Genomic DNA, 144,179 nt, shown 5'->3' with positions numbered 1-144,179 from the left:
AGATTTTAAGAACATTAGGAACTTACAAGCACAAGTCTTATCACTAAAATGTGCGTCATACTACTTGGTTTCAAGCTGTCCCTGATACCAATAACATTGTATACTATAGTTTCAAACTGAGCACAAGATTCCTTATGGGAAAAACGATTTAAAACATCTTAACCTATTGAGTGCTGAATAATATATATTTTGATTATGTATTTATTGCTATCCTACTAAATATGGATAATATATAGGCATACAATAATATCGCAAGCCCATCTTTGATAATTTAAAGTATCATTTTGATAACCTGATCTTGTAATTAAAAAAATCTATTCTCAGCATTGGCTATATCTGCTTCAATTTTCTCATTCTTCTAAACAGAATAATGTAACATATGAGTACTCAGTTTAAAATAGCAATTATTAACAGATGATGGATCATCCAGTGTATCACTCCTTGGGCAAGAGAAGGTATTTTTCCTCCAAACCATCTTTGCCACCAAGACGTATTTTCTTCACTCTAGTCCTATTTGATCGTACAGTAGTTAATTTCCCATCTACAATCTCTAACTGCATAAATTAAGTATGAGATGATTTGGATAATTCTGTGATTATCTGTTGAAATTTTGTATGATTTCTCAGTTCATTATAAAATTCTTCTCCATATCCCAATATCACTGTATATACATACCTCTGGTAATATGTCAATGTGAAATTTACAGTAATAGGCATAATTGGTTTTACTGAATACATAACACCATTGTGATTATACATATTAACTTCTTTTACCGTTAATTCTACTTGAAGCTGATATCCTTCTCCTGATATTACTATACATTCCTGAGTGAAATTCCATACCTTAAGGGTTGTCTAATCTTTTTGTATATCCAAATCTATCATAATAGTATTGTCAGATAATACTTCCATACATTTTACTGTATTAACAAATATCATCCTTTTTATTTTCCATTTTAACCAATCATTCTGATCAGTATGATTTACTATGGCATTTTCTATTTCTGGTGACCATCTTGATTTATCATTTTCATTCAATACCCTATATTTTTGGGATGCGTATATACAATTGGAACCCTTCCAGATGAATGCCATGGGTAACTATTAATTGTTGCTGAACACTTCCTTCCTTCAATATAATATGTTATATAATTTGTATCTGGCATTCCTTTTCTGATAAAGACAAAAAGAAAAAAGGGGAGCACAGGGTGAACAGTAATAAATCTAACTCCTGTTAGGATTTTAACACAAAGTGTGCCAGGTGAAAGAAAATATTCAATCAACGATGGTGAGGTGCTATTTACTTGGTGCACACGGGGTTAAATACCCCAGTCAAAGCACCAGCGCCAGTACTCAAATGCCAACAATCAATAGAGAGGTGAATGGATTTAAATAAATATATAAGGATATAACTCACACGGCCCTGTGCGAGCACGGATATAGCAGAGGTTTCTTTTCCCTTCTGTGTGATGTGAACCTGATAAAGCCTAGTCAGTCGAAAAGCATAGCTCTTGTTTTTGACCAGAAGCGGCCACCGTAGGAAGACGAGAAGCTGACTTCACAGTCCTGAATCCGGATGCGCAAGCATGGTCCAAACCTGTAGCAGACGCCGACACGGATTCCACTGGTGCCGCCACGGTCTTTTTTAGATATAAGTGCGGATTTATTTCTATGTAATAACGTATTAACTATTTACTAAATCTGGTTGTATCTGCACACATCTACACCGAGGGGAAGATTGCCTTACCTCCTACCACACACCGGGATGCGGAGGGGGGATACTGAGGGGGAACCCTGGCATATTCCATCACACAGAAGGAAAAAAGAAACCTCTGCTACTGCACCGACACACTTTATTCAAGCAAATACCCGGTATGTACCTGGCAGATACCTGGAATGCGCCGCTCCTCACCTCTGACAAGCCCCGTTGCATTTGCCTTCCCAGCCTGGGTTCATGCCTGGCTGATGGGCGGCTGATCTGTTAAATGATAATGATTAGGATTTAATAGGCTGCAATGCTTCGCGTGTCTACCAGATGGCATAAATTCATGAATTGTAATGCAGTATATATATATATATATACTGTGCAGTATTGCAGCCAGCGGGAATAAAATGCTTCAATCCCTGCCTGGAAAATAACTCAATGCACTCGGGCAGAAAACAGTCACAAACCTCAATACACCCGTGTATACCCGAATTCGTGGGACTAGCCGAGCTCGAATAAAGTGTGTCGCCAGTGTATATCTTTGCTCGCACAGGGCCGTGTGAGTGATTTCCATATATATATATATATATATTTATATATATCCATTCACCTCTCTATTGATTGTTGGCATTTGGGTACTGGCGCTGGTGCTTTGACTGGGGTATTTAACCCCTTAAGCAAAAAGTAAATAGCACCTCACCATCGTTGATTGAATATTTTCTTTCACCTGGCACACTTTGTGTTAAAATCCTAAGAGGAGTTAGATTTATTAATGTTCAGCCTGTGCTCCCCTATTTTCTTTCTGTCTTTGTTAAGGATCCTGGATAGATCCTGATAGGGTTGAGCCTCAGGTGGAAACTCCAATCTTAAGGGTGCTTGTTAAACCCCCTTAAGTTGGTAGTAACTCTTTGTTTTTTTTTGTTTTTTAACTTTATTTCAAACCATTGGAAAGTGAGTGCCAAGGTATTCTTTTGTTTCTAATTCCTTTTCTGATGTTGCCAGTAAATCACTAGTTAATGGATTGATACACATTGCTACCAAACCATTTACTTGAGAATCATAGTCTGCACAAATTGTAGTATTTGTTTTTGTCATGTTTAACCTGATTAATACTAACGTAGTTCTATTAAATCTCCAACATTCCATATTATTAACTCTTACTAATCCCTGTATTATTTGATAAATTCCTTCTATCCTTCTTCAAAACCATGTACCATGGCTATTATCACTTAAAACTCCTGTTAAAACACACTCAGAAGGATTTGCATACATTCAACAAGATTAGTTTGTTATTCAAAATGTATTGCTATCCCCAAAGAAACCAATGCACAGAAAATAATAATAAATGTCATTGTGCTGTGTACTGAAAACCACCAGGTAAAAATCTTTCGTCGTTGTGCTTCTTTCCTAGTTAAAAGTTTCTATGGAAAGAGTTCATCCGAACATTGTTCTCAATCAAGTATTGACCCATACCCTTCCTGTTATCATGGATGCTTCATATCCAAATGGTCGTATAGTCCATCCTCCAATGTTAAAAGCATCTGTAATACAGTATCATTGTTCTTGAACCTTTAGAACTAGCTTGCACTGATCAAAGTATACTAACATTGAAGCACTTGGGTTTGGCATTAACACGTTGTATTTGCAGAACAGTTTGGCCCCTTCTCTTGAGAATAATATAAGGTCCTTCCCAACCCGCATGCCATGGGCCAGGTTTCCTGAAAGTTTTTACCATAACTTTCATTCCTGGAAGGAATTAATAAGCTGGATTTACCTTTGCATCCCCTTTTTCTGTGGGGGCCATGTTTTCTGATGAAAATTTTAAAGTTTAGCTACTTGATTTTGCAATACAGATAACCATTGAGTATGCTTGGTCGCCATTTTTAATGGTCCCGAAACTTGAGGTTCTGATGGAAAAACTAGAGGCACCCACCTTCCAGTCATTAACTCATGAGGGGTTAACAGCATTTTCGCATTATAACTAATATGAATTCTTTAGCAATATGCAATATGCAATATGCATTAATCTGTTTAAAAAAATCATTGAAAACAATTTTTTTAGAATTCTAGCAAATTTCTTCGTGAGTTAATGTTCTGTAACTCTCAGTGAAGCTTTCAGTGAAAAAAAAAGGATGGGGGCTACAGTGTTTACATCATTCTTTAAAGGAACTATTTGTACAGTATGTGTACAATTGTTTCAAAATGATTTCCCAGCCATTTTCTAATGTTTCAATTAAATTAAAAGCGGTCAAATGTTAAACATTTAACACAGAGCCAATCACATGATCAGCTGTGTCAGAATTAATGCCCGTAATGCATTCTCACTGTGCTCAATGAAGCTGAAAAGAGTATAAAAAGCTATGTGGATAAGCAGAACGTCTCATCATCAGGAGTAGGAAGAAACCCAAAGTTGCTGAAGGGACGGTAGCAACATTTTAATCATCTTCAGACGTACACTTCACGTGGTCACAAGGTGAGTAGTTTCCATTTTGCTCAAACTTACTTTTTATTTTATTGTTTTAGGAAAGTTTTTTTCTTTATCCCCATATAGTGTATTTCATATTTGGGCTGCAGGTCACTTATTCCCCCCCCCCCCCCCCTGTATTTTGAGGTTATATTAGTTGCGTACATATTTGATATTTTTTCCATTTAAATAGGCAGTTTATGTTGAAAATGTTCAATGTTGCACTCCTTTGATAAAAGAATATGCTATTTAGCATTGCATGGAATTGGCTACTTTTTGTTTAAAATCAATATCATTTAAAGATACCCTTTATTAAAGCGCTGAGACGCAAACCACTGTCCTGTCTGCCATATACTGTATTTGTGTTCTGTAAACCGTCACAACCTTCTAAATCACATATTTATTTAATACAGAGTTTACCCACCAATAATAACTTGGCTTTAATCACTCAGCCTTTTAGGATTGATGCTACTGTATATAAGCAATTGTCACTACTATAGCATATCAACTGCAGTAAGGAGTAATTAACAAAGTCTGCAAAACTGACTCAAAAAGTGCTATAAGAACCTAATTTGCCAAAGAAAAAGTCCAACTGAGAACATCTGAAGTCCAGTGTTGTTTTTTAGCACTAGTATTGCCTCCGTCTTTCCTCTTTGCTCATGAATAGCTTAAATAATTATAAAAAGTTATGAGTTGTGTGTTACCATGCAAGATCTATGAGAATGTTTCCATGAGCATTAATCATACTGTTGTTTGTGTGTGTCATTTCTGCTTGTAGTACTAAGCGGATCTTTCCTAACATTAGAAACATGAGGTGTTATTGTCAATTTCTAGGATTATTTTACATTCTATGAAGAACTACATTTTTTACTCAACTTTATAATGCAGGGGTGGGTAATTCCAGTCCTCAATGGCCACCAACAGGTCAGGTTTTCAGGATATACCTGCTTCAGCACAGGTCAAAGACTGAGCCACCTGTGCTGAAGTAGGGATATCCTGAAAACCTGAGCTGTTGCTGGCCCTTAAGAATTGGAGTTGCCCACCCCGGGTATTATGCAGCACTCTATTGAAAAGTAACGGGATATATTAATTATTAATAATATAACCCAGCTGGTGCTTTACACCTACAGAAAACTGAAGGGAAGCTTGTATATGTTCCTTCATCTCTATGTTTTCCATGTGGCTCATTGACAAATAATCCCTTTCAGATATCATGAAAATGATTTACAGCACGTTGTGGTCATGATAAAAATATATATTTTGCTAGAAATAACATGTTTAGCTCCTCATCTATTATAGAATAAACATGAAGAGCATTTATTTTATGGTCGGAATTCTTTTTATGCTACTACAAGGCAGCTGGCAAAATCCTCTTCAAGAAACAGGAGACAAGTCCAGGTATGTTTAATGCACATAAATACAATAAAATAATAGGAAGTTGAAAAGATGAAGATTAGCACTGAAGATGTGAAAATAACATGAGATTGCTTAGTGAAACAGAGAATCATACTGTATTTAACTCTATGGGACTCATTCTATATGTGCAAAAGTGAACAATTGAACCGTTTTAATCTAAATCATCCGCCTCCGCACATATAGAATTAGTCCCGATGGCGATTATTGACTAAAGTCTCCTGGCTGCAAAACTAGTGCAAAATAAATGAACCAAATTTATCAAAGGAAAACCTCTTGCTTTTAATGGAGTTCTTTTTCTAATAGATATGGTGCTGTTACTTGCACTGTTTCTCCCCCCCCCCCACAGGTTTGCAGTTGGGAAACAGTTGTAGATAAATCCCAAAGCCTATGCTTCCTTTTCAGCTCCAGTCTCTTTACAATTCAGTTTCTTTATTAACATCAAACCAGTTGTGATGTTGTTTGCAGCATTCAATACAGTCTGATTTCATGGTCTCCAGTAAATCAAAATACAGGGAGATAATTTAACGAGTAGCAAACAGTACAGTACGTCAAATGTCCTTTTCCCATCGCATATGGCGAACACCCATCCCATGCATTAGGCATGGCCCATAACAAGTGGAGCTTGTGGCCCACAGCTTTGCATCAAGCTTGTTGGTCCCTTGTTTACTCTCCTTGTTTGCTATTTGGGGAGTGAATATGTGGAGCTATTGAAGGAGCTACATGCTTTCATATTATAATGATCCGTTTCAACTTTTCCATGTGGGCCCATCACTTTTTTCAGAAGACAAACGTTAGTATAATCAGATCTGCGCCAAACGTAAGAAACTTGATTAGCAACAATTTTAACATTTGACATGGCTGCATAAAAAAAGAAATTAAAAAACAATGCATTGTGCATCTAGTTGCACTTGCCAGGAGCTTGAAGCATAGGCCAAAGAAGTGAGTAGCAGCATTTGTATTGATATAAGGAAGTGGTACTTAAGGCTTTTCTAACATTGCCAGGTCCTTTAACAGCAAAGGGATTCTAAGTAACACTCGAGTTTTAACAGCTGCATTTGTTTTGAGTTTCAAGGCAGATGCTAACTATGAGACACATGTGGAAGGTTCATACACCTGTGAACGATCCACTAACTTGGAAGCTCAAGTAGCCAAAGTGCTGGGCTCTGTTGAGCTCCACTTAATATTTCAAATGACAATCAGCCCTTTTAGAGCATATTAAATTACCCCTTTAGTGAGAACAAATTCAGTTTAGCAGCTAATCTACACCAGGGGAAGCCAACACATGTCCTCAAGAGCTACTAACTGGTCATGGTTTCAGGATATTCCTGCTTCAGCACAGGTGGCTCTATCAGCGGCAGTCAAAGGCTGAGCCACTGATTGAGCCACCTGTGCTGAAGCAGGGATATCCTGAAAAACTGACCTGTTGGTGTCTCTTGATGACTTGAGTTGATTACAACTCTTCTACACGGTACATACTTCTCATTGTTGTTGATCCTATTTCAATAATATATCTACAATTATATGTGCAGGTAAAATTATAAAGAGGGTGTTACATGGTTGAATGTTTTAAACTACAATGCAACTCATTTATTCACTGCTAAAATGGACTGTGCTAATACAATTTATTTTATTTGGAAGCTTTTAGCTTTGACAAACAAAAGCAACTTCCTGTTTTCATGATTACCTGTCTTTCTAACTATAGACCTGTCTCCCTCCTGCCTTTTGCCTCTAAACTCCTTGAACGTCTTGTATTCTCTCGCTTGCTCCATTTTTCTCAACACCTATTCTCTCCTAGACCCTCTACAATCTGGCTTCAGCACTGCTCACTCCACGGAAACAGCCCTCACTAAAATAACTGACGACCTTCATGCTGCCAAAGACAGAGGTCATTACACTCTGCTCATATTACTTGACCTCTCTGCAGCATTTGACACCGTCGACCACCCTCTTCTCCTTCACATTCTCCATACGCTTGGTATTCGGAACAAAGCTCTATCCTGGATCTCATCCTACCTCTCCCATCGTACTTTCAGTGTCTCTTCTGCTAACACCTCCTCCTCTATTGATCTCTCTGTGTGGGTACCCCAGGGCTCTGTCCTGGGACCTCTTCTCTTTTCTCTGTACACACACTCTCTAGGTGACCTAATAACATATTTGGGTTTAATTATCACCTCTATGCTGACGACAAACAAATATGTCTCTCTGCTATATCATCCTGGATGGCCCTACGCTGCCTTAAACTCAACATGGCTAAATCAGAGCTCCTCATACTTCCTCCCAAACCTGGCTCTACTATCTCCTTCCACATTACTGTTGGAACTACGATCATTCAACCAGTAGCCCAAGCACGTTGCCTAGGGGTCACACTTGACTCCTTTCTCACATTCGCCCCTCACATTCAAAACATTTCTAAAACCTATCGCTTTATCCTCCGCAATATAACAAAGATACGCCCTTTCCTCTGTTGCTCGACTGCTAGAACTCTGACTCAGGCCCTCATTCTCTCCCGTCTTGATTACTGTAACCTCCTGCTGTCCGGCCTTCCTGCCTCTCACCTGTCTCCCCTACAATCTATCCTAAACGCTGCTGCCAGAGTCACGCTACTCTTTCCTAGATCTGTCTCAGCATCTCCCCTCATGAAATCCCTCTCCTGGCTTCCGATCAAATCCCGCATCTCACACTCCATTCTTCTCCTCACTTTTAAAGCTTTACACTCTTCTGCCCCTCCTTACATCTCTGCCCTAATTTCTCGTTATGCACCATCCAGACTCTTGCGTTCTTCTCAAGGATGTCTTCTTTTTACCCCCTTTGTATCTAAAGCCCTCTCCCGCCTTAAACCTTTTTCACTGACTGCCCCACACCTCTGGAATGCCCTTCACCTCAGTACCCGACTAGCACCCTCTCTATCCACCTTTAAGACCCAACTTAAGTCACACTTGCTTAAAGAAGCATATGAATAGCACTGTGGATATTCTGAACACATGATACATAAAGCTTGGCCCCCTGCAGACGCACTTACCAGAACTCCCTCCTACTGTCTCTGTACGTTCTCCCTACCTACCAATTAGACTGTAAGCTCCTCGGGACAGGGACTCCTCTTCCTTAATTTTACTTTTATGTTTAAAGCACTTATTCCCATGATCTGTTATTTATATTATCTGTTATTTATTTGATTACCACGTGTTTTACTACTGTGAAGCGCTATGTACATTAATGGCGCTATATAAATAAAGATATACAATACAATACAATACAATCACACAAATTGTAAATCTACCAACAATAGCATTTTAAAAAATTGGCTGAATCTAATATTGCAATGACCTTTTAAAAGAATTCTGGATTATTCAAACAACTGAACACAAACTACAACACCAAAGTTCGTTTAACCTGAGACAATTTGTGGGATTTTCTTTTGAACTGCGTATAAAAACATGTTCCGCATAGATGGGAACGTTTGAATATAGTCTTTATATAGGTCTTTATATTTTTATTTGTTGATGTCTGATGCTCCGGTGCTGAAAGAGGTATGGGGTGATCCATTCACTCATAATAATTAATGCAATAGAGAGAAAGATAATCCAGTGCACTCACTCTTCAGTTAAGTAGACATTTGATTTAATTATATTTATTTATAATATTATTTATTATTGAAATATTATTTAAAGTTTGGATATAACAGCAGTTCCCAAACTTTAATCAATGACCACCCCCTGCTAGAAAATATTTGTTCTCGAACCCCTAATTAATAAATCTTATTGCCTACTCATCAGACTATTGCTAATAAAACTGTGTGACTGATCCCAGGCAGCGTCCTGAGCTCGTTGGAGGAGGATACCCCTAAAAAGACCCCAAACTGCACCTCTGTGTGTGCAGACAGCATGGGTGTCAATGCTTGCCAGAGATTCCCTAGTCATGCCCTACAATAACTGTAGCAACAAAGCATTGTGGGAAGCTTCTTCAGAAGTTCCTGCTGTAATTGACAGCTATACCCTCAATGTTAAGGTGCAGTTTGGAGCCTTACTACACTATGTGCTTAGTCCCCCTCACAGGCTCAGGAACCCACTATACTGCCTGATATCCATCTTTACAGATTTTTTTTTTGCTGAACCCCCTGTTCACTGGGATATTGAAAAAGATGGGAAAATAGTTATCTAATTTAAACGGTTTGGTAATTTATATGCTCTTTCTCTGAACAAGATGTCTTTCTTTGTTTCAAGGCACAATGCTGTTCTTGAGAGACACGGAGAAGGCTCTTATATCAATGACTGGTTCGAGTACATGGAAGCCCAGACAGTCAAAACATTTGTTGATTGGTTAATGATAGGAAGGCCAACTGCGAAGTAAGGATTTTCTTTTATTATTTATCTTGTCTTTATGTTTGATGCCATTTTTATTGGTCTAACAAAAATTAATCTACAGTGTTCAGTCTTTCATGTTGTATCCAAGTGGTGAAAGTGTGGTTGAGACATATTGGCCCATATTTAAAAAGCAGCCATCTACCATAATATACCTTCTGCCAGTAGTAGTACTTTCTGAGAGTAGAAGAATCATGGTGGTCACTGATAGAGATGGACACATTTTATTTTGCGGATTCAGATCGGCTGGTTCTATTATTCCGTGGATTTCTGCAGATCCGTGTCTTTTCTTTTTAACACCAACAATCCGTTTGCGGATTCCAAAATCCCTTGACGGATTTTAAGAATCCAAACCACGGATTGCTGAATCCGCAGATTGGATTATTAAAATCCGTCAGCGGGTGCCGGAATCCGCAGGTGGATTGTTAAAGTCCAACAGGGGATTGTATACAGTGGTAGTTTTTTATTCATCCACACGGATTGAAAATGTAACAATCCATTGGTGGATTTGACACTGTGGAACAGATTTTGAATGACAAACTCTGGAAAATCCGGGAAACATTCGGACATATTTGCCCATCTTTAGACATGTTATACTTAATCTCTTTTAGGTTTCAACTAGAGTATTGCCATACATTTTTTTCTTATAAGCAGCTATTGAAACACAGTAGAGTTTTGTGAGATTTTGTAAGCACCGCCAACATTGATCCAGACCCTGAAATAGGACTTTTGCTTTGGTTTAGGGGCTGGATCTCTCAGTGTTTTGCAGAATCCTATAGGATCTAAGGCTGATATCACAATTTGTTTTGGTCCTGTAAAGAATACAGAAATATCCAGAAAAAAATCACAAGCAACTAATCTTTAAACCACACTAAATTCACATTTCAAGGATCACAGCAGAATAAGTTTTGTGATTAAATATCATTCAAATCACACATGTAATGTGCATCAATTACAACTATTGCCAGTTATTTTATCACTTCCAGCTCCCTAAGCAACTTGAAAATTCACAAAAATTATATATTTTTATCAAAACCTACAGTATGTATGTTTGTGGTGAACACACTAAAGGATCCACTGAATCACAATATTGGCCTCTGGCCCATTATTTCAACCTACAATATTGTTCCAAAAAAATCTTCATCCAATTACAAAATGCATTGTTTTTTATAAACATGTGTAACTATCTAGAATTAAACGACCATAGTCCAGTGAGGCTAATAAAATCATCATTAATATTATTTAACTGGGTCATCTTCGGTCAGCAATTAGAATTGCATATCATGTTTTTGCATATGTCTTGCAATTCTGCTAATGCGGTGGGTGTTGTAAAAGCAGCCACCTCCTTCTCTCATTATCTCTGCAGAATTGTCTGTCAACAGATATTTTACAGTCAAGTGCCCTTATTTGACATTATTTTGCATTTTTAAATAATGATTGACAAGAATTATATTTTAAGTTTTATTTTATGCCCAGTCTGTACCCAGTCATGATATTAGTGAGAGAATGTACTTATATTTTAAAGTTTTTATAAAGTGATTGCTTTTCTTCGGATGATGATAATGAATATGGAGGGCACCTTGGTACTCTCTGAAATATTTGTTGGCATTTTGGACACTCGTCTGACGCTGTTGCAACATGTTTCCTTTAAAAGAATGATCGAAGACGGCACAGCATTGGCAACTGCCACCCGTCTGTGGGATTCAAAGAGGGCTAAAACGTTAATTGAGTTGCTATCTGACGACAGATTATATAAGGTAAAGTGTAGTAATAGAAATGCTTTGAATTTATATCATTTAAGAACATTTTCTTAAAACCAATAATTCAAGATGAATTCAATTTTGATTGGAAATGGGGAATCTTGCAGTTGTACTAACATGATACCCTAATCCTAATGAACGTATCTTCAATAAATTAAACTCATTGTGACCTGATTTTGACTACATGAGAACCTAATTGTTGTGAATATTGACAATCTAAAACAGATGCCCATACCTGATATAGAAAGTTAGAAATGACTCCAATATTCTTGAATGTTGTAGTTTTCTTCTTGTTTCAAAACGACTGTGCCATCTAAATGCTGTTAATGAGAATCTTAAAAAAAATAGGAATTTGTCAAACTGGCTTCTGGAAATACTTTGTAGCATTGTGATGTACTGTACAGCTGCATTCTGCCGCACAGCACAAGCAATGTTTAAGTCATTTGAGTATAACTCCAATGGATTTTTACTGAACTATGCAATCCACTGTTATAAATAAAACCCGGCATTAAATGAACGCATGTCCTAAATTCTGATCCTAAAAGAATGCAAAGTACAATGATGTTAACTGAAAATTAACAGATTCATGCTAAACTTTAAAAAAAAATTTGGAAAAAGAAAATGAAAAATAGGATGGACTTGTGCTTAACTGTAATTCTTGCATTTTATAATGCGTGTGCTACAAACTTATTCAGCTGCTTTAAGTAACATTTGATTTGTATTTGATTGGCAATGCAGTTAAATAAACAACCCCCTGACCCCCAAAATATATGCTTATATATGAAGATTTGAACAATTACAATGAATTTTGCATTGAGACAAATTAATAAAAAAAGAATATGAAAACATAACTGCTGCCTATCTTAGACTAGCCATATTATTATTATGTATCTGAGTTTGATCTCTTTCTTTATTATAGGCCATTAGTGATGGACTATCAAACTAGTACAGAATATGTCTTCAGCAAGGAATCCCCCGGCTCTGACTTGGAAATGTTGAATTTTGTTCTGTACATTCCAGCAGGTGGATCATAAAGCCAATACAGAATAGCTTTGCATGCACAGTCAATGACATTTACAATAGAGTTTACTTGCCAGGGGATTACACAAACAATTGACTATTTTCAAATGCACATCTAACATGACTGGTTTAGAAAAAAAATCATGGTCGGATCACCCTTTTTGAAACATTTGCAAACAAATGCTAAGCTTTCAGAGTATTAACTAGTAGCCTTAAATAAAGTTTTTCAAGCATCATTATCATTGTTGCCTGTTGACTAATTTTAAATCCATCTGCACTGATGTTTGATGCTAACTGTACCCTAAACGCCTCTTGAGTCTGAAATACATTGTGTCTGCTAAGTGAACTGGGGACATATTTAAACTGCAGACAACTTCTGAGATTCTTAGAAGAATGGATTTTTTTGGGGAGACCAAGCGACTAGCATTAACTTCAAGGTATCACCTCATTTCTTACATGCGACCAATAAAATCTTAGATAGCCAGCTATGGGTAATTGACAAGGTTTGGATAGTGTCGTGATTCATAAAATGAAAGTGGATCAATAATATCCAATTTATTTTTTACTCAATTTAAATATTTAGCCCGGCATCGTGCCACTGTATAAACACCAACACTATTGAAAACAAAATGGTTCATATGTCTTATTTACTGTAATAGCACTGCTTAGTAAATACGGACCTTAATCTTTTCACCAAATGTATCCACTCACCGAAAGGAAATAATTGTTAGTTTTCCTGACTTTATTTACAGAATCATTTATTTATACAGCAAAAGAGAACAGGGAATTTACTTAAGATTTTTTAAATACAATAGTTTGACAGCAATGGAGGAAAAGTCACATAGCCTTTACAGGCAACCAACATTAACTTATTTTAAATAGCAAAAAGCAGGATTTTCAGCGCTCGTGCTGCAGATGTTTTGATAGGATAAATCCCTGTGCTGCACGTGCATGGAGCGTCTCCCCAGGAGCTCCCACTTCAGAGGTGATCCCCCCTCGAAGGGGGGGAGGACACCCTGAGAAACAGAGAAGAAAATAATGCACAACAGCGCACAAGGGAAGGAATTAGTATTAATTTATTAAAACAAACACATAAACAGCTGAGGGGATCCAACCCCTCCTCAGCTCAATGGATTAGTTGCCCAGAAATATAAACCATATATATGGTCTCTAAACATAGAAAAATCTAACACAGTAAACCATACACAACATAGGAAAAAAAAAAAACACACAATCAATGTAAAAATAAACAGAGAGAGTATTAACAGCCCAAGGGAGTTAAGGTTAAAACCGCCATAGAGAGCTATAATACTGCTGACAGGGGGAAACGAACACTCACACTGAGGCAGAGAAGGGGGACCTCTGATGACCGTACAGGATCCGGATCACGGCATCAAGGAAGATGGAAACAACCGCCTCTGGAGCCTCAGGCAAGCTCCGTTTCAGCCTCTCAGCAAACACGCGCAGGATGACCTGTCGTGACCTCTACGCGTTTCGCACCACGTGCTTCGTCAGGAGGTCACGTACAGCGTCATCTGCGCGTATTTGTAGGAAGAAGGGAATCAGTTAGGACGGCCCCCTTCCGACGCCAGACCCAATGCCCTTAGAATGCCAGTAGTATGCTTAAAGTGATGCTACCTCTTTCCCTTGCAACGTCATGTGTTACAGCGGTCACGTGTTGCGGGTTTAACAGACACACATACGAATCTGAACCTGCAATGCTTACATAGACATGAACATAACATAACTTGAGATCATCAACTTATATACATACACTGAATTAGAGCAAAAACAAATATATATTTTACATATTAATTGCACATGATGAGACTATAATTCATCTTTAAAATACCCAATTAATTAGAATAGATGCATATAGTGCTTTAATTAAAACATACAATGTTAATACATATACCATAAAAATGAGAGACAAATATATTATTGAATAATTAATGAAAATAAAGATAAAATTAAACAAACATTGAGCCAAATATTTTATCTCAAAAATGGAGTGAGCTCAATAAGTTCATTAAAACCAATCGGATGTCTAGTTTGCATTTCATAGATCCAATACTGTTCACGTTTTAATAAATGATTATCTCTATTGCCTTGTCTGCTGTTTATTTGGATATGTTCAAGCCCTTTAAATGTGATGCAACTGGGGTCATTGTTGTGGATCTCTTTAAAGTGTTTTAAAAGTGGTGTAAGCGGCATACCTTTAGCTGTAATTTTCGGTATGTTTTTTACGTTTCTCAAATGTTCTAACATACGCATTTTTAGTGGCCGTTTTGTCTTACCGATGTACTGTAGATTACAGTTACACTGTAAGACATAAACCACATGCGTAGTCTGACAGTTAATGAAACTTTTGGTATTGTAACTCCGCTTAGTGGCACAAGACGTGACTGTAGTTCCTTTACAGATATGTTTACATGCCTTGCACTTCCCACATTTATATGTGCCTTTAATACCCAAGCGATCTTTAATGTCACCAGATGCGATGGCTTTTCTGGTGATTTGGCTTGGGGCCAACATGTTTTTTATATTTGGCGCACGTTTAAACACTATCCCAGGTTGTGAATTTAACTGAGGGCCCAATACAGGGTCCATTTTCAGTATTCCCCAGTGTTTTTTTAAGATTTTCCTGACCCCATTATGCATATCACTGTACTGAGTTATAAAAGCAGGGATTTTTGTATTTTTACTTTTATCCCTCTTATTTTTATTATATTTCATCAGTGATTTCCTTTCTATTTTTTCCAGTTTCTTTATTGAGGAATCTATCAGTTCCTCATTATACTTCTTATCGAGAAATCTTGTCTTGAGGAACTTAGATTGTATATCAAATTCCTCAACCTTGGAATTATTTCTCTTTAGTCTTAGAAACTGGTTAAAGGGAATATTCTGAACCCATCTTTTGTCATAACAGCTAAGAGGGTCAAGATAAAAATTAACGTTAGTAGCTTTAAAGTGTGTTTTGGTCTGAACTGTATTGGATTCAATATATATTTCCAAATCGAGGAAATTAATGCTAACTGAACTGTTAACACCACTAAATTTTAGATTAAATTGATTTGCATTTAGTTGATCAACAAATCCAAGATAGGATTCCTCAGTTCCCTCCCACACAATGATGATGTCATCGATATATCTCCTCCACAGCCTCAGCTGTGGAGGAGAACATCGAAATACCTCAAGCGACTCCCACAGTCCCATATATAGGTTAGCGAACGATGGGGCAAACGTAGTCCCCATCGCCGTCCCCAAGATTTGTAAAAAGTAAAGGGAATCAAACATAAAATAATTGTGACCCAAAATGAATTCAATTGATGTAAGAATAAAATCAATTTGGGTTATAGGTAATAATTGTGGGTTCATAAGAAAGTATCTTGTTGCCTCTATACCTTTTTGGTGGGGGATGCTCGTGTATAGTGCTTGCACATCTAAAGTAGCTAATCTACAACTATCATTCCAAACAAAATTATCCAAAACCTGTAAAACCATAGTGGTGTCTTTAAGGTGAGATGGAAGTGACGTGACTAGTGATTGTAAATAAAAATCAATATATGTGGACAAATTAGAAGTAATAGAATCGATTCCTGAAATAATAGGGCGTCCAGGTGGGGAAGTGAGGGATTTGTGAATCTTGGGGATGTAGTAAAAGATAGGGACTGTGGGTGTCTCAATGAGTATATATTCATATTCTGACTTAGACAAAATCCCAATTGCAAGAGCCTCAGTCAAATGTTTTTTAATGAGTCCCAAGTATTCTCGAGTTGGATCTCTCTCCAAAGAAACATAAGTGGTTTTATCTTCCAAAATGCGATAAGCCTCTTTAAAATAGTCCTCTTTATCCAAGAGGACTATTCCACCCCCTTTGTCAGCTGACCTTAAGACAATATCTGGGTTGGCTTTCAAGGTGTTTATACTTTTACGTTCCTCTCAGGTCAGGTTGGAATGATGTTTGGAGGTTCTTTTTTTACACATTTCTTTAAAATCTCTCTCCACCATTTTACCAAATAGGTCAATATTATGTCCTCTAGAGGCATATGGGTAGAAGACTGAATTGGGCTTAAATCCTGTATGAAGATAACTACTGAAATTGACCAAATCTGGGTCACTTTCTCTATTTTTACATTGATTGTGTGTTTTTTTTTTTTTCCTATGTTGTGTATGGTTTACTGTGTTAGATTTTTCTATGTTTAGAGACCATATATATGGTTTATATTTCTGGGCAACTAATCCATTGAGCTGAGGAGGGGTTGGATCCCCTCAGCTGTTTATGTGTTTGTTTTAATAAATTAATACTAATTCCTTCCCTTGTGCGCTTTTGTGCATTTTTTTCTTATTTTAAATAGCTATAATATGTCATCTATGGAGCAGGAGATTGTTGGGCCATCCAGCACAAAGGGGGTAATCCAAAGTGTCAATACAGTTCAGTTCTGTTTACATATCTCGCCTTAATTATTCATTGCTTTTAATCTTTATATTTATCTTAATTATCATTTGAATTTCAGTTTAAATACCCGAGGAAGAACATGACAGTGGCAGATTAAGACCAGATTTATATGGTTTGAGAATCGTTTGAGTGATCTTCAATCAAAGTTCACATTTTAAAAACAATCATTTAAAATCTCTGACAAGACAGTCAAATAATTTCAACAAATTGTAGCCCTGCTTCCTATCGCTAGCAAGACGCTACTCTGTGCTGTGTTACCTGTAGGCTTGCAGGGCCTAAGTCTCTGCCACGGAGAGCCTGGGGTGCGCGCATTATCTATAACGGGTGCAGCGCCTCCACCTGCGACAGCTCCCGCCAACGGGGGAGTGGGTCTTCGCAGGACGTATATGCAAGACTTACACTCACACAGAGAAGTACTATAACCAACCTTCTTTACTTGCAGACAAAGCCCACATTTAGGTACATACCATAACATCCCAGTAGATACACTTTATAACACGCCACGGCGAACGCCAACACTATCTTGCGCCACGGCCGACACCAACACAATCATGCGCCACGGCGGGCACCAACACTCCCCTCAAACCCTCCACTGGGTGATCCCACCCCGTGTCCGATCCTTAACAGATTAGTCCTCCCGCTCACTGTAGGCAACTAGATGTGTGTATGGGTGACTGCGCAGCCACTGTGTCTCGAATGAATAATTGGTACCGTTGGTGCACTTGTTGAAATACCTGCCGAACACTCCAGTGCCCGGAACTGCCACGGTCTTCACAAAGGGTCTCTGTACGTCGACACCATTCTCTCCGTCTCTCTCTCTCTCTCTCTCTCTCTCTCTCTCTCGGGTTCCGGGGCACTCCCACCCGGACTCCGGCAACAACAAGCGGGGTCTGAGCCCAGACCTCCCACTCGATAGTATAGTCCCGATTAAGGTCTAAAGATCCTACGGGAACAGGAACCTCACTAGGGCGATCCCTAGCTCAGCTTGTCTCTACCGTGACTCAGGGCTAACTGGCCTGGGGCACATGGCCTGCGCCGGGGCGGATCAACCTCCCCTTCCCAGACACTCTGTCTCCTCTCCTCTCCAACCAGCTCTACTCCACGTGCCTGCAACCACCTCCCTATATCTACTGCACCTCCACAGCCCATTGGCTCAACTCTCTCACCTGACCCTCCCCGCAGGGCTGCTGGGACAAGGGTCTGTTCCCTCCCACCAATGCACTCTTCTCCTTCGCGGGCTTCTAGCAACTCACTCTGTGCAGGCGCAACCTCCCGCTCTTTCAGGGTGAATCAGGGGTCACGGCTACAAAATTATAAAACTAATTTCAAAGGAGAGCACAGGATACTATAAGATTGACGCCATACAAACAACATTACAGTGTTCATAAGCAAACTGCAACTTTATCAAATGTACAGTATATCTTTATTTATTTATGTAATCCTTCCTAATTGTAACAGGTTTATATACACACTACAAGTTACAGTGCCCATTCACCATTCATTTCATAAAGATGTACTTTTAAAAAGATGTACAAACCTGTTTTATTAAATATTTTAAAGGAAGTTCTCCAAGAATGTTACATAGCATAAGATTTGGGGAAGTGCAGATAATTTAGTCCAAATACCCCCCTCCCCACCAAAATCTGTTGGTTACTAAAAAAAAAACTGAGCGGATTCATTCAGATCCGTCATTTTCTACAATCTGTACAGATTTCTAAGACTTTGAACTCTCTTAAAATCTGCGCTTGGATTAATCCGAGGAGAGAGAGACTTTGAATTTAGTAGGGTCTCCAGTAGTATATATTTCCCCTCAAACGTCCCTTCTTTTTCATGCCTGTGCTGGAATAGGAGCACACCTGAGGTTCCTGGCTGGGAGATATGCTATAGGCTAGGCATAGTATATTTAAATGAGTCCCATCCCACAATTCCTGAAAGGATTTCCGTCCCAAAATAATTAATAATACTAAGGAAACAATCAAATAAGAGGAATAGTGTCAGATCCAACGGATTAGACCCAAAAACCACTGATTTTTTAGGCCATAGTTCTAGCCATGTGAGCTAAACCAGCTGTTGGGTAGTATCACTATCACAATCACATACTACTTTTGATCTGATTATTGATCACTGATCACTCATGTAGCTAATCTAGCTATTAGCGTATTGTCACGGGAGACCAGGTATTTACACCTTTTAACCAGGATCATACAATGAGCAAACATGTAAAGTGAAATAAATTGAAATTTACTCGCATGAAAAGGCATACACACAGTGATACACAAACTACATAAGAAAAGACACACTTACTGTGGGTCTGGGGTACAAAACTGGACTTTTTTAGGTGCATAGGCTCCTAAATAAGAAGCTTACCCTGACTGGGACATTGCCAAAAATGTCCTGGAACTGAAATTGGCATGCAGTTCCAGACGCCACACTCCCTTCTCTCCAGAGGACTTGATTCCCCTTGACTGGGACTTAGCTCCATATGTCCTGGAACTAAAAGCGGCTTGCAATCCCAGCCGTGACCGCCACGTTCAATTCTGAGAACTTGGCCACAAAAAGGGGGACTTTTCTTAGTTGGTTTTTCTGAAGCGATGCCGGTCTAGAAAGCCAGACTAGCGTGGAATCTGAATCTGCCAAGGGACTTGCTCACATTTGCCACCTCCGTCCCTTGCTATTCAGATTCCACCAACTAGGTCGGGCTCCTCCAAGTCTGATGGGGCAAATGGTAGTCCGGATGACTTCCATTCTGGTACTTGAGCCATGACCTGTCACCCAAATTGCTTTCTCATTTGGCATCCTCTGGTGGCTTCCATCTCCGATGTTTGGCAGACTCACTGGCACCAAGTTGGTAGCCTGTAAGAACATTGGTTCGGAAAGTTCTAGCTCATTTACCGTGCACAACGGTATATATGTATTTAAACACCTGTTAATAAAATATACACTTTAATACATCCTAAGTCTTTGGGTATGGGAAATAAAGCTGCACGTTATTTCTTACTAGCCATATTCCCCACACACTATAAAATAGACTTGGACTGGACTTTTAAATCCCCTCACATCCTTGTATATGGTTGGAGCACCTCAGAACCCCTATATAGGTTCTGGGTTACCTGGGCATTAACTGGTATCCCCCTTGACCTGCTGACACCATGATAGTTACAGGGACCCTTTACATCCTTATGCCCCATTTACCTTTATGGTGTGTGCTGAAGCAGGAAACACTAGCGGTGAGTCGCGTAAGCGTTTTCAAGGGGAGATTTTGGCGGCACAATGTGCCTACATGTATCCAGTAATCAAGCATAATGTATAATGACTCACTGACCAAAATGCTGTGAACAATTGCTTCACTATGCTGTGAATCATTTACCCTCCATTACCACACTATCAGTTGCACTTCTATACCTAGTGGATGGTAATACACTTCTAACTAACATCCCTAAGTGCTCTGTGGTTTATAAGTCCAAGCAGGACTGCAGTATTTTCACGATACAATCATTCACTGAGTTTGTTAGTTATATTTATATATATACATGTACCTGGTCTCATAGGTGCCCCGGAGGGGTTTATACCCTGACTATTAGCGTCTTGTGTCCTGCTATCTCAACTACAATTCGCTGTTTGAGACCATTCCAATGCACATTCACTGACACGGACACTTGGTCTTGTTAATTTAATTTATTTTTAATGCACAATACACGACGGTTTGGTAACATATGTTTTATGTAAATATATTAAAAGTTACATTTTAAATCAAGTAGGAGTGCAGTATAGTGAATTCTGTTAGGAGACACATCAATTTTGTGTTTTCCTTCCCTCCCTTTTTCTGATTCACTTTTCAGTTCACAGTATAAACCCACTTTTTTGATTACCATATATTCACCCATTATTTTGTTTCAATTGGTGTGGTTTTGTGATCACTCCCTAACCCTAGTGTTTTCTCTGCTGTACAGTATGTCTCATTTGAAAATTGTTGAAACGCATAGGCGTGTACAGTATTGTAACAGTGTCTCATTTCTGCATATACAGTACAGCCAGCGCTCTCCCCTCGCTCAGGATAATTAACTGCACTGCGGGGTATTTCAACTTCTTATCTTCTGTGCCATGCAGTACATCTCTCCCACACATTCCTTTGAACGTGTGTCTTGTTTCAATCACATTCCTGCTTGACAGCAGGAATTTACTGTGCATGTGCTGTAACTTCGCCCACCACTGTTTGCTTGCCTGAGTGCGTGACAAAAATGTTAAAAAAAAAATTATTGTAATTTTTTTTTCACAAGCCTGCAAAAACCATCTTACTGTATTGCGATATTCAATATGTGCTGCTGTAGCTATTGACTGCAACACTGTGCCTTTGACTGCACATGGTTGATTTGTGTGCTTTTTACATACTGTATTTGGGGGTGTATTATTATGATGAACTGGCTTTTGAAATTTAAGTATGTGTTTAGCTTTGAACTTCATGCAGCTGTATCTGTAGCCCCCCCCCCATGAACGCTTGCTCAAGGTTTTGAAATTCCACAGAGTCGTAAATTTTCAGAATCTTGCCTTTGTGTTCTTAATCCATCCATAGCCAAGCTTCAAAGCCTCACTGCGCCTGCATGTAATCCTTTTTCAGATGGGAGCTACTTAGCTGCTTACTGCGCATGAGTCACCCAACCCCCCTGTAACAGGGGAGTAATCCCTGTTCAAGTAATGTGCCTTTAATCTAGCAGTGTGGTGGTTAACTGCTGGTAGTCAATTAATAAACACCACCTGCCTGATTTAGATTGCTTACAAAAGCCTGACTGTTGAGACAGGAAGTGTCTCCTTAGCTCATACTTGAACTGAACTTTGGAGAGAGAGCAGAGATTGTCTTTGACTCTCACAACAGTCTTGAGCCCTGCCAGAAGAAACAGCAGAGCTGCTTACAAGACACAGGGAAAACTTCTAAATCTGAATGCTGACACACCCTGAGGGAAGGGAGCTGAACCAGGAACAGAGGAGATTTTCCCTCCAATGAACAGATAAGACTTTCATTCTTAAGAGACTTCTTATATCTGCTTATTTCATGCTATGTGTTTGGTGCGGGGAGAAATGCTTAACTAAGGGAGTTGTGAATTATTTGCATAGTATTTCACTAGAAATACTCCCAAGTGAATAGAAGCTTTGTTCCCCCCCCTGTGTTTGGATGGTTTCCTGATGAAAAGGAAAAGGCACAATAAAGCCTTGTTATAATTTCACCTTACAAAAGTCTCCAATTGTGTACCTCTGTGAACGTCCGTCTACATATGGTGTCCGAAGTGGGACGAGAGGTGTCTTTGAAGTTAAAAAGGACCGGAGATTTTTTATGTGAAATTTTTTTTATGCTTTTTGCCTACAAACAGTCTGAGCAACTTAAAAAAAAAAAAAAAATCTCATGCAGCAGAGATCAGAGTTAAAGGGATACACACCACTGAAACTTACACTGCACAGAAACGTACAAAACCACAGATGGACTTTTTTCCCCAATCCCAAGAGGAAAGAGACTGCTGAAGCAGCTAAACCTTATTTGCCGATCACAAAGTGTAATATGGTCATTGAATTAGGGGTTTTGCCTTCCAGCCATAGTCTGGGTTCAAGAAGTGAGTCAGCCCTTAAAAAGGGATACGTGTTTGTTGTTTTCAAAAGTTTCGCTGATGCAGTGAATACAGATGGTGACTCACGAGCAGTACTGATTTTGCAAATAAAGGTTGCCACACCGCATAGAGCTACCAGCTGTGAATGAAGTATATGCAGAAAAGTGTGAAAATTGATACAAGACTGTGCTGAAGCAGGGGAATTTTTAGCAAACAAATGCTGAGTGTAAAATTGCCCTATAGGGGAAAAAGGGTTTGCTGAACTGTGTAAAAGGTTTTTCAAAGCCAATTGCTGAGTGTTGAGTCACCCTGCCGGGAATGAAAGAAATATTCCACTGCAAAGAATGTTTTTTTTTCTGCAAGTAAAAAAGTCTGCCTATATATATCTTGGGAGCAAAACAGATACCCAAAGTGTGAAGTGTGAATGCCATAATACCCAAAGATGAGACTGAAAATTACTGAACTCAGGCAGAAAACCAAATTCTGTTGCTGAAGCGGAGGGAAGGCCCTAGCAAGTAAATGGTGTAAAGCAAACAGAAGTATTTTACCTAGCAACCACACCTTCAGCATACCTAATGAGAGATTAAACCTAGCAAGTAAATGGTGTAAAGCAAATAGATGTTTTTCCTAGCAACTGCACATCTTGTATACCTGATAAGAGAAAATGCATGCACAGTACTGCTGACATTGTCAAAACTTACCCAAGATAGAAAAAGTCTACAGAGATGCCTGTGAGAGCTACGAACTCTACAAGAAAAATATGCCCACCTGTAGGACTACCACAATTGGGGGTTCTAGCAAATACAGTGGCAACAGCTGCAATAGCGCCTCCATAGGTCAGGAAGAAAATTACACATGATAGCCTAAAAATGGAGGACAAGATGCAGCGTTCCTGTATATTCCCAATATTTTTGTCAGCTAAAGCAACTGCAAGAAAAGCCTGGCGTATATGATGAAGCTGCTAAAGTATCAAATAAAGAAGGAGACCCCAGTATTCCGGATGGGATGGAGTCATCCAAAACAAAAAAGCGGAAAAAGAAAAGCGGTTCTTCACTTACCGTGGAAGGAACAGACACGTCCGCAGATCCTGTGGAGAAAAAGGGGGGCCGAGTTGCTCTGCAGCCTAGAGAAAATTGAGAATTCGTCCCACGGTTAACCGAATATCGAGAGGGCCCAAGGCAGAAGTCGTGTACCCCAAAGAAGTGTCTGTCCGGTGCCAACAGTGAAGAACCCTCAACCAACCATTCCAGGGAAGTGGAGCCGGAACCAGTGAGTGACGATCCCTTGACCAGCCCTGAAGATGCCCTGAAAAATGCCAGGCATGACTGTGATATGCTCTGTGAACAATTGAAACAAAAGGAAGATGGTTACACAGAGCTACAGAAAAATAACGTGAGGCTACAAAAAGATGTGCTCACAATTTACTCTTTAGCCAGGACAGAATTGGACGATCTCAAGACTGAGCTAGATACTGCAAAGGCTACTATTTCCGCCATGGATGAAAAGCAGAGCCAATCTGATAAAATGGTGGCTACGCTAAAGCGGAAGTATGAGGAGGCACTGAAGTAGATGACAGTCTTCCAGCAAGAGGTTCACACTTTTCGCATAGAGCTGAATGCCTCACAACAGGAGGTCAACAGTGTCCGGATAGAGGTGGACATATCTCAGAAAGAGGTTCAGACACTCCGCAGAGCACTGGATGGAAGTCTCACGCCAGGAGATTGTTATTCTCAAAGCAGATGTGCGTAAATGTAAGGAGGACTGCAAAGAGGCCCTGAAGAATACAGAGACTGAAAAAGGAGAAAATTCAAGATTTAAAAGAGAAAACTTAAAACTGAAAGAAGAAAATTTTCAGTTGACAGAAGAAGTCAAGGAAAAGTTTGAAGCAGAGCACCGACTGCAGAACCAACTGCAAGGTCTGCATACACACCTCCAGTCTGCTGAGGAGAAGCAGCAAACGCTGCAGGAAGAAAAGCTGCAGGCTGCTAAAGAGGTACATGCACTACAGGAACGTCTGAATACCCAGTACGTCACCACAGAGCAGTATGAGGAGCTAAAGGCCACGCTGCATGTCACCAGAGCATCATTGGAGGCGGAGCTTCGATACCAGGTGACTCTGTATGAGAGGGAGCATGAGAAAGCTCAGAAACTGGAGCAAGAGCTGGCGAGACAGAGAGACTGTTCCATTCCCTTGAGTCAGTACATCAAGGAGAAAACAGACACAGCGGCAACCTTGACGACAAAAATTACAGAGCTCCAGAATATGAAGGAGACACTGATACAGACTCAGAGGAAGCAAAGTGCGCAGATAAATTCCCTGAGAAGAGACTTGCAAGACGCACTCAAAAAACAGGGATCTCTCGCGGATGAGATTACAGTCCTACAAGGACAAGTATTGACCCTGACTAAGCGTCACTATCCCACGGCCACAAAAACCCATGAAGACAAGGGTACAGTGAGAGCTGGGAATACCGCTCGTCTGAAAGACAAGGTTGCAAAATTTGAACCACCTAAACAAGCACTAGCAAAACCTTCAGCCACCCAACAGGCAACAAAAGGAGGTACACGTGATGAATCAAAACCAGAAGAATCCTTATCTGATGAAGCTGAGAAGATGGGACATTGTCTGCAAGTGGGTGTAGAATTGTAACTTAATCTCAAAGAGGCTGAACTAGCAACCCCATTGAGTGGGAAAAGGGCAGAGAGACAGCTTCAAGAGCATAAAACTCAAAGGGCTGTTTTTAAACGCTCTGCAACTGCTGCTATACAGTCTGCCTACAATAAGACAAGCACCCGACGCGAGGGAAATCTCATGACCGCACACGTAGAAAAAAAACTATACTTGGAAAAAGTCCTCCTCGAGCGACTGAGGGGTGCTGATCTCAAACACCTTCAGGAGGAGACACGAATAAACTGGAGAAAGGGCTCAAATCCCAGCAGGACTGAGGGTTCTCTTCCTCCATCCACTCTCATTCAAGTCCCAGAGATATCTAGAATGAGAGTGGAAGGATGGGCTGTGGCCGTGGCAAGCCCGAGCTTCCCACAAACAGGGGAGGTATGTAACAGGGGAGTAATCCCTGTTCAAGTAATGTGCCTTTAATCTAGCAGTGTGGTGGTTAACTGCTGGTAGTCAATTAATAAACACCACCTGCCTGATTTAGATTGCTTACAAAAGCCTGACTGTTGAGACAGGAAGTGTCTCCTTAGCTCATACTTGAACTGAACTTTGGAGAGAGAGCAGAGATTGTCTTTGACTCTCACAACAGTCTTGAGCCCTGCCAGAAGAAACAGCAGAGCTGCTTACAAGACACAGGGAAAACTTCTAAACCTGAATGCTGACACACCCTGAGGGAAGGAAGCTGAACCAGGAACAGAGGAGATTTTCCCTCCAATGAACAGATAAGACTTTCATTCTTAAGAGACTTCTTATATCTGCTTATTTCATGCTATATGTTTGGGGCTGGGAGAAATGTTTTACTAAGGGAGTTGTGAATTAATTGCATAGTATTTCACTAGAAATACTCCCAAGTGAATAGAAGCTTTGTTCCCCCCCCTGTATTTGGATGGTTTCCTGATGAAAAGGAAAAGGCACAATAAAGCCTTGTTATAATTTCACCTTACAAAAGTCTCCAATTGTATACCTCTGTGAACGTCCGTCTACACCCCCCCTCTCCACAGAGTCGTAAATTTTCTGAATATTGCCATTGTGTTCTTAATCCGTCCATAGCCGAGATTCAAAGCCTCACTGCACCTGCGTGTAATCCTTTTTCAGATGGGAGCTATTTAGCTGCTTACTGCGCATGAATCACCCACCCCCCCCCTCTCCACAGAGTCGTAAATTTTCTGAATCTTGCCATTGTGTTCTTAATCCGTCCATAGCCGAGCTTCAAAGCGTCACTGCGCTTACGTGTAATTCTCTTTGAGATGGGAATTTTGAGGCTTTGTTTACGGCTACGCTTTGGAAAATCCCTTCTCGAATTTGATTTGCACAGAGCATCAGCTCTCTATGCGCCTGTGTGTAATCCTCTTTTGGATAGGAGCTAGTTTATTCCTGCTCATGCGCCTGTAACTTTTAACTGTTATTTTATCCACAAGCCTGCAAAAACAATCTTGATATTACGATATTAAATCTGTGCGTTTGCCTGCACATGGTTGATTTGTATGCTTTCTATGTACTGTATTTGGGGGGTGTAGGGATCAAATTACAGTATTATGATGAACTGTAATTGTAATTTTGAATTTACTTTTGAAATTACTGTACTCTACAGTATTGTACAGTACTGTATGTTCTTTCTTTGAGCTGCTGCACGACTAATCCTTCATCCCTCCCCCACGCACACACAAACTCTTATCGACAGTCACCTCCACAGAGTCGTTAATTTTTTGAAGTTAGTTAGTCATTGTGTTTTTAATCCATCGCTAGCCAAGCGTCAATCGCCTCACTGCGCCTGTGTGTACTCTAATCCTTTTAGAGAAGAGAGCTTGCTGCTTACTGTGCATGAGTCACCCAACCCCCCCTCTCCACAGAGTCGTTAATTTTCTGAAGTTAGTTAGTCATTGTGTTTTTAATCCGTCCCTAGCCAAACGTCAATCGCCTCACTGCGCCTGCGTGTACTCTAATCCTTTTAGAGATGGGATCCAGCTGATTACTGCACATTACTCACCCCACCCCCACACCCCAACCCTTTGAAGCTTAGTTTACGGTAACGCTTTGGAAAATCCCTTCTCGATTTTGAAATGTAAATCGTTTTTAGTCAGAGACATTGATCAGGTAGTTCAGACACAATTAGCCAGATGTCTAACATGTATCAGGAATAACACACAGGGCACACGACCCGCAAAACATGAACATCTACCGCCACCTAGTGGTCCAATGGAGCAAATACAGATTGATTTCACACAGATGCCAACAGCTGCAGGAAAGCTGAAATACCAACTGGTAATGGTAGATCAATTTGGCAAATGGGTTGAGGCATTCCCATCAACGAACGAAAGCTCAAAGACCGTTGTCAAAATACTTTGTAAGGAAATCATTCCCTGGTGGGGATGTCCTCTTCAAATAAATAGTGATAGAGGAACACATTTCACATCCCAGGTGACTCAAGGAGTTGCTAAGACTCTCGCTATAGATTGGAAGTTTCACATACCTTACCACCCACAGTCTTCAGGTCAGGTAGAAAGGACCAATCGCACGATCAAGGATAAACTGCGTAAGGGAACAAATGGTACCTTTTCAAGATGGCCAGATGTCCTTCCCGCAGTCCTTGCAGAAATCAGGATGACCCCGAATAGTACAACCAAATTGTCACCATTTGAAATTTTAATGGGGAGGCCATTTCCAACTCCCTGGGCTCATGGTACGTATTGCCCGAAGTAAGTTGGAGACCTAGAACAAATTCAAGAGAATTATGTTTATCACTTGATACAGAAATTGAATGGCATCTATGGTGATGTTTCTTCTTCTCTTCTGCTCCCTTCAGATAAGCCGACACATCCTTTCCAGCCCGGAGACAAGGTAGTGGTCAAGCGCCTTCCCGCCAAAGGAGGGATGACGGAACCTCCCTACGGACTTCCAACCACGATCCTCGCAGTGACTTGTACAGCCGTGCTGACTGAAGACTCATCAACATGGATTCACGCATCACGTATCAAGTCAACGAAGGAGTAGAGACACGATTCCAAATCCATGAAGTACAAGAGACACGATTTCAGAAGAATCGTCGCAGATTTATACAATTTCTTATATTCTTGAGCATATTGACATTGTTGGTATGCATTATTTACTACATACGCGTAAAAGGAGTAGTTAACACTAGCACCTCTGTTAGCTGCCCTCACCACAGTCCACCAGAAAGCTCTTTTTTCTCTGGGGAAGGTGAAATCTCTTCTCTCCTGTCCAGAGAACAAGATGAAAGCGAAACCCATGTATCACAGGTCCAGTCTACCTCTCCCAATCTGCCAGACAAACATTAACACGCTCCAAACGTATGGCTTCATTTCTAACAGAAGTCAAAACTACCATCTGGAAACATTTGGCTGTTGAGGTACTGAATATGTCACATTTCTGTTTAGCCGACATGACCAGCACAACTGACATAATCACAAGCTGTTTAATAGCAGTACCCACACCAGTAGAGATTTTGTTAAAAGTGTTTAGCATAGGCAATAATGATAGTTTGGCAGAACATCATGATGTGCGACAGCATTTCTCTGTCTAGGAATACTGTCGTGACTGTCCCCAGTGTATTGGTGAAAAATGGGCTAATATGACACAAATTACGACCCAGAATATAACACAGGGTGACATATGTTATCAAATGACATGTAATCCTGAAAAGATAGGCAAATGTAAAAAAGTAAAATTGTCACCCTCTCAGCATCCACCAACATGACCCGAATATTGTGTAATCGATCTGATGACAAATGTGTTAACGTCAATAACACTATGAGTTGTAATCACACAATAAGCACACCAAGTCATATATATTCTGTTAAACTTCCCGTTGGATGGTTGTTTTCTTGTGGTAATACTACATACACATATATACCAGGAAACATCTCCGGGGGACCATGTGCTCTCACCAGGTTAGGGATAATGATGTTTTCTGTAGAACCTTTTTCTTTTGTAGAACCGATTTTTGGCGCGAACGCTATCATACACTGCTATTGGCTGAAACCAACTTCCAATCAGACTGCTGATTCGGAAGGTGCGTCTGAGAAGAGAGGAGGAACTAGGGTCTCCCGTTCGGTATGCGCAATTGATTCATTATATGGATGTGGACAGGACATAAACTATAATTTACTTCATGAATAAAGTATGATCTTAATACATTGGCTAGGGTCAAATCTTCTGTCATGTATATTGCATTATATAGAATTGTCCCTTATGTCATATGCGGTAAATAACAATCTAATCAATGAGTTTAAGGTAATAGTCTACATATATGTCAATTTGCATTATTCAGAGACAATATTTTTTTATTCATGAGGTAAATTATAGTTTATGTCCTGTCCACATCCATATAATGAATCAATTGCGCATACAATTAGAATGTATATGTTATATGTTTTTGTTTTGTATATTTTAATGCTGTGTTCTATCCCTTGTCTTTTCTTTCACTCTCGCAGCCGAACGGGAGACCCTAGTTCCTCCTCTCTTCTCAGACGCACCTTCCGAATCAGCAGTCTGATTGGAAGTTGGTTTCAGCCAATAGCAGTGTATGATAGCGTTCGCGCCAAACATCGCGCGGCATCACTGGGTAATGGAGGCGGGGAATCCCCTTCATAACTGCGGGAGTGTGAGACGCGATTGTACTCTTTGAAAAAGGGCTGCATAGCCTGAAACGCGTCAGAGTGTGTCTTGTCTCCCCTCCGTGTATACCATGCCTCAATAAATACTTATTTTTAACCCTCCAACTGCTGGTGCTGGCCCCATTCCTCAGCTGTGCTCCGCTGCAAATCTTTGGATTTCCAGCCTATTTGTAGTATTAGTTATTATTTTTTCATGCTGCAAATTAATGTGTTTATCTTTATGTAAAATGATTATGCCTTCTGTTAAGTCAGTTGATCATACATATGCTTCACTGAACGTTAATGCCCCTACTACTAGTTTCCCAAATATGATCTACAACCTAGACCTACAACCACCAGTGTCCCGATACCTTTAGTGGATTATGATAATATTCAAATCCAGTACGAGACCCCTGTACCCTAGAAATTGTCATTTTATGACAAAAGGAGGGATTGATAATGTGTATATCAAGGGGGGACTCCATTTTGATTGCTATATAACCATTTTGTACTAACATTTAAATCTCAGGAACTAACTAAATGCCATTATGCTATTGTGCTTCTGAATCAGATGTCAGGGAGTGACCTTTTACCCACTTACTGTTTGTGCAGACTATTTCACCATGTAGAAACAGAAAGTTTCGCCAGCCATGCTGAGCTTGAATTCAAGAATGTCTTAGACAATGAAATGTCCTAAAACAATAAATAGAATGACGCTTCCTTTACAGCCTTAAGAATCTGTACTCAGACCACTTCCCAAATCGTAAACTTTCTAGCTGTCACTTTTTGAGATAAACAGACAGGGAAGTAAAGGGAAGTGAGTTTCTCAATGTATGTGTTTTTCTATGCTCGGTTGCCTATATAACCTGACTGTAAAACCTTTAATAAACAGGACAGTTTTTGACTAAGCTTCACTGGTTGTCTGACTCAATTACTGCTCCTCCGAGCTCGTTGCTATCATCGTCGGCTTTTCCTGTACAGAGCTTTAAGAGTGGGTTTTAAAGCCTCCGGGGTGAATCGATCCAAGTGACAGAGACGGATTCCTACGCAGCAACGTAGAGAATTATATTAAAGATATTTTCACTGACCATACGTAATGTCCAGTCCTGTTGACCTGTTGATCTGTTGATCCTCCAGATGTATCTTGAAGGTTATCTCACAATATGTGGAGATAAATATAAGCAAACACAAACCGATCTTAGTGTATAACTATAAACTGTTCATAGAACAATACATACAATAACATAAAAAACAAACAATAGCAACCACTCAAGACAATCTAATACTAACACAAAACTAAACAACACCTATTATGAATTTTAAAACAAACTTGTTTAATAAAAATATAAACAACACACAGAACCCCAGCAAGCTCTTTTTGGTGTGTCAAAAAGGAGCGCTATTGAGCATGGCAAATGTATACAACAAGCGATATATATATATCTATGATACTTATACTTCTCTTGAATAATGGTAATTTAGTTTAACCCTTTGGCAAAGCATTGCAAGCCTGCGAGCCACGACAAGGCAGACCCAGTTCGCAGGTCCTATCACTACCAGATAAAATACTATTCGTTTTTGACATAAGTTTATTTATTGTATTACATTTATACTACAATTTGTCCTTGTTAAGTGTGTATGTGTGTGTATAAATGTCGGATCTAGAAAAAAACTACTTTCCTGAACCCCTTAACCAGTGTCTGGATGCCCCCGCTTCACAATATCTAAAGCAGCAATCCCGGCTGGGATCTTTCCTGATCTGCAGTTTCTCAATGTACAGGTACCCTCATGCCCGCAATGTTATATATTGAAGGGGAGGTGTTCCCTACCTGTCTTCTGGTTTAGGGGGGATTTTGATGTCTCCCGTGTAAAGCTGGAGAGCCAGATCTGGAAGAAAGCAGTATTGGTTATTTTGGTGTAGGTATAGAGCAGATAAGATATATAGGGTAAATAAGATACACAGATCCAGAGTGTGTGTGTGTGTGGGAGAGAGCGAGAGAGAGTGAGAGAGAGCGAGAGAGAGAGGGAGAGAGATAGGGCGACAGAGAAAGAAAGAAAGAGAGGGTGGCAGATAGTGTGACAGAGATAGAATGACAGAGAGAGAGCTAAGAGAGACAGGGTGACAGAGAGAGAGAGAAAGAGAGAGGGTGACAGAGAGAAAGAGAGAGAAAGAGAGAGGGTGACAGAGAGAGAGAGAGAGTGAGACAGATAGAGGGTGACAGAGAGAGAGTGACAGAGAGAGAGAGGGAGACATAGAGAGAGAGGGTGACACAGAGAGAGAGGGTGACACACAGAGAGAGAGAGGGTGACACAGAGAGAGAGAGTGACAGAGAGAGGTGACACAGAGAGAGAGAGAGGGTGACAGAGAGAGAGAGGGTGAAAGGGGGTGGGTGACTGAGGGGTTGGGTGACTATGGCTGACAGGTGGGTGGGTGACTATGACTGACACTTGGGTGGTGACTTTGACAGACACTTGGGTGAATGAGTGACTGACTGGGTGGATGGGTGACTGACTGGGTGAATGGCTGATGGGTGGGTGTCTGTATTCACTGTATTCACTCATACACATACTCTCTCTCACACACACTCTCTCCCACACACACTCCCTCTCACAGACACACACTCTCTCACACACACACACACACTCTCTCACACACTCTCTCACACACACACTCTCACACACACACACACACACACATTTCCACGCACTCTCTCTCACACACACACAACCATACACACACACACTCAAATACACACACTCACAAACACACACTCACACTCTCATACACACACACACACACACACACACACACACACACACACACACACACACACACACACACACACACACACACACACACACTCACCCACAGGAGACAAGTGATGTCGCATATGAGACAGGTAATGCGGGTTTGATCTCAACCTGTCCCGGGTCCCACAGTAATTACCTGCCCGGGGCTCTCCTCTCTCCCCTTGTCCTTCTCTTCTACAGCAAAGGCAACACTTTCACCCGCGTTGTCATAATGTGACACAACCCCTGTGTACCGCACTATAAACACCACTGGTAGCGCTGGTCACCCCTTATGGACACCGCAGATGGCCAGCCAATCAAAGGGGAGCTCCTGAGAGGAATGCGCGCGATAAGCACCTGAGCATAGGCACGCTATAGCTGCCATGTTTGACACTGGCAGCGACCCAACATCCCACTTTGAGAGAGAGCGAGCGAGTGTGAAGAGGGAAAGCTCTGTTTAGAGAGTCGGATGCGGGGCAGTCTCCCAGCTATATCATGGATGCCCCTCCGGCTTTTTTTCCCTTCAGATTGAGCAGGGAAAATTAAACAGCAGCACGTGCGCTGCTTGGGACAATCGCTTGTGGGCAATTTCGGGTCGCTCCTGGCGACCGGGTGACTGGCTTTTTCGACCACTAATTTTTTCTCGTATAAATAAAAATATAAAAGAGAAAGGCAATTTCTCATGTGGTAGAAGTCGTTGTATCACCTGCAGACACATAAGTATAAAAGATAAATGTACATCTTTTTCAAATGGTACAGTACTGTACAGTCAATGATCATATTGACTGTTTAAGTACATTTATAATATATCTCGTATCCTGCAAATGTGGTCTACTGTATATTGTATGGACATCTAGAACATTAGGCACAAAATTCCTAGAACACAGAAGGAACGTGATACGAGGTTTAACTACACTGGCGACACACTTTATTCGAGCTCGGCTAGTCCCACGAATTCGGGTATACCCGGGTGTATTGAGGTTTGTGACTGTTTTCTGCCCGAGTGCATTGAGGTATTTTCCAGGCAGGGATTGAAGCATTTTATTCCCGCTGGCTGCAATACTGCACAGTATATATATATATACTGCATTACAATTCATGAATTTATGCCATCTGGTAGACACGCGAAGCATTGCAGCCTATTAAATCCTAATCATTATCATTTAACAGATCAGCCGCCCGTCAGCCAGGCATGAACCCAGGCTGGGAAGGCAAACACAACGGGGCTTGTCAGAGGTGAGGAGCGGCGCATTCCAGGTATCTGCCAGGTACATACTGGGTATTTGCTCGAATAAAGTGTGTCGGTGCAGTATGCATATTCTGTCACGACACTTTAATACCAAACATAATAAAAATCCATGTAGTTTGTCAGTTATGGGTACCGAATCCATTTCATCATCTCTCTTGGAGGCGATAGATTTAAGAAATTATGTACACGTGGGACATATTGGATACATGTATAAGGCACATTACATTCAAATGGATTAAATGATTGTATTAATATCAGTACTGTAGTTTAGTGTTATGGTACCAACGGGAATGAGGCACATCCTTGAGGTCTGATTTGGATAGGCATAGTCCTGTCCCGTCGTTGAGTGTTGCCTCTTCTCATCTTGGTTAGTTTTGCTGATGGTGCTCCTTTGGCCCATATAGACATAATAGTTGTATTACAATTGATTTATTTCTAGGTACTTTATATCATAATTATTCGATTTTTATATTATTTCTATTATATCACACACTATAAATATGGTTTATGGTGTAATTTTATATATACATCTGTATATGTTCACGAATATAGTTATAGGGGATTGTGGCCCCCGTCAGTCTTGAGGTACTTTCTGTCCTTGTCCTTGCTCCTCTGGTTCATGATGTACTGTATATTAACAACTAATTATACTTCTTTTTTCCTAGGTTTATTCAACCTTAATTATGTTTGTATAATATCTCATTTTGGGATCTAATCAATATGTGCTAGATTGTCACCTATCCAATATATTTATCTATAGCTTAAAATATGGTTCTTTTGTATATATACTGTTTTGTACTACATCCTTTAATTTTATATTTACAATGAGTAAGGTTTAGAATGCTAACTGAACCATATATGTACTGTGTATTATAGCAATATCTCCAGTAGAATATAGAGCGTAAGCTAGACTAGTTTACAATGTTGCCCAGCAATGAATTAGGATTAAATTGATATGAGTAAAAGTTATCCGCCCACTACTAGCATTGGCTAACCACAACGATTGATTGGGTATTGCTAATGTGTGTATCAAGGGGGGACTCCATTTTGGCTGCTATATAACAATTAAGTACTCATTATGCCATTATGTTATTATGCTTTTGAGTCAGATGCTGAACTGACCTATTACCCACTTAAATGGTGGCTGAACTACTGAACCATGTTTGTTCAGACATTTCACCATGTAGAAACAGGAAGTTTAGCCAGCCGTGCTTAGCCTGAATTTATGAAATGTCTTGAACGATGAAATGTCTTAAAAACAAGACTTATGACGCTTCCTAGACTACCCCATGATCGGGCAGTTAGGCTAGTTCCCAAATCGTAACTTTCCAGCTGTCACTTTCTAGATAATCAGAAAGGGAAGTAAGTTTCTCACTGTACGTGTTTTTCTACGCTCGCTCGCCTATATAACCTGACTGTAAACTATTATTAAACAGGAGAGGTTTTTGACAATGCTCACTGGTGTCTGACTCAATTACTTCTCCTCCGAGCTGCTCGTCTTTTCCTGTCCAGTACTTTAAGAGTGGGTTAACGGCCTCCGGTGGTGAATCATCCGAAGTACGAGTGAAGGTTCCTACGCAGCGCCGTAGAGAATATACTTTTTCAGGTATAAAGGATGTCTTTCTGACCAATGGAATCAACCCCTGGTGAAGTCATTCGTGACGAAACGCGTAGGGCGTTTCCTAAAGCGGCGAGTATAGCAGCTGATTTTTAATACCCATGAATAGAGAGCCTATTTGTGGCTGTTAAGAGCAGTAATCGGGCTGCCGATTTTTCATTGACTGCGGCTGTCTGCGGGTTCCTGTGGTGAGCAGTGCCAGTAGAAGGAGGTGTAGCTGGAGGAAGTCGTCTTTCGTTGGGATACAGAGTTATGACACCATAAGGTCTCTGGAATATCCACACCTCCTGTTGAACCACTGGATACAGCAGAGGAGGCACCAGTGGAACATTTGGCGTGGACCCATGCAGCTCTCTGGCGATTGAGTATATCTCATACTGTACATGTTTTATATTGAACTCTGTTTATGAGTGCGTTTTTTATATTTAAAACTAGAGAAAGAACATGAAACACAGACAGAGCTCAGTGCACATCCAGTGAAACTTATACACGGTACAGTGCCTAAATATATGTATATAGAGATCTATTAAATAAAAGTGTCTTTTAGTTTAACATTTTGGCCAAAGTGTTGTAAGCCCTTGACCCACTACATGGCAGACCACATCTCAGGGGTACCCCCTTTTTGGGGGGTTCAATTTGAGCTTGTAGGTGTCCTGTATATTTTGCATTTTTTATATGTTTCAGTCCTATAAAAAAAATTATATTTTAAAAATACTAGGAGTGCGCCTGTTTTTCTTTTGTTTTTGCAGATATCTTTGTGGATTTGGTGATCCTTATATTCGGGCTGCAAGACTCTGGTGAATTATTAAGATTTGTGGACTCTAACCTGTGGGCTGGTTTATCTACATTATATTTTCATACAATTTGATATATATACAATTGATTTGATATTAATTTTTAGAATTGTTTGTGTATTTTAGTTCATAGTTTAGCTTAGCTGCTATATCATATTGTTATCGTCTATAGGTATCCATTGGTCAGTATAACCCTATATCCAATCTTGTCTGACACAGCTTTTCCAAATTTCAATCAGTTACACTAAGGCGCTACTCCAATCTGTTTTTGTGTATATATATATATATATATAAATATATATATATATATATACAGTGTTCGACAAAACCATTAAAATACAGGACCGTGGTGACTGGATTTGACCCCGTGGCGACCTCCTCATGGCTAACACCAAGCAGGGTGGGATTGGGGGCAGGACTAGGTGGCGAGTAGATTTTTTTGGTTCGGCGAGTAGATGTTTGGGTGATTTGTCAACCACTGTGTATATATATATATATATACAGTGGTTGACAAATCACCAAAAAATCTACTCGCCACACAAAAAAATCTACTCGCCACCTAGTACCAAACGTGTGCTGCTTGGGCCAATATTTACTCGCCCGGGGGTTAAATCCACTCGCCCGGGGCGAGCAAATGTATAGGTTTGTCGAACACTGTATATATATATATATATAGTGCAGAATAAATGAGTTCTTCAGTATTAGGTGATACCTTTTTTATTGATCAAACAATTTTTGTCATAGGACAAGCTTTCGAGAGTTATTTTTTTTTTCTCTATGCTGTTTTAGCCATATAATCCTTTGTATATCAGTATTGCTTGACCTGAAGAAGAGAGGAGAACTCTTGAAAGCTTGTCCTATGACATAAATTGTTAGTCCAATTAAAAAGGTATCACCTAATACTGAAGAACTCATTTATTCTGCACTATCGCAACTGGACTGCACGGCTATTTTCTGCTATATATATATATATATATATATATATATATATATATATATATATATATAGTCAAGGTATGGAGATTTGCACTCACGATTTGGTGTACGAGGCAGATGCTTGTCCCATATGTAGTATATAGACATGTGGTAACCAGGGGATCCTGATAGCCAAAAGAAGACAGCACACTGTAGAGTTAATATCAAAAAAAGTGTATTACATGACACAGGGCCGCCAACGTTTCAGTCCTCCCAACGGGACCTTCCTCAGGGCAGTGCACCACAGACTGATACAAGCACCATATATACCCCTTAAAACATACTAAAAATCACCTGAAAACAATCATAAAAATCCAAATTGCAATCCCAGGTACAACCCACAATGTGTCACAGCCAATCCAACATGCTGATGCTAATCAGCACTAATGAAACAACTTGATCTAAACCCTTCTATAATTGGTCACCTGTTATACCAATGCTGTCCACATAGAGACGTCGCTGTACATCCTGTTTGCGTCTTGGTAACCATGACTACATAATGCATACTGTTACACTTAAATGCACATAAATCCAGAACTGTGTAAATACATATACATTGATACAGGAAGAAGCTGCCCGCCAGTAATTCTATATGTTCGCGCTATATTGATCCATCGTGACCACTATTATATTACATTGAAACATACTTTATGTAGCCAATCCTAACAATAGTGCACCACATCCGATTAAATCTAGCATGGGGGAAAGGTGAGTTTTCGGTCTCTAGCTTGACTGCAGCGCGTGTGTGAAATGAACCCGCGGCAAGCTGATCGCATGCCTAACATACGGGGAGGAGGGGAGGGGGATTCATACGCATTACGTTCCGGTTTATTTACACGCGCATGCGCAATACTTCCCTAACAACCTGATCTCGTCCCTGACTACCGTGGGGAGGGATGCGCGTGTATGTGCGCTAAATGAACTCAAATGCGCATGCGCAATACAACGCTAGTGGCGCGAGCAAAGAAATAAAGGTTGTAAATGCAATGGGGCATAGGTCTATGGCATATGTGTCATGTGTATCCTGGCAACCCGACCACGTCCAGGCCAACCACAGAAAGGGCATGGACATGGTAGAAATGGCTGTTACAGCGCATGCTGTGATTGCAGCAATGTAGTGAATCATGGGGCCAAAGGCTGGATACAGAAAAGACAGGGATGAACATAATGCCAAACATATTATAAAACCGAACAAATCAAAAAGCATATACATCAAGGTGCTTATGTCTATACATGGAAGACTCTAATGTAGATGAAACTTACATAATACCTGCATACATGCAGCTTGCCGCGGGTTCATTTCACACAAGCGCTGCAGTCAACCTAGAGACCGAAAACTCACCTTTCCCCCATGCTAGATTTAATCGAATGTGGTGCACTATTGTTAGGATTGGCTACATAAGGTATGTTTCAATGTAATATAATAGCGGTCACGATGGATCAATATAGCGCGAACATATAGAATTACTGGCGGGCAGCTTCTTCCTGTATCAATGTATGTATTTACACAGTTCTGGATTTATGTGCATTTAAGTGTAACAGTATGCATTATGTAGTCATGGTTACCAAGACGCAAACAGGATGTACAGCGACGTCTCTATGTGGACAGCATTGGTATAACAGGTGACCAATTATAGAAGGGTTTAGATCAAGTTGTTTCATTGGTGCTGATTAGCATCAGCATGTTGGATTGGCTGTGACACATTGTGGGTTGTACCTGGGATTGCAATTTGGATTTTTATGATTGTTTTCAGGTGATTTTTAGTATGTTTTAAGGGGTATATATGGTGCTTGTATCAGTCTGTGGTGCACTGCCCTGAGGAAGGTCCCGTTGGGAGGACCGTAACGTTGGCGGCCCTGTGTCACGTAATACACTTTTTTTGATACTAACTCTACAGTGTGCTGTCTTCTTTTGGCTATCAGGATCCCCTGGTTACCACATGTCTATATATATATATATATATATATATATATATATATATATATATATATATATATATATATATATAAAACAAAGACAAAAAGAAGTGCCAGCTCCATGGCATAATATTGTTTGTAAAATTGACAATTTATTAAAAAGCAGAAAATGGCCGCCAGGAATTGCACTCACTTCAAATAGTGAAAAAGCATTCAATGGAGACAATCTGTAAACCAGCTGAGTCTGTAGGAGGGTAGAAAGACAGATATTGCTGTAGATATACACAAGCAGTAAATGACGATACTTATCCGTGGCTGGATGGAAGATGATAGTCAGTGTAAGCAGGAGGGGTGGTGGTGTTAGGCAGGTAGCTGAAATACCATCCGGTGTAGTAGGAAATATCCATTAGTCAGCTACTTCACTCCATGTGTCTGACGTGAAATCATAGTCCCAGCATTCAGACCTTTAGAGCACCAAACTCCGCAATAAAAACTCTGTTTTGCCCGGAAGTATCCTGTACCTTTCTTCGTGTGTACTAGGAAATTGGCAGACCTCGACACAGCCTCAACCTGCGTGATGACGTCAGTGCGTCACTACGTCACGACGTCCTGACTAGTTTCGTCACGTGAGTGGCTTTTTCAAAGGATGATAGGTTGCTGCCTGCTGGAGCATTATATACCCTTATGGGCAATCACAATGAGTTAGTTACAACTGAAACACAGCAGCAGCCACCTATCATGTCGTGAAAAGGTTCATCAGCAAAGAATAGATAATTAGACATCTTAGATAACAATTAAATAACAATCAAATAATTATAAAAATCTGTTACATATAGCAATGAACAAAAAATAAACAGATCTAAAATGACACTATATTAAGCTCCAAATCAATCAATGGTAACTATATATTAATCATAAAAAATATAAAAAAAAACTTTTGTAATATATAAACTAAACAAAAGTAAACCATTTGAATATTCCTGTGGCTATGTGTTAGATAAGTCAATTCATTAGCTCAAATTAATTAAGTTTCAATAAATCTAATATAAGCAGCATTTGCACACTGGAAGATTCAAGGCTATAGTACAATATAAAATAAACTTTCTACCATTGAAAACTTAGAGCAACCTGATATTGGAATGTATATATGACTAGATGTATTATGGATATAGATATACTGTAGCATAGAGATTGGGTGCTGATACACCAACAATAGGGTGAAAAAAATATAGAATGTTAATACTAGTATAAGGGTAAAAGGGGACGATAGACAGCACTCTGATAGTGTTAAATTTATGCAATTGCAGAGTGCACGGAACAAAAGGGGACACTTATTCCCCTGTATAGTACTAACAAATCTACGTAAGTACCAGCACTCACTGTCTAATAGCTAAATGATGAAAACAGTTGTAATGCAGAAAAAACATTTAATAATAAAACGAACTAGAAATAAATCAAATGTGTTTGCAGAAACCAGTATCACAAATGGGCATGTCACAAAGTGAGGGGGGGAAGGAAAAGGGGAAAAAACATGAAACACAAGGAATATACACAAAAAACGGAGAACGGCAAGTATGCTAGGGGGGCGACGTTTCGAGGGACTACCTCTTCATCTGGCCCATTCCCCCTGGTCCAAAAGGTCACAGAGGTACTTACCTAAGCCTCCCTTCCCCTGTAACTGGTCAAATCAGACACCCCTGAAAATACACTGGCGACACACTTTATTCGAGCTCGGCTAGTCCCACGAATTCGGGTATACCCGGGTGTATTGAGGTTTGTGACTGTTTTCTGCCCGAGTGCATTGAGGTATTTTCCAGGCAGGGATTGAAGCATTTTATTCCCGCTGGCTGCAATACTGCACAGTATATATATATACTGCATTACAATTCATGAATTTATGCCATCTGGTAGACACGCGAAACATTGCAGCCTATTAAATCCTAATCATTATCATTTAACAGATCAGCCGCCCGTCAGCCAGGCATGAACCCAGGCTGGGAAGGCAAACGCAACGGGGCTTGTCAGAGGTGAGGAGCGGCGCATTCCAGGTATCTGCCAGGTACATACTGGGTATTTGCTCGAATAAAGTGTGTCGGTGCAGTAGATAGCAAACATACAGTGTAGGCTAAATACAGCTAAACAGCTAATAGCAGGGCAGCAAGAATCCACTAAAGTCAATGCCAGTAGTTCAAGTACCACAAGAAACTGTGGGCAATGGTACAGTAAAGGCTGAACACAGCTTGCAAGAAAGCAGCTTGCAAAGAAGCACCAGGAGTCCCCAACAGTCAATGAAAGGTTAATGGGAATAGCAAATGAAGACATTAATCAAACCCTGTATTAAGACAGTAATCAAACCCTGTGGCTCTGCTCCTTGTGCTCGTGTGGAGTGCTTTAGCCTACACTGTATGTTTGCTATCTATTTTCAGGGGTGTCTGATTTGACCACAGGGTTTTGAATCTATCTCCTATTTGATTATTTAATAATTTAGCTCTATTCACCATAACATTAGAACTCACTTATCACACTTATAGCACTACTCTTTGTTCCTTGTTTTTGATATATATATATATATCCTGATAAAAAGGTCATTTAGTTTAACCTTTTGGCCAAAGCATTATAAGCCTGCGAGCCACTTCAAGGCATGACCAGATATCGCAGGTCCTAACACTAACTGATTAAAATTCTTATTTACTGTATATTTACAGGAAGGATGATCTGCATTGGATCTGTTACAATCAGCTGCATGAAAAGACCTATACATAAGGAAAGTGGGGAGGGGCGAGCTTAAAACCTGGGGAGGAGGGGCCAATACCCTTCAAAACAGCTGAGACTAGCTGGACAAAGTTAAAAACACACAGATACCCAGAAAACTCATATAACCCCCCAAAATTACCACAAAATAAATATAGTATATAAGTGTCAACAGGAGTGCTACTGAGCGTGGCACTGTATACCACAAAAAAAACAAACACAAAGGGAGCCCAGAGCTACATCCATCTCTGTCTCCAGGTGGTACCCACAGGAGTTTGTGGCCTCCAGATGGTGCTGCTGGGTGTCTGGGGGGCTTCAGGTTGTCCACATGGGTGTGTGGGTGTCCTCAGGTGGTCCCTTCAGGTGTTCAGGGGGTCTACAGGGTCCCTGGGTGGTCTCCGCGGGTGTCTGGGGTTCTCAAGTGGTTCCTGCAGGTGTCTGGGGGCCTCCAAATGGTACCCGCGGGTGTCCGGGGGCCTCCGGGTGGTGCTCCCAGGTGTCTGGAATTCATTGGGAGGTACCTGCGGGTGTACGGGGGCCTCCAGTGGTCCATGCGGGTGTCTGTGGGTCCTTGAGTGGTATTTAACCCCTTAATTACTGTAGCGGTAACTAACCGGTAAGTTCATAAAAGCGTTAGGGACCATTATTTTGTATTTTTTTTATTGTGCTGTTGCTGTTGATGCCCACGGAGGACAAGGACATCATTAGGATGAGATTAGCCTTAATCATGGCAGGTGAGTGCCAATTTAATCTGGTTTATGCTGCTGATTTTATGTTTTATTTTAAATGGGCAAATGCACTATTATCCATCTGAAGGCCCCTGGACACATGCAGGGACCATCTGGAGGACCCCAGATCCCTGCAGGAACCACCCAAGGACCCCAAGACACCTGCGGGGACCACCCAAGGACCCTCGTTAGGCCTACTGACACCCGCTGGGACCACATGGAGGGGCCGGACACCCGACGTAACAACCTAAAGACACCAAAACACCCACGGGACCACCCAAAAACCCCCACAGGGACAACCTGGAGGCTACAGACACCCATGGGAACCACCAGAGGACCCCCAGACACCCAAGGAGACCAACCGAGGACCCCCGTAGGGCTCCCGAACACCCGTGGGGACGACCTGAGGTCCCAAGACACCTGTGGGGACCACCCAAGAACCCCATCATATACCAGAATAAAAATGTTTTTTATGTGAACCACCCGAGGACCCCCTGCTCACACACACTATAAATAAAAATAAAATGTAAGCAGCTTAATTACTTTAGCAGATATCCGCTAAGGTAATGATTTTTTATTTGGGGGGGGGGCTCTTTGATACTAGTGTGCGGAATCAGGGGTCTTCTGAGCTGAACAAAGTTTATTTCAGCCTTGGGGTCTACTTGTCTGTAAAAGATGCACAGTAAGAGATAGGCTGAATCAGTCACTCGACCTGCGCACCTCTAACAGGCGATCGCAGGTGTTATTTAAATTTTAATACTAAAGTTTCGTAGCAGGGGGTCTCCGGAGCTGAACCACAATGATTTCAGGTCCGGGGACCACCAATTTCCCAAGATACAGGCTCAGTTATGAGGTACCGGTATCTCCTTCAATGTTAAAATTCCACGGTTACGTGACCCACCGGATTTTTACATGGCGGGATACCGGCACCCCATAACAGGGCCTGTATCTCGGGAAGTAGGGCGTCCCTACTATACAGGCTTTTATATCTCTGTTTACAGAATTTTGCAGAGGTTAATAATGAATCCATTAACATCCGGGGTAACTGCACTACAATTGCGGATCCAGACTTCATTTAATCCGTTATAAACTGCAGGATACATTTCCTACTTTTACATTTGAGCAGTCTCCATCAGCCAGTATGACTACGATTGTAAATATAACCCAGAGACAAGAGATTGATTTATAGTTACTGCTCCAGCGAAGTTGGGTTGCTATAACAACCCTGACGCACAAATATCTAAGAGTAGCTGAGACCCGCCCACCCCTGAAGAATATCGTGCAAGAACGAAACGCACGTCGGGTTGTGATGACATCTCGGTCATCAATTAAGTAGCGCGACTGCAACGCAGGTTGCAGTCTTGCACTTTACAGCTTTATTATTCATATTTGAATGATCTCTACAGCTGAGCAAGTTAATAAAGATGTGGGCCCACGAGGCAGCCACTTGCAGAGAGATAAAGCTTTACTACTGTAGTTTTTACAACAGGATCACGAGCTCTGTTCTCACTCTCTTCAGCAGTGATCACATTGCTACATTTGCTTCTCACTCAGGCTGCAGTTTTTTGAAACTATGCATTTTTTATACAAATGTGGCACTTTAATAACCATTTGCAGTCCAATTGTTGCAATTGAATCACACAGTGAGTCTATCATGGTCTTCTGTACTGTCAGGGAACCTTCTGTAGTATCCACTTACTAATGTGTATGTACACGTAGCCGCATGGAGTACAGTAATTGTTTGCCAATCTTTGAGTGATTTACTAACTGAGCCAGATAATAAAGATGTGCACCAACGATGCAATCACTAGTAGAAAGAAAGAACTTGAATAGTATATATATACGGTTTATCAGCTATACTTACTCTCCTATCAATAAGGATAAAACTGTCAATGTGTTTTCACTAAGGCTGAGTCCATGGTGACTACAGCCGTGCGGAGGCGCGCTGAGGCTGAGGGAAAGTGGGTGCTTTCCCTGGCCTTAGTTCACGCGCCGTCCGGGATCGTGTCAGGGGCGGGCCAGTGATGTCACTGAGCTGGTTCGCCCTCATTGGGCAAACCGCTCACGTGACCGGCTCTGCGCTCCCATGAGCGCCAAAACTAAAATTGAAATGTCGGCTATGCTTCCGCATGCCTGCGGAAGCGTGCGCGAGCCCCTGCTAAAGCTGCTCTCATTTTGGCTGCAGGGGCTCACTGCCGAGCATAAGCGCGCCTCCGCACAGGGTCAGCGCCCGAGGCCTAATGCTGCCGATTCAAAGCTATTTTTTTTTGTTATTATCGCAGCAGCTTATTAACTCTCTGTGGATTGAGTGCTGCATTTTATCAACACCATGAGTCTATTACCGCTATCCGCAATATAATACAGGGGACCCTCCACAGAGCTTATTCACCATTTTTTCCCTTTGTATATATGCACATATTTAGTTTAAAAGATAATTTTATTCACTAACAGTGATTTATCCAAATTGATATATTGATATCCAAGATACCAAGTTCTACCTTAATGAAAGTGCCTTACATTATTTGAATTAAGGTCGCAGAGAGATTTAGGGGATAAAGGAAATTTTCCCAGCCCCCTCCCCTTAATGATCAAATTTCCTTGACAAAGTGGAGGTTGAGTGCATCGCTAAGGGATCATTTTCTCTTTTTGTCAAAAACTATTAATACACTAAAAGACCGTCTGTAGCCCGTCACTTCAGGCTAATGGGCCACAACTCAACACAGCGGAGGTATCAGGTCATAGACCGTGTGAGACCACTACAGAGAGGTGGGGACAGAGAAAGAGGCAAAATTGACCTATAGATTGGATACAGTAACTCCAAGGAATGAAAGACTTGAACTAAATTGGTTCCTGGGGTAAGGTCAGCCTTCACTATTAATCCAGATATATGTGGGTGGATATACCAGACACACAGGTTTAAACCTCTGCCACCCTGGCCCACGACTGCTATTGATTTTATTATTCTGTTTATCCTACTTAAGTTTGCTCAATTATTACCAATAAGCTATTAGCTAGCACTTACTGTATGATCTAGCCTACTGTATGTGCCTCTGTGTATACACTATATAATAAAATGTATGCCTTTTTAATCTATATATCCCTACTGGATTGTCGTTTGCCTTGTTATCCTATGCCCAGATATGTCTGTAACATTGCTTTTGACTGTAAGTTCACAAAACTGAACTAATTTTTAACTTGCTCCTTTTTCAGCTTTAACCCCTTCATTTTGGCAGAACAATCATCTATGATTGTAAGAAAGAAAATATCAACATGGTTGCTCCAAGTTTTTCTGACTAATTTATAGTAATTGAATATCGTTTATGGCAATAACATAGTGCATATATGCTGCTTGAATCTTCTGTTACTTTACTTAGGTTTAACTTATTCAATTGGACTTTCCACAAAGCAGCAGATATGCGTTGCTGTCCGTGTGTGTTTCTCCATTTGTTATTATTTTCTCCAGCTTGCCTAGCGACGTGATGTAATCGTGTCATTTCATCATGATGTCATCAGCATCATATGATGCTGCGATGTGCAATGACTTCAGTCGTCAACCAAGAAGTAATGAGGCTGCAGTGGCTGTTTTGTTTTTTTTACAGTTTTGGATCGCTGATTCCTTTGGTCAGTGGCATTTCATGGATTAGTCTCAAAAAGGCCTATCTGCCATTGATAGTCTTCTGAGGAAGCAGCACTTAGCTGTAAAACACATTGAGATTAATTTGATTGTGAGGAGAGAGCACTCAGGCTCACGCTCTGGTGAATAGTGGTATTATTAAAAAACTATATTTATTGTAAACAACAAGGTAAAATATTGGCTTTTAAAATGACAATTATAACACGTGCTGGATCTTGTTGCTAAGTATGTGTACTCAGGATCCTGAGAGTACTAGTGGGTTAACCGTGAATAGATAAGGTATCCACTGTTAGAAGCATACCCTTACAAGCGTGTGCTTAACATGTAGATCAAGAAAGGGATTTTTCTGCTGTTGAGCAGTATATATAAATCTATGTTGTTCACTGGGGATATGAGTACAGAGACATGCAGATTGTATAACACAGATGAAAATAAAGTTTATTCAAAATGTCTTGTTTCACTCATTTTTTCTTGTGTGTGTTATTTATGCATCAAGAACATCGTCCAGTTACCCTGTTGATCAAGGTAAGTGAGCGTGTTAATACACAAGCAGTAAGCAGACCATGCTGCAGTGGAAGGTAAAAGCCACCTACAGAGGCGACAAACTTTATTCTAACTCGGCTAGTTCCGCAAATTTGGGTATATCCCGGTGATGTTCGGTTTTGTATCGTTTTCGGCCGGAGTGTATTGCGTTATTTCCCCGGCTGTGATTTAAGCATTTTATTCCCGCTGGCTGAAATACTGCAATGCCGTGTAAAAACACATGGGGGCGTTTGCGAGCTGTTGTGTTTGAAGCCGTCCCCTATAACCCATAACATACAGTACTGTACATTTCTATTCATAGTGTACATGTGCAGGGGGTCTCCGGAGCTGAACCGCGTTGGTTTCAGGTCGGGGGACCCCCTGCTCCCCGAGATACAGCCCCCTATATGAGGTGCCGGTATCCCTCTGCGTTTAAAGGTCCCGATCACGTGACCGCGACCTGTAAACAAAGCAGAGGGATACCGGCACCCCCTAAAGGGGCCTGTATCTCGGGGAGCAGGGGGTCCCCGGACCTAAAACCACAGCGGTTCTGCTCCGGAGACCCTCTGCACATCTACACTGTGAATAAAAAACATATATAAAAAAAAAACTCATTCCTTACCTTAGCGGCTATGTGCTACGGTAACGAAGCAGCATTTCTGTATTTTAATAATATTGTACAGTGAGCAGGGGGTTCCATGAGCCAGAAATTAATGCTCAGGGGACCCCCTGCTCCTGCACAATATTATTAAAAATACAGAAATTCTGCTTCATTACCATAGCGTATAGTCACTATGGCAATGTAGGGGTTAACCCACCGTGCCCGCTTTATTGTGGGTAGCGGGGGTGGGGGTAGGGGGTATTTGGCCCTTGGTGTGAGTTTAGGACTTGCGGGGGGGTTGCGGGTGCACTTAACCCCTTCACGACCGTAGCAGTTAATACCGCTACGGTCATGAAGGAGTTAAGCCCTCCCGCTACCCCCCGCAAGCCCTAAAAAACCACCGTTGGGGCTAATACCCCCTTCACCCACCCCCAATACCCACAATAAAAAAAACTCTCACACAGCAGCCGCCCAAACAATAAATAAATAAATCTAAATAAATAAATCAATATAAATAAATACATTTGAAATACATTTTTATTTATAGTGTAGATGTGCAGGGGGTCTCCGGAGCTTAACCGCATTGGTTTCAGGTCAGGGGACCACCTACACCCCGAGATACAGCCCCCTTTATGAGGTGCTGGTATCCCTCTACGTTTAAAGGTCCCGATCACGTGACCGCGGCCTGTAAACCAAACGCAGAGGGATACCGGCACCCCCAAAAGGGGCCTGTATCTCGGGGAGCAGGGGGTCCCCGGACCTAAAACCACAGCGGTTCTGCTCCGGAGACCCTCTGCACATCTACAGTATAAATAAAACACACACATCAATAAAGAATCGTTCTTTACCTTAGCGGCTATGTGCTATGGTAACGAAGCAGCATTTCTGTATTTTTAATAATATTGTACAGTGAGCAGGGGGTTCCCTGAGCCAGAAATTAATGCTCAGGGAACCCCCTGCTCCTGCACAATATTATTAAAAATACAGAAATGCTGCTTCCTTACCATAGCATATAGCCGCTAAGGCAATGAAGGGTTAAGGCAGAATAAACAATAAATACATTACATACATATTTTTAATGTGTGTGTTAAATCTCCCTGCCTTAACTGTACAGTAATCTATGTAAAAAACCCTCCCCCTATTGTGTGTTTTAAACCTCTCTGCCTTCACTGTAATCTATGTAAAAAACCCTCCCCCTATTGTGTGTGTTAAGCTTCCCTGCCTTCACTGTAATCTATGTAAAAAACCCTCCCCCTATTGTGTCTGCTAAGCTTCCCTATTTTGACTAATCTGTGTAAGCCCCCCTCACCCACATGGCCCCTCCGCTGCTGCAAAAAAGAGACAAAAATTAAAACATACAAAGTAATGTCCCCTAACCCCTTAATCACCATAGCGGTTATTAACCGCTACAGTCATTAAGGGGTTAACCCACCCTCACCCACCACTCGGGATGCCTACATACCCTCCCACTCTAACCCCCCCCCCGTGAGGCCTAACCACCCAGTACCCACAAGGGAGGCCTACCCCACATACCGTTGGGGAAACACCCCCCACCCCCCCACCCCCAGAACCCACAATAAAAACAATACAGTGCCCCACAATAAACAGCATTATATTTATTAAATACATTACCCACCCCCTGTGCCCCCCCATTAATACAAGATTTATAATTTTACATACAGGGTTCATAACGCAGCCCCACGCGAGTCCCCGGTGGGCTGGCGGGGCACCTGGACAGACCTAGAGTTTACTAGCAGCCCTTTTTACACAGGTTCTGGAGGCCTGCTGGTGGATCCCGCCAGCACCATGGCGCCCAGGTGGTCTCCTTGGGTCACCGTGGGCCACAATTGGGTCCCCACGGTAGGCCTGCGGATGTCTGGGAGCCCCGGGTCAGACCCACAGGTGTCTGCGGGGCCTCGGGTGGTTCCCTCGGGGGTCTGGGGAACTCACGAGTGCTCACTACGGGTCCGCGGTGCCCCCACAGAAGTGGGACCACACATCATCATCCCCGCACCTACGGGTCGGCGGTGCCCCCACAGATGTGGGACCACACATCGTCATCCCCGCAGACTACGGGTCGGCGGTGCCCCCACAGATGTGAGACCACCGCTTCATCCCCGCATGTGTCACCCGTGGAACCACCAGCCTGATACCCTTGGGAAACCCGAGGATACCCGCAGGTGGTCTCCAGAGGTCCCACGCAGAACCACGGAACCAACCCTGAATGTAAAAAAAATAAAACTGGCCTATACATTCAATACATACACCCTCCCCCCCAACACCTACAGTACAATAATGTGCAAAATAACTATTATCCAGATATGGATAATAGATTAATTGCCCATTATTAAAAACATTAACTAACATATTCAAATAAATAAAGTACTACTGACCTCATCAATACGAAGTGTCCGTCGCCAGCAACATCCTTGTCTTGCCCACAACACACATAGCAAATACAAAGCCAATACATTGCAAGTACATTCAGATATCAATTAACCCCTTAAACACCTTATCAGATAATAACCACACAGGTGATTAAGGGGTTAAGCCACACTGGCCCGATACCCACCCTTCATCCATGAATTTGTACAGTGGCTTCATCATGCAACTATATATATATATATATACTGTATATATATACAGAGAGAGAGAGAGAGAGAGAGAGAGAGATACAATATATATATATATATATATATATATATACAGTATATACACACACATCATGAACCAATATACAAATAAATGTAGAAGGGTTATCAAAACCATACTGTCCTACAACCAAACACTTCTCCATACAGACACACTACAGTACATTAAAATCAATTTCCTTTAATAATCCTAAGTGATCTTACAATCTAAATCATCACAAACCAATGAAAAGCCAATAAAACACCTCACATTCCAATATAAATGATGCATAAAATCTATGCACCATATACATTCTGCAAATGAATCAACCAAGTAAACAAAAATCAATTAGCAATCATTATTTACATCCCTAAACAATTCACACTCCATCCCGAACAATGAAACAATGAACTAATTCATGCCTGGAGCAGAACAATTTAGCCTGTGAAAAAATATAAGTACCGACCAGAATACAACCTTTAAAACCAAGGCTATCCCTGACCTCCCTCACACACACAATCAGAGTAGGGATGGAGTTCCCACGCTCTGATTGGCTCTAGTACCATGTGTGCACGGCCATGTGTCTTTTAATGACGTCATCTTAAAGGCAATTGAAGCAAAGCCATTCTGATTGGCTGTGCTTTCATTGCCTTTAAGTGACGTCATCATTTTTTTTTTGTCGGCCAAAACACATGGTTTTCATGGCCCAATCAGGACCATGGGAACCATGATGAAAAATGTGACTTCATAGGCCTTTAAAAGCCTATGTCGTCTCATTTTGAAGCCAGACGCCGCAGAGGAAGGACCTCCGGGGAGGAAAGAAGACCAGGGCGTGGCCGAAGATGGAAAGAAGACCCTGCCCCGCCCCGCTGGAAGGAGATAGAAGAAAGAAGAATACAGATAAAGATGGATTACAAATAGAAGACCCGTGGATTGATTTGGAATTTTAGTTTAATGTTTATTTTTTTATGGTTTATTATTTTATGGGTTCCTGATCGTGGATTGGTTCATGAGTAAGCTGCACAACGGGAATCGGTGGGGGCAAGTAATGGTAAGTGAACTAAAGAAATGTATTTTATTTAACTTGTTAATTTTTTCAAAAGGTTTTTTAACATGTGTATTTTTTTTGTGGTATATCATTTCTTGCCACTGTATGTATGTATGTATATATGTCTAGAGAGATATATACATACAGGGTAAGAAATGATGTTGTTTTAAAAGCTTGATTTGATGTGTTTTAAATTAAATTGTCTATGCTGCTCTGCATTATTGTGAGTTTAAAGTATTTTAAAATTAGATAGATGTATTCCTTGGTATTGTATTGTGTGTTTGAGGGAGGTCAGGGATAGCCTTGGTTTTAAAGGTTGTATTCTGGTCGGTACTTATATTTTTTCACAGGCTAAATTGTTCTGCTCCAGGCGTGAATTAGTTAATTGTTTCATTGTTCGGGATGGAGTGTGAATTGTTTAGGGATGTAAATAATGATTGCTAATTGATTTTTGTTTACTTGATTGATTCATTTGCAGAATGTATATGGTGCATAGATTTTATGCATCATTTATATTGGAATACATTTCATACATTTATTTGTATATTGGTTCATGATGTGTGTGTATATACTGTATATATATATATACTGTATCTCTCTCTCTCTCTCTCTCTCTGTATATATATACAGTATATATATATAGTTGCATGATGAAGCCACTGTACAAATTCATGGGTGAAGGGTGGGTATCGGGCCAATGTGGCTTAACCCCTTAATCACCTTTGCGGTTATTATCTGATAAGGTGTTTAAGGGGTTAATTGATATCTGAATGTACTTGCAATGTATTGGCTTTGTATTTGCTATGTGTGTTGTGGGCAAGACAAGGATGTTGCTGGCGACGGACACTTCGTATTGATGAGGTCAGTAGGGATGACGATGTGTGGTCCCACTTCTGTGGGGGCACCGCCGACCCGTAGGTGCGGGGATGATGATGTGTGGTCCCACTGCTGTGGGGCACCACGGACCCGTAGTGAGCACTCGTGAGTTCCCCAGACCCCCGAGGGAACCACCCGAGGCCCCGCAGACACCTGTGGGTCTGACCCGGGGCTCCCAGACATCCGCAGGCCTACCGTGGGGACCCAATTGTGGCCCACGGTGAACCCAAGGAGACCACATGGTGGCCATGGTGCTGGCGGGATCCACCAGCAGGCCTCCAGAACCTGTGTAAAAAGGGCTGCTGGTGAACTGTAGGTCTGTCCAGGTGCCCCGCCAGCCCACCGGGGACTCGAGTGGGGCTGCGTTATGAACCCTGTATGTAAAAGTATAAATCTTGTATTAATGTGGGGGCACAGGGGGTGGGTAATGTATTTAATAAATATAATGCTGTTTATTGTGGGGCACTGTATTGTTTTTATTGTGGGTACTGGGGGTGGGGGGGGTTTCCCCAACGGTATGTGGGGTAGGCCTCCCCTTGTGGGTACTGGGTGGTTAGGCCTCACGGGGGGGGGAGGTGTTAGTGTGGGAGGGTATGTAGGCATCCCGAGTGGTGGGTGAGGGTGGGTTAACCCCTTAATGACTGTAGCGGTTAATAACCGCTATGGTGATTAAGGGGTTAGGGGACATAACTTTGTATGTTTTAATTTTTGTCTCTGTTTTGCAGCAGCGGAGGGGCCATGTGCAGGTGGGTAGTGGGTAGTGGGTGTGGGTTTGGTTATTTACACGATATCCCCCTCCCCACATTTACATACAGTACACTTACACTGCACTCACAGAAACACAGGCCAGGCAGATTTAACTGACACATTAGGGGGAGGGGGGCTTACACAGATTAGTCAAAGCAGGGAAGCTTAGCAGACACAATAGGGGGAGGGTTTTTTACATAGATTACAGTGAAGGCAGGGAAGCTTAACACACACAATAGGGGGAAGGGGTTTTACGTAGATTACTGTGAAGGCAGGGAGGTTTAAAACACACAATAGGGGGAGGGTTTTTTACATAGATTACAGTGAAGGTTTAACACACACATTAAAAATATGTATGTAATGTATTTATTGTTTATTCTGCCTTAACCCTCTGCACATCTACAGTATAAATCCGGAGACCCTCTGCACATCTACAGTAAAACACACATCAATAAAGAATCATTTTTTACCTTAGCGGCTATACGCTATGGTAATGAAGCAGCATTTCTGTATTTTTAATAATATTGTGCAGGAGCAGGGGGTTCCCTGAGCATTAATTTTTGGCTCAGGGAACCCCCTGCTCACTGTACAATATTATAAAAAATACAGAAATGCTGCTTCGTTACCATAGCACATAGCCGCTAAGGTAAAAAAAAGATTCTTTATTGATGTGTGTTTTATTTAAACGGTAGATGTGCAGAGGGTCTCCGGAGCAGAACCGCTGTGGTTTTAGGTCTGGGGACCACCTGCTCCCCGAGATACAGGCCCCTTTAGTGGGTGCCGGTATCCCCCTGCGTTTGGTTTACAGGCCGCGGTCACGTGATCGGGACCTTTAAACGCAGAGGGATACCGGCACCTCATAAAGGGGGCTGTATCTCGGGGAGCAGGGGGTCCCCCGACTTGAAACCAATGCGGTTCAGCTCCGGAGACCCCCTGCACATCTACACTATAAATAAAAATGTATTTCAAATGTATTTATTTATATTGATTTATTTATTTATTTATTTAGATTTATTTATTTATTTTTTGGGCGGCTGCTGTGTGTGAGTTTTTTTTATTGTGGGTAGTGGGGGTGGGTGAAGGGGGTATTAGCCCCAATGGTGGTTGTTTAGGGCTTGCGGGGGGTAGCGGGAGGGCTTAACCCCTTCATGACCGTAGCGGTATTAACTGCTACGGTCGTGAAGGGGTTAAGTGCACCCGCAACCCCCCGCAAGTCCTAAACTCACACCAAGGGCCAAATACCCCCTTCACCCACCCCCGCTACCCACAATAAAGCGGGCACGGTGGGTTAACCCCTTCATTGCCTTAGCGGCTATACGCTATGGTAATGAAGCAGCATTTCTGTATTTTTAATAATATTGTGCAGGAGCAGTGGGTCCCCTGAGCATTAATTTCTGGCTCAGGGAACCCCCTGCTCACTGTACAATATTATTAAAATACAGAAATGCTGCTTCGTTACCGTAGCACATAGCCGCTAAGGTAAGGAACGAGTGTTTATTTATATATGTTTTTTATTCACAGTGTAGATGTGCAGAGGGTCTCCGGAGAAGAACCGCTGTGGTTTTAGGTCCGGAGATCCCCTGCTCCCCGAGATACAGGCCCCTTTAGGGGGTGCCGGTATCCCTCTGCTTTGTTTACAGGTCGCGGTCACGTGATCGGGACCATTTAAACGCAGAGGGATACCGGCACCTCATAAAGGGGGCTGTATCTCGGGAAGCAGGGGGTCCCCCGACTTGAAACCAATGCGCTTCAGCTCCGGAGACCCCCTGCACATCTACACTATGAATAAAAATGTATTTCAAATGTATTTATTGTCATTTATTTATTTATTTTTTGGCGGCTGCTGTGTGTATTTTATTGTTGTGGGTTGCGGGAGGGTGGGTGAATGGGGTATTCGCCCCAATGATGGTTGGGGAGGGCTTGCGGGGGGGGGGGGGTGGGGTAGCGGGAGGGCTTAACCCCTTCATGACCGTAGCGGTATTAACTGCTACAGTCGTGAAGGGGTTAAGTGCACCCGCTACCCCCCCCCCCCTCCCGCAAGTCCTAAACTCACACCAAGGGCCAAATACCCCCCTCACCAATCCCCACTACACACAATAAAGCGGGCACGGTGGGTTAACCCCTTCATTGCCTTAGCGGCTATCCGCTATGGTAATGACGCAGCATTTTCCGTATTTTTAATAATATTGATCAGGAGCAGGGGGGGGGGGGTTCCCTGAGCATTAATTTGTGGCTCAGGGAACCCCCTGCTCACTTTACAATATTATTAAAATAATGCTTCTTTACCATAGCGCATAGACGCTAAGGTAAAGAACGAGTGTTTATTTATACTGTATATTGTATGTGTTTTATTGATAGTGTACATGTGCAGAGGGTCTCCAGAGCAGAAGCGCACAGGTTTCAGGTCTGGGGACCCCGTGCCCCCCGAGATACAGGCCCCTTTAGGGAGTGCCGGTATCCCTCTGCTCTGCTTGGTTTACAGGCCAATCAGATGTGATTAGGTCACCTAGAGAGAGTGTGTAAAGAGAGAAGGGGTCCCAGGACAGAGCCCTGGGGTACCCCCACAGAGAGATCAATAGAGGAGGAGGAGGTGTTAGCAGAAGAGACACTGAAAGTACGATGGGAGAGGTAAGAGGAGATCCAGGATAGAGCTTTATTCCGAATACCAAGAGTATGGAGAATGTGAAGGAGAAGAGGGTGGTCCACAGTGTCGAATGCTGCAGAGAGGTCGAGTAATATGAGCAGAGTGTAATGACCTCTGTCTTTGGCAGCATGGAGGTCGTCAGTTATTTTAGTGAGGGCTGTTTCAGTAGAGTGAGCAATGCGAAGCCAGATTGTAGAGGGTCTAGAAGAGAATAGGTGTTGAGAAAGTGTAGCAATCGAGAGAATACAAGACATTCAAGGAGTTTGGAGGTGAAAGGCAGGAGGGAGACAGGTCAATAGTTAGAAGGACAGGTAGGGTCAAGCTTGCTGTTTTTGAGTAATGGTATAACGGTTTCATGCTTGAAGGAGGATGGAAAGGTACCAGAGTCGAGGGAAGAGTTAAAGATCTGTGTGAGCATAGGGATTATAGAAGGAGCAAGAGATTTTAGGAGATGGGAGGGAATGGGATCAAGAGGGCAAGTGGTAGAGGGAGAAGAGGAGATCAGCAGTGACACATCCTCCTCCGAGATAGCGGAAAAAGTGTCAAGAAAGGCAGGAGGAGAGTTGGGAAGCAGTGTGGGATGAGAGGAGGCAATAGATGGGATGTTCTGCCGTATGGATTCCACCTTTTTCTTAAAAAAGTCAGCAAAGTCCTGAGGTGAGATGGAGGAAGAAGAGGAGGCAGCTGAGGGTGGTCTGAGTAGAGAGTCAAAGACAGAAAAGAGTCGGCGTGGGTTAGACTTGTGTGTGTTGATTAGGGATGAAAAGTAGGTTTGTTTAGCCTGAGAGAGGGCAGAGTTGAAACAGGATTGCATAAATTTGTAGTGAATGAAGTCTGCGAGCGTATGAGATTTCCTCCAGAGGCGTTCAGAGGAACGAGTGGAGGAATGCAGCATGCATGTGTGGGAGTTTAGCCAGGGTCTGGGGTTAGAAAGGCGAGGACGGGAGAGGCGTGCACGACAAGGAGGTGAATGGCAGCTTAGAGTGTGAGCTCCATCCCCTCCGGCGTTTCAAATCGATCTAACTCCAGCAAAAACACAGCATCTGCATAATCCAGTATCTGCAGAACGTGTCTAAATATACAGACATGGCATCAACTAAGACTTTAAGAAAAAAAACACAGCCGGTGTCTACTTATTTTAAGAGCAAAGAGGCTGCCAGGGCTGACGTACCTGAATCTCCAGTGCAAACAGCATCAGCAGACCCAGAATTGGACTCCGCACCTGAAGAACCAGACGATATGGATATAATGAGACGTAAAGACATGAAGGAGTTTTGCACCAATATGCAACAATTCTTTAAGTCTGAGCTTTGGGCACTTCGGAAGGATGTGGACGCAATAGGGGAGCGTACGGCCGCTTTGGAACTCAGGGCAGATGAGACAGCTACATCCACAGCAGAAACACAGGCTCAAATATCCGCCTTAAAGGCACAGGTCACTTCCCTAGAGGATAAAATTGAGGACGCAGAGAACCGTGACCGGCGCTGTAACATTCGACTGAGAGGGGTCCCAGAAGCTATAACTGACCCAGAGGAATTTACTTCGAGGTGGCTTCCAGACATGGCTGCCAGAGACCTAGTTCTTGACAGATGCCACCGGGCGCTGAGGGGACGACCTCAGCAAGGAGACCCCCCAAGGGATGTGGTGCTTAGATTCCACTGTTACCGCACAAAAGAAAAAACTTGCCGAATAGCAAGGGAACTGAAGGTAGTGGAGTTTGAGAAAATAAAATTCCAAGTGTATCAGGATCTGTCACCTGCCACACTAGCAAAAAGGAGAGCAATGACCCCAGTAACCAGAACGCTAAGAGATCAAGAGATTAGATATCGCTGGCTGTTCCCATGTGCCCTCATGGTCTTTAAAAACGGAGTGACACATATCCTCAAAAATATGGAAGACACTGAGGGATTCCTTAGGAGGGTCCTGGGATCAACTCAGAGCTCCCCTCGCCATGCGGCGGCTAAAGATGGCGCCCCCGCGCAGCCATGAGCTAACCCACGACGGATACACTGAGCCCTGCATGAAAGACCCTCCACTAGCCACAACCGCCAGAATCTACGGTATGGACCAACCCCAACACTGCCCCTCATGCCCTCGGGACCGTTTGGGACACCTTCCGTAGCCCTCACCAGTCCCTGGAGAGGGGAATCAGCGCCCGACAACGCAGCAGGTCCTACTCACATTTTTTGCCGGCAGCCATCTTCCCCTGCTTCTTCCCTTGCTCCTTCCCCGAGGTGCGCGGGAGCTTCACTGATCTTCGCGGGCTTGTCCAGTGACGTCATCACCCCGCACCGTCTTCCCGCGAGAGCTGGATCCCGGGCGCCTGCGCAGTAGAGGGGGGAAGCGGAGGCGCCTGCTGCCTTCTCCAAGATGGCCGCCGAGGAGTGCTGCCACGAACGGGACCTCCGGCGCCTGCACAGAAGAGGGAGGAGGCAAGGACGCTTACTGCCTCTACCAAGATGGCCGCCGAGGAGCGCTGCCACACGCGAGATCCCGGCGCCTGCGCAGAAGAGAGAGGAAGCGGAGGGGCTTTCTGCCCTCACCAAGATGGCGGCCGAGGAGCGCTGCCACACAGAAATGAGGGGGCTGACGGGGACACAGGCATAGAGGAGCTCTAGGCGCGCTGCAGAGAAGTGTGCATAGCAGCCTCCGCCTGTGCCTGTGCCCCAGAACTGTGGTCCCCCATATGCACATACAGCATTCATATACACACATATAAAACATTCAAACAATAAAAAGGATCTAAGGGAGGAAGGAGGAGAGGGGGGGGGAGGAGGAGGGAGAGGGGGGGGGAGGAGGAGGGAGAGGGGGGGGAGGGGGAGTGGGGGGGAGGGGGAAGAGGGGGAGTGGGGGGGAGGGGGAAAAGGAGGAGAGGGGGAGAGGAGAAGAGGGGGATGGGGGAGGAAGGAGGAGAGGGGATGCAGATGTACACACAATAAAAAGGATCTAAGGGAAAGGGGGGTGGGGGAGGAAGGAGGAGAGGGATGGAGGAGGAGAAGAAGGGGGGTGGGAGAGAGGAAGAGAGAGAGATGGGAGGAAGAGGTGGAGTGAGGGGGGAGGGAGAAGAGGTGGAAGAAAGAGGAGGTGAGGGGAGGAAGGAGAAGAAGAAGGGGGGGAGGAAGAAGAAGGGCGACTGGTTGGGTAAACAAAAAACAAGCCAATCCCACCACAGGGTTCATAATATAAGGTTTAAAATTAAAATAAAATTTACTTAAGTCCCTCGACCACGGTCTAGAGAGACTAAAGCCTATCTCTCCCTATAAAGCGCTATCTGAGAAGCTAGACTCCTGACCTGAGATACCTTAGTGATGAGTACAGGAGCCGCTAAGATGCTGAACAACGTAGCCTATGGAGGTATATAGATAGCGCAGGCATAAGTGGGCAGGGAGACAGGTTATTTCCGCTACGTCTGTGGCACATGCACAGAGGGATCTCTGCATAGGGCTACTGGAAGACATGCAACTCCCAATCTAAGAGGGGACAGGCTCTTTGGAGGGTATAGACAGACTGACGAGGATTAATCACTTGATATGTTAGGCTCGGATTCACGGAGGGCAGGGTACATCTGTTCATCAGTGTAGATATCCTCATACATGGTAGAGTTACCCAGAAGAAAAGGGCTGCTGTGGACATGATCATCTCAGACTGGAGGTATATGAGTTAACATTCTCCACGGAACTAAGTAGATGAGCTCCAAATTGGTAACGTGGTTCAGGGAGGGTGACAGAAGGTTAGACACAGGGCAAAGTTTTTCGTTATGTTTAGGAGGTGTTTATTGATATGCAGTTTCTGTTCCAGTTTCCATCGTTGAAGAGTTTAACGGAGTTACATATAGTAGCTGATTATGAAAAACACGCCGGCGGGATCCCCCGTATTGGCGTGCATGCATTTCCACTTTCGATCCCTGAGAAAGAGGGATCGCACACAAGTCCCAGGGAGGTCGGGTCCCAGCAAGACGGAGAGATCCCTCTATAAGACTGGACCAGGAGACCAACCCCATGGGCGCAAGAGACACACTCGGGGGCTCCCGAGGTGGATTCTTGTTTTTTTATTATTTGATGTCTCTGCAATATTGACGTTATATATGCATGTTATTTTTTGTTTCCTCCCTAATGTTTTTACCTGCATGTGGTCCCCCATCCCCCGCCTTCCCACCCTCCCTTCCCCCCCTCCCTCTCCCACCTCCCACCCTCCCACCTCTCCCTCCCTTCACCTCTCAGGGGAACATCGTCCACACCGTCAAAACACACAACAGATGGTACAGATGTGTCTCAGCACTACGGACCGAACATGCTCCAAGGATGGATTCTTGGGTGAGTCCAAAGATTTCACGAAGCTATCACACACACACTTTAATAAATGGCGTTGATACTTATTTCCCATAACGTACAGGGCTTTAACAACCCAACCAAACGGAAGTTGGCCTTTACAGACTATAAAAGGAAACATGCTGAAATCCTTTTTTTACAGGAGACACACTTTAGTAAATCAAGTACCCCTAAATATCTTGACAAAGTTTTCACCCAGGTTTTCACATCAGCAGCAGCAGCAGTCAAAAAACGGGGGGTAGCTATACTATTCCGGAACAGCATTCCGTTCGAGGTGCAGTTAACTAAACGTGATACGGATGGTAGATACATCATTGTTGTAGGAACAATTAGGGGGCAGAGAATCACGTTGGCCTGCTTATACGCTCCCAGCGAGAAGAACACAATCTTTTTCGATAAGTTTTTCAGAACCCTGAACTCAGTAGCCCAAGGGAGCGTCGTGTTCGCGGGTGACTTTAACATAGTCATGCAACCGCACATGGATAGGTCAGGGGTCGTGGGTCAGTACAACAAAGGAGCGGGTGTATCTTTGCGCCGGGGCCTCAAGACCAACCAGTTGTCAGATATATGGAGGGAACTACATCCGGCAGACAGGGATTACACTTTCTTCTCTCACCCACACGGCTCGTACAGCAGAATTGATTACTTTTTTGTGTCCTGTCAACTGGTTCCTAAGGTTACCCGAGCAGGGATCCATGATATTTCATGGTCAGACCATGCACCAATAGAGCTAAGGTGCAATAATATCCGAACTGATAGACCTGGGACGAACTGGAAACTTAATGAATCAATCTTAAAAATACCGGAAATATGTGATGTTATTGGCAACGAGATTGACCAATTCTTCAATATCAATACGGGCTCTGTTGACTCACAGCTTGTCCTATGGGAAGCCCATAAAGCAACGTTACGCGGCACGTTAATAAATATCACAGCCAGACGAAAGAGAGAAAGAGAGTCCAAAATTATCAATCTCCAAAACAAATTACAGACTTTCTCCTCTAACCATAAAAAGAATTTAGACCCCAAAACCTTACAAGAGGTAAAAGATGTCAAAATTGAACTTAACATGCTACTAGCTTCCAGAGCTGACAATTCACTGAGTTGGTCAAAGAGAAAATTTTACGAGAAAGCGAACAGGCCGGATACAATGCTGGCCCGCATGCTAAAGGACAGGCAAGCTAAGTATAACATCCAAGCTATACGCTTAAAATCTGGTACCCCCACGTCTAATCCTCAGAAAATTGTAAACGAATTCGGCTCCTTCTATGAAACACTGTATAACGGTGAAAAAGTGGCACATAACTCTACAACGAGCGGTGCCCTAAGAGATTTCTTAGCCAGCTCGGAACTAGGGAGATTGACGGACACTGATAGAGCAGTTCTGAATGCTGACTTCACTATGGAAGAACTATCTCAGGCCATTAAAGAACTGAAGCCATCAAAGGCCCCTGGGCCTGATGGATTCTCAGGGCTTTACTATAAGAAATTTATAAAGCTGCTCGCCCCAAGGTTGCTCCGCATGTTTAACGCTATTTTAGCGGGAGCCCCCATCCCCAAGGAGATGTTAAAGGCGTCAATATCACTAATTCATAAAACTGGGAAAGACCCGCTAGACTGCAAAAGTTACCGGCCTATATCATTAATTAACACTGATGTTAAATTATACGCTAAATTATTGGCCAATAGACTTAGTCTCATCCTACCCAGACTTATACACCCAGATCAAGTCGGATTTATCAAGGGCCGGCAAGCAGCGGATAATACACGACGATTTATTGATCTGTTGGATTTGGCAAATAGTAAGGCAACTCAAAGCATGTTGTTAAGTCTGGATGCAGAAAAAGCTTTCGATAGGATAGACTGGCCATATTTAAAAGAGACGCTTGCGACATTTGGCTTTGGAGATCGGGTGAGTGAGGCGATTCTATCGCTGTACTCTAACCCCACCGCCAGGGTCATACACCAAGGCTACTCCTCTCTGCCATTCCAAATAAAGAGTGGCACGAGACAGGGCTGCCCATTATCCCCGCTTTTATTTGCCCTATGTATCGAACCACTGGCGGCACAAATCAGAGGAAACCCAGACATCTCAGGGTTAAACGCATACTCCCAGACCCATAAAGCGGCCCTGTATGCGGATGACATCCTCTTGATTATCACAAAACCCCTTACATCCCTACCAAACCTCTTCGACCTACTAGATCGATTTTCTAAGGTCTCCGGCTTCAAAATCAATCAATCCAAATCGGAAGCCCTCAACATCAACCTCCCTAGACACATGGAGAAATTACTAAAATTAAATTTCAAATTTAATTGGCAACAAAACCACATAAAATACCTGGGTGTCCACATCACCAAAACTGTAAAAGACGTGTACAATGCAAATTACCCCAACCTGATTCGGACCTTAAAATCTGATTTACGGAAGTGGACATCCAAAAGGATATCCTGGATTGGACGTATCCATAGTGTCAAAATGAATTTACTCCCCCGTTTATTATACCTCTTCCAAACTCTCCCAGTGCCACTCAGTTGGAGGGACTTGCACTCACTTCAATCTGAAATATCCAAATTCATATGGGGAGGTAAAAAACCGAGAGTAAGTAAATTAAATATGAAAAGATCTGTGGCGGCGGGCGGCCTGGCTGTACCCTGCCTGGTATCATATTACAAGGCGGCACAATTAAGTCAGATTGTACAATGGCATTCTAACCCAAAGTTAAAGAGATGGGTGGAATTAGAAAATGCTGCATGTGCACCTCTGGAACTGAGCAGCTTAATTTGGTTACCTAAAACGGCGCGAAAATTTACCGCCATGCCGCTCTCCTCGATGACCAACTCAGTGTCAATTTGGGAGTCTACGAAATTTCGGCATTCCCTTACGACAAAACATTCTATGGCAACACCCATTTGGAATAACCCTGATTTCGCTCCAGGTCTATCAGTCAGTAATATCTCAATCTGGAGACAGAGGGGCTACAATCGGATTAGAGATCTGGAGGGTCACGACAGAAAAATCAAAACATTCGACCATATCAGGGAAGAAAAAGAGATCCCTCACTCAGAATTCTTTAGATACCTCCAGATCAGGGCATTTTATAACAAACTTGCCCCATACCCCCTATTAACATCTTTCGAAAAGCTCTGTCTGGCTGAGACCGACACGAAGGGACTTACATCTCAGCTATACGGAGAAGTGATCAGTTCTGGTGAACATGAGCAGCAGATACCCTCATTCCGTTCTCAATGGGAAACAGATCTGGGAGAAAACTTAGAAGATGAAGAATGGAGCGCCATATATATGGCCACAGCGAAGAGCTCCATATGCACCACGCTCAAGGAGAACGCATATAAAGTCCTAATGCGATGGTACCTCACCCCACTGAAATTATCAAGGTTTGTGCCGGGTTCCTCTCCCCTGTGCCCCCGCCAGTGCGGAGGAACAGCCGACCTGTTACATATGCTGTGGTCTTGTCCACGGATCTCTCCACTGTGGGAGGCGATTAGACATTGGATACAGAGACTGTTTGATCTCACCATTCCCCCAGACCCTGGGTCCGACTCTGGAACCGGGTCAATCGGGGAGGTATGCTGGCTTGAGACATCAGACGTCTCAACGTTGTCCATCTGCCTCAACGTCGCTGGGGAGCCAGCCAATGGTGCAGTGATGGCTAGAAATGGCTCCATGGCCCACAGGTAATGAATCCTGCACTGCAGACATCTGGCGGTATTGCTGATCTCCCCTCCCGGTTGTCTGCATTGGAGACACAGACACCGAAATAATTATCTGCCCCCCACCTCGACAACCAGGAGGCCTCCTGGAACCTGGTAGGGGTTGATATGGCACGCGGCCATATTGCTCACAGTATTGACTCGGGTCAGCATGGGAACTTGAGAAAAGGATCTCTCCTGCTCGCCAGCTCTGTGAGACTGAGGTTGCAGCAGCTCACATCTGGCTCCTCCTTTACTCAAAGTGAAGCTCTCTGGTTGGCTCTTGTGGTGACCCCTCCCTCTGGTGGAGATTAGAGGAGGTTCACTCGGCTTCACGTCAGGACAGACTCGTTTCTGAGCCAGTCAGAAAATAGGGGGCGCTGCTTCTGCTTTTTTGTCGCTTCCCTTGCAAGGGCAGGGTTCTCACTTTCACACCAGACCCGGCCAAGTTCCAGCAAATACTTTTCTTGCAGCCTGTTTGCACACAGCATGTGCGCTACTCAGACTTGGTGTAAACCGCCATTTTGGATTCTCCTCGTGGTGCACCATCAAGCATAGCCACCATCTTAAATCCTCTTCTCTTACGCATGGTGCTCCCTAGCCAGGCAGTCACCATCTTGGTGAAACAAAGTATTCCAGTTTAGCGCAATCCTTCTGATGGGGTAAGGGCACACTCTACTAATGTATCTGCAGTGTATGTAACCTCTGCCTTAGTGTAGCATCAGTGTACTTCAGGCTAGGCAAAACTCTTTCTTATGAAGCATACTGCAAACAATTGCAGACCAATACAAGTGCTCTGTGGTTAATAGTCTGGTTACTGGCTAGAAGTACTTAGGGATCTCCCTGAAACAATTAGGATGTCACCCATTGTTGGCTACACATAGTGCAGAACCTACCAGAAGTTCCTGACCCAAGTTAACCAGGCTACCTACCCCCTTAGGCATCATACAACTATCTGCCTCAAGGTGACTAGGACAGCTATAGCCTTATCTCCAGATCTATTTCTAGGGTGTGCTTTGCAAATGGGCATGCTCCTGACTACCCCTAGACTCCCTTACTTCCTCAGCACTTGCTCTGGAAGCATACATCATCTCTGTCAGCTTTGATTTCCTGAAAGCCTGTCTTTTTGATTTTACAATCTCAGCAGAGCCTCCAAATGTAACCCTGCCCCCCCCCCCAATCTCATGTAGGGTACCCTTGGGGAAATGGTGTACTAGTTACAGTGTCTAAAGTGGTGCAAACCTGCTGGCAACAGGGGGCTCTGAGTCTCCCGCGATTGTATAGGGGATATCAGGACAGGCTTTTGAGGTAGAGCCGAGTAATTCTCACTGGTACAGCGCCGCCATCTCTTGAAGATCCGCAGACTGGTAGGGAGGATCCTCTGCAGGAGAACCTCTATCAGCTTCTCCCTAATAGATTCCAATCTCAGGCGAGAAGTTTGTTGAATCATAAGAATACTTTATTTCTCCAACACATGGCAGACTGCCCATCTTGCAGCAAGGTGCTGCACATCAGTAGGTTGTCACCTGAAGGAAGTCCCTGGACAATCACTCCTAGTCCTGGCCCTAGAATCTTTCCGAGCTCTTCTCCTATCTCCTTGCGAGATAAGAGGAACGATCCCCCTCCTCTCCCCTAAGGGAGGGCCTCAGACTGGCAGAGACCTGCACAGTCCAGATAGGGTGGACCAGTCTCTCTCAAGAGTAGAGACAACTGACTAAATTCAGGAAGTGCTATGCACTAAGTAGTTCCAATAAGCACCACCCCTGTGTCGCTGTAATTGGACACAGAGCCTGATGACACTATCTTCACTGACTCACTGCACAGCACGTGTGTGAGGAAAACCCATGATTATTCCTGGCAAACCTGCCCTTACCATGGATTACTGCACAGGAGGAGAAAGAATCATAGCCCAAACTTACCCATGGTTACACATACATAATAAATACATTGTAATGTCCCCTAACCCTTAATCAACGTAGCGGTTAATAACCGCTATAGTAATTAAGGGGTTAACCCACCCTGCCCCACTACCCACCCTGGAGGCCTAAGCACCCACCCCTGACCCACTAAACCCACCCTCTAACCCATTGAGTAGTATAGTGGAGCATCATACCCATATAATAATATGGGCATGATAAGCCACTATAGCACTCAGTGGGCACCCTAATCAAAATACATTAATGCACAAAACACACAATAATAAAACATTCAAAACTACCGAAACACCCCAATTAAATATATTAAAGCTATCTAATATCACTGTGTGGGCATATCCATCATGTAGCACCACAATTAGTGCATATACCTGTAGTTGCTCCCTCTGTTTCATTTAAAAGCAAACAATTTTTACTTCCTGGTTGACAGTTTAATGTTCTTTGTGGTTCATCTGATATACCTGTGAGATACGTGTGTCGGTGAGGGGGTAACCATGCTCACAATAAAGGTTTAAGCCTGTTTGATTACCTCTGATCTGTGTATTGGGGTTCAAGAGTGTCAGCTCTTGAGCCCAATGATTGTCTATGCATAAACTGTAATGTGCAACAATAAATCATTTTTTGTGTTTTTACCTTTCCAGGAGTGCCTGCAAGCAGAGATTGCTAGGGTTTGAGTTTGAAGGGGGTTTTGCAGAGAAAGTGTTGTCTCGAATGTGTCTAGGTTGTCCCCAAGAATGTACCCATCAATCATGCTTGATTATCGGATACATGTAGGCACATTGTCCCGCCAAAATCTCCCCTTGAAAGCGCTTGCGGTACTCACAGCTAGTATTTCCTGCTTCAGCACACACCATAAAGGTAAACGGAGCATAAGGATTATGCTTATTAGGCAATTAGTACAAGGGTAATAGTCCTGCAGAAAAAAAAAAAAAATATATATATATATATATATATATATATATATATATATATATATATATATATATATGTTGTATATATATTTTTTTCTGCAGGACTATTACCCTTGTACTAATTGCCTAATTGCCTAATAGCCTAATCATTAAGTGTCTCTACATTCCCTTGCACTAATGATGTGATCAAGGCAAGTGTTTATGGACTCATTACACTTTGGACCGCCCTCTGGGAATTCCCATTGGCCAATTAGAACATTGGGGGTATATAAGGAAGCCCAACCCGTGTAGCATTCATTCCCTGACGAAGAAACACGTGACCGAGTGTTTCGAAACGCGTAGGAAGGTATTGTGGCCATCCAGGGACACCGTAGCTGAGCCAATCCGGCAGTGACATCAGCGGAGGAGACGCGCGCTATCCACTCTGTTGTTTGAGAACACGAGTATTCCTGAAACCTCTCCGCACGCTTCCAGCACGTCCAGCAACCCGCAGCAGACGGCCAGCCCTGGTTAAAGACCCCGTACCAATGCACATGTCCTACTCCAGGACGGTGAGTAGGATTTCAGTTTTACCTGGTGGAGCAGCAAGGCTTTTTTCGGCCGAAGTGCTGGGAAGCCCTCAATTCGTTTATTAACAGAAGATCATCAACTGTTTATTTTACAGTTCATATTTTACATCAATTGTATTAACAATTGTTTTAACCATTAAATGCTCCATATTTCCATGCATACACTACCGACACACTTTATCACACTGCGGCCAGATCCGCAAGCCGGGAGATTTCCCGGCTTGCTAGTGGCCGCCCCTCGGCATGCCGCGCGTCACCGACGCGCGGTCACGCGTCATCGGGAGCCTGCGCCCCCTGCACGCGCGTCCAGGGCTCCCCGAGGGAGCCCTGGTGTCCCGCGATCGCGGGACGGCGGCAGGGGGTTCCGGGGGACCCGGCGGACCCGGCAGCGGTAGGGAGAGCGCCCCGATCGGAGGGCGCTCTTCCGCTGCTTCGGCGCGCGCCCGTCACCCTCCGGCGCGCGCCAGGATACTGCTGCGGCCAAGAATGGGCAAATGCTCGAATAAACTTGGCCGCAGCAGTATGTCTCACATTGTTTAAAGGGTAATACACCATAGTGGTGCTTGTATTTCTCTTGTCTCCCTCTCTGAGCCATTCCAAAGACACCTCAGCACAAGACTTCTGTTCCAGCCACTTACCCTCAGCGCCATCAGAGGTTTTACCACCCACAGGGTGTTTAAACACATATATAATGTTGTGCATGGTAAATGAGCTTGGACTTTCCGAACTAATTTTCTTGCGGGCTACCGAGGCTACCAACTTGGTGAGTCTGCCAAACATCGGAGATGAAAGCCACCAGAGGATGCCAAGTGAGAAAGCCATTTGAGTGGCAGGTCATGGCTCAAGTACCTGAATGGAAGTTATCCGGACTACCATTTTCCCCAACAGACTTGGAGGACCCCAACCCAGTGGGTGGAATCTGAATAGCAAGGGACGGAGGTGGCAAACCTGCGCAAGTCCCTTGGCAAATTCAGATTCCCCGCAAACCCGGCTTTCTAGACCTGCATCGCTTCAGAAAAAACAACTAAAAAAGTCCCACATTTTGCGGCCAAGTTCTCAGAATTGAACGTAGCGGTCACGGTTGGGATTACAAGCCGATTTTAGTTCCAGGACATATGGAGCTAAGTCCCAGTCAAGCGGAATCAAGTCCTCTGGAGAGAAGGGAGCGTGGCATCTGGAACTGCATGACAATTTGAGTTCCAGGACATTTCGGTCTATTTCCCAGTCAGGGTAAGCTTCTTATTTAGGAGCCTATGCACCTAGGAAAGTCCAGTTTTGTACCCCAGACCCACAGTAAGTGTGTCTTTTCTTGTATAGTTTGTGTATCATTGTGTGTATGCCTTTTCATGCAAATAAATTTCAATTTATTTCACTTTACATGTTTGCTCATTGTATGATCCTTGTTTAAAAGGTGTAAATACCTGGTCTCCCATGACAATACGCTAATAGCTGGATTAGCTACATGAGTGATCAGTGATCGATAATCAGCTCAAAAGTAGTATGTGATAGTGATAGTGATACAACCCAACAGCTGGTTTAGCTCACATGGCTAGAACTATGGCCTAAAAAAATCAGTGGTTATTGGTTCTAATCCGTTGGGTCTGACACTATTCCTCTTATTTGGTTGTTTCCTTAGTATTATTAATTCTTTTGGGATGGAAATCCTTTCAGGAATTGTGGGATGGACTCATTTAAATATACTTTGCCTAGCCTATAGCATATCTCCCACAAAGGAACCTCAGGTGTGCTCCTATTCCAGCACAGGCATGAAAAAGAAGGGACGTTTGAGGGGAAATATATACAACTGGAGATGCTACTAAATTCAAAGTCTCTCTTTCCTCGGATTAATCCAAGTGCAGATTTTAAGAGAGTTCAGAGTCTTAGAAATCTGTACGAATTGAATCCGCTCAGTTTTTTTTTTAGTAACCGACAGATTTTGGTGGGGGGAGGTATTTGGTCTAAATTATCCGCACATTCCCAAATCTAATGCTGTGTAACATTCTTGGAGTACTTCCTTAAAAATAGTTACTAAAATGGGTTTGTACATCGTTTTAAAAGTACATCTTTATGAAATGAATGGTGAATGGGCACTGTAACTTGTAGTGTGTATATAAACCTTTTACAATTAGGAAGAACTACATATATAAATAAAGATATACTGTACATACTCTACATTTGATAAAGTTGCAGTTTGCCTATGAATACTGTAATGTCATTTGTATGACATCAATCTTATAGTATCCCGTGCTCTACTTTGAAATTAAATTTATACTTTGTTGAAATTATTTGACTGTCTTGTCAGAGATTTTAAATGATTGTTTTTAAAATGTGAACTTTGATTGAAGATCTTCCAAACTATTCTGAAACCATACAAATCTGCTCTTAACCTGTCACTGTCATGTTCAACCTCGGGTATTTAAACTGAAACTCAAATGACAATTAAGATAAATATGAAGATTAAAAGCAATGAATAATTAATGCGAGACATGTAAACAGAACTGAACTGTATTGACACTTTGGATTACCCCCTTTGTGCTGGATGGACCAACAATCCATAGATGACATAATATAGCTATTTAAAATAAGTTAATGTTGGTTTCCTGTAACTAAAGGTTATGTGACTTTTCCGCCGTTGCTGTCAAACTATTGTATTAAAAAAATTATAAGTAAATGGTCTGTGATTCCCTATTCTCTTTTGCTGTATAAATAATTTTCTGTAAATAAAATGAGGAAAACAAACAATTATTTCCTGTTGGTGACTGGATGCAGTACATAAAAGATTAAGGTCCGTATTTACTAAGCAGTGCTATTAAACAAAACATATGAACCAGTTTGTTTTCAATAGTGTTGGTGTTTTTACAGTGGTACAATGCCCGGTTAAATATTTAAATTGAGTAAAAAAAAAATTGGGATATTATTGATCCACTTTAATTTCATGAATCACGACACTATCCAAACCTTATCAATTACCCATAGCTGGTTATCTAAGATTGTATTGGTCGCATGTAAGAAATTAGGTGATACCTTGAAGTTAATCCTAGTCGCTTGGTTTGCCAAAAAAAATCCATTCTACTAAGAATCTCAGAAGTTGTCTGCAGTTTAAATATGTCTCCAGTTCACTTAGCAGACACAATGTATTTCAGACACAGCAAGGTGTTTAGGGTGCAGTTAACATCAAACATTCAGTGCAGATGGATTTACAATTAGTCAACAGGCAACAATGATAATCAAGCTTGAAACACTTTATTTAAGGCTACTAGTTAATACTCTGAAAGCTTATCATTTTTATACTAATTGTTTCAAAAAGGGTGATCCGACCATTAGATGTGCATTTGAAAATAGTCAATTGTTTGTGTAATCCCCTGGCAAGTAAACTCTATTGTAAGTTTTGTTGACTGTGCATGCAGAGCTATACTGTATGGCTGTATGATCCACCTGCTGGAATTTACAGAACACAAATTCAACATCCAAGTCAGAGCCGGGGGATTCCATGTTGAAGACATATTCTGTACTATTTTGTTGTTCCTTCAACAGGTTCCTATAATAAAGAAAGAGATAAAACTTAGATACACAATAATGAAATGGCTATACTACTATAGGCAGCAGCTTTGTTTTTATATTCTTTTATTATTCATTTATCTCAATGCAAAATTAATGTAATTGTTCAAATCTTCATATATAAGCATATATTTTGGGGGTCAGGGAGTTGTTTATTTAACTGCATTGCCAATCAAATACAAATCAAAGTTTACTTAAAGCAGCTGAATAAACTTGCAGCACACACATTATAAAATGCAAGAATTACAGTTAAGCACAAGTCCATCCTATTTTTCATTTTCTTTTTCCAAATTTTTTTTTTTTTTAAAGTTTAGCATGAACCTGTTAAACACAGTTTGTAAACATCATTGTAATTTGCATTCTTTTAGGATCAGAATTTAGGACATGCGTTCATTTAATGCCGTTTTTTTTTAATATATATAACAGTGGTTTGCATAGTTCAGTAAAAATCCATTGGAGCTATACTCAAATGACTTAAATATTGCTTGTGCTGTGCAGCAGAATGCCGCTGTACAGTACTGTACATCACAATGCTACAAAGTACTTCCAGAGGCCGTTTGACTAATTCCTATATATATTTTTTTAAATTCTCATTAACAGCACTTAGATGGCACAGTCATTTTGAAACAAGAAGAAAACTACAAAATTCAAGAATATTGGAGTCCTTTCTAACTTTCTATAACAGATATGGGCATCTGTTTTAGATTGTCAATATTCACAACAATTAGATTTCATGTAGTGAAAGTCAGATCACAATGAGTTTAATTTATTGAAGGATACATTCATTATGATTAGGGTATCATGTTAGTACAACTGCAAGATTCCCCATTTCCAATCAAAATGGAATTAATCTTGAATTATTGGTTTTAAGAAAATGTTCTGATATAATATAAATTCAGAGCAATTCTAATACAACACTTTACCTTAGTGAGTTTTTTATCAACTTGCCAATTCATGAGTTCTTTAGCAGTCATAGCAGCCAAGACAGTGGTGGCATATGCAACTTCTGTGCCGTCTTTGATCATTCTTTTAAAGGAAACATGTTGCAACAGCATCAGACGAGTGTCCAAAATGCCAACAAATATTTCAGAGAGTACCAAGGTGCCCTCCATATTCATTATAATCATCCGAAGAATAGCAATCACTTTATAAAAACTTTAACACATAAGTGCAGTCTCTCACTAGTATTATGACTGGCTACAGACTGGGCGTAAAATAAAACTTAAAATAAAATTCATGTCAATCATTATTTAAAAATGCATAAAAAGTCAAATAAGGGCACTTGACTGTAAAATATCTGTTGACAGACAATTCTGCAGAGATAATGAGAGAAGGAGGTGGCTGCTTTTACAACACCCACCGCATTAGCAGAATTGCAAGACATATGCAAAAACATTGAGAGGGTGTGCAATTCTAATTGCTGACTGAAGATGACCCAGTTAAATATTATTAATGATGATTTTATTAGCCTCACTGGACTATGGTCATTTAATTCTAGATAGTTACACATTTTTATAAAAAACAAGGCATTTTGTAATTGGATGAAGATTTTTTTTGCAGGGGTGGGGGGGGGGGGGGCGGGGGGAGGATGATACTCATTAATAAACCCCAAACTTTATGCAGGTCATTAAAAATCTTTTCACATGTCTCTGAAAACTTCAAGAAAGAAAGAGAAAAGTAAATGAAGGTTTTCAGGTGGTGTAGCTCAGGGTCATTTAAATCTGCAAAGCCAGTGTTGATTTCAGGAATATTATATATATAGGGCAAAGTGAGCAAAGATGTTTAAATTATATATAAAAAACTGGAACAATGAGGCAGAGCTACGACGGCAAAGAGCATGGTAGCATAACCTAGCTGCTCTGAGCCCCGCTGAACAATATAAGCACTCAAAACCTATAAAAATATATGGATTTTGTCGCCAAATATCATAAAAGATAGATAAAGGTCTCAGGATGTCAATGAGAGGAGTGAAAACACCAAGGAAGAAGGGGATGCCTGAGTATTTTGGGAGAGCCCGGGCGGCCCGTGCTAATGCAGAAATGGCACCCATTTCAAACACAGGCTCTGAAACAGAGCTGGAGGGAGATGAAGAAGAAAGGGACAACGCTGCACAGAAGCCAGTGAGGCAATGTGACTTTAATAAGCTTTACAAGGACTTGAAATGTATGCTGCAAGCAGAGATAAAAGATTTGAAAAGAGAAGTTACAGGTCTTGGGGAGAGAACCGGAGCATTAGAGACTAAAGTGGATCAGACAATAAAGTCTATAAAAAGAAATGATATAAAGATAGCGGACCTGCAGAGTCAAATCAACGAGATTAAAGACAGACAAGAGGACGCAGAAAACCACGACCGTAGAAATAATCTGCGGATCCGGGGGGTACTAGAGTCAGTGCAGGAGTGCGGGGAGTTCATGAGCCGGTGGCTAGAGAGTATACACCTGGATACACCGAAAGAGTAATTGGCTCTAGACAGATGCCACAGAGCCCTGCGGGCAAAGCCGCTGCAAACGGAACAGCATAGGGACATCATTGTGCGGATGCAACACTTTAGATCCAGGGAGGCTGTCTTACAAAAAACACATCCCCTACCAGCGGTGGAATTTGAGGGTACCCGGCTTATGATTTTTCAAGACCTGGCACCAATCAGGCTAGCAAGGCGGAGGAGTCTGCTTCCAATAACAAAGCAACTAAGGGACAAGGCAATAAGGTATTGCTGGACCTTCCCTTTTGGCCTCATGGTGATCCGGAATGGCTGGTCCTTTAAGATGAGGGAACTAGAGGAAGGGCCTGCCTTTCTCAATAAGTTAGGGCTGGGGGAAGCTATCACAGCCGAGGGACCAGAAGAAGCTCCCCTTGACCCCACGTGGACCAGCAGTGCAAAAGCTGCTAAGGACAAAGGAGGGAAAAATTAAACCTGGACATAAGCCTCAGTAGGCAAAAGTTACAAGTTTTGTTTCACAGGTTATTGCACCCACAAGTTATGGCAATATATAAGTTTACCTGGTGTTGCTGATGAGGTGCACCCAGATGACAACGCTGGCATCCCTGAGCTGAAGCTTTCTACAAAAGAATGGCCCCTGGAAATTGCAGGAACAGGGAAAGAGAAAAAAACGAAGCACTGGTTCCACTGAAGTTTAAAAATAGACACAGAGGTGCGTTCCCACAATAAAAGTTTAATGGATCAAAAAAAGCACAAAAACAGAATACCTAATATCCTAGCCTTATCTTTTGCTTCCGCAGGCGTCATTTATCAAGCCATTTGCGACTGTGGGAAGATATATGTTGGCAAGACCCGCCGCCCATTAAAGGTAAGGTAAGGTAAGGGTCTTGGAAAATATGGGTTCCATACATAATAATACGGATAAACCTCTAGCGAGACATATAAACTTTGTTCACCAAGGTAATCAAATCCTTGTTAAATTCATTGGCATGGATCAATTCCCAATGGACCGACGACATGGGGATTGGGACACAGTTCTGTTACAAAAAGAGGCAAGATGGATATATACATTACAGACATTATCACCTAAGGGTTTGAATGAAGGGTTTATGTTCACCCCATTTATTTAAGATCTCATCAAGACTGTACCACTCATGTAACATCTAACATGCTTATGTATGTCTGTAAGTGTATATCCCACTGCTTTATAGGGATAATCATTCCATCTTTATAATATACAACAATCAGGTGCAGACCTCACTCAATGTACATAACTGTGACACCAACTAATCACTTACTACACACTGTGCAGTTAACCCACATATACTTATTTATTTATAAAATATTTTACCAGGAAGTAATACATTGAGAGTTACCTCTCATTTTCAAGTATGTCCTGGGCACAGAGTAAAACAAATAATACATGGTTGCAAATTCAGTTACATAAATGAACAGGGTATACATTATATACAAGACATTGCGTGCACAGTTAAAGAAAATATATATTATGGGCGTATGAAACAGTTACAGACTAGATTAAAATGTGAGACAGCCTTAGATTTGAAAGAACTTAAACTGGTGGTGGATGTGAGAGTCTCTGGTAGGTTGTTCCAGTTTTGGGGTGCACGGTAGGAGAAGGAGGAAAGTCCGGATACTTTGTTGAGCCTTGGGACCATGAACAGTCTTTTGGAGTCTGATCTCAGGTGATAAGTGCTGCAAGTGGTAGGGGTGAGGAGCTTGTTCAGATAGCTAGGTAGCTTGCCCATGAAGAATTTAAAGGCAAGACAGGAAAGGTGAACTTTGCGCCTAGACTCTAGTGATGACCAATCTAGTTCTTTGAGCATATCGCAGTGATGTGTGTTGTAGTTGCATTGGAGAACAAAACGACAAATTGAATTGTAGAGGGTGTCAAGTTTGTTAAGGTGGGTTTGAGGTGCCGAGCCATATACTATGTCTCCATAGTCAATAATTGGCATTAGCATCTGCTGTGTGATACGCTTTCTGACCAGGAGACTTAGGGAGGATTTGTTCCTGTAAAGTACCCCTAGTTTGGAATAGGTCTTGGTTGTCAGGGTATCAATGTGCATCCCGAATGTTAAGTGGGAGTCAAACCATAAGCCCAGGTATTTAAAACTAGTGACAGGAGTTAGGGTGGTTTTAGCGTTGGTTCTAATCAGGAGCTCAGTCACTGGAAGCTTTAAAAATTTAGTCTTGTCCCAAATACCATTGTTACAGTCTTGTCAGTGTTTAAAAACAGTTTGTTTTGGGAAATCCAGTTTTCGAGTCTCAAAAAGTCAGACTGAAGTATGTGTTGAAGGTCGGAGAGGCTATGGCTGTGTGCATATAAGATTGTGTCGTCTGCATACATGTGTATTGTGGCTTCCTTACAAGCTGTGGGAAGATCATTAATGAACACTGAGAAGAGTAGGAGACCCAGAACAGAGTCTTGCGGGACACCACAGGTGATATACAGGGGGTTGGAGTTAGAGCCTGAGATGGACACATGTTGGGATCTTCCTGATAGATAGGACTGAAACCAGTTTAAAGCATGCTTCCCTATTCCAGAGCTCTGGAGTTTGTTAAGCAGGATAGCATGATCAACTGTGTCAAAAGCCTTTGCAAAATCTAGGAATACTGCACCAGTGAGTTGTCCCCGTTCCATTCCACGCTGGATTTCATTGCAAACTTTTAGCAGGGTATTTACGGTGGAGTGTTTGGGACGAAACCCAGATTGGAATTGGCTATGGAAATTTGTCTTGGTATAGAAATCGCTTAATTGGGAGTGGACACATTTTTCCATGACTTTGGATAGAATTGGGAGAAGTGAGATTGGACTGTAGTTTGAGACAGTATTTTTGTCTCCACTTTTGAAGATTGGGACAACTCTGGCAGTTTTCCAGGTTTAAGGGATATGGCCTGCAGACAGGATAGAGTTGACTATGGACGCAATTGGTTTGGCAATGGCTGGGGCACCAAGTCGTAGGAACCTAGATTGTAGTAAGTCAGGTCCACATTGGCTGCTTAGTTTTAGTTTGAGGAGCGCTTGTATAATCTCCTCTTCAGATACTGGGCCAAATTGAAAATTGTAGGCAGTGTTGGGAGGGGGTAGGACTATAGGGGTACTCCCAGGATGAGATTCAGGTTTGTGGTTTGGGCTGCGTTTTGCTAATAAGTTAGTGGCACACCCCACAAAGTAATCATTGAATGCATTTGCAATATCAGTGGGGTTTGTCAGAGTAATATCCCCCTTAGTGATATTACTTGGTTGTTGATGGTTAGGAGGCTGGAATATATTTTTGATAACCTTCCAGAAGTTAGCTGGGTTTGTTGTATTTTGGTGGAGATTGTCAGAGTAATATTGTGCTTTTGCGTGCCTTGTTTGCCTTGTGCACATGTTCCGCGTGCATCTGTAGTGATTGAGATCCTTGGTAGTGCCAGTTACTTTGTAGCTTTTCCACAATGTATCCCTGAGCTGGTAGAGTGCAATAAGGTCAGGTGTAACCCATAGAAGGTGGGCCCCCCGTACCCTTATTTTTCGTAGTGGAGCATGGTATCGCAGAGTTTTAAGAACTCGGATTGGAAATAGTCGAGCGCAGAATCAGGGTCGGGAATTAAATCGATTCTGTGCCATGGGCAGTTGGTAAGGTCATCCAGAAACTGTTGTGGGTTAAAGTTTTTAAATGTTCTAGTGAGGAGAACTTTAGGGCTTGATTGGGGCGGTTTAATTTTCCTTACACAGTACACTATTGCATGGTCACTGAAAATGTCAGGAAGGATGCCAGAGGATTGGATTCTGCTGGGGTTTGAGGAGAGAATCCAGTCTAGCAAGGAATGGTTGTGCGATTTCAGGTTTATCCGTGTGGGTTGGGAAATGAGTTGCAATAGGTTAAGTGACTTGACTTGTATCTGTATTTTGTGGTTTTAGGGTCAAGCCAATTGAAGTTGAAATCCCCAAGAACTATCAGCTCACTCTTCTCATTCAGAGAGGAAATGGAGCCAAGAAATTGGGTGATATCAGTCAGGGATTGTAGAGGGGCTTTAGGGGGGCGGTAGATGCCAGCAAGCAAGATGGGCTTAGAAAAGGGGAGGCAGATTTTGCCAACTAGGATTTCAAAAGAGTGTGGGCTTGGTGGGCAATTTAACAGTATAAATTGTAAGGTGTCTGCAATATAAAATAACACCCCTCCTCCTCTCTTTGACCTATCTCCCCTAAAAATGGGGTATCCCTGAATGGCGATATTTGCATCAGGGGTTTTAGGGGATAGCCATGTTTCTGTAAGAATGATGGCTTTGGGTTTATGCATAAGGCACCATGCCCTTAGTTCGTCCAGTTTGGGCAGCCGGCGCCGGATATTTATATGGGTGACAGATAGCCCTTTTTGGAATTTAAAGGTGGAATTCTCAGGGCCATGGGACAGAGTTGAAATGGGATGACCTGGGTTAGGTTCAATATCACCTGCTAAGGAGAGTAACGGTACGAGTAGGAATTTGGGTAGTTGTTTGGAGGTTGTAAATTTGTGGTGTTTGCCATTAGAGTGAGCAGTGGTTGGTGTGCTGGTTTTTAGAGTTCTCCACCAACATTCAGTAGATAGTGCAAGGCTTTTGAGTAGTCCAGGGTGTATGGTGATGTTGGGTGTGGGCCAGGATGGAGAAGTTTGTAGTGTATAGAGAGAGTAACATCTCCATGAGGCCAGGAGAAAGAAAAATGTTAAGATACAGAGCAGGTTCATTTTGCCAGAGGTAGGCAGTGCTGCAAGGAGGCTTGCCTGATTTCGGTCACTTGGCAAGTACATAATATGGCAATGTACAGAACTGCGATACCAAGTAACCATTTAGCACACACAATGTAGCTAACCTATATATACTTACCTGATCTCGGTCTTAAAGAATGTACACAATGTGGCATTGTTAGCTACATAGTGTACACCATATAGCCATTCACACTGCTTAACGGGGCCTCACATTAGCCTGCCATTTTCCACTATTAAATTTAAAAAAATTACGTTATTAGGTCGGTTATTTATCTACCTACATCTTATGTCTGTGAGTATTATCCACAGAAGATGTTTATGCTACAATTGGATTAATATTTTATATGTTTCACCCACATTGATTAGAGTCTATATTATGTTTTAGCCTCAGGGGTAAAATTTGATTTTCATACTCCCATGATTATCACAACTCTCTGCCTATCATGCTCATTAACTCATAACATGCAGGGATCATGTGCAACAGTGCTTTAATCATTCCTTAAGCACTGCTGCAACGTCTTTGTGATTATATCAATTATTTGATTGAGGACAGCCTATGTTTACTTGATGGTGCTGTATTAGAGCCTATACAGCAGCACTACATAGACACACTTCTAGGGTGAAACTCCCAACCAATTGAAACACACCCATGCATATATAAACTTTATTACGATCAATGGGTCTTCCCCCTCACACTGAGCCTTGAGAAAGTGTTTCTAATCACGAAACACGCGCGTCGGTATCTGTCACGTGCACGCGCGCAGTCAGGACTTCCGTGGCAGCCTTCTGAATTGCAAAGCAATCAGCTGCTAGACTGCACGCGTGTACTCCCTTCTATCCTGGGCAGGAGTCTGTGTGGTGACTCGGCAGCGTTAGGTGAGGTTGGGGCTGCTTTAACTCTTTGGATACACTGTTATATTAGTGGTATTAGCACTCCTGACAGTGGAAGCGCATTCATGAATATGTGCACAGGTATACACATGCCACACCGTTCATAGGAGTCTAGTAGCCATGGTATTTATGTTAATTGTTGACAGCTAGTTATATAACATCCTGGAGTTTATCATCTGATTTTTAGGTGTTTTGCTTGTGGGGTATGTGTGGCTGACTATCCATGTGTGGATTAATATATTATATGCTGAGTGCACCCCTTGATCAGTGTGTACATATTGCTTATTAGTAGGACTACGATTAGTCTCATATCTCCTATTTCCCAGTTGTCCACCTTGGGACTTGTTTGACACTCTAGACAGGTCTCGTTATACTTATACACAGCTATATTAGTGGCAGAAGCATTCCTAACCGTGGTAGCACATTCATGAATATGTGCATAGGTATACCAACAGCCACACCGTTTATAGGAACTTATTAGCCATAGTATTTGTGTTCTGTGTATTACAGCCAGCTCTTTATTCATTTGGAGTTTATTAGCTGTTTTTCTAGGTGATCACATGTGGGAGAAAATACAGTATTGATCTTGCATCATTGAAGCAATATATTATATACCTAGTGAGCACACACTGATTGGTGTGCATTTATTTCGTACCTATATATAGCTTCGTTTTGACCAGTCTCACATTTCCACTACTATCACCTTGAGACCTGTTTTTTACCTAGACAGGTGATTTTGCAGCCCCCACCTTTGCTCATACCTAACTACCACTATTAGGGAATACTGCATATCAGTTCTCTGGACACGTTTGATCTAATTCACCTCAAACTGTCCCTCTATTACATTAACCCGGAGTGTCATATATACTCATCTTAGGGTTAACATATATGTGTGTCATTGATGTATTTTAACACCCATTATTTTAATTAGTTTAGCATTAAAGATTATTTTTAATATTATCATTACACTTCATAGGGGTCATTGAGTGCTTTAAGACCCAGAATCGCGAGATCGATCTTGTTGGCATCACGAGCCAGAGGAGGCATTGGGGTACCGGATATAAATAAATATTATCAAGCCGCTCAACTGAAACAGGCAGTAACGTGGAATACAGACCCAGCCCTTTGTTGCTGGGTTCAAATAGAGTCCTATTATGCCAGAATGCCTTCTCTATTAGCCTGCCTCTGGAGCCTGGACAAAGGAGATAAACAACCCCATAACCTAAAATTAAAGGCTACGCTACATACGTGGAAAGTCTGGTCTAGATGTAAAACTAAATATGGCCTGTCCGCTTCTTACTCCCAGTTGACGCCCATCCTAAATAACCCAAAATTCCCACCAGGATGCGGATCCAAGCTGTTCGACCAACTAAGTGCGAGGGGAGTTGGGACGATTGCCGATCTTTTAAGCTTTGGGAAGCTTCTGAGCTATCAAGATTTAAGGGCCAAATACAACATTAAAGAATTAGATACATTTAAGTACCTTCAAATCAGACATTTTATCCAAAAAATATGCCCACTCCCGGAATTCCCTTCTCTTACAAAATTTGTGTATCTCTGTAAAACTAAGACCCATCAAAAAGGTCTAATATCGGAAATATACATTGAACTCGAGAGATCTTCGACCCCTCCTCTACTGTACATGACTATATGGTCAAATGGGCGGCAGATTTAAACATTGATATAGAAAGAGAGACGTGGGAAGAAATCTGGAAGGCAGCCTCAGAAACTTCTATATGCACCACAACAAAAGAGAATATTTATAAAATTATGTTTTTTTGGTATCTTACCCTGCACGATTAAACCAAATCTACCCCCTGGCATCAGATCTATGTTGAGAGGTTGTGTTCATAGAGGGACATGGCCCACATCTGGTGGACATGTCCGGAAATTGTGAAATACTGGGCCAAGGTCCAAATTCTGATAAAAGATGTCACTGACCTGGAACTGCCTATTGAACCACTAACCTTCCTACTGGCCAGGCCAATCCCCGGAATTGACCGACCAACTAGGAAATTGATCTCCTTAATCCTCACAGCATCTAGATGTGAAATTGCGGCCTCCTGGAAGAGAATAACCACACCTGCGATAGGGACAATCAAAAAGAGAATCAGTGAGGTGATGCTCATGGAAAAGCTAACGGCTACCCTGAGACAAAATCTATTCGCAATCTACAAAATTTGGGAGCCTTGGATCCTACTAACTAGACAAAGCTAACCGACTAGATAAAGCTAGATGACTCAATATCCAATATGAGACCCCGCCTGCCAGGGTGGGCCCCCCGGGTGGGGCCCCCCCTTGCTTTCCCCCCCTTCCCCCTCTGCCTTCTCTCCCTGAAGGCTCCCCCTCACCACGACAATTTAGGTTGTCTATTCTTTTTCTCCTAAAAAATGTAAAACTGTTCACGAATTAGGCTATGTTGATTGTACGATGACAAATGTTGTATCAATGCCTAATAAAACCATTTGAAACAAAAAAAAGATATGGGTTACAGAGGTTTACTGAGATAATTATTGGTGATACAATGTATGCATGAAAAACCCAATAAAAGTAAAGTTGAAAAAAAAAAAAACTGGAACAATATTGTAGTTTCTGATTCAGTGCATCCTACAGTGAGTTCACCACAAACATACATAGGTTTTGATAAAAAATATATAATTCTTCTGAATTTTCAAGTTGCTTAGGAAGCTGGAAGTGATAAAATAACTGGCAATAGTTGTACTTGAAGCACTTTACATGTGTGATTTGAATGATATTTAATCACAAAACGTATTCTGCTGTGATCCTTAAAATGTGAAATTAGTGTGGTTTAAAGATTAGTTGTTTGTGATTTTTTTCTGGATATTTCTGCATTCTTTACAGGACCAAAACAAATTGCGATATCAGCTTTAGATCCTACAGAATTCTGCAAAACAATGAGAGATCCAGCTCCTAAACCAAAGCAAATGTCCAATTTCAGGGTCTGGATCAATGTTGGAGGTGCTTACGAAATCTCACAAATCTCTACTGTGCTTTAATAGTTGAAACCTATGTCTAAAGATGGGCAAATATGTCCAAATCTGTTTCCCGCAATTTCCAGAGTTTGTCATTCAAAATTTGTTCCACAGTGTCAAAGCCGCCAATGGATTGTTACATTTTCAATTCACGTGGATGAATAAAAAAACTACCACTGTATACAATCCCATGGTGGACTTTAACAATCCACCTGCGGATTCCGCCACCCACTGACGGATTTTAATAATCCAATCTGTGGATCAGCAATCCGAGGTTTGGATTCTTAAAATCCGTCAAGGTGGAATCCGCGGATGGATTGTTAGTGTTAAAATAAAAAGACACGGATCTGCAGAAATCCACGGAAGAAAGGAACCGGCCGATCTGAATCTGCAAAATAAAATGTGTCAATCTCTATCAGTGACCACCATGATTCTCCTACTCTCAGAAAGTAGTCTATTGCCATGAAACACATTCTACTGGCAGAAGGTATATTATGGTAGATGGCTGCTTTTTAAATATGGGCCAATATGTCTCAACCATGCTTTCACCACTTGGACACAACATGAAAGACTGAACACTGTAGATTAATTTTTGTTAGACCAATAAAAATGGCATCAAACATAAAGACAAGATTAATAATAAAAAAACACCCTTACTTCGCATTTGCAATGCTTGCAATTAACCAATCAACAAATGCATTGGCTGCCTCGGTTTCCAATGACTTTATCTTGTCACTGGTGTCAGTGCCTTCTGCGTGTCTCTCAAGAACAGCATTGCGACTTGAAACAAAGAAAGACATCTTGTTCAAAGAAAGATTTAAAAAGATTTTAAAAAGTCCATCTTTTTCCATATCCCAGTGATTCCAAACAGGGGGTTCAGCAAAATAAAATCTGTAAAGACATATATCAGGCAGTGTAGTGGGTTCCTGAGCCTGTGAGGGGGACTGAACACATACAGTAGTAACTCTCCAAACTGCACCTTAACATTGAGGGTATAGCTGTCAATTACAGCAGGAGCTTCTGAAGTCGCCTCCCACAATGCTTTGTATCTACAGGCATTGTAGGGCATGACTTTGGAATCTCTGGCAGTCATTGACAGCTATGCCACACATTCTGTCTGCACACACAGAGGTGCAGTTTGGGATCTTTTTAAGAGTGTTCTCCCCACACGAGCCCAGGACGCTGCCTGGGATCAGTCACACAGTTTTGTTAGCAATAGTCTGATGTGTAGGCAATAAGGTTTATTAATTAGGGGTTCGAAGAAAAAATATTTTCTAGCAGGTGGTGGTCATTGATTAAAGTTTGGGAACCGCTGCTATATTCAAACTTTAAATAATATTTCAATATAAAATAATATTATAAATAAATATAATGAAATCAAATGTCTACTTAACTCAAGAGTGAGTGCACTGGGGTATCTTTCTCTCTATTTCATTAATTATTATGAGTGAATGGATCACCCCATACCTCCTTTCAGTACTGGAGCATCAGACAAATAAAAATATAAAGTCCTATATAAAGAATATATTCAAACGTTCCCATCTATGCGGAACATGGTTTTATATACAGTCCAAAAGAATATACCCCACATTGTCTCAGTTTAAAGGAACTTTGGTGTTGTAGTTTGTGTTCAGTTGTTTGAATAATACAGAATTCTTGTAAAAGGTCATTGCAATATTAGATTCAGCCACATTTATAATGCAATTTGGTAGATTTACAATTTGTGTAATCCTGAAAACAGGAAGTAGCTTTAGTTTGTCAAAGCTAAAAGCTTCCAAATAAAATAAATTGTATTAGCACAGTCCATTTTAGCAGCGACCAAATGAGTTGCATTGTAGTTTAAAACATTCAACCATGTAACACCCTCTTTATAATTTCACCTGCACTGTAGATATATTATTGAAATAGGATAAACAACAATGAGAAGTATGTACCGTGTAGAAGAGCGGTAATCAACTCCAGTCCTCAAGAGACACCAACAGGTCAAGTTTTCAGGATATCCCTGCTTCAGCACAGGTGGCTCAATCAGTGGCTCAGTCTTTGACTGGTCCACTGATTGAGCCACCTGTGCTGAAGCAGGAATATCATGAAAACCTAACCAGTTATTGGCTCTTGAGGACAGGAGTTGGCTACCCCCGATGTAGAATAGCTGCTAAACTGAATTTGTTCTCACTAAAGGGGTAATTTAATATGCTCTAAAAGGGCTGATTGACATTTGAAATATTAAGTGGAGCTCAACAGAGCCCAGCACTTTGGCTGCTTGAGCTTCCAAGTTATTGGTTCGTTCACAGGTGTATGAACCTTCCACGTGTCTCATAGTTAGCATTGTGCCTTGAAACTCAAAACAAATGCAGCTGTTAAAACTCAAGTGTTACTTAGAATCACTTTGCTGTTAAAGGACCTGGCAATGTTAGAAAAGCCTTAAGTACCACTTCCTTATATCAATACAAATGCTGCTACTCACTTCTTTGGCCTATGCTTCAAGCTCCTGGCAAGTGCAACGAGATGCACAATATATTTTTAATTGTTTTTTATTTATGGCAGCCGTGTCAAATGTTAAAATTGTTGCTAATCAAGTTTCTTACGTTTGGCGCAGATCTGATTATACTAACATTTGTCTTCTAAAAAAAGTGATGGGCCCACATGGAAAAGTTGATACGGATCATTATAATATGAAAGCATGTAGCTCCTTCCATAGCTCCACATATTCACTCCCCAAATTGCAAACAAGAACAAGGAGAGTAAACAAGGGACCAACAAGCTTGATGCAAAGCTGTGGGCCACAAGCTGCACTTATTATGGGCCATGCCTAATGCATGGGATGGTTGTCACGCCATATGCAATGGGAAAAGGACATATGACGTACTGTACTGTTCGCCACTCGTTAAATTAACTCCTTGTATTTTGATTTACTGGAGACCATGAAATCAGACTGTATTGAATGCTGCAAACAACATCATAACTGGTTTGATGTAAATAAAGAAACTGAATTGTAAAGAGACTGGAGCTGAAAAGGAAGCATAGACTTTGGGGTTTATCTACAACAGTCTCCCAGCTGCAAACCTGAGGGGGGAGAAACAGTGCAAGTAACAGCGCCATGTCTATTAGAAAAAGAATTCCATTAAAAGCAAGAGGTTTTCCTTTGATAAATCTGGTTAATTTATTTTGCACTATTTTTGCAGTCTGTAGAATTATAAATAATCGCCATGGGGACTAATTCTATATGCTAGTGTAAAAAAATAACACTGGAGTATTTATTTTGCATCAGTTTTGTTGCTGGGAAATGTTAGCTCCAAAAGATGAACAGAATTCATACCATTATAGGATTGCCTCCTAAACATTATGATAGGCTGAGTTAATGCACATATCCTGCTGGGAAAACTATTATTAGAAAACACCCAAGAAAATATATTTTAGGTGTATCTTGCATTGTATTGTTCTTGTTGTTTTGCTTTCTAGTAATGTAATTAGAAAGGTCAAATAATTAAAAAAACAGGTAGAATAAATCAATTGATATAATGGAATTTTATCGAGAAACCACTGGAAGAGAAGAAAGTTCCAGTAATCTCCTTCTCAAGTGAGCGAACATAGGGGTTATTGAGTAGAGTGTAGACTGTGAGGATGCGAATTGTGGCACTTTCACATGGAAACTCCCACTGAAGTCAGTCGATGCTTCCATGCAATAGTCAACCAATGAACCAATCGGCACTATGAAGATAAATGGAAATGTTTTATTTTTTATTTACAGTAAGATATTGCTATGCACAACTACAAAAGAGGGTCCAAAGCAGACAACCATATTTTCCATCAGGGCTTCAAATTCACCCATAAGTCTATAAAATGTGAAGGACCAAACAACACGTATCCACATTGATATTCAATATGCTGTGTCTTAGTCCCACTGGTTATTCTTTGAATGAAGCACAACTCTTCCACAACATAGGAAAGATGTGCATAGCGAAGAAGAGGTCTACAGTACTATATGTGCCAAAATGGAAAAAAAAAAACTTTAAAGAACGGTACGGTAGTGGATTATATGAATAATTAACTAATTTGAATGAATGAGTTTGTCAAACAATAGCAGAGGCTGCTAAAAGAAAATTAATAAGGATAATATTAGATTCTTACCCTTGTTTTTTCCCTTCTGCCTTCAACCAATGGACAGGTTCTTTGACTGCTTGAGCTTCCAAGTACTTGTTCATATCATTGGTGTCTTCTATATTATTCTGAAAATCCGCATTGCGCCTGGAAACTCCACTGTACCAAGAAAAGCAGTGGTTAAATTAACAACCATAGTGCTAAGTTACAACAAAGTTACATTCACTAAGCAATCTAATGTTATTTTCACATTTTTAGTGCTAATAGTGATTGGTTAAACAAAATATGGCATTGAGAATCTTTACAAAGCTTTCATTATATAGAATACTGAGTGCAGCATAGAATAGAGACAACAAGAATTACCTGGGGTTCATGCACTAAGCTCTATTAAGTCACTTTTAGAGCGCAAAGTGCTCTTAGAAGGTTATGTTGCGCTCAACCTGATGCACTTAGAAACGCAAACAGGCACTTTGCGCTTTAAAACTGACTTTTTTCAGGAATTTTTTCTAAGTCCAACTTTGCTCGTTCGTATCCTTGTTTTCATAAAATTTTGCCCTTAAGCGGGATGCCCTAAGCAACGCAACCTTAGCGTATGCGAAAGTTGCGTTGATCAGAACACGTCAGGTCAGAGTAGACGCAAAAAAAGCTGGACTTAGAAAAAATTATTGCTTTTAATTTTTGCATGCGCAAAACCCATACAACAGGCCGGTGGGTGTCCCTGGCTGACCCCGCGGGTGTCCTTGAGGGAGCCCAGGGCTCGCGCGGGTGTTCCCGGCTGACCCTGCGGGGGTCCGGGGGTGGGGGTCCCTGGCTCACCAAGCGGGGCTCCCCACTGGAGTGCAGGGGACCCCGGGAGTGCGGGAGTCCCCGCGGCCGTCCCGGGGTACCCGCAGGCCTGCGGTTCCAATATTGCGCCTCCAAAAATAATAAAAAATAAATACACCCCCTAACACATACAATACAGTAATGGGCAAAATTACTATTATCCGCATATGCATTTGCCCATTTTAAATACATATAACTTTCAATAAATACAGTAAAAACATATTACACTTACCTTTTACAGGCACCCACGATGAAGGCCGTGTTCATCCTCATCTTCATCCTGTTCATGCCCCCTCTGATGCTGCAAAACATACACAAGAATAAAAACAGCCAATGTAATGTCCCCTAACCCCTTAATCACCATAGCGGTTATTAACCGCTACAGTCATTAAGGGGTTAACCCACCCTCACCCACCACTCGGGAGGCCTACATACCCTCCCCCACTAACCCCCCACCCCGTGAGGCCTAACACCCTCACCCAATACCCAGCCGGGAGGCTACCCACATACCTCTGGGGCCAATACCCCCTCCCGCCACATAACATAAACTGCCTATTTAAATGGAAACAAATATCAAATATGTACAGTACACAGCCCAAATATGAAATACACTATAAGTGGATTAAAAAAACCTTTCCTAAAACAACAAAATAAGAAGTAAGTTTAAGAAAAATGCTTCTTTCCTGTATTGTCAGTTTTGTTGAAGTCCAGTGGAAACTACTCACCTTGTGACCACGTGAAGTGTATTTTTGAAGATTATGTGACAGGTTTCCTCTGAGTCATAAAAGGTATTTTTAGAGTGTCATTTCTGCAGCCCAGAACTGACTGTAGTCCAAGAAATATAGGTTAAACTGTGTAAAATATTCCCAGGGTGAATAAGGGCCTGCTAGCCTATGTTTAAGGGGTTAATTGGAGAAGTGCGCCTGTGGTTTGCGGTCAGCAGTGGAGGATACAACATTGTATCACTGACTCACCACAAGACTAGCAGGGAAAAAGCCTTAACTAACCACAAGTCAAGTATCCACTTGACTCTGTGGTTAAGTGTATCCGAATTGCAACAACGTATGATGTGGTTTGTGGCAATTCAGTGCAATTGGATAAGTACGTCTGCGGTTGGATTGCTACATTGAGTTCCAACCGCAGACAGGGAAATTTAATGTCTTAACACCCCACATCAAAGCCTTACACAATTAAAGGTATAACTTTAGTTAGGAATATCCTAGCTTTCTAATTTTTTGTATGAAAAGGGTTAGAAGGGAATCAAGCAGATTGATATGATTTTATTAATTGTACCATGTGTATAAATACATAAACGGACATTGCCCTGGTGTAGATACAATTAAAACTATGTGAGCTGGGGGAGTTGCAGGGCATTCAAAGGGACAGCGGATACATTAAAGATTCACCCAGATAATTTGTGTTTAGCCAGTCCAGGGGAAGTCATAAATAAAATGAATATCCAGGCTTCTAAGAGACCCTAGGGAGAGGTCGCTCGAATGTCTATAGAAGTCCGGAGCTTCAAATATTTTAACCCGATATAAGGGTGAAGTGCCGGTAAATGAATTCAAGTCATTTGCCTAGCAAATGGTGGGGTATCTCAAGACAGGTAGACTTTCTGTCACCAGGGCAAGGGGGTTTGGTCAGGTATGCTAAGCGGGTTAAGTGAGAAATTAGCGCATTACCCTTAGCTTGCTGTGACGCCCTTTGCCCGGCTACAGGAACTATTGGCAACCTTGCGATAGGGCAGAAGTTGGCTCCTATGCCAAAGAGTGGTTGCCCATTCCCAGATAGGCTTGTGAGGATATTATACGCCCATGCACGCTGTCGGGAAGGTGTTCTCTACTTTTACATCAGAAAGGATAGCGTGCGGGACCAAGAGACGTTTTCATCATCACCACGGATTTGTGTCTCGCAAGGGCAGAACAAACTTATTTCATTTGATGAATATATAGGCTTGGCAAGTTGTGCCCCTAGGCAAATGACTGCGTCTTGTTTCCTGCTCGCGTATCAACCCCGCTTCTGGGAATTGATACCTGGAGACCGGATTGCATGAACTTTTGTTCCAGAAACCTTTTATTTCGTTCTGGGTTTATTTGTGATAATTTTGTAATTCAAGTGTAGCGGTCATGTAAAATGGCTACAGTCATCTCTCCTGCTGACAGTAAGGCCTGGTAAGTTGTGGGCATGCCAGCAGTAATTATGGAGGTTTGCCCTCACACCCTGGTGAGGTGCCCTGTGTATGGATGGGAGTGGTCACAGGCTCTGACTCCATGGTTAGTGATGTCAGAGGTGTGTCAGCTTCCAGAGTGTACATAAGGCACAGCACTGTGTCTAAGAGTTAGTTCTGAGGAGTTCTGCGTGGTTCTGAGTAGTCTGCCAGAGTTCTGAGAGGAGTAAAAGTTATGTTATAGTAGCTGAGTAAGAAGACTGTGTCCAGGGACCTGGCACAGGGTAAAGACATCCCGGCTGGGATAGGGAATCCCTATTAAAGGAGAATTACACCTTTCAAAGGGAAGCACTGACTGATTATGAGTGGATAGAGAAACTACTGCGAGGGGCAGCTAGCCCACCTCAAGCAATAAAGATGCTCTTAATTACAAACCCTCTCGTGTACATGTGTGGAGTGATTGTACAGAGAGGAGCACCACAGAGGAGTTCCTCGCCAGGACCATCCCCAAGTGACCGAAGGGACCCTGATGAGGTGGAGGCGCTGCACTGGAACTAGGTAGGACTCTGTACACTACCTCAGCTGCCTGTCTGGACGGGTCCTCCCCACACACCATCATGCGGGAGACTCAGGAGTCCTGTTGCCAACAGGTGCACCACCAGACACTATCACCCTGTAATGGGGACTGGTTAGACCACAGGGGCCAATGTGAGATTGGGTGGGTCAGGCCGGTTCACAAAAACCGTTACACAAGCTTTGTTTGTTCTTTATGTGAATAAATACAATTTATTTTATTTCATGCTTCATTCAATCAAAGGATCCAGATGGTAAAGTGTTAATAAGCTTGGTCTTCTATGACAGGCACCATGGCCCCAGCCTAATAGTCTAACTAGAGAGTTGTCCATAGATACAAATGTAACTAACTAAACTGTCTTCGGTGGCGCTGCCTCTCGCGGTCATACGACCACAATGGTCGCAGCACCAGAGGAGTAACACTGTGGAGGATCCCATTTGGAAGCAGGGAACCTCCCCCTCCCCCTACGTAACGCGACAGATACAGTCTCTGGACTTCTACTTTTGAGGACGCAGACTGGAGACAACATCTGTATCATAATGCATGCACATTTTTCCAAAACTTCACAAGCCTCTTTGGCATGTGCATTCTCATGGGAAGTATTATTTCTATTAGCTGTTGATTAAATTCATGCCATGTAGAAATGGCCAATTTTATTTTACAGGTTTGGATCGCTGATTCCTTTGGTCAGTGGATTTTCATGTATTAGTCTCAAAAAGGCAAATCAGCCATTTCGGATATGTTTTTTCAAAGACAGAGAGAAATCCGAAATCTATTGCCGTATTGTTAAAAAACTGCACTCGGGAAGGAGGGTGAAACGCTTTTAATTTAGTAGTGTCTCCAGTTGTATACAGTACCGACACACTTTATCCGAGTGTGGTCGGTACCGCAAGCCGGGAAATCTCCCGGCTTGCTAGTGGCCGCCCCTCGGCGTGCCGCGCGTCATAGACGCGCGGTCACGCGTCATCGGGAGCGTGCGCCCCCTGCACGCGCGTCCAGGGGCTCCCCGAGGGACAGCGGCAGGGGGTTCCGGGGGACCCGGCGGACCCAGCAGCGGTAGGGAGAGCGCCCCGATCGGAGGGCGCTCTTCCGCTGCTTCAGCGCGCGCCCGTCACCCTCCGAGTGACGGGCGCGCGCCAGGCTACTGCTGCGGCAGAGAACGGGCAAATGCTCGAATAAACTCTGCCGCAGCAGTATATATATATATATCCTCAGACATCTCTCCAAAAAAATCAGCGATATATGCCTGTGATGAAAAAGGAGCACACCTAAGGTACCTGGCTGGGAGATATGCTAATGCATAGGCAAAATATATTTAAATGAGTTACATTCCACACTTCCTAAATGTATTTCCATACCAACTACATAGAGATAGGCATCAACCTAATAACTGCAATAGTGTCAGACGCGACAGGACTAGAACCCACAATTACTGCTTTTTGAGTCCACAGCTCAGTTGTAGGGCACGACTGTCTACTATTAGTATAGGGATAACTATTTAGTTGGTTGTATCTTTGAAATAACACAGACACACAAGTAAAAACAAGGGAAAGCACAGCAAATAAAGAAGATGCAGAGAGAAAGTAATATAAGAAAGTGAGCTGATGACTTGAGTTAATGGTACTTCTAATAATATAAAAGATAAAGACAGCGGGCCATATTTACTAAGCAGTGTTCTGCACTAGGGCACATTCGATGCTGGAATACATTACCGCCTATTCAAATAAATGAACTGTAAGGTGTCTTCCCGCGCCAGAAGGTGTCTCATGGCAGAAGACTGCTTTTTAGAAATGCTTCTCTAGCCCCGAAGAGGGTAACGTGCTTTGTAAAAGTAGGAGCACTCAATGAGAAATAGAACTCAAAACTAATTATACATTGGTAGTGGTGCTGGCCATCAGCTGGTTTAGAGCTGTTAGAGCTGTTGTCCTGAATAACAGAGGTTGTGTGGGTTTGACTTCTGATCCTGTTGGGTCTGACACCATATCCTATTCCGCATAAGGTGGCTGAGACTTAGTCAACCCATAAATACTTTGTGCGCTGTAGGAAGCCAGCGGACTCACTTCCTGCCGTTTGTAGAGTTGTATTTATATTACAATAAAGTATTTGGACTCAGTACATTATGTGTCTGGCTCTCTGGCAGATGGCACAGTGAATATTTATATCCCTGTTCTGTTATACTGCAGTCACCTTTGTGCATATCCATCATGTAGCACCAAAATGAGTGCATATACCTGTAGTAGCTCCCTCCCTCGGCTTCCTTTAAAAGCAAACAACTTTCACTTCCTGGTTGACAGTTTAATGTTCTTTGTGATTCTTCTGAGATACCTGTGAAATAAGCTAATAGCTACTGTAGAATAGCTCCATGAGTCAACAGTGATCAGTAATCAGCTCAAAAGTAAGTTGTGATTGTGATCTTGATAATAACTAACAGCTGGTTTAGCTCACATGGCTAGTGCTGTGGTCTAGAAAAGCAGTGATTATGGGCTCTAATACTGGTGGGTCTGATGCTTTCTTGAGATCTTCCTTAAAATAGGTAATAAAACGGTTTTGAAAATATTTTTTAACGTACGTCTTTATGAAATGAATGGGCATTGTAACTCTGAGTGTGTATATAAATGTGTTACATTTAGGACTATATTTACAGTATAAATAAAGATATACAGTACATACATTTGATAAAGTTGCAGTTTGCTTATGAATACTGTAATGTCGTTTGTATGTCATCAATCTTATAGTATCCCATGCTCTACTTTGAAATTACATTTATACTTTGTTGAAATTATTTGACCGTCTTGTCAGACATTTTATATGATTGTTTTTAAAATGTGAACTTTGATTGAAGATCTCCCAAAGTATTCCCAAACCTTTAAAATCTGCTCTTAATCTGCCACTGTCATGTTCTTCCTCGGGTATTTCAACTGAGATTCAAATGATAATTAAGATAAATGTAAATATTAAAAGCAATGAATAATTAAGGTGAGATATGTAAACAGAACTGAACTGTATTGACACTTTGGATTACCCCCTTTGTGCTGGTTGGTCCAGCAATCTCCTACTTCATAGATGACATACTATAGCTACTAAAGGTTATATGACTTTTCCTCCATTGCTATCAAACTATTGTATACTTTTTTTTTTACGTAAATGGCCTGTGATTCCCTATTCCCTTTTGATGTATAAATAAATGTTTCTGTAAATAAAGTCAGGAAAACTAACAATTCTTTCCTTTCGGTGAGTGGATACATTTGGTGAAAAGATTAAGACATGTATTTACTAAGCAGTGCTATTAAACAAGACATATGAAACAGTTTGTTTTCAATAGTGTTAGTGTTTTTACAGTGGCACGATGCCAGGCTAAATATTTAAATTGATTAAAAAATTTTTTTTACATTGGATATCATTGATTCACTTTAATTTTATGAATCACAACACTTTCCAAACCTTGTCAATTACCCATAGCTGGTTTTGTTAAGATTGCATTGGTCGTATGTAAGAAATGTGGTGATACCTTGAAGTTAACCCTAGTCGCTTGGCCTGCAAAATAAATCCATTCTTCTAAAAATCTCAGAAGTTGTCTGCAGTTTAAATACTGTATGTAGCCAGTTCACTTAGCAGACACAATGTATTTCAGACACAAGAGGCGTTTAGGGTACAGTTAGCATCACACATTCAGTGCAGATGGATTTTAAATTAGTCAACAGGCAACAATGATAATGAAGCTTGAAAAACTTTATTTAAGGCTACTAGTTAATATTCTGAAAGCTTAGCCTTTTTATACTAAACAGGGTGATCCGACCGCTATGTTTTTCTGACACCTTTAAAACAATATTGATTGGCATAACTTCTATGTACAATTCAACCTTAGAAAAATAAGTTATTTTCTCTTAAATTTAAACAAGTTATTCTTTATCGTACGTATACTCTTTTTTTTATATTTTGCTCAAAATAATTGGGCGAGAAAATGGCACTTTTGGATTGAAGTCCTTTCAGTGCTGGAAGGACCCAGAATGCATTGTTCTACAATATGTTGCGAGGCCTGCCATTACTGAAAGAGTTAAACCAGTCATGTTAGATGTGCATTTGAAAATAGTCATTTGTTTGTGTAATCCTCTGGCAAGTAAACACTATTGTAAATTTCATTGACTTTGCATGCAGAGCTATACTGTATGGCTTTATGATACATCTGCTGGAATTTACAGAACATAATTTGGGGGGTCGGGGGGTTGTTTATTTAATTGCTTTGCCAATCAAATACAAATCAAAGGTAACTTGAAGCAGCTGAATAAACGTGCAGCACACACATTATAAAATGCAAGAATTACAGTTAAGCACAAGTCCATCCTATTTTTCATTTTTTTACACATTTTTTTTTACATTTTGTATGAACTTGTTAAACACCGTTCTTAACCATCATTTTAATTTGCATTCTTTTAGGATCACAATTTTTTTTTAATAATAGTGGTTTGCATAGTTCAGTAAGTATCCATTGGAGTTACACTCAAATGACTTAAACATTGCTTGTGCTGTGCAGCAGAATGCAGCTGTACAGTACATCACAATGCTACAAAGTATTTCCAGAAGCCAGTTTGACTAATTCCTATTATTTTTTCAAGAATTTCATTACCAGCACTTAGATGTCACAGTCGTTTCGAAACATAAAGGAGACGACAATATTCTTGAATTTTGTAGTAATTTCTAACTTTCTATAACAGGTATGTACATCTGCTATAGGTTGTCAATATTCACAACAATTAGATTCACATGTAGTCAAAGTCAGATCACAATGATTTCAATTTATTGAAGGATACATTCATTAGGGTTAGGGTATCATGTTAGTACAACTGCAAGATTCTCCATTTCCAATCAAAATTAAATTCATCTTGAATTGTTGGTTTTAAGAAAATGTTCTGAAATAATTTAAATTCAGAGCATTTCTATTACAACACTTTACCTCTCAGTAACCTTGGCATTAATTAACCAATCTAAGAACTCTTTAGCAGCCTTAGTATCTAGGACTTTGTTGATATCATTGGTAAAACTGCCATCAGCGTGTCTTCTGTTCAATTTTTCCGATGCCTTGGTCACTTCGTTGAATCTTTTAAAGGAAAAATGTTGCAACAGCGTCATACAAGCGTCCAAAGTGTCAACACATATTTCAGAGAGCACCAAGTTGCCCTCCATATTCATTATCATTATCCGAAGAAAAGCAATCACTTTATAAAAAACTTTTAAACAGAAGTGCAGTCTCTCACTAGTATTAGGACACAGACTGGGTATAAAAAAACTTAAAATATAGTTAATGTCAATCATTATTTTAAAATGCATAAAATGTCAAATAAGGGCACTTGACTGTAAAATTTTTACCCTGACCTCGGATTGTACCTGACTTCTGCCTTCCCTGACCCTTGACTTCGGCTTGCATTTGGACTCCCACCTTCTCTACTCCTGGACCCCGGCTTAGCACAACGACCATCCGACTTCTCCTATCCTAGACAACGGCAATTATCACGACCATCCTGACCTATCCACCCTGATGACTACCACTCTGCACACCGGACACAGTTTCGCAGTTGTAGTTCGGTGTATACCAACATCCCCACTTCAGCCTCGTGGTCCCATCCTGTTTGTGATGAGCACCCGTTACAATGATATGGGCATGATGTACTACTATGCCAATCAATGGGTACAGGGTGGGTACAGTGGGTTCAAAGTGGTGGTTAGGCCTCCAGGGTGGCAAGCAGGGGACAGGTGTTAACCCCTTAATTACCATTGCGGTTATTAACCTAATGGTTAGGGGCCATTAGATTGTATTTTTTTTATTTATTCTTGCTGGCATCGGAGGACATGGCCCTGCAATATGCTGACGAGGACGCCCTTCATGATGGCAGGGTAAGTAGAACGGTTTAGTTACTTTATGCTGACTGGCTAATTTTTGATTTAATAATGAGCAAATGAGCTATTAACCATATCTGGATAATAGTTATTTTGCCCATTACTGTTCAGTATGTATTTAGTGGGGGGGGAGGAGTATTTATTGAAATGTATGTCAAATTAATTTTTTTACAATTGGATTGGTACTGCAGGCCATTGGGGACACGTGAGGACCCCCAGAAACCAACGGGGACCACCCAGGGACCTCTGTGGGGCTTCCGGACACCCATGGGAACAACCCAGGGCCCCCAGACACCTGTGGGAACCACCCAAGGGTCTCCAGACACTTGCGGGGACAACCCGAGGTCCCACAGACACCTGCGGGGACCACCTAGGGACCCCGTGACACCCACCGGCCTCTGGGATCAATCATGTGTTAAAATAAATAAAAATGGGCGCATGCGCGGCGGGCTGGAGATGGTGGTGTAAACTCGCAGCACCATTACCCGCCGGCAGACTTATAGAATTAAAGTGGTGAAAATCCAAACTGACAGTATTGAAAATACTACACACGGAACCCTGATAACCCAGGGCAACTATTGATCCCGTCGGCTGAGCGATGGCAGCAAGGAGGCAGAAATCAAAGGGCAAAACAGATGTCCGATCATACTTTGCGGGCGCGGGCAAGGCAGGGGCTGCGGAACACTCAGACTCTGACTCAGCCCACGAGACAGAGGGTGCATCAGCCGGCCAAACTAAAATAATTAAAAGAGAGATAGCGAGGCTCCTCACGGATCTAAAGACCTTTTTCAGAGGGGAAGCAGAAGGCCTCAGAAAGGACATCATCCAGATTGGCACCCGCACTAGTGAATTGGAAGACCGCATGGAGGACAGTTACCGGTCACATCAAGAGACGGGCACAAAATTGGGGACTTTAGAGGCCCGGATTGCAGAACTGGAAGCAAGGCAGGAAGATAGTGAAAACCGGGACCGGCGTAACAATCTACGTGTGCGGGGGATCCCAGAGGAGATCTTGGACCCAGAGGCCCTGCTAAACCGATGGATGACGTCCATACTACCGGGCAAGACTGAGGCCGAACTAGCAATGGATCGCTGCCACAGAGCTCTGCGTTCGAGGCCCCTCCCATCGAACCCCCCACGCGATGTCATCCTCCGGCTGCACCACTTCAAAACGAAGGAGGAAGTGTGCAGAATCACAAGGGCCACCCCACATATAACTTTCGAAGGGATCACCCTGGCCATCTTCCAGGACATCTCCCCCCTCACCCTCGCCCGCAGACGGGCAGTGCTGCATGTCACAAAGGAACTCAGAGACAGGGACATACGATACCGATGGTCCTTCCCCTTTGCCCTAGTAGTGCTTAAAAATGGCCGCTCCCACGTGCTGAGGCAACCCTCTGAAAGCACGGCCTTCCTCAAGAAGCTAGGGATCAAGGGGGCGCCCAATACTCCTAGGGTGTCTGATGCTACCCATTCAGAGAGGCAGGAGACGGGCTCTCCAAGCACTGAGCCCTGGGTGGAGGTGCCCTCCTCGGCGAGGGATAAAAGGGCAGAGAGGGCAGCGGGAAGTGACAGGAACAGCTAAAACCTGAGACGGCCAAAAGATAAATGGCGGTGGCACAATGCGCCTAAAAGACACTCGTTACCTTTCTATTTAGTTATGTTTAAGTTGCCGTTTATACCCAATCCAAGGAGTGACTCGGCGGTGCCCCCCTGCAGAAACAGCTGAAGGAGATGGCAAGTCCCTGTGAAATAAAGGCAGACCCCTAAAATGGCCGCTGGAACATACCTGGGGCAGAGGATGCAGAAGAGGCACGAAACTCCAATGGCGGCGATGATTTGGCGCAAAGGTTCTGCTCCACTGGGATGGCCCTCCTCCTGCTCCACCCTCTCTCGCCGAGAGACAGCCCACGAATGCGATCCTCTCGCCTATCCCGGTGACGTCACTTGGCAGAGTCGCGCGAGACGTAACTGCTCTATGGGGCTCGCGCGAGACTAGACTGTGTGACAGAGCCCGCGAGAACACAGAGGTCGGAGCGCCACTGATCGCGGCCCACGATATGGGGCTCCCCTGGCGGGGGAACAAGTGAACTGCCTCCGGGGGGACATAAGAGGGACAAAACCTGGGCAGTGAACCCGAGGTCCGGCTGGACCAACACGGTTCTGTATGTTGATATATGTTTTTTGTGTTTTTCCCTAGTGTTTTCTTCCCTCCCTATCCCCGGTCCCCACGGAGAAAGAAAGAAGATACCCAGCATCCACTAACGGCGATGCACATGCCACTATGCAGCACTATACCTAGGTAGGCACGAGATCTGCTGTTTATACAGACACCCAACCCACACAGGTACATGGCGGTAACATTTCTATCGCAGAATGTCAAGGGATTCAATAGCCCGAATAAGAGAAAGGTTGCCTTATCCGAATTTAGACGGCGGCGAGCCGACGTTATCTTCCTACAGGAGACACATTTTAGCGCCCAAAACACTCCAAAATTTTTAGACAAGCATTTTAGACAGGTATTTTTGTCCTCTGCCAAAGAAAAGAAAAAAGGAGTAGCCATATTATTCCATAACAAGGCTCCCTTTCAAGTGGAGAAAGTAAAAAGAGATCCCGAAGGGAGGTACATTATCCTAGTGAGCCGCATGAAACAGAGCAGATTGACACTGGCGAGCGTATACGCCCCAGGCACAGGGGAACCTCGGTTCTTTGATGAGTTTTTTCAGACACTTCAGCGCTGGGAAGAAGGATACGTTGTACTGGCAGGGGACTTTAATAAAGTCATAGACCCAAAGCTAGACCGCTCCCCATTACCTCAGAGTCAGAGGAGGGAGGGTAACGGGCCGATGTTAAAAGGACTGAGACAGTTGGGCCTAATAGATATATGGAGAGAGCAACATCAGGGAGACCGTGGATACACATTTTATTCCCACCCCCATGACAGCTACAGCAGGATCGATCACTTCTTTGTATCTGGTAGACTGGATCCACAGATCTCCGACACCCATATACATGACATAACATGGTCGGATCATGCGTCTATAGAGCTGAGATGCGTGCAAATTGATCCGCCTAGGTCGGGAGCAAATTGGAGGCTAAACGAATCGCTAATTAAAATACCTGAAATCGCAAAACAAGTTAAGGGTGAAATCTCACAGTATTTCCAAACGAATCTCGGGTCAGTGGAGTCCCACACAACGTTGTGGGAGGCTCACAAGGCCTCGATGAGAGGGATATTAATAGGCATAGCAGCTAGGAAAAAAAACAGAGAGAGGCCAAATTGACCCAGCTATATCAGAGATTACACGAGCTCTCTACACTACATAGCCGATCAGGTAGAGAGGAAACATTAAAGGAATTGAATGATGTTAGGATTGAGCTTAACCTCCTCCTCACATCCCGGGCCGAGAAGGATCTGAGTTGGACACAGAGGAAGTTCATTGAGAAGGCCAACAAGCCGGACACCACGCTAGCCACCAGACTCGGAAATAGACAGCCAAATTTTAATATACACTCTATTAAGACGGCGGAGGGAAGGTCTCGTCGAATCCCAAATTTATTGTGGACGAGTTTAAAAAGTTCTATGCGCAGCTATACAATGGGGAGAAGGTGGTCCACAACGCCAGGACAAGCAGTAAACTGCGGAAATTCCTAGCAGGCGCAGAATTGCCACAATTGGACAACTTAGAGCGAGAGGCACTTCAGGGCGACTTCACAGGGGAAGAACTTTTGGCAGTGGTCAAGGGCTTAAAGCCCGCCAAAGCCCCAGGCCCAGATGAGTTCTCAAATCTATACTATAAAAAATTTATCGGAGTTCTTGCTCCACATTTGCTCCGGTTATTTAACGGAGTGTTAGCTGGAGAGCCCTTCTCTGAACAGATGCTCCAGGCGTCGATCTCCTTGATTCATAAAGGGGACAAAGACCCCATAAATTGTCAAAGCTATCGGCCAATATCATTAATTAATACAGATGTCAAAATCTACTCTAAATTACTGGCGAACCGGTTGAGCGTCATCCTGCCGAGGCTTTTCTATCCCGACCAAGTTGGCTTTATTACAAATAGACAGGCGGCCGACAACACTAGACGGATTGTAGATATAATTGATTTCGTGGAAGCCAACGGGGTCCGGAGCGTGGTTCTAAGCTTAGATGCAGAGAAGGCCTTTGACAGGATTGACTGGCCATACCTGGAGTCCACGCTTGGAGCATTTGGGCTTGGAGGCAAATTCCAGAGGGCAATAAAAGCGCTTTACAAGGCGCCAGCAGCGCGGGTGGTTCACCAGGGGTTTCCCTCGGAGCTGTTTCCAATTAAAAGTGGTACGAGACAAGGATGCCCGTTATCGCCCTTGTTGTTCTCCCAATGCATTGAACCACTGGCAGCCCAAATTCGTAGCAACAAGGATATCACTGGAGTACAAATACACTCACAAGAACACAAAGTGGCTTTGTACGCAGACGATATCATTCTGACCCTGGCGAGGCCACTAATCTCGCTACCTAACCTGTTCGGGCTTCTAGAACAATTCACCCAGATCTCGGGGTTCAAGATCAATCAAGCAAAATCAGAGGCGCTAAGTCTGAATGTTCCCCGAGAGATGGAGAAGCTGATTGAACTCAACTTTGAGTTTAAATGGCGACCCTCCTCCATAAGATACTTAGGGGTGTATATCACAAAAAAGATAGGCTCCTTATATCAAGCAAATTACCCCAGTCTATTGAAAACTCTAAAAAAGGAATTATAAGACTGGGCAGCATATGGTATCTCATGGATAGGACGGATCTATAGCGTCAAGATGAACATCCTCCCCCGGATTTTATACCTGTTTCAGACTCTCCCGGTACCCGTGGTACGGGCAGATATCATGGGACTTCAAAAAGCGATTTCGAAATGTATTTGGAAGGGGAAAAAACCACGGATAAACGCCAAATTGATGCAGAAGGCTAAGGAGGGGGGGTCTAGCTGTCCCGAGCATTATGTCCTATTACAAAGCGGCACAATTGTGCCAAATCACGCAATGGCACGGAGACCCGGAGCTTAGGCGGTGGGTGGCACTAGAGAAGGAGATGTGCCCCCTCTAGCGCTCGGGGACCTAATCTGGTACCCGAGGATACGGGTAAAGGACATAAACAACCCACTGTCCTCTGTGCTCAACTCGCTCTCGGTCTGGGAGGCGTCTAAAAGTAGTCGCTCGCTGACCTCCAAACATACGCTTATGGCCCCCTTATATGGTAATCCAAATTTTGCTCCCGGACTAGCGAACAAGAGTTTTCCATTGTGGCGCAAATTGGGGCTGAGAAGGTTGAAGGATCTGGAGGGTAGTAACACAATTAAATCTTTCGAGCTATTAAAGTCAGAAACGGACATCCCCAACACAGAATTCATTAGATACCTCCAGGTCCGGGCATTTTACAACGCACATCCGGTGAGACCACCGCTAACAAAGTTTGAACAGCTCTGCGTGAGAGGTACTAACACGCGGGGAGGGATCTCTACCTTGTACAGAGACGTGGTCGGTACTGACAAGAACGATACAGACAAACCCAGATTTATGGCCCAATGGGAGTTAGATCTACAGTGCACATTAAAGGACGAGGACTGGACAGCGATCTTTAGAGCGGCAGCTAGTAGCTCCATTTGCACGACATTAAAGGAGAACTCATATAAGGTAATGTTGCGCTGGTATCTCACCCCAGTTAGATTGGCTAAATTCGTCCCGGGCTCTTCCCTGCTCTGCCCTAGGCAGTGCGGGGAACGGGGGGACTTGGTACATATGCTGTGGTCTTGCCCGAAAATAGTACCGGTTTGGACTCAGATTAGAGATTGGCTACAGAGGATATTTTTGGGCCTCCAAATTGAGCTTGACCCGTGGCTGTTCCTGCTAAGCAAACCCACAGAGGAGGTTTTGCGCACGGGGAACAAACTAATAGCACACTTTGCAATGGCTATGAGGTGCGAGATCACAGCATTGTGGAACCAGAACGCAATTCCATCAATAGCGAAGATCAGGAACAGAATTTGGTTCATACACTACCGACACACTTTATTAAAGTGTGGCCGGTACCGCAAGCCGGGAGATTTCCCGGCTTGCTAGTGGCCGCCCCTCGGTCACGGTCACGCGTCTTCGGGAGCGTGCGCCCCCTGCACACGCGTCCAGCGGGACAGCGGCAGGGGGTTCCGGGGGACCCGGCGGACCTGGCAGCGGTAGGGAGAGCGCCCCGATCGGAGGGTGCTCTTCCGCTGCTTCGGCGCGGCCCGTCACTCTCGGGCGCGCGCCAGGCTACTGCTGCGGCCAAGAACGGGCAAATGCTCGAATAAACTTGGCCGCAGCAGTATGCCGAATGGAAAAATTAACGAGCCTAGTCAATGACTCCGGTGACAAATTCCAAAAAGTCTGGCTGCCTTGGTTGGCACAGACTGACATCCAAAGGGTGAACGATACCACAATTTGGCTTTAATTTGAAGGAAGTGAGTTCTCCTTTGAGGAGTGCCCTGGAGAGAGACGAGACGGGCGGACTAGACGTAGGGTTCCCCTGGGCAGAAATAGTATGGCAGAGGCAGTACAGCACAAGTTGAGGTGGTGGTGCAGTACTACAGAAGAGGCAGTCAGCCGGTGGCCTTGGATGGAAGAAAAAAGGATGGAGAATTATCGCCTGACCCCCTCCAACCCCCCCTCCTCTCCATCCCTAACTTTCCCCTTCCCCACTTTCCGGTGTAGTCATGTTTGAGTGATTGTGATGTCTTGTCGTTTCCCCATCACGTCATCCATTTAGTGTTGTATGTCCCATAGAGTTTTTTGTTTGCGTACTACAAAAGTTGACATTATTTTCTTTTTCCCACGTATGTATACAAAAACCAATAAAAAGAAAGTTTAAAAAAACAAAAAAAATGCTTTTATGTGGGGGCACAGGGGGTGGGTTATGTATTGGTGGTTATTACTTATTGTAATGTTTATTGGGGGCAGAGGGGGTGAACTAAGGGACAAGTACTTGCTTCAATCACCCCCCTCTGCCCTCAATAAAGCTACTATTTTGCCTTTACCCCTTTCATTGCCTCAGGCGGCTATCCGCTAAGGTAATGAAGCTGCTTTAATATTATTTTTATTATTAGTGTACGGGAGCATGGGGTCTCCTGAGCTGAACCGCATTGATTTCTGCCTCGGGGACCCCATGCTTCCCGAGATTTAGGCCCCGTTATGGGGTGCCAGTATCTCCAATGCATTAAAATGTCCCGTGTCACGTGACCGGGGGAATGAAATACATAGGAGATACCGGCACCCCGTAACGGGGCCTGTTTCTCGGGAAGAAGGGGGTCCCCGAACCTCAAATCGACGCTATTCTACTCCAGAGACCCCATGTTTATCTAAACTAGTAATAAAATGTAAATTAAAAAACATTAATTTCGGACAAGATTTGTGCAGGGAGAGGCGTCTCTCTCTCTCTCTGTAGCAGAAATAACTCATCAGGTGAGCCGGCTATCATCTCGTTGCCGGCTACTCGCCATTTTTACAAACGTTGCTATCAATGGTATTCAGGGCTTTCTGGAGTGGGCATAGGCCCCTTAGTCTCAAAACTTATTCTGCTGCGATCCTTGAAATGTGAAATCAGTGTGGTTTAAAGATTAGTTGTTTGTGATTTTTTTCTGGATACTTCTGCATTCTTTAAAGGGCTAAAACAAATTGCGATATCAGCCTTAGATCCTACAGGATTCTGCAAAACAGTGACAGATCCAGCCCCTAAACCAAAGCAAAAGTCCTATTTCAGGGTCTGGATCAATGTTGGAGGTGCTTACGAAATCTCACAAATCTCTACTGTGCTTCAATAGCTGCTTATAAGAAAAAAATGTATGGAAATATCATATTTGAAACCTATAAGAGATATCAATTATAACATGTCTAAAGATGGGTGAATATGTCCAAATCTGTTTCCCAGAAATTCCAGAGTTTGTCATTCAAAATCCGTACCGCAGTGTCAAATCCGCCGATGGATTGTTACAGTTTCAATCCGCGTCGATTAATCCAAAACTGCCACTGGTTACATTCCATTGGTGGATTTTAACAATCTACACATGGATTCCACCCTCCACTGAGGGATTTTAATAATCCAATCCACGTACTGTATTAAGCAATCCATGGATTGGATTCTTAAAACCTGTCAAGGGATTGCGGAATCCGTGAATGAATTGCAAAAGACGAATCGCCATTTTGACACTGATCCACAGAAATCCACAAACCAAAGGAATTGGTCGATCTGAATCCGCAAAAAAAAATGTGTCCATCTCTATCAGTGATCACCATGATTCTCCTGTTCTCAGAAAGTAGTCTATTGCCATGAAACACCTTCTACTGGCAGAAGGTATATTATGGTAGATGGCTGTTTTTTAAATATGGGCCAATATATCTCAACCACGCTTTCACCACTTGGACACAACATGAAATAGTGAACACTGTAGATTATTTTTTCTTAGACCTATAAAAATGGCATCAAACATAAATAATAATAATTAGAAAAAGATTAATAATTTCAAAAAAGCACCCTTAGTTCCTTTTTGGTCTTCCTTTACTTAACCAATCAATAAATTCCTTGACTGCCTGGGCTTCCAAGTAATTGCTCATGTCACTGGTGTAAGTGCCTTCTGCGTGTCTCTCAAAAACAGCATTGCGCCTTGAAACACTCATGTTCAAAGAAAGAGCATTTAAATGACAAAACCGTTTAAATTAGATAACTTTTTTTCCCATCTTTTTCAATATCTCAGTGATTCCTAACAGGGGGTTCAGCAAAATAAAATCTGTAAAGACAGATATCAGGCAGTGTAGTGGGTTCCTGAGCCTGTGAGGGGGACTGAGCACATACAGTAGTAAGGCTCCAAACTGCACCTTAACATTGAGGGTATAGCTGTCAATTACAGCAGGAGCTTCTGAAGTCGCCTCCCACAATGCTTTGTATCTACAGGCATTGTAGGGCATGACTTTGGAATCTCTGGCAGTCATTGACAGCTATGCCACCCATTCTGTCTGCACACACAGAGGTGCAGTTTGGGATCTTTTTAAGTGTGTTCTCCCCCCAAAAAGCTCAGGACGCTGCCTGGGACCAGTCACACAGTTTTGTTAGCAATAGTCTGATGAGTAGGCAATAAGGTTTATTAATTAGGGGCTCGAAGAAAAAATAATTTCTAGCAAGGGGTGGACATTGATTAAAGTTTGGGAACCGCTGCTATATTCAAACTTTAAATAATATTTCAATATAAAATAATATTATAAATAAATATAATGAAATCAAATGTCTACTTAACTCAAGAGTGAGTGCACTGGATTATCTTTCTCTCTATTTCATTAATTATTATGAGTGAATGGATCACCCCATACCTCCTTTCAGTACTGGAGCATCAGACAAATAAAAATATAAAGTCCTATATAAAGAATATATTTAAACGTTCCCATCTATGCGGAACATGGTTTTATACAGTACACAGTCCAAAAGAATATACCCCAAATTGTCTCAGTTTAAAGTTACTTTGGTGTTGTAGTTTGTGTTCAGATGTTTGAATAATACAGAATTCTTGTAAAAGGTCATTGCAATGTAGCCCCCTGAAAACAGCGTAGGCTATAACATCTTCATACTACTATGGTAAGTCCTGTTAATGACACGCCCCAGTAGTAATCATGGGTTTTACCCCCTTGTAAGCCCTGCCTGATTGATAGATACAAGCCTGACTCTGCTGTAGGCCTGATGCAGAAGGGAGGTTCTGTTGATGTCATGAGGGGCGGGACTGACCAAACTTAGTTGCAGTGCCTGTGCGCTCTCATTCAGAGTCAGTCTGTTGGTGTTGGAGTGTCTGACTGTGTGAGCATAGGTCCCAGAGGAGTAGGGCCTAGTGAGTTATAGGTGGACCAGTGCCCCTCGCCCTGCTTAGGGGGTGAGTGAAGAGCTAGCCCCACCCTGAGTGCCCTGGGCTGTTGGTGGAGGCAGGGAGCAAAGACCCCCCTTCAGACCATCCTGAGGAGAACTATTTGGAGGGAAGGAGAGGAGAAGGAGACAGATCCGGTACACTGTGAAGGAAGTGTTTTGCTGTGTACTATTGCTGCTGTGTGCTGTTCTAACAAGCTGTGAGTACAGTACAATAAAGACCTTGTAGCTTTTACCAAAGACTGTGTGATTTGGAGCATTCACCCCTGGACCAGGGTGGTTCTTCTATACGGGTCCTCTCCCATATCCCTGGGAGCTATAGAAGATGGAGGCGCTGCACCAGCACTAAGATACCATGGAGGCCAACACCCCAGAAGCCTGGTCCTGTCTCCCCCATAACACTGCGGGAAGCTCAGGCCCTCCTGTTCCACACAGGTATGCACCCCCACTATGCATGTAATCTGCCCTCACGCACCCTAGACACCGCAGATGAGTCTGGGGGGACGGGGGGGAGGGGGGGGGACAAGGGTTACAGCAATATTAGATTCAGCCAATTTTTTATAATGCTATTGTTGGTAGATTTACAATTTGTGTAATCCTGAAAACAGGAAGTAGCTTTAGTTTGTCAAAGCTAAAAGCTTCCAAATAAAATAAATTGTATTATCACAGTCCATTTTAGCAGTGACCAAATGAGTTGCATTGTAGTTTAAAACATACAACCATGTAACACCCACTTTTGTCATTTTACCTGCACATATAATTGTACATATATTATTGAAATAGTATCAACAACAATGAGAAGTATGTACCGTGTAAAAGAGCGGTAATCAACTCCAGTCATCAAGAGACACCAACAGGTCAGGTTTTCAGGATATCCCTGCTTCAGCACAGGTGGCTCAATCAGTGGCTCAGTCTTTGTCTGTGCCACTGATTGAGTCACCTGTGCTGAAGCAGGAATATCATGAAAACCTGACCAGTTATTGGCTCTTGAGGACAGGAGTTGGCTACCCCCGGTGTATAATAGCTGCTAAACTGATTTTGTTCTCACTAAAGAGGTAATTTAATATGCTCTAAAAGGACTGATTGCCATTTGAAATATTAAGTGGAGCTCAACAGAGCCCAGCACGTTGGCTGCTTGAGCTTCCAAGTTATTGGTTCGTTCACAGGTGTATGTACCTTCTACATGTGTCTCATAGTTAGCATTGTGCCTTGAAACTCAAAACAAATGCAGCTGTTAAAACTCAAGTGTTACTTAGAATCCCTTTGCTGTTAAAGGACCTGGCAATGTTAGAAAAGCCTTAAGTACCACTTCATTATATCAATACAAATGCTGCTACTCACTTCTTTGGCCTATGCTTCAAGCTCCTGGCAAGTGCAACTAGATGGTGGCGTAGAAGGGGTGAAGATCTATAGCTGTTCAAGTCCCTTGAGGCAGATAGCGTGAGGCAACTGGGGGGGTCAGCCTGTTAATTAGTCCAGGGACCATGGCCCAGGGCCCGCGCTATGAGTGGCCAACAGTAGGAGATGCCCGTACCTAGGGAGATGCCCGGTACACTAGCTATCACCCACACAAACGCACCACAGAGCACATGCACCATAGACACCGAGTACAGTGCATGGAGGAGAGGAGTTCCGCTGAGCCTGGGGTAAAGCCACCTCATATTAGTGGGATACAGAAACAGAATGCAGAGCACACATTTGGAGGTTAGTCAGTGTTTAGGTACGAGATACCCAGTAGATACTCAGAATAGGGCACATGTACATTTGGAGGGCTCATCCAAGATGGCGTCCGTCTCAACATATGCCCCGCGGAGCAAGAAAGCCGATCTAAAATGGTGGTTCCCGCCAATCCTGGAGCAAGCATGTGAATCGTGCAAAGAGACAGTGAGAAAAATGTGGCGGGAAATGTGCAAGAGTCTGGCGCCAAACCCAGATTCCTTGCAAGAGGAGCGGAGCGGCACGATAACCGAAAGCCCACCCACTTGTGCAGTGGCTGGTCAGAAAGCCAGGCCACGTCACACTGACGAGAGAAGGCCCTGCCTCTGGATTCCACCAGAGAGAGGAGGCTCCAGGAGAGCCAAATCAGGGGAGTCCTCCCCAGTGAAGGGAGGGACCGGAAGCCAGAGCGAAGAGCTTCACTTTTGTCTTGCATTCGAAGAGCAAGGAGCTGAGACACTGACCTGTTCCAACCCTGAGCGAACCATGACCGAGATGAATACGTCGATCTTCCAAGTACCAGGCGGCTTGCTGGTAATAGAGATCGCGGAGCAAGAATACCTGAGGTTCCTCTGCGTCCACTGCGGGGTACCCGGCGAGGTACCCAGCACCAAGGCACGATGCTTACAGTGTGGCATGTTCTACTTGTGGCCTAACGAGCCGGACCACTGACCGAGACCCCATAGGGTGCCTCTCCGGGAACGAGAGCGGAGGTGGCGGATAGCACCGAGAGAACGGCCCTGGTTCCCCGTTACAAGCAGGCGGGGAGAACCCAGGCCCGACCGGCTGTTGAGCCAAAAGAGCTGTCGATGGAGAAGAGCGCGACCGCAGTGGAGGTACCAGAGCCCGCCAGCTTCGTATCTATACCCACTGGTTGTATCGCAGAAGAACCCGGTGACTCCCGAGCGGAGGATCCGAATATGATATCCTCAGAAGAAGAGGTGGGTGTACCATCGGTGGCGGTGCACCTACCGGCGAACCACCCACGCGGCATCAAGGAGGAACAGACGAGCGCGGACACCGTCTGACAGCAAGCGCTGGTGCGACCGGAGGCTCGTAGCAGTCCCACGGCCGTGGTGACTCCCAGTGCGGAGGAGATGGTGATCGAGACGACCCTAGAGGAGCCCGAAATCATCAAACAGCAGCGGAGCGGTAAGGAGACTCCACCACCCCCTTTCTCCCGCCAGGTGAAGACCGCAACCACGGAGGACGAGAAGGTGAGACTTGAGGCCTACTTGTCCGTCTGTGCACCGGATGCTCCGCCACCGCCCATGCCGGTCCTCGACGCACTTCCAGTGCGTAACCACGGAGCGGATGGAGATTCTGCGGGCACCCCTGATGACGTTGTTTCCGGTCCCACTTGAAAGAGAAGGCCGGGAGCGCTGTTCTCCGCACGAAGCATAGATTCAGCCCTTGCTACCCTAAGGAGTCGAGGCCCCTCCAGAGAAGCCAGAAGTATGGCGGAGAGCGCGTCTAAGAAAGCGTCCATTGGTCACAGAATTGCCCACTTACTGGACATTTAGTTGGACGTTCCCCAGCGCATAGCTCAAGTGCCCCGGCCACTGCCCCTGCCCCGTCATGAGTGGTGCCACCGGGACCTACTAGGGATAAGTTATGTAAATACCCCAAATACTCCAAGGACTTGCGGGATTGGGAGTTGAGCGATGAGGGGTCTGATGGGGAGATACCGTATTCAAGTGTTATACCTGTGCCTAACCCTGTGCCGTTTTCTCCTGCAGCTAGAGGGAGGGCCCGTGGGTCGCACACTCCAGTAGAGGCTGGGCCTACCAGCAACGTGGTTCATAAGATGAACCCTACCAGGTACTATAATGCCAAAGGGAGGAGAGATTGCTCGCGATCTACTGATGCGGGTACGTCTGGTGTATCATCTCAGGTAGAATCCGAGGTAGAACGCAATGGTCATTCGACCGAGTACGAGCACCGAGATAAGTGGTTGGCAGCCCTATTCACCGGATACCACGAGGGGATGGACCGTACGCAGTTTCTATTAATTAAGAATAATATTGTTGACCATTGGTGGGCAGCTGGTTCTTTCACTCAACAAGAGGTGGAGGATGAATTAGATCATAGGTACCGGGAGATAGAGCAGAAACTTGTTGTACCCAGAGGCCCCAGTATCTTATATGATGAAGTAGCTCCGGAGGAGCCTGTGTATTCGGTACTGCCAAGCAGGGCAGGTAACAGGAAGCACACCAAACTGAGTATGGCTGACAGGGCCATAGTAGCTAGATACCGGCAGTACCATGGATATGAATACCCGTATGTACCTGAGCCTATCATGAGGGAAACTGAAGAGAACCGAGACAGTTGGCTTAGGAAGGCAGTCCAGGAATATCTTCGGACCAAGTTTGGTCAAGGGGGTTACCATAATGAAGACAAGATAAGTGAATTGGTCCACATATGGAGCATAAGTAGATGTATCTATATGCATGGTGTAAGCTATCGGCCAGAGCATGGGTCGGTCCAATCTTTCGCTGTGACGGTCACGGATCATAATGGCAGGAGAGTGAGGAAGCCAGATCCCAAACATTATCACTAGGTTCTCCACGTTGGGAGTAACTGTTGTTCAGTTGTCGAATATCTACCTCGTACAAATGTTATGATAACATGTGTAACCTATGTTTGTTCCCCAGGTTGTTCACTGCAGGATGGTACTGCCAAAGCTAGGTCCAAGTGGGGACCATTGGATTCCACCATAGGGAGAGTGTAGCCCCCTGAAAACAGCGTGGGCTATAACATCTTCCTACTACTGTGGTAAGTCCTGTTAATGACAGGCCCCAGTAGTAATCATGGGTTTTCCCCCCTTGAAAGCCCTGCCTGATTGATAGATACATGCCTGGCTCTGCAGTAGGTCTGATGCAGAAGGGAGGTTCTGTTGATGTCATGAGGGGTGGGGCTGACCAAACTTAGTTGCAGTGCCTGTGCGATCTCAGAGTCGGTCAGTTGGTGTTGGAGTGTCTGACTGGACAGTCAGACAGTGTGAGCTAGATCATAGGTTCCAGAGGAGTAGGGCCTAGTGAGTTATAGGTGGACCAGTGCCCTTCACCCTGCTTAGGGGGTGAGGGAAGAGCTAGCCCCATCCTGAGTGCCCTGGGCTGAGGGTGGAGGCAGGGAGCAAAGAACCCCATTCAGACCATCCTGAGGAGAACTATTTGGAGGGAAGGAGAGGAGAAGGAGACAGATCCGGTACACTGTGAAGGAAGTGTTTTGCTGTGTACTATTGCTGCTGTGTGCTCTTCTAACAAGCTGTGAGTACAATAAAGACCTTGTAGCTTTTACCAAAGACTGTGTGATTTGAGCATTCACCTCTGGACCAGGGTGGTTCTTCTATACGGGTCCTCTCCCATATCCCTGGGAGCTATAGAAGATGGAGGCGCTGCACCACCACTAAGATACCATGAAGGCCAACACCCCAGAAGCCTGGTCCTGTCTCCCCCATAACACCGCGCGAAGCTCAGGCCCTCCTGTTCCACGCAGGTATGCACCACCACTATGCATGTAATCTGCCCTCACGCACCCTAGACACTGCAGATGAGTCTGGGGGGGGGGGGGCGGGGGGACAAGGGTTACAGCAATATTAGATTCAGCCAATTTTTTATAATGCTATTGTTGGTAGATTTACAATTTGTGTAATCCTGAAAACAGGAAGTAGCTTTAGTTTGTCAAAGCTAAAAGCTTCCAAATAAAATAAATTGTATTAGCACAGTCCATTTTAGCAGCGACCAAATGAGTTGCATTGTAGTTTAAAACATTCAACCATGTAACACCCTCTTTATAATTTCACCTGCACTGTAGATATATTATTGAAATAGGATAAACAACAATGAGAAGTATGTACCGTGTAGAAGAGCGGTAATCAACTCCAGTCCTCAAGAGACACCAACAGGTCAAGTTTTCAGGATATCCCTGCTTCAGCACAGGTGGCTCAATCAGTGGCTCAGTCTTTGACTGTGCCACTGATTGAGCCACCTGTGCTGCAGCAGGAATATCATGAAAACCTAACCAGTTATTGGCTCTTGAGGACAGGAGTTGGCTACCCCCGATGTAGAATAGCTGCTAAACTGATTTTGTTCTCACTAAAGGGGTAATTTAATATGCTCTAAAAGGGTTGATTGCCATTGAAATATTAAGTGGAGCTCAACAGAGCCCAGCACTTTGGCTGCTTGAGCTTCCAAGTTATTGGTTCGTTCACAGGTGTATGAACCTTCTACATGTGTCTAATAGTTAGCATTGTGCCTTGAAACTCAAAACAAATGCAGCTGTTAAAACTCGAGTGTTACTTAGAATCCCTTTGCTGTTAAAGGACCTGGCAATGTTAGAAAAGCCTTAAGTACCACTTCATTATATCAATACAAATGCTGCTACTCACTTCTTTGGCCTATGCTTCAAGCTCCTGGCAAGTGCAACTAGATGCACAATATATTTTTAATTTTTTTTTATTTATGGCAGCCGTGTCAAATGTTAAAATTGTTGCTAATCAAGTTTCTTACGTTTGGCGCAGATCTGATTATACTAACGTTTGTCTTCTGAAAAAAGTGATGGGCCCACACGGAAAACTTGATACGGATCATTGTAATATGAAAGCATGAAGCTCCTTCAATAGCTCCACATATTCACTCCCCAAATAGCAAACAAGAACAAGGAGAGTAAACAAGGGACCAACCAGCTTGATGCAAAGCTGTGGGCCACAAGCTGCACTTATTATGGGCGATACCTAATGCATGGGATGGTTGTCGCGCCATATGCAATGGGAAAAGGACATTTGACGTACTGTACTGTTCGCCACTCGTTAAATTAACTCCTTGTATTTTGATTTACTGGAGACCATGAAATCAGACTGTATTGAATGCTGCAAACAACATCACAACTGGTGTTAATAAAGAAACTGAATTGTAAAGAGACTGGAGCTGAAAAGGAAGCATAGACTTTGGGGTTTATCTACAACGGTCTCCCAGCTGCAAACCTGTGGGGGGAGAAACAGTGCAAGTAACAGCGCCATGTCTATTAGAAAAAGAATTCCATTAAAAGCAAGAGGTTTTCCTTTGATAAATCTGGTTAATTTATGTTGCACTATTTTTGCAGTCTGTAGAATTATAAATAATCGCCATGGGGACGAATTCTATATGCTAGTGTAAAAAAATAACACTGGGAGTATTTATTTTGCATCAGTTTTGTTGCTGGGAAATGTTAGCTCCAAAAGATGAACAGAATTCATACCATTATAGGATTGCCTCCTAAACATTATGATAGGCTGAGTTTATGCACATATCCTGCTGGGAAAACTATTTATTAGAAAACACCCAAGAAAATATGTTTTAGGTGTATCTTACATTGTATTGTTCATGTTGTTTTGCTTTCTATTAATGTAATTAGAAAGGTCAAATAATTAAAAAAACAGGTAGAATAAATTCATTCCTATAATGGAATTTTATCGAGAAACCACTGGAAGAGAAGAAAGTACTTGTAATCTCCTTCTCAAGTGAGCGAACATAGGGGTTATTGAGTAGAGTGTAGACTGTGAGGATGCGAATTGTGGCACTTTCACATGGAAACTCCCACTGAAGTCAGTCGATGCTTCCATGCAATAGTCAACCAATGAACCAATCGGCACTATGAAGATAAATGGAAATGTTTTATTTTTTATTTACAGTAAGATATTGCTATGGACAACTACAAAAGAGGGTCCAAAGCAGACAACCATTTTGTCCATCAGGGCTTCAAATTCACCCATAAGTCTATAAAATGTGAAGGACCAAACACCATGTATCCACTTTGATATTCAATATGCTGTGTCTTAGTCCCACTGGTTTTTCTTTGAATGAAGCACAACTCTTCCACAACACAGGAAAGATGTGCATAGCGAAGAAGAGGCCTACAGTACTGTATGTGCCAAAATGGAAAAAAAAAACTTTAAAGAGCGGTACGGTAGTGGATTATATGAATAATTAACTCATTTGAATGAATGAGTTTGTCAAACAACAGCAGAGGCTGCTAAAAGAAAATTAATAAGGATAATAGTAGATTCTTACCCTGGTTTTTTCCCTTCTGCCTTGAACCAATGGACAGATTCTTTGACTGCTTGATCTTCCAAATACTTTTTCATATCCTTGGTGTCTTCTATATTATTCTGAAAATCAGCATTGCGCCTGGAAATTCCACTGTACCAAGAAAAGCAGTAGTTAAATTAACAACCATAGTGCTAAGCTACAACAAAGTTACATTCACATCTTTAGTGCTAATAGTGATTGGTTAAACAAAATATGGCATTTAGAATCTTTACAAAGCTTTCATTATATAGAATACTGAGTGCAGCATAGAATAGAGTCAACAAGAGATACCTGATTAAGGGGGTCATGCACTAAGCTCCATTAAGTCACTTTTAGAGGGCAAAGTGCTCTTAGAACGTGATGTTGTGCTAAACCCGATGCACTAAGCAACGCAAACAGGCACTTTGCGCTCTAAAACTGACTTTTTTCAGGAATTTTTTCTAAGTCCAACTTTGCTCGTTCGTAATCCTGTTTGCATTAAATTCTGCCCTTAAGCGGGATGCACTAAGCAACGCAACCTTAGCGTATGCGAAAGTTGCGTTGATCAGAACACGTCAGGTCAGAGTAGATGCAAAAAAAGCTGGACTTAGAAAAAATTATGGCTTTTCATTTTTGCATGTGCAAAACCCATAAAACAGGCCAGCGGATGTCCCCGGCTGACCCCACGGGTGTCCTCGAGGGAGCCATGGGCTCGTGCGGGTGTTCCCGGCTGACCCTGAGGGGGTCCGGGGGTGGGGGTCCCCAGCTCACCAAGCGGGGCTCCCCGCGGGAGTGCGGGGGTCCCTGCGGCCGTCCCGGGGTACCCGCAGGCCTGCGGTTCCAATATTGCGCCTCCAAAAATAATAAAAAATTTTATAACTAAATACACCCCCTAACACATACAATACAGTAATGGGCAAAATTACTATTACCCACATATGCATTTGCCCATTTTAAATACATATATCTTTCAATAAATACAGTAAAAACATATTACACTTACCTTTTACAGGCACCCACGATGAAGGCCATGTTCATCCTCATCTTCATCCTGCCCATGCCCCCTCCGATGCTGCAAAACATACACAAGAATAAAAACAGCCAATGTAATGTCCCCTAACCCCTTAATTACCATAGCGGTTATTAACCGCTACAGTCATTAAGGGGTTATCCCACCCTCACCCACCACTCGGGAGGCCTACATACCCTCCCCCACTAACCCCCCACCCCGTGAGGCCTAACCACCCTCACCCACTACCCAGCCGGGTGGCCTACCCACATACCCCTGGGGCCAATACCCCCTCCCGCCACCCCCAGTACCCACAATAAAAACAATACACTGCCCAACAATAAACATCATTCTATTTATTAAATACATAACCCACCCCCTGTGCTCCCCCATAAATACATGATTTATTCTTTTACATACAGGGTTCATACCCCAGGCCCACGTGAGTCCCCGGTGGGCCTGACGGGTAACCTCACAAACGTACAGGTTACCAGCAACATAGTTACATAGTTACATAGTTACATAGTAGATGAGGTTGAAAAAAGACGTACGTCCATCAAGTTCAACCTATGCTATATTTAGACAACAGATACTTTATTCTATATCTATACTTACTTATTGATCCAGAGGTAGGCAAACAAAAACCCCCATTAAGGGGAAAAATTAATTCCTTCCTGACTCCAAGAATTGGCAAACGGATTAATCCCTGGATTAATCCGATTGCCAATTCTTGGAGTCAGGAAGGAATTAATTTTTCCCCTTAATGGGGTTTTTTGTTTGCCTTCCTCTGGATCAATAAGTAAGTATAGATATAGAATAAAGTATCTGTTGTCTAAATATAGCATAGGTTGAACTTGATGGACGTACGTCTTTTTTCAACCTCATCTACTATGTAACTATGTAACTATGTTGCTGGTAACCTGTACGTTTGTGAGGTGACCCGTCAGGCCCACCGGGTCACTGTTTCACACAGGGTCTGGAGGCCTGTTGGTGGGTCCCGCCAGGTGCCATGGCCCACCAGGTGGCCTCCACGGGTCACCGTGGGCAACAATTGGGTCCCCACGGTAGGCCCGTGGATGTCTGGGGGCCCCGGGTCAGACCCACAGGTGTCTGAGGGGCCTCGGGTGGTTCCCACGGGGTCTGGGGACCCAAGGGTGGTCCCTACGGGTCCACGGTGCCCTCACAGATGTGTGGCCACCGGTTCTTCCCCGCAGGTGTCCCCCGTGGACCACGCAGCCTGGTACCCGTGTGAAGCCCGAGGATACCACAGGTGGTCTACAGAGGTCTCTCGCAGACCAAAGGAACCAACCCTGTATGTAAAAAAAATAAACCGGACCTATACATTCAATACATCAATCCCCCCGCCCCCCCTCCAACACATACAGTACAATAATGGGCAAAAAATCTATTATCCAGATATGGATAATAGATTATTTGCCCATTATGAAACACATAAAACATGCATAAATCAAAACATGAATTTTTAATCTTAAAATCACCACATTGCATGTTACAATAAATCCAGCATCGATTGTAAATAAAAACCAACAAACCAGCAGCTACACAAATGTATATGACATGTCACACAATTGCATGGAGTGTGTACATGATGCAATTCATCTGTGCATCATGTAACACTATGCAAAATATATGTAACAATAAAATACACTATGAACAATGTCCCCTAACCACCAATGCCACCATGAAAATCAAATAGAAACTAAGCAACATCAATACAATTAGCATCAATCAATTAATCAATTTCCTCAAACAATTACAATACAATACACATCAATTATACAATTCCCTATTCAATTCCTAAAGCGAAACCATTGCCAAAAGAATTCTAATTTAAAGTAACCACCATCATTCTAATCTAACTACCAGAAATAAGCCATTACAAATAACCTGTAACTAAATACAAATTACATTATTCACAACAATGACAAAATAAAGCTGATAAATACATTAGCAATACATGAAAAGAACATAAACATTAGTAAAACAATCAATTATTATCCCTGTATGTCTATACATAAAGATAGATAAACATAACATACAGGGGCAATAATAGAGCAAAAAATACAATGCATTTACATCAAAAATCACATAGAATATACCCATTCAGTGTCCGTGAATGTATGTATAGCCATAGGTACATAATAGAAACATTCAGGGGCATTAAATGGGACTGAAAAAATAAAAGACATAAATCAAAAATCAAAAAAACCTGTAAAAATAATACACTTTTCTTTTGTTTACTTACCATTAGATGCCCACTCGCCGAAATCCAGGCGACCCGGAAGCACTGGAACCAATCCACAGGTAACCATATAAAAACAAACCCTTACAATCCATAACGGTGTCTTCTTTCTTCTATTTGTAATCCTTCTCGTCTGTCTTGGGGTCTTCTTTTCTTCTTTGGGGTCTTCTTCCGTCTTCTTCCATCTTTTTCCGCCACGCCCTTCTTCTCTTCTTAGGAGGGGAGGTGTTCCCTCCTCGGTGACTGGCTTCAAAATGAGGTGGCATACGCTTTTATAGGCCTATGACGTCACATTTCGGGCAAATGTTTCCCACGGTCCTGATTGGGCCGTGAAAAACATGTAATTTGGCAAGAAAAAAAAATGATGATTTCATTTAAAGGCTATGACGCCAGCCAATCAGAATGGCTGAGTTTCAATTGCCTTTAAGATGACATCATCAAAACAAAGATGGCCGGCTACACATGGTACGGTAGCCAATCAGAGCGTGGGAACTCCATCCCGACTCTGATAGGCTGAAGCAAAGCCTCTGTCACATTGTCTACTTGAGCCAATCAGAGTTGGGATGGAGTTCCCACACTCTGATTGGCTACCGTACCATGTGTCACCAGCCATCTTTGTTTTGATGATGTCATCTTAAAGGCAATTGAAACTCAGCCATTCTGATTGGCTGGCGTCATTGCCTTTAAATTACATCATCATTTATTTTTTTTCGGCCAAATCACATGTTTTTCACGGCCCAATCAGGACCGTGGGAAACATTTGACCAAAATATAACGTCATAGGCCTATAAAAGCCTATGTCGCCTCATTTTGAAGCCAGTCGCCGAGGAGGGAACACCTCTAAGAAGAGAAGAAGGGCGCGACGGAAGAAGATGGAAGAAGACGGAGAAGACCCCAAAGAAGAAAAGAAGACCCCAAGACAGACGGGAAGGATTACAAATAGAAGAAAGAAGACACCGTTATGGATTGTAAGGGTTTATTTTTTTATGGTTACCTGTGGATTGGTTCCAGTACTTCCGGGTCGCCTGGATTTCGGTGAGTGGGCATCTAATGCTAAGTAAACAAAAGAAAAGTGTATTATTTTTACTTTTACAGGTTTTTTTGATTTTTGATTCATGTCTTTTATTTTTTCAGTCCCATTTAATGCCCCTGAATGTATCTATTATGTATCTATGGCTATATATACATTCACGGACACTGAATGGGTGTATTCTATGTGATTTTTGTATGTAAATGCATTGTATTTTATTCTCTATTATTGCCCCTGTATGTTATGTTTATCTATCTATATGGATAGACATACAGGGATAATAATTGATTGTTTTGCTAATGTTTATGTTCTTTTCATGTATGGCTAATGTAGTTATCAGCTTTATTTTGTCATTGTTGTGAATAATGTAATTTGTATTTAGTTACAGGTTATTTGTAATGGCTTATTTCTGGTAGTTAGATTAGAATGATGGTGGTTACTTTAAATTAGAATTCTGTTGGCAATGTTTGGCTTTAGTAATTGAATAGGGAATTGTATAATTGATTTGTATTGTATTGTAATTGTTTGAGGAAATTGATTAATTGATTGATGCTAATTGTATTGATGTTGCTTAGTTTCTATTTGATTTTCATGATGGCATTGGTGGTTAGGGGACATTGTTCATAGTGTATTTTATTGTTAAATATATTTTGCATAGTGTTACATGATACACAAATGAATTGCATCATGTACACACTCCATGCAATTGTGTGACATTTCATATACATTTGTGTAGCTGCTGGTGTGTTGGTTTATATTTACAATCGATGCTGGATTTATTGTAACATGCAATGTGGTGATTTTAAGATTAAGAATTCACCTTTTGATTTATGCATGTTTTATGTGTTTCATAATGGGCAAATAATCTATTATCCATATCTGGATAATAGTTATTTTGCACATTATTGTACTGTATGTGTTGGAGGGGGGGGAGGATTGATGTATTGAATGTATAGGTCCGGTTTATTTTTTTTACATACAGGGTTGGTTCCTTTGGTCTGCGAGAGACCTCTGTAGACCACCTGAGGTATCCTCGGGCTTCACACGGGTACCAGGCTGCGTGGTCCACGGGGGACACCTGTGGGGAAGAACCGGTGGCCACACATCTGTGGGGGCACCGCGGACCCGTAGGGACCACCCGTGGGTCTCCAGACCCCGTGGGAACCACACGAGGCCCCTCAGACACCTGTGGGTCTGACCTGGGGCCCCCAGACATCCGCGGGCCTACCGTGGAGACCCAATTGTGGCCCACGGTGACCCGCAGAGTCAACCTGGTGGGCCATGGCGCCTGGTGGGACCCACCAACAGGCCTCCAGAACCTGTGTGAAACATGTTGCTGGTAACCTGTAGGTCTGTGAGGTGACCTGTCAGGCCCACCGGGGACTCCCGTGGGCCTGGGGTATGAACCATGTATGTAAAAGAATAAATCATGTATTTATGGGGGGGTACAGGGGGTGGGTTATGTATTTAATAAATAGATTGATGTTTATTGTGGGGCTGTGTATTGTTTTTATTGTGGGTACTGGGGGTGGAGGGAGGTGGTATTGGCCCCAGGGGTATGTGGGTAGGCCTCCCGGCTGGGTAGTAGGTGAGGGTGGTTAGGCCTCACGGGGTGGGGTGTTAGTGGGGGAGGGTATGTAGGCCTCCCGAATGGTGGGTGAGGGTGGGTTAACACCTTAATGACTGTAGCGGTTAATAACCGCTATGGTGATTAAAGGGTTGGGGGACATTACATTGGCTGTTTTTATTCTTGTGTATGTTTTGCAGCATCGGAGGGGGCATGGGCAGGATTAAGATGAGGATGAAGACGACCTTCATCGTAGGTGTCTGTAAAAGGTAAGTGTAATATATATTGACTGTATTTATTGTAATTTATATTTATTTAAAATGGGCAAATGCATTAGTTTCCATATGTGGATAATAGTTTTTTTGCCCATTACACTACTGTATGTGTTAGGGGGCGGGGGGGATGTGTGTTGTATATTGCTATGTTTATTGGGGGCAATTGTCCCCAATAAATATGTTAATGTGCCTTAACCCCTTCATTGCCTTAGCGGCTATCCGCTAAGGCAGGGATGGGGAACGTCAGGCCCGAGGGCCGTATAAGGCCCTCGAAATCATTTGGTCTGGCCCTGCTAAGGCAACTGCTATAACCGGGTCGTGCTAATTTTTAAAAAAATGGCCGCCGTGCGCCCGATCGGGAGGAGGAAGGAGGTGGTGTGAGGCGCCGGCAGCCCTACACGATCCCCAGCAGCCACCGTACTTCCCCCGCTCTCTCTCCGCAGCAGTCCCCGCACTTCCCCCATGCTTCTCCAGCAGTTTCCCCTGCACTTACCCCAGCATTCGCCCTACATGATCCCCCCAGCAGCAGCAGCAACTACCAGAGGTAGGGGGGGCAGGGTTCTGTGTGCCTACATGCCTGCTGTGTGCCTGCCGTGTGCCTGCCTGTCTGTGTCTGTATGGCCCGCGAACGATGTTATAAATATCCAAATGGCCCTTGGCAGAAAAAAGGTTCCCCACCCCTGCGCTAAGGTAATGAAGCTGCATTAATGTAAATTTTAATAATAGTGTGCGCCAGCAGGGGGTCCCCTGAGCTGAACAGCATTGATTTCTGCCTCAGAGACCCCCTGCTTCCCGAGTTACAGGCCCCGGTTTGGGGTATCAGTGCCAGTGTCGCCGCCATCTTTATAGGGCCCACGTCGCGTCTTGCACGCTATAAAGATGGTGGCGACACTGGCACCCGATGTCCCATACCAGGGCCTGTAACTCGGGAAGCAGGGGGTCTCTGAGGCAGAAAACAATGCGGTTCAGCTAATGGGACCCCCTGCTCCTGCACACTATTATTAAAAATACATTAAAGCAGCTTCATTACCATAGCGGCTATCCGCTACGGTAATGAATTATTGTTTATTGTTATGTGTGTTTTAATACCAGTGTAGATATGCAGGGGGTCTACTGAGCTGAACTGCATTGGTTTCAGCCTCGGGGACCACCTACTTCAGGAGATACAGGCCCCTTTATGGGGTGCCGGTATCCCCTGCAGAATTTAAATGTCCCGGTCACGTGACGCGGACGCTTTAAAGTGCAGGGGATACCGGCACCCCATAATGGGGCCTGTATCTCCTGAAGTAGGGGGTCCTCGGATAGGGGGTCCTCGGACCTGAAACCAATGCTGTTCAGCTCTGGAGACCTGTACGTTAAAAAATGGGCCCAAGGCCTTAGTGAATCGTGTCCCCGACCTCACTTTTTAACGAACCTGCTTTTTTTTGAAAATCAGAACGCAAAGCCATTGAGCTTAGTGCATAGCCCCCTAAGTGTTTTATTTCTGGCTCCACATAGACTACAACAGTAATGCATATTTATACAGGAAACACTTGATTGGAGAAGGTATTTCAACTGACCAATGTTTGCATCTGTGTGTATGTGTTCTAAGGCTGCGTTTATAGTTCCGGCGACAGCAACATTGTGTCAAAACAAATGCATTGCCGCCTTCGCGTGTGCTTATAGCAAGCGCGATGCGATGGTGCAACGGAGCAACGGCTTGGTCGTGATCGGTGGAAGTCACCTCAATTTGCTATTGCGTCGCCGCCGCTAGCACTATAAGCGTAGCGTTAGTAGGGACTGTTGAAGTTATTAGCATGTTCCAAAGATGTGGAAATATAGCAGGAAGTCTTTGTGCATACAGAATAGCCCATTTGTACTATATTTAATTATAAACTTGTATGTATATACTGTAACAGTCAAGCACTAGGGAATCATATTTTAGAATGAAATCACAGCACACACTGGCCACCAAGCTGCATACACAATCCTTTCATTATAATAATACACTAGGAAGGTGGGGATATAATAATGTTCGATATTGGCCTACTGTATATTGTAACATATATATGATTTCCAATAAGAAATGTGCAAACATTCTGAAAAGGTTAGCGAATAGAAAAATTTACCATGTTTGCAAATAGTTTTCATACAAAACAATGGCAAGTTTCACCCCCAAAATACCTTAGTAAAAATGGTGAGATTTAAAATTTCAAAAAGAAGTTGTAAAATTTGTAGGGGAAAAAAATCACTAAGATTTTGCTAAATTAGGATTTAAAAAAATATATATTTTATAATTTAGACAAAGCCTCGCGCTTAACAGCCTGAATCCTAATATTTGCAATTGCTTTTGTAACCCTGGATAACACAATAACATATATCTTAATAGATCTTTGCTAATACAAACTCCTGTAATTATTGCTAACTTAATATTAACACTGATTGAAACAAATAAGGGGAAATTATAAGTTACTTATGGGAATTGGGGGTAAAATGATTAAGTAGAATTTATAAAACTGTTCTTTTAAGAGGGATTCTAAAAACAAATAAGATTAAATCAAGTGCATATAGCTGGTGAGACCTACAGTACAGCAGGTTGCATTATCTGGAAAAAGGCAAACTCAGTTTTTTACTTTAGAATTCTTATCCTCTTCTTTTAGTAATCATTAACCATTGGACAAAGTCTTGAGCACCTAGTCTTGAGTCTAGGTACTTGCTGTAATCTACTATATATTTCTCAAAGTGTCCTATGTATCGTTGCCTGTCTGTCTGTATGTATGTGTCTCCCTGTGTCCCTCCCTGTGTCCCTAGCGGCAATCGCATTGGACCTTTGGCCTGTCACTCCGCCTCAGGCCAATGAGATGGCTCCCTTGGCCCGCCCGCCCCCGCACACCTCTCATTGGCCTGAGGCGGAGTGACGGGCTAAAGGAGACACACACACACATACATCACCTCCCGCCCAGGTAAGTTACTAAACCGCCGCCTCCCCTGTGCCTCCAACCCCTGTGCCTCCCGCTGCCTCCAACTCCTGTGCCTCCCGCTGCCTCCAACCCCTGTGCCTCCTGCTGCCTCCAACCCCTGTGACTCCCCTCCCAGCGCCTCTGCCCCTCCTTCCCGCATTGCCTCCAAACTCACACCCCGGCCGCTGCAGTCAGCGGGGGAGCGGCCGCACGGGACACAGCGGGGGAGCGGCAACAACACACAGGCCGCCGTGGGACACGACACACAGGCAGCCGCGGGACACTACACACAGGCCGCCACCACCCCCCCTCTTCTCCCCCCCCCCCCACCACCCCCCCTCTTCTGCTGTTCCTTGTACTGCTGTTTGTCCCCCCCCTCCCCCCTACATGTAAATTGTACTGCTATTTGTCCCCCCCCCTCCCCCCTACATGTACATTGTACTGCTGGTTGTCCCCCCCCCTCCCCCCTACATGTACATTGTACTGCTGGTCCCCCCCCCCCTTCCCCTACATGTACATTGTACTGCTGTATGTCCCCCCGCCCTCCCCCCTACATGTACATTGTACTGCTGTTTGTCCCCCCCCTCCCCCTTACATGTACATTGTACTGCTGTTTGTCCTTCATCTGGGAGCTTTAAACCCTTTCGCTATAGGCCTACTGTATCCATCAGAAATCCAGAAAACAATAGAAAAATGGAGCACAGCCAAGATTCACAAAAAGGTGGGAAAGTGCGTCCTGCACGAAACGCGGGTGCGTTTGTCTAACCTGTTTGTGAGCTGTACAACTAATTAAATACATCCAGTTACCCAGGATCCTGACTTTTTGGGTGAATCTTGGCTGTGCTCCGTTTTCTCTGCTTTTCTGGATTTCACACTTCAACGGGCTGCACACCCTGGGAATGCTGGATGGTCCTGTGTGAGCTGACAGGTAATGGGCATAGTCCCTTTATATTTCCTGGCTCTGCATTTGTATATCTTGCCTTATTGAGAGGCTGATTAGGTTCCACATACTGTGGGCGGTATATGTATACTAGTAGGCATCTTCACTATCTCACTTTTATTATGGACTGTAATATTGAGGACATTAACATGTTTACCTGGATCTTAAAGACTTATGTAAAGACATTTTTTGTGGCAGAGTTCACATGTGATTTTGAGCACCATATCTAACTCTACACCACTATCCATGAGAAAATTGTCTTCTTATCACCTAGTTCATCTTTTCAACTTCCTATTATTTTATTGTACTACAAAAATCTACTTTGACATATTTTTAAATATTCTACCTTTAGAAAGCGGTATGTTTCCCTATTTATGTGCATTAAACATACCTGGACTTGTCTTCTGTTTCTTGAAGAGGATTTTGCCAGCTGCCTTGTAGTAGCATAAAAAGAATTCCGACCATACAATAAATGCTCTTCATGTTTATTCTATAATAGATGAGGAGCTAAACATGTTATTTTTTATCATGATTACATCGTACTGTAAATCATTTTCATGATATCTGAAAGAGATTATTTGTCAATGAGCCACATGGAAAACATAGAGATGAAGGAACATATACAAGCTTCCCTTCAGTTTTCTCTAGGTGTAAAGCACCAGCTGGGTTATATTATTAATAATTAATATATCCTGTTACTTTTCAATAGAGTGCTGCATATTACCAGGGGTGGGCAACTTCAGTCCTCAAGGGCCACCAACAGGTCAGGTTTTCAGGATATCCTTACTTCAGCACAGGTGGCTCAATCCGTGGCTCACTTTGATCTGTGCTGGGATATCCTGAAAACCTAGAAAGGGAGAAGGGAGAAGGAGTGGCTCAGTGACTGGCACTGGTTCAATTCCCTGTGTAGCCTCCTTGTGACCTTGGGCAAGTCACTTTATCTCCCTGGCACCAAAAACATAGATTGCAAAGGGCAGGGGATATGTGCCTGCAAAATGTCTCCGTAAGGCCTAATTCAGGGTGCCAGCTGCATGACTCGGAGGGAGGGCGGGAGGGAGGCAGTGCGGCAGTTTGCTGGACGATCTGTGTTTATCCCCCCGCAGACTTTTCAGCGTTGGGGAGGGGGCGGGGTTACACACAGCAGGGTAAGTATCGAGTTTGCAGTCATGAAATCATTCTGAAGAATGATTTCATTGGCTGCCTACTGTAGGTCCCAGTGACGCTGCTGCAGCTCCAAAAAATGAAATTTTCGTTTATTGAAACTGTAGTCAGCTTCAACTCCTGGCCTCGGAGACAGGGCGGTTGCTACCCTGACAACCAGTATTCAAATTGAATACTTTGTTTCTCACAGCAGCACGCACGGCAGCACGCCCTCCCTCCAAAGCCAGCACCCTGAACGAGGCCTAAAGCAGGCCTGCACAACATGCGGCCTGCCTGGCCTCTCTGTGTGGCCGCGATGACTCCGGCCGGGCGCCAGTTAATGAAATAAATATTTTTTTAAAAAAAGTTTTTAAAAATGGCGCCGATTCACCCCCCGCCCCGCCCCCCCCCCCCCCCCCCCCCGGGGTTTGCGGTGCGCGGGGGCAGGAGGAGGATGCGGCAGCCGTGAGTATTTTTTTTTTCATAAGCAAGATGCCGGGGAGGGCGGCTGGTTGGAGGTCAGAGCATGCCGGGGGCGGGGCTTAGTACCGGGGAGAGGATGTGCTGATCTAAGAGGGGTGTGTGTGTGTGTGTGTGTGTGTGTGTGTGTGTGTGTGTGTGTGTGTGTGTGTGTGTGTGTGTGTGTGTGTGTGTGTGTGTGTGTGTGTGTAAAACGGGCTGGTGGGGGGCGGTTGTGAAAAACGGGCTGGTGGGGGGTGGGTGTGAAAAACGGGCTGGTGGGGGGTGGGTGTGAAAAACGGGCTGGTGGGGGGGTGGGTGTGATATACGGGCTGGTGGGGGGGTGGGTGTGAAGTACGGGCTGGTGGGGTGTGTGCTGCTGACATGTGAGGGGGGGGCTGCTGACATGTGAAGGGGGGCTGCTGACATGTGAAGGGGGGGCTGGTGACATGTGAGGGGGGGCTGCTGACATGTGAGGTGCAGGGGGGGAGAGAGTGATGTGAGTTGCAGGGGGAGGGTGTGATGTGAGTTGCAGGGGCGGGAGATAGTGTCATATTGAGAGGAGGGGGAGAGTGTCATATTGAGGGGAGGGGGAGAGAGTGTCATATTGAGAGGAGGGGGAGAGAGTGTCATATTGAGGGGAGGGGGAGAGAGTGTCATATTTAGGGGAGGGGGAGAGTGTCATATTGAGGGGTGGGAGAGAGAGTGTCATATTGAGGGGAGGGAGAGAGTGTGTCATATTGAGGGGAGGGAGAGAGTGTCATATTGTGTCATATTGTGTCATATTGAGGGGAGGGGGAGAGTGTGTCATATTGAGGGGAGGGGGAGAGTGTGTCATATTGAGGGGAGGGGGAGAGTGTCATATTGAGGGGATTTGGAGAGAGTGTCATGTTGAGGGGAGGGGGATGAGGATGATGATTATGATGGGAGGTGCTGGAGGAGAGATGATGATGATGATGATGATGATGATGATGATTTAACCTGTGCGGCCCACATTTTTTTTCCCTTGGAGCAGTTCGGCCCTTCTCACTTTACGAGTTGGGCAGGCCTGCTGTAAAGTGTTTCATAAAACTAACAGTTCTATACAAGAACATTCTATAATAATAGAATGTAAATGAATCGTAGAAATTGTCATTAACATCTCATGTTTCTAATTTTACATTAGTACTACAAGCTGAAACAGCACAAAGAATCAACAGTATGATTAATGCTAATGGAGACATGCTCATTGATATTGCATAGTAAATCATAACTCCAAACTATACACATATACATATAGACACACCACGCATTAGTTAAGTTATGATACCCTCCACCGTAAAGCATATAGCAAATGGAAATATTACTGTGTGCTCATTTGCATGTCTTAAGTCTATAACCCTGCTTTTCACCCTTATCGCCCAGTATACAGTGCTTCCACTGCAGCAAGGGATTCTGGGAAATGACATGCAAATGAGCACATAGTGCCACCTCTTGCTTAAAATCCATTTTGACATAGACCCCTATAAGCTTATGCTTGCTGCATTGCACAGCTTTGTCAGCACAGCCTGGGGTAAGATGCATAGCCAGTAAACATACCCATAGACAGTTATTTCGAACTTTTGGGTCTCATTAGGGTGAGGCTGTGTATACTGGCTTTGCAATATGAATCTTGGATAGATATCCACCACACATTAGTTAATTTATGGTGGGTAAAAAAAACCTCCACCATAAAGCATGTAGCAATGGAAATATTACTGTATATATATGTATATGTATATATCCAACCGAAACGTTGGATGCAGTGCCATGTATTTGTTTTGAATACAACATCTTTGGATTTCCCTGACTGTGTGCTGACTCTTTTTTCCCGGACCCCCATCTGGTAAATTCTTTCTGTATATATATATATATATATATATATATATATATATATATATATATATATTAGACTCACTGCTCCAAAAAAGGTAGTAACAGTATCAGTAAGCAAAACTACATTTTAGTTTTACAGTTAGAGGATAATTCAATAAATATGTACACATGTGGGTCATTTATTCATAATTATTTATTATAACTATCTTACTTAGTGCCTAAAATATATGACAGTGAGTTTCTGACTCACAGAGCTTACAATTTAATTTGGCCTTTCGAAGGCACAGGGTGATAACATGGCTTCCCCACAGGCACAAGAAGAGATTGATTTAAATCAAATGTCTTTGACCCTTCGCTATTCCTTCAAAATTTATCCACTGCAAAGACGGAGGCAATAATACTAGTGCAAAAAAACAACACTGGACTTCAGATGTTCTCAGTTGGACTTTTTCTTTGGTAAATAAGCTTCTTGTAGCACTTTTTGAGTCAATTTTGCAGACTGTGTTAATTACTCCTTAATGCAGTTGATATGCTATAGTAGTGACAATTGCTTATGTAGCATCAATCCTAAAAGGCTGAGTGATTAAAGTTAAGTTATTATTGGTGGGTAAATTCTGTTTTAAATAAAAATGTGATTTAGGATGTTGTGGCTGTTTACAGAACACAAATACAGTCTATGGCAGTCTGGACAGTGGTTTGCGTCTCAGAGCTTTAATAAAGGGTATCTTTAAATGATATTGATTTTAAACAGAAAGTATCCAATTCCATGCAATGCTAAATAGCATGTTCTTATATCGAAGGAGTGCAACATTGAACATAAACTGCCTATTTAAATGGAAACAAATATCAAATATGTACAGTACACAGCCCAAATATGAAATACACTATAAGTGGATTAAAAAAACCTTTCCTACAACAACAAAATAAGAAGTAAGTTTAAGAAAAATGCTTCTTTCCTGTATGGTCAGTTTTGTTGAAGTTCAGTGGAAACTACTCACCTTGTGACCACGTGAAGTGTACTTCTGAAGATGAATAAAATATTGCTACTGCCCCTTCAGCAACTTTGGGTTTCTTCCTTATCCTGATGATGAGATGTTTTGCTTATCCACTTACAGTAGCTTTTTATAGTGTTTTCAGCTTCATTGAGCACTGTGACAATGCATTACGTGCATTAATTCTGACACAGCTGATCATGTGATTGACTCTGTTTTAAATGTTTCAAATTTGATCGCTTTTTATTTAATTGAAACATTAGAGAATGGCTGGAAAATCATTTTGAAACAATTGTACACATACTGTACAAATAGTTCCTTTAAAGAATGATGTAAACACTGTAGCCCCCATCCTTTTTTATCACTAAAAGTTACACTGACAGTTACAGAACATTAACTCAGGAAGAAGTTTGCTAGAATTCTAAAAAAAAAAGTTGTTTTCAATTATTTTTTCAAACAATTAATGCATATTATAAAATTATTCAGATTAGTTATAATTATAAGAATGAAAAAGGAAATTCTTATTAAAATATTTTTTGTGCAGGAATAAGAATCAGGCGGTTTTGGTTTTGTTTATAACATAATTGTAAATAAACAAAATTATTTAGTGTAGATTTTAGTATCAATTTCATATTTAATTATTTGTCTACAAATCAGAAGTTTATGATTTCTGGTTGTCTTATAATTTCTATGTTCTGTGTTGAAAAAAAGGACATCCTTATAAATGTTGTTTGTTAGTTTTTGTTTTAGAAAGACTATGGGAAATAGTGTTAAGGAATAATTATTATATGTTGTGGAGTAAAGTGTTTTTACCTCCCTCTAACCTTTAATGATTTACAATAGTATTTTCATTCTATTCAAGTAATATTTTAAATGAAAATGTTTGCAATTTGGCATGTGTTCTTACGGGTCAACACAGTGTATGAAATACCTATTAGAGGTATGGAATATTATTTTAAGATTCTTTTGCACCCATTTCAAATTTTTGTATTGTATAACTCATCAGTATATTTTTATCAGATATTAGTATGGGGTCTGGTATCCTTGGGTTTGGGAGAACCTATGTTATAATATATGGATGATCTATGAACAATTTTTTTTTACTTTGCTGTTTTAGAGAAGTTCAAAGCCAATTGCCAATATTCCCATATTGTATGCCAATGTTTTATTTTTTTAACAAGATGGGGGTTGGTGGTCCCTGCTCAGCTAAAAAAATGTACATACTGGAAGGGTGCTATCGGGGCTGCATTACCATAAACCACTCGCAGGAATATGATGAAGGAAGTGATTCCCGAAACACGTTATTATCAATCTGTTTCGTGCTGGAGGACTATACACGGAGAGCCACCGTAGCCATCTCTTGCCTGCCTGTTTGCGGTCCTGCAGTCGGACGCGGAAGCAGGAGGACAACGCACCAGAGCTCACAAGACGGCTGTTCGGAGCTGAAGTGTTTCTTTTACTATGTAAGTTTCTACTTATCTTTTATTGTAATAAAGTGTATATCGTTTTAATTTGCCTCCTATATCATCTTTGGTGGGATGGTACGTGGGACAAGGGACAGCTGTTGTGATTGAAGACAACACTCTATATATAGAAGACCCTACAAAGATACCATTTATTATGAAATGGCTCACACATTGCCATGTGAGTATAGCTATATATAGATATTCCCTTCTCTTACGCATCAGTGAGATTTTGCTGTGTTTAATTGTGTGATATTGATACACTGTTTCTATAAACCTTCTATGTGCGCTCACCACTCTTCCCATTCTACTACCGTTTGATGATCATCTCCAGGTTGAGCTGCAGAATCTATAAAGGGCCAGAATAATTATCATCACTTGGTTTTTCCTTTATCTTTGGTTTACAGTGTGTATGTAGGCGGACGCTCACAGAGGTATGCAAGGAGGACTGGTTATGGTGAAATTAAATAAGGCTTTTATTGCGTCTGTTTCCTTTACATCAGGAAACCATCCAAACAAGGGGTAAACAAAGCTTCTATTCACTTGGGAGTATTTCTAGTGAAATACTATGCAGTCCACAACTCCCTTTAGATAAGCATGTCTCCCAGCCCCAAACATATATCATGAAATGAGCAGATATAAAAAGTCTTACAAATGAAAGTCTTATCTGTTCCTTGTGGTTGGAGGGAAAGTCTTCTCTGTTCCTGCGTTGCAAACTTTTCCTCAGGTTTGGTCAGCATTCAGGTTTAGAAGTTTCCCCTGTGTCTTGAAAGCAGCACTGCTGTTTCTTCTGGCAGGCTCAAGACATCTGTCCCCATGCTCAGTCTCACAAGTTGTGTGAGATTCAGGCACAATCTCCCTTTCTGTTTCAAGGGCAGGCTTTTCTAAGCAACCTAATCAGGCAGGTGGTGTTTGTTAATTGACTACCAGCAGTTAACCACCAAACTGCTGGATTAGAGGCATATTTCCTGAATAGGGATAACTCCCCTGTTACATACCTCCCCTGTTTGTGGGAAGCTCGGGTTTGCCACGGCCAAAGCCCATCCTTCCACTCTCATTCTAGATATCTCTGTGACTTGAATGAGAGTGGATGGAGGAAGAGAAACCTCAGTCCCACTTGGATTGGAGCCCTTTCTCCTGTTCATTCGTATCTCCTCCCAAAGGTGCTTGAGATCAGCACTCCTCAGTCGCTTGAGGAGGACTTTTTCTAAGTATAGTCTTTTTGCGACGTGCGCTGTCAAGAGATTTCCTTCGCGTCGGGTGCTCATTTTATTGCTGGTAGATTGTATGGCAGCATAGCGGAGCATTTAAAAACAGCCCTTTGAGTTTTCCGCTCTTGAAGCTGTCCCTCTGCACTTTTTCCACTTAATGGCGTTGCTGGTCAAGCCCCTTTGGGATTAAGTTGCAAATCCATATCCACTTCCAGAGAATGTCCCATCTTTTCAGCTTCATCAGCTAAGGATTCTTCTGGTTTTGATTCAGCACGTGTACCTTCTTTTGTTGCCTGTTGAGTGGCTGAAGATTTTGCTAGTGCTTGTTTAGGTGGTTCAAATTTTGCAACCTTGTTTTTCAGACGAGCGGTATTCCCAGTTCTCACGGCACCCTTGTCTTCACGGGATTTTGTGGCTGTGGGATACTGACGCTTAGTCAGGGTCAATACTTGTCATTGTAGAACTGTAATCTCATCCGCGAGAGATCCCTGTTTTTGAGTGTGTCTTGCAAGTCTCCTCCCAGGGAATTTATCTGTACACTTTGTTTTTTCTGAGCTTGCTTCCACATTTTCACTGCATTGTGAAGCACTATGAACTTCTTTGCTTGGGCCACAGTTACTTGTTTCAGTTTCTGGACCTTATTGTGCTCCCTTTTGTGCCTCGTCACCTGTGTTCTAAGCTTGGCCTTTAGCGATGCTTTGGTGATGCTCAGGGTAACCTTCAGTTTCTCATGCTGCTTTGCGGGGACATACTGGGTGATCAGACATTCCTGCAGTACAAGTATTTCTTTAACAGCCTGCAGATTGTCTTCCTGCAGAGTTCGCTGCTTCTTCTCGGACATCTGGAGGTGCGTACGCAGACCTTGCAGTTGGTTCTGCAGTCGGTGTTCTGCTTCAAGCTTCTCACCTTCCAACAGTCTATTTATTTCCTTAAGCTCGTGCAGCTTTTTATTCTTTTCCTTGACTTCGTCTGTCAAATGAAAATTTTCTTCTTCCAGTTCTAAGTTTTCCCTTTTTAATCTTAATTTTTCTCCTTTTTCAGTCTCTGTACTATTCAGGGCCTCCTTGCAGTCCTCCTTCCATTTATGCACATCTGCTTTGAGAATGACAATCTCCTGGTGTGAGACTTCCTTCTCTAGGTTGAGGGTCTGAAGCTCCTTCTGAGAGACTTTGAGATCTGTATCAAGATTGACAGTAGTTTCTTTAGCAATGTCCAGCTCCTCAGTGAGACTGTGTAGTTCCTTTCTGGAAACTTCCAGGTCTGTGCGGCAGCTGTTGGTCTCATGATGTGAGGCATCCAGTGCTCTGCGGAGTGTCTGAACCTCTTTCTGAGATACGTCCACCTCTATCCGGACACTGTTGACCTCCTGTTGTGAGGCGTTCAGCTCTACGCGAAGAGTGTGAACCTCTTGCTGAAAGACTGTCTTCTGCTTTATGCCTCCTCATACTTCTGCTTCAGCTTAGTCATCATTTTATCAGATTGGCTTTGCTTTTCATCCATGGCGGAAATAGTAGCATTTGCAGTATCTAGCTCAGTCTTGAGATCGTCCAATTCTGTTCCAGATTCAGAGTGCATTGCGAGCACCGTCTTCTGTAACTCAACATTATCTTCTCTCTCAAGTTTCAATTATTCCCGAAGTAGATCACAGTCCCGCCTGGCAATTTTCAGGGCGTCTTCAGGGCTGGTCAAGTGATCGTCACTCACTGGTTCTGGCTCCGCTTCCCTGGGATGACTGGCTGAGGGTTCCTCAATGTTGGCACCGGACAGACACTTCTTTGGGGTACACGACTTCTGCCTTGGGCCCTATGTATATTCGGTTATCCGCAGGACGAATTCTCCATTTTCTCTAGGCTGCAGGGCATCTCGGTCCCCCTTTTTCTCCACAGGATCTGCGGATGTGTCTGTTCCTTCCACGGTAAGTGAAGAACCGCTTTTCTTTTTCTTTTTCCGCCTTTTGTTTTAGATGACACCGTCCCCTCAGGGATACTGGGGTATCCATCTTCATTTGAAATTTTAGCAGCGTCACTGGATCCACCCAGCTTTTCTTGCAACTGTAATAGCTGACGGAAATATTCGGTGATCCACTGCTCCCGCTCTTTCTCCTCCTGATCATATTCGTAATCATAGGGAGCGTTTTTTTCAGTTCGTGCTGAGTTCAGGCACCCCCACAATCCTTGGGGTGTTTTGTGGGTGTGACTCGGTTCGGATTCCCCGTAAGAGATGTCTTCCTCTTTATTGGACTGGAAGGGCCACTCTTCCGTGCGGTAGGGTTCATTAAAGGAACGCTGCATCTTGTCCTCCATTTTGGGGCTATCAGGTGTAATTTTCTTCCTGACCTCAAGAGGCACTATTGCAGCTGTTGCAACTGTATTTGCTAGAACTCCCAATTGTGGTAGTCCTACAGGTGGGCATATTTTGCTTGCAGTGGTCGTAGCTCTCACAGGCATCTCTGTAAACTTTTTTTTTCTTTGGTAAGTTTTACAATATCAGCAGTACTGTGCACGCATTTTCTCTCATTAGGTATAAGGGATGTGCAGTTGCTAGGTAAAAACGTCTATTTGCTTTACACCATTTACTTGCTAGGTTTAATCTCTCATTAGGTATGCTGGATGTGCAGTTGCTAGGTAAAAACTTCTGTTTGATTTACACCATTTACTTGCTAGGTACAATGTCTCTGCTTCAGCCAAATAATGTGGTTTTCTGCTGGAGTTCAGTCTCAACTTTGGGTATTATGACATTCAATCTTCACACTTTGGGATACCTTTTACACATTTCAGCAATTCCTTTTTTCTTGTAGTCAATTTTACCCTCAGCCCTTGTTTACTGAAAATTCCCCTGCTTCAGCACAGTCTTGCATCAATTTTCACACTTTTCTGCATATAATCCATTCACAACTAGTAGTCCTATGCGTTGTGGCAGCCTTTACTTGCAGAATCAGTACTGCTCGTGGGTCACCATCTGTATTCACTGCTTCAGCTAAACATTTGAAAACAACAAACGCCTATCCCTTTTAAGGGCTAACTTACTTCTTGAACCCTGACTACAGCAGGAAGGAAAAACCCCTATTTAAATGACCATATTACACTTTATTTGTGATTGGCAAATAAGGTTTACCTGCTTCAGCACGGTCTCTCTCTCTCTCCTCTTGGAATCGAGGAAAAGAGTCCATGTGTTGTTTTGTAAGTTTCAATGCAGTGTTGATTTCCTGCCTGGGTGTGTCCCTTTAACTCTGGATCTGCTGCATGAGATTTTTGTTTATGTTGCTCAGACTGTTTGAAAGCAAAAAGCACAAAAAAAAATTCACAGGAAATCTCCGGGTCCCTTATAACTTCAAAGACCACCTCTCATCCCACTTCAAACACCATATGTAGGCGGACGCTCACAGAGGTATGCAAGGGAGACTGGTTATGGTGAAGTGAAATATGGCTTTTATTGCGCCTGTTTCCTTAACTTCAGGAAACCATCCAAACAAGGGGTAAACAAAGCTTCTATTCACTTGAGAGTATTTCTTGTGAAATAATATGCAGTCCACCACTCCCTTTAGATAAGCATGTCTCCCAGCCCCAAACATATATCATGAAATGAGCAGATATAAAAAGTCTTATAAATGAAAGTCTTATGTGTTCCTTGTGGTTGGAGGGAAAGTCTTCTCTGTTCCTGCGTTGCTACCTTTTCCTCAGGTTTGTCAGCATTCAGGTGTAGAAGTTTCCCCTGTATCTTGAAAGCAGCACTGCTGTTTCTTCTGGCAGGCTCAAGACATCTGTCCCCATGCTCAGTCTCACAAGTTGTGTGAGATTCAGGCATAATCTCCCTTTCTGTTTCAAGGGCAGGCTTTTCTAAGCAACCTAATCAGGCAGGTGGTGTTTGTTAATTGACTACCAGAAGTTAACCACCACACTTCTGGATTAGAGGCATATTTCCTGAACAGGGATAACTCCCCTGTTACAGTGTATATACTATCTGATTCTCTATTTAGGTAAGGACACACTAGTTGTCCTACAACACTGTAAGGGAGCGCTGTAGTTATCCCCATTTTGCATCAAAAAAGGAATGCCAGGAGAGGACACGCCCCCCCGATGGTGAATGGCAGCTTAGAGTGAGAGCTCCATTCCCCCCGGTGCATAATAGCATAAAATAACAGTTAAAACGCTATTGCCTCCTTAATAAAAGCTAAGCGCAACATACATCAACCTACAGAGATGGCTTCTACCAAAACGGTGCGTAAAAAAACACAGCCAGTATCTACATTTTTTAAAAGTAAAGGTACAGCTAAGGCCGGGACTCCTGATTCCCCTGAGCAGCATCCAGCAGCAGACCCTGATACGGACAGTCCTGCAGAGGAGCAGGATGATATGGCAGTGGTGCGGAGGAAAGACATGAAGGAGTTTTGCTCCAACATGAAAAAGTTCTTCAAGACAGAGCTCTGGGCACTAAGGAAAGATGTGGATGCCCTGGGGGTGCGTACTGATACTCTGGAGTCTAGGGCAGAAGAGAACACCAGCGCCATATCCCAGACACAAGCACAAGTGTCCACCCTTAAAGATCAAATCAGATCCCTGGAGGAAAAGATCGAAGACGGGGAGAATCGCGACCGTCGCTGCAATATCCGCTTGCGCGGGGTGCCAGAATCGGTCACAGATCCGGAAGACTTCGCCGCTAAATGGTTGGAGCATCTGTTCCCAGACCTGACAGAAAGGGACTTAATGCTAGACAGATGCCACAGGGCACTCAGAGGAAGATCCCAGAAGGGGGACCCCCCCAGAGACATCGTTATGCGGTTCCACTGCTATCGGACAAAAGAACAAACATGCAGAATCGCCAGAGAGATGAAAACAGTGGAGTTTGAACACATCAAATTCCAAGTATACCAAGATTTGTCCCCAACTACCCTGGCAAAAAGAAAGGCAATGTCCCCCATAACTAGAACGCTCCGGGACAAAGAAGTGCGCTACAGATGGCTGTTCCCATGTGCAGTTCTGGTTGTGAAAAATGGTGTTGCACACACACTGAAACGTGTGGAGGATGGAGAGGGATTCCTCCGTAAGGTCCTTGGCTCCCCGCAAAGCCCCCCTCACTTGGTAGCTGCTGAAGATGGCGCCCCCTCAACCTCATGGCGCGCAGCTGGGAGCCTACGATCCGCAGCTAGAGTTGTAGAGGAACCGCCGAGCTCCACATAAACTCTGCTATACCACCCCAATAAACATCTACATTCTCCCCCAAACTCCCCAGCAGGATCCTCTGGAAGGCCCTAGCAAAGGGATGCTTGTCCGGGAACCCCCATCGACCCCCCCACGGAGATTAAGAAAACTTTCAGCCCCCGCAGGTCTACTCACTTTTTTTGAGGGGCAGCCATCTTCTCCTGCTCCTTCCCCGAGGCGAGCGGGAGCAGCCCTGTTCTTCGCGGGATGCCTCGATGACGTCACTGGCTCCCGCGAGAATTGAAGCGGGCCGCATGCGCGGAGGGACACAGCGGCGACGGCACCGGGTGATGACGTAGCCGAGGCCCTAGACGGAGCCAACAGAGTCTCACCGGCGCCCAAGCTTCACCCCCCCCCCCCCGAGACCCAACTATGTCCCTGAAACGGCGAGACCTAGCAGCCGGACACGCCGGGCGGCGCACCCGGCGGTGGGAGCAGAATGAGATGGGACCCGCAGCAGGGGAGCCCCTCCCGGCCGGTCCCGCTCCCCTTCGACTGCGCAGCTGACTGAACAGCTGACTGCACTCGGTGACGCGTCGGCCGCTGGGGGACGCAGGAGAATCGTGTTCCCTGGCTCCGGCACGTCGAGAGATGTGGCTGGGGGCCATAGGGGAGGGGGGGAAGCGGGGGAAGCGGGGAAGGAGTGTGTGGTGGGTGGCGGGATGGGGGGGGGGGGTGAGTAACAGAGATGCCTATCTGTATAGGTGTCTGGATGTCTAGATGCCTATGTGTGTGTGCCTGAGTGCGTGAGTGCCTGCCTCTGTCTGTGTGTGTGCGTGTGTATGTGTATTAGTGCCTGCCTACCTATGTGTGTGTGGATATGTGTGTGTATGAGAGTACCTGTATATATGTAAGAGTGCCTGTGGGTATGAGAGGGAGCCTGTGTGTGTATGTGTGAGAGTGCCTGTGTCTGTGTATGTATGAGAGTACCTGTGTGGGTGTGTGTGTGTGTGTGTGTGTGTGTGTGTGTGTGTGTGTGTGTGTGTACTCGTGTGTGTGTGAGAGAGCATATGTGTATGTATGAGAGAACCTGTGTGTATGTGTGAGAGAGTGCCTGTGTATGTGTGGGAGTGCCTATGGGTGTGTGAGAGAACCGGTGTGTGTAAAAGAAGGCCTGCGTGTGTGACTGAATAGATATGTTGCTTGTGATCAGCAACCCCAGCCCAAGCCCGTGAAAGGTGGAGGAGGGGGAGATTAGCGGGTCCCTCCGCTCAGGCCACGCCCCCCTGCCGTTCAGGCCTCCCGATCCCGACCACCCCCCGCTCTGTCTCCCGTTCCCTGCAGACCGCATATCGCGGTCGGTATATGTCGGCGCCCCACCTGTCAGCAATGCAGGAGCGCTGGGGGAGGGAGCGGGGCCTTGACCTTAGAGTGCTGACGGAGTGGGCTGGTGGGCGGGGGAGGGTGGCTGCCTCATGCTTGACCCCATATGGGAACATGGAACACTATAGGGAGATAGGTCTGCATGTAGTCGACTAACGTCAGCGTCATGTGCGCCAGTGGCCCCTCCGCCTTCTTGGATGCCGCTATATGGATACAATACATGCAGACCACCAGCACATTAAACGTTCACCACCCACACATTAAAACACAGAGGCACTTAAAGGAGGGGAGTCCGGCACCCTATCATATAGAGAGTAGACATTCACATATAAGAGGATAATGAAAATTAGGTAGCCAGTCCTCTGAACTCCTCACCAACAAAAGTGGTCGGGATTGGCGCTACGAGGACCGCACAATAGGAACCCTTTGGGGGGGCACGGTGCTCCTTACAACCTATACTCACATAGAGGGCAAAAACGGGAGGAGTAGGGAGAGGTGGAGTTTTGGGGGAAACTCTTTAGGTGGATGTTATGTAAATGAGTTTTTTATTGCTAAAGTTATAAGTTATACTGTTATTTAACTGTTGTCTGTTTAAAGGAGATGCGCCGGCAGGACAGTTCCCTGATCGGCGTGTATGTGTCCTCCGCTACGATCCCTACAGAATAGGGGTCGCAAACAAGTCCCAGGGAAGCCAGGACCCAGCAGGCAGGGAAGACCCCGTCGTCAGTCTGGGCCAAAGGACCCATCCCTTGGGCGCAAGGGCCACTCCCGGGGGCTCCCGGAGTGGGCTCTTGTCTTCATGTTCCTATTTGTTTTTTGTACATTAGAGTATCTGTTGTTATGTGTCGTGAACCCAACCCCCTTTGTGTTGACCCTCATGTGCTACTCCCAGTCCCCCCCTCCCCTCCCCCTCCCTCCCCGTTGCCTCCCACTCCCTCCTTACCCTTCCCTCAAATACCTATCTACGAATAAACGCCCTGAAGGTAGTGATCGTCCGGCCCTACACATGGAAGCCACGGGTAAGTCAAGCAACATAATGATGCGCGTAGTCACACACAGCAATAAATGGCGTTGACTTTTATATCTCACAATGTACAGGGCTTTAACAACCCCACTAAACGCAAACTAGCCTTCACAGATTATAAAAGAAAACATGCAGATGTGTTGCTCCTACAGGAGACACATTTCAGCAAAACCAATACCCCCAAATATCTTGATAAAGACTTCTCCCAGGTTTTCTCGGCCTCTGCTGAAGTCAAAAAGCGTGGAGTTGCCATCCTATTCCGTAATAGCATCCCTTACGAAGGCCTGATAACCAAACGGGATAACGATGGCAGATTTATTATAATAGTAGGAACTATTAGGGGACAGAAGATCACAATCGCCTGTATATATGCCCCCTGCGAAAAGAGTGCAATCTTCTTCGAGAAATTCTTTAGAATACTAAACTCGGTTGCGCAGGGAAGCGTGGTCTTAGCAGGAGATTTTAATATGGTCCTACAACCTCACATGGACAGATCAGGTGGAGCTACCCTACACAATAAAGGAGCAGGTGTATCCCTACGAAGAGGTCTCAAATGTAACCAATTAATAGACATCTGGAGAGAGCTACATCCAGCAGATAGGAATTACACATTCTTCTCGCACCCACATTGCTCATACAGTAGGATTGATTACTTCGCAGTGTCCTGTCACCTGGTCCCCAAGGTCACCCAAGCGGAGATCCATGATATTTCATGGTCTGACCACGCACCCATAGAGCTCCGGTGCAACAATATTCAAACGGGTAGACCAGGAACGAACTGGAAGCTAAATGAATCCATTCTAAAAATTCCAGAGATCTGTGATACTGTGGGTAATGAGATAGACCAATTTTTCAAAGTAAATGCCGGCTCTGTCTCCTCACATCTGGTCCTCTGGGAGGCGCATAAAGCGACTCTCCGAGGTACCCTCATAAATATCACGGCTAGACGAAAAAAAGAGAGAGAGGCAAAAATTGTCACACTCCAAACTAAATTACAAACTCTCTCCGCCAAACATAAAAAGAAACTAGACCCGCAAACCCTACAAGAGGTAAAAGACACTAAAATTGAATTAAACATGATACTGACCTCCAGGGCTGATAATTCATTGAGTTGGTCAAAGAGGAAATTTTACGAAAAAGCAAACAGGCCGGATACGATGCTGGCCCGCATGCTGAAAGACAGGCAAACTAAATACAACATCCAAGCTTTACGCTTAAAATCTGGTACCCCTACTTCAAACCCACAGAAAATAGTAGATGAATTCGGCTCCTTCTATGAGACACTCTATAATGGTGAGAAAGTGGCACATAATCCTAGCACGAGCAGTAAGCTAAGAGATTTCCTGGCTAGCTCCAACCTGGTGAGATTGACAGAATCAGACAGAGCCTCCCTAAATGCCGACTTCACACACGAGGAGTTGACACAGGCCATTACGGAACTTAAACCTTCAAAGGCACCGGGGCCGGACGGCTTCTCAGGGTTATACTACAAGAAATTTACCACATTACTTGCCCCAAGGTTGCTCCAAGTATTCAACGCTATTTTAGCGGGAGCCCCCATCCCCAGGGAGATGTTACAGGCGTCTATTTCAATCATCCCAAAACCAGGGAAAGACCCACTAGACTGCAAAAGTTACAGGCCCATATCACTAATCAATACAGATATCAAGCTGTACGCTAAATTATTGGCCAATAGAATATGTCTTATCCTACCCAGACTCATACATCCAGATCAGGTCGGATTTATCAAGGGCCGACAAGCCGCAGATAATACCCGTCGATTTATAGATCTGATAGATTTGGCCACTATTGACACTGCTCAAAGTATGTTGTTAAGTCTGGACGCCGAAAAGGCTTTCGATAGGATAGACTGGCCCTACCTCAAGGAGACGCTTGCGACATTTGGCTTTGGAGATCGGGTGAGTGATGCGATTCTATCGCTGTACTCTAACCCCACCGCCAGGGTTGTACACCAAGGCTACCCCTCTCGGCCCTTCCAAATTAGGAGTGGTACGAGACAGGGTTGCCCATTATCTCCCCTCCTATTCGCCCTCTGTATCGAACCCCTGGCGGCGCAAATCAGAGGAAACCCTGACATCTCAGGGTTAAACGCATACTCTCAAACCCATAAAGCGGCCCTGTACGCAGATGACATCCTCTTGATGATCACGAAACCCCTCACCTCACTACCGAACTTATTTGACCTGCTAACCAGGTTTTCTAAAATTTCCGGCTTCAAAATCAATCAATCCAAATCTGAGGCTCTCAATGTCAATCTCCCCAGCCATATAGAAAAACTATTAAAACTAAATTTTAAATTTCACTGGCAACACAAATCTATAAAATATCTGGGTGTCCACATCACCAGAAACGTCAAAGAAATATACGACGCAAATTACCCCAACCTAATCCGGACCCTAAAATCAGACCTACAAAAGTGGACATCTAAAAGGATCTCCTGGATAGGAAGAATCCATAGTGTTAAAATGAACTTACTCCCCCGTATTTTATACCTCTTCCAAACTCTCTCTGTGCCACTCAGATTGAAGGACCTGCACTCACTTCAATCCGACATCTCCAAGTTTATATGGGGAGGTAAAAAACCAAGAGTCAGCAAAATTAATATGAAAAGGCCGGTCTTGGCTGGGGGTCTAGCGGTACCCTGTCTGTTATCATATTACAAAGCGGCACAGTTGAGCCAAATTGTGCAATGGCAGTCTGACCCGAGATCTAAGAGATGGGTCGAATTAGAGAGCGCAGCCTGTGAACCTATAGAATTACGTAATCTAATCTGGCTCCCCAAAATGGTGCGAAAAGGCGCCAATATGCCGCTATCCTCAATGACCAACTCATTGTCAATCTGGGAGGCCACAAAATTTAAACATTCCCTCACAACGACACGCTCTATGATGTCACCCCTGTGGAACAACTCCGAGTTCGTGCCGGGCCTATCGGTCGGTAATATCTCAATTTGGAAAAAGAAAGGTTATAATCGGATTAAAGATCTGGAAGGCCATGACAGAAAAGTTAAGACGTTTGATCACATCAGATTAGAAAAAGAGATCCCCCACTCAGAATTCTTTAGATACCTCCAGATCAGGGCGTTCTATAACAAATTTGCCCCGTACCCACAATTGACATCCTTCGAAAAGCTCTGTCTGGCAGAGACCGACACAAAGGGACTTACCTCGCAGCTATACAGCGAAGTGATCAGTTCTAGCAAACAAGCCCATGAGATACCCTCATTTAGAGCGCGCTGGGAAACAGACATCGGAGAATGTCTGGAAGACGAGGACTGGAGTGCTATTTTTCTAGCCACAGCAAAGTGCTCCATATGTACCACCCTCAAGGAAAACGCATATAAGGTCCTGATGCGATGGTACCTTACCCCACTAAAATTATCAAGGTTCGTGCCGGGATCCTCCCCGCTGTGCCCGCGCCAGTGTGGAGGATCAGCAGACCTGCTACATATGCTGTGGTCTTGCCCGCGGATCTCCTCATTCTGGGAGACAATTAGACTTTGGATACAGAGACTGTTTGATCTCACTATTCCCCCAGATCCGTGGCTGTTTCTCTTGAACAGACCACTAGCGGGTCTCTCTAAAGCTCATAATAAACTTATTGCTCACTTTGCACTCGCAACGCGGTGTGAGATCGCAGCACTATGGAAAAGCTCAGACATACCAACCATCCCAAAAATTCGGAATCGTATTTGGTTTATCTGCCAGATGGAAAAGTTAACGAGTCTGGTTAACGACACTGGCGACAATTATCTAAAAGTCTGGATGCCTTGGTTGGCACAGACAGACATCCCGGGGTTAGAAAGGGCATCAATCTGGCTATGATAGTTTCCAAGTCCGTTCTCCTTGAGAGAGATGTGCTACACCCTTGCTCGGCATAAGATGATTACATTTCAAACAGGTAACATACTGCTGCGGCACAGTTTATTCGAGCATTTGCCCGTTCTGTGCCGCAGCAGTAGCCTGGCGTGCGCCCGAGTGTGACGGGCGCACGCCGAAGCAGCGGAAGAGCGCCCTCCGATCGGGGCGCTCTCCCTACCGCTGCAGGGTCCGCCGGGTCCCCCGGAACCCCCTGCCGCTGTCCCGCGATCGCGGGACACCAGGGCTCCCTCGGGGAGCCCCTGGACACGCGTGCAGCGGGCGCACGCTCCCGATGACGCGTGACCGCGCGTCTATGACGCGCGGCACGCCGAGGGGCGGCCACTAGCAAGCCGGGAGATTTCCCGGCTTGCGGTACCGACCACACTTCAATAAAGTGTGTCGGTAGTGTACCTAGAAAGGCAGCGTAACAACTCTGAGACACACTCACGATCACTAGCATCCATCCCAACCCCCTCTTCCCCCCCCTCCCCCCCTCTTCCTCCCCCTCCCCCCCTCTTCCTCTTGGATCAATGTTTGTCTACCGGTTTGTCCGTCCGTATGGTTGATTGTTTGTCGGTCTTCACGTTTGTCTGTCTACCCACGTAGTTGTCTACCTGTTTATGTATACGTCGTCTGGATGAGTCGTGTGTCAGCTGAATAGTCTGCAGGGCGGTTAATGATCCGGTGAATGAGCTTTTACACCTAGCCCCTCCCAAATAGAAGGGGGGTTTGACACCATAATATGAACCCCGGAAAGCGAGCCGTGTCTCGATACCCCTTCAGGCCCACCAGTCTGACCACAGATTAAAGTTCTATTCCATTGATATTAGTAACATTATACTTCCAGATACACTGAGAATCACCATGATATAATGTATTTTGTAATGTATTGTATTGTATAATATTATAAAATTATAAACTAATAAAATTTAAGTTACAAAAAAAAAAAAAAAAGGAATGCCAGATGCTATATAGTTCTTCAGAAATAATGCTGTCAGAAATAACAGGAGCAAGGCTTCTAACAAATTATATTGAAGTAAGTGTTCGGCAACAATTAATAGTTACCCATGGCATTCATCTGGCAGGGTTCCAAATTTCTATATCCATCCCCAAGATATAGGGTATAGAATGAAATATGATGAATCAAGATGGTCACCAGAAGTAGAAAATCATACTGATCGGAATGATTGGTTAAAATGGAAAATTCAAGGGATGTATTTGTTAATACAGTAATATGTATGGAAGTATTACTATACTATTATGATAGATTTGGAAATACAAAAAGATGTGACAACCCTTGAGGTATTAAATTCCACTCAGGAATGTATAGTAATATAAGGAGAAAGATCTCAGCTTTAAGTAGAATAAACGGTAAATATTGGAACACAATGTAGATTTTTAGAAGGTAAAACTGTTATTAGTCCTTTGACCGGAAAACCTATGATAATGGAAGCAGAAATGGAACATGGTGAACCAAGCTATATTAAGTATTAAAGCTATCCCTGGCACTCTAAAGGTAGGATTAAAGGCAAATTGTTCAATACACAGTTCCTAGGGTATGATGCAAAGTTAAACAGGTAATTGACTGGTGCTGGCAAACCCAGAATACTTGTTTATTACATGTAGATCCTATTCCTAATCAGTTGAGTTGGATACTCAATGATGGAAAGCTACAATATGCTGGAATTATTTTATGAGTGATGTCACAATATATAGTGCAAATTGTTCGATGACCATGCATTTGTCTCAAGGAAACTACCGTACTAAGAGATCTGTTATTGAAGTAAAAATGTATATGCACAATGGTGTTATGTATTCAGTAGAACCAATGATACCTATTACCAGTGGTCGACAAATCCCCAAAAAATCTACTCGCCGAACAAAAAAATCTACTCGCCACCTAGTACCACACGTGGGCTGCTTGGGCCAATAGGAGCTCGCCACGATTTTTAATCCCCTCGCCCGGGGCGTGCAAATGTATAGGTTTGGCGAACATTGCGGCTATTACTGTAAATGTCACATCGACAAACTACCAGAGGTATGTATATAAACTGATATTGGGATATGGAGAAGAATTTTATAATGAACTGAGAAATCATACAAAATTACAAAAGATAATTACAGAATTATCCAAATCATCTCATACTGTAAGGATCCGTGCTGCGGGTATACCTGCGTCTAGCGCCTCCTTACCTTCATTACAGGCTGTTCAGGCTCCACGGTGATGTTCCCTGCTACTGGCTGCTGTCCCCACACCTCCAGGCAGAGTGCGTCACCCCTACGGGCGCGCGCGGACACAGGCCGCCATTAGTTGTCGCCGGACACCTGACTCCGCTGACGCGGCGCACGCACCTTGCGTGTCACTGCCCCTGCTCCGTCAGCTCTGCCACCCAGGTTCCTCTTTCTCACCTGACCCTTCCCCTGTCCGTCCCTCTGCTCCTCCCCTTCTTCTGTCTACTCCCAAACCTTCCGGTACGGCTCTCCTATTCTCCGCCTCCTCTGACCCGGCGCACGTACCTTGCATGCCCCTTCCCCATCAGCTACGCCTACCAGGTCCTTCTTCCCTTTCTGTTCCTTCCCTTGTCCGTCCCTCCGCTCCTCCCCTTACTCAGACCACTCCCAAAGCCTCTGGTAATTCTCCCCTATCTGGTTCTTACTTAGGCCACTCCTCTGTTTCTCCCCTCACTCCTATTGGTCCCAAACTTTCAC

The 144,179-nt window shown here is 43.3% G+C and overlaps 2 protein-coding genes across 6 annotated transcripts; one reads left to right on the top strand and one right to left on the bottom strand.

Annotated features, from left to right (window-relative positions):
- The first annotated feature begins 4,018 nt into the window (after positions 1-4,018).
- LOC142499622 (pro-glucagon-like) lies at positions 4,019-12,961 on the top strand. Of its 2 annotated transcripts, none has more exons than XM_075609231.1 (5): positions 4,019-4,177; positions 5,468-5,566; positions 9,805-9,927; positions 11,597-11,699; positions 12,622-12,961. In XM_075609231.1, the coding sequence occupies exons 2-5, from the start codon at positions 5,475-5,477 to the stop codon at positions 12,646-12,648; spliced, it is 345 nt and encodes a 114-aa protein (XP_075465346.1). In that variant the 5' UTR covers positions 4,019-4,177; positions 5,468-5,474; the 3' UTR covers positions 12,649-12,961. The 2 variants fall into 2 exon arrangements, with proteins under 2 accessions (XP_075465346.1, XP_075465347.1); XM_075609232.1 differs by having other exon boundaries at positions 4,038-4,177; positions 5,451-5,566.
- Positions 12,962-70,267: 57,306 nt separating this feature from the next.
- On the bottom strand, positions 70,268-127,628 carry LOC142499617 (pro-glucagon-like). Of its 4 annotated transcripts, none has more exons than XM_075609223.1 (6): positions 127,377-127,628; positions 123,317-123,432; positions 85,808-85,936; positions 82,337-82,459; positions 71,528-71,630; positions 70,268-70,584 (listed from the first exon to the last, which is right to left on the bottom strand). In XM_075609223.1, exons 2-6 carry the CDS (start codon positions 123,406-123,408, stop codon positions 70,558-70,560), a joined length of 474 nt encoding a protein of 157 aa, XP_075465338.1. In that variant the 5' UTR covers positions 123,409-123,432; positions 127,377-127,628; the 3' UTR covers positions 70,268-70,557. The 4 variants fall into 4 exon arrangements, with proteins under 4 accessions (XP_075465338.1, XP_075465337.1, XP_075465339.1 ...); XM_075609222.1 differs by having other exon boundaries at positions 123,317-123,415; positions 127,377-127,572; XM_075609225.1 differs by lacking the exon at positions 70,268-70,584 and adding an exon at positions 73,605-73,681 and having other exon boundaries at positions 71,611-71,630; positions 123,317-123,415; positions 127,377-127,570.
- Between the last annotated feature and the right edge of the window lie 16,551 nt (positions 127,629-144,179).

Source organism: Ascaphus truei, chromosome 7, assembly GCF_040206685.1.
Source record: "Ascaphus truei isolate aAscTru1 chromosome 7, aAscTru1.hap1, whole genome shotgun sequence".
Classification (NCBI taxonomy): domain Eukaryota; kingdom Metazoa; phylum Chordata; class Amphibia; order Anura; family Ascaphidae; genus Ascaphus; species Ascaphus truei.
The sequence above is the reverse complement of the archived record's forward strand: the minus strand, read 5'-3'. Positions and strand labels throughout refer to the sequence as shown.

What these genes read in the sequence shown, in the direction of transcription:
- LOC142499622 (XM_075609231.1), top strand. Translation starts at nt 5,475, where the DNA reads ATGAAGAGCATTTATTTTATGGTCGGAATTCTTTTTATGCTACTACAA. An exon ending in GAAACAGGAGACAAGTCCAG is followed by an intron (nt 5,567 to 9,804) that starts GTATGTTTAATG and finishes CTTTGTTTCAAG; the next exon opens with GCACAATGCTGTTCTTGAGA. An exon ending in CTGACGACAGATTATATAAG is followed by an intron (nt 11,700 to 12,621) that starts GTAAAGTGTAGT and finishes TCTTTATTATAG; the next exon opens with GCCATTAGTGATGGACTATC.
- LOC142499617 (XM_075609223.1), bottom strand. Translation starts at nt 123,408, where the DNA reads ATGAAGAGCATTTATTGTATGGTCGGAATTCTTTTTATGCTACTACAA. An exon ending in GCAAGCATTGCAAATGCGAA is followed by an intron (nt 71,631 to 82,336) that starts GTAAGGGTGTTT and finishes TTCCTTTAAAAG; the next exon opens with AATGATCAAAGACGGCACAG. An exon ending in TTGATAAAAAACTCACTAAG is followed by an intron (nt 70,585 to 71,527) that starts GTAAAGTGTTGT and finishes TCTTTATTATAG; the next exon opens with GAACCTGTTGAAGGAACAAC.